General features: G+C 37.2%; 12 protein-coding genes across 12 annotated transcripts; 6 read left to right on the forward strand and 6 right to left on the reverse strand.

Annotated features, from left to right (window-relative positions):
- Positions 1 to 15,003: 15,003 nt before the first annotated feature.
- On the reverse strand, positions 15,004 to 18,503 carry LOC113498517 (aryl hydrocarbon receptor nuclear translocator-like protein 1). Its single transcript, XM_026878540.1, has one exon. It carries the CDS (start codon positions 18,166 to 18,168, stop codon positions 16,588 to 16,590), a length of 1,581 nt encoding a protein of 526 aa, XP_026734341.1. The 5' UTR covers positions 18,169 to 18,503; the 3' UTR covers positions 15,004 to 16,587.
- Positions 18,504 to 18,825: 322 nt separating this feature from the next.
- LOC113498519 (serine protease persephone-like) lies at positions 18,826 to 27,943 on the forward strand. Its single transcript, XM_026878543.1, has 10 exons — positions 18,826 to 19,161; positions 19,581 to 19,659; positions 20,309 to 20,403; positions 20,498 to 20,545; positions 20,626 to 20,717; positions 23,793 to 23,902; positions 24,415 to 24,558; positions 25,864 to 25,979; positions 27,126 to 27,283; positions 27,750 to 27,943. Exons 1-10 carry the CDS (start codon positions 19,098 to 19,100, stop codon positions 27,909 to 27,911), a joined length of 1,068 nt encoding a protein of 355 aa, XP_026734344.1. The 5' UTR covers positions 18,826 to 19,097; the 3' UTR covers positions 27,912 to 27,943.
- Positions 27,944 to 28,844: 901 nt separating this feature from the next.
- On the reverse strand, positions 28,845 to 49,346 carry LOC113498514 (NFX1-type zinc finger-containing protein 1-like). Its single transcript, XM_026878536.1, has 27 exons — positions 49,240 to 49,346; positions 48,382 to 48,423; positions 47,108 to 47,272; positions 46,399 to 47,018; positions 46,083 to 46,314; positions 45,919 to 45,964; positions 45,475 to 45,700; positions 44,295 to 44,468; positions 43,086 to 44,039; positions 42,786 to 42,938; positions 41,684 to 41,837; positions 41,420 to 41,503; positions 41,073 to 41,341; positions 40,838 to 40,984; positions 39,968 to 40,142; positions 38,822 to 38,964; positions 37,969 to 38,123; positions 37,518 to 37,707; positions 36,795 to 36,923; positions 35,690 to 35,812; positions 35,287 to 35,445; positions 34,119 to 34,359; positions 33,528 to 33,690; positions 32,877 to 32,988; positions 31,635 to 31,852; positions 30,950 to 31,233; positions 28,845 to 30,869 (listed from the first exon to the last, which is right to left on the reverse strand). The coding sequence occupies exons 2-27, from the start codon at positions 48,404 to 48,406 to the stop codon at positions 30,133 to 30,135; spliced, it is 6,078 nt and encodes a 2,025-aa protein (XP_026734337.1). The 5' UTR covers positions 48,407 to 48,423; positions 49,240 to 49,346; the 3' UTR covers positions 28,845 to 30,132.
- Positions 49,347 to 50,755: 1,409 nt separating this feature from the next.
- LOC113498520 (KRR1 small subunit processome component homolog) lies at positions 50,756 to 52,145 on the forward strand. The gene has a single exon (XM_026878544.1). The coding sequence runs from the start codon at positions 50,918 to 50,920 to the stop codon at positions 51,953 to 51,955; it is 1,038 nt and encodes a 345-aa protein (XP_026734345.1). The 5' UTR covers positions 50,756 to 50,917; the 3' UTR covers positions 51,956 to 52,145.
- LOC113498518 (serine--tRNA ligase, mitochondrial-like) lies at positions 52,143 to 54,555 on the reverse strand. The gene is made up of 4 exons (XM_026878541.1): positions 53,473 to 54,555; positions 53,120 to 53,307; positions 52,594 to 52,761; positions 52,143 to 52,465 (listed from the first exon to the last, which is right to left on the reverse strand). The coding sequence occupies exons 1-4, from the start codon at positions 54,079 to 54,081 to the stop codon at positions 52,150 to 52,152; spliced, it is 1,281 nt and encodes a 426-aa protein (XP_026734342.1). The 5' UTR covers positions 54,082 to 54,555; the 3' UTR covers positions 52,143 to 52,149.
- Positions 54,556 to 55,267: 712 nt separating this feature from the next.
- On the forward strand, positions 55,268 to 62,543 carry LOC113498515 (DNA (cytosine-5)-methyltransferase PliMCI-like). The gene is made up of 8 exons (XM_026878537.1): positions 55,268 to 55,600; positions 55,914 to 56,016; positions 56,648 to 57,083; positions 57,168 to 57,381; positions 58,302 to 61,311; positions 61,378 to 61,558; positions 61,830 to 62,011; positions 62,383 to 62,543. Exons 1-8 carry the CDS (start codon positions 55,512 to 55,514, stop codon positions 62,464 to 62,466), a joined length of 4,299 nt encoding a protein of 1,432 aa, XP_026734338.1. The 5' UTR covers positions 55,268 to 55,511; the 3' UTR covers positions 62,467 to 62,543.
- LOC113498516 (ESF1 homolog) lies at positions 62,536 to 66,763 on the reverse strand. The gene is given in 9 exon segments (XM_026878539.1): positions 62,536 to 63,220; positions 63,300 to 63,503; positions 63,597 to 63,804; positions 64,187 to 64,377; positions 64,723 to 64,837; positions 65,239 to 65,341; positions 65,694 to 65,817; positions 66,181 to 66,502; positions 66,504 to 66,763. Coding segments are annotated over 9 exon segments (2,094 nt in total). The 5' UTR covers positions 66,663 to 66,763; the 3' UTR covers positions 62,536 to 62,552.
- Positions 66,764 to 67,063: 300 nt separating this feature from the next.
- LOC113498522 (TP53-regulated inhibitor of apoptosis 1-like) lies at positions 67,064 to 68,115 on the forward strand. Its single transcript, XM_026878546.1, has 2 exons — positions 67,064 to 67,337; positions 67,644 to 68,115. Exons 1-2 carry the CDS (start codon positions 67,191 to 67,193, stop codon positions 67,740 to 67,742), a joined length of 246 nt encoding a protein of 81 aa, XP_026734347.1. The 5' UTR covers positions 67,064 to 67,190; the 3' UTR covers positions 67,743 to 68,115.
- Positions 68,116 to 68,212: 97 nt separating this feature from the next.
- LOC113498521 (transcription elongation factor SPT4-like) lies at positions 68,213 to 69,274 on the reverse strand. The gene is made up of 4 exons (XM_026878545.1): positions 68,999 to 69,274; positions 68,747 to 68,853; positions 68,560 to 68,615; positions 68,213 to 68,385 (listed from the first exon to the last, which is right to left on the reverse strand). Exons 1-4 carry the CDS (start codon positions 69,065 to 69,067, stop codon positions 68,267 to 68,269), a joined length of 351 nt encoding a protein of 116 aa, XP_026734346.1. The 5' UTR covers positions 69,068 to 69,274; the 3' UTR covers positions 68,213 to 68,266.
- Positions 69,275 to 92,140: 22,866 nt separating this feature from the next.
- On the forward strand, positions 92,141 to 98,411 carry LOC113498760. Its single transcript, XM_026878903.1, has 3 exons — positions 92,141 to 92,381; positions 96,163 to 96,302; positions 96,906 to 98,411. Exons 1-3 carry the CDS (start codon positions 92,313 to 92,315, stop codon positions 97,018 to 97,020), a joined length of 324 nt encoding a protein of 107 aa, XP_026734704.1. The 5' UTR covers positions 92,141 to 92,312; the 3' UTR covers positions 97,021 to 98,411.
- A 3,242-nt stretch (positions 98,412 to 101,653) lies between these two features.
- On the forward strand, positions 101,654 to 106,022 carry LOC113498947. Its single transcript, XM_026879210.1, has 7 exons — positions 101,654 to 101,864; positions 102,428 to 102,581; positions 102,672 to 102,770; positions 102,842 to 102,949; positions 103,372 to 103,520; positions 104,107 to 104,284; positions 104,808 to 106,022. Exons 1-7 carry the CDS (start codon positions 101,775 to 101,777, stop codon positions 104,981 to 104,983), a joined length of 954 nt encoding a protein of 317 aa, XP_026735011.1. The 5' UTR covers positions 101,654 to 101,774; the 3' UTR covers positions 104,984 to 106,022.
- Positions 106,023 to 106,085: 63 nt separating this feature from the next.
- Positions 106,086 to 115,039, reverse strand: LOC113498749 (arf-GAP with coiled-coil, ANK repeat and PH domain-containing protein 2-like). Its single transcript, XM_026878890.1, has 5 exons — positions 115,007 to 115,039; positions 111,308 to 111,421; positions 110,834 to 110,940; positions 110,223 to 110,371; positions 106,086 to 109,645 (listed from the first exon to the last, which is right to left on the reverse strand). The coding sequence occupies exons 2-5, from the start codon at positions 111,410 to 111,412 to the stop codon at positions 109,629 to 109,631; spliced, it is 378 nt and encodes a 125-aa protein (XP_026734691.1). The 5' UTR covers positions 111,413 to 111,421; positions 115,007 to 115,039; the 3' UTR covers positions 106,086 to 109,628.
- Between the last annotated feature and the right edge of the window lie 52 nt (positions 115,040 to 115,091).

Consider the following 115,091-nt stretch of genomic DNA (forward strand, 5'->3'; position numbering starts at 1 on the left):
AAAATACTCCCGCTCTAAGGAATTGAATCCTTGAGGTCGCTTCACCCACATCCAAGTCACATGACTCAGGACAAGCATTCGTGGTTTACACAAATGCTTGTCCTACGCGGGATCCAACATGTAACCACTTGTCTATCCGTGTCCTACCAAGGTTTCTTGGATACAGTCTGCAGAAATTGTAGAGAAGAGAGCATGCTCGCCGTGTAGAGCGATATCTCGCTTCCCCAACTGCAAAGATATTGAATCTGTAACTTTAAGAAGTTGTGGTGGAACTGATATAATTGTATGATCAAATATACACATAAGATGACGATGCCAAGTCCGAACATTCTTAATTTGCGTGACAAACAATTATTATGTTGGCAAACAACTGAACTTAGCGCATCACATTGCAGCGCTCTCTTAAAATGGAGACTATTACGTCATAGTACATCCATCAGCCAATCTATACAAATAGGTACCTATATAACTGAGTTTGTTGTTTAAATGTCATCGCGCCTCTGATAGCCTGATTTCAGGGAAAGGTGTTTTAATCGTGTTACAAGCCCTATCCCTCGCTATAGTAATCTGATTATAGCTACTTTGACACTAACAAAATGGAAAAATATATTACTAGTCGCGAGGAAAAATACAACTATTTATCGCAGAAAGCGCTCTCTTTATGATATAGGATACCAAGTCCCTATTACATGTATCCAATCCTTGCATTTCAATAGTACCATAAAGAAGAGTAATTATTGAAAAAATAACCGCTGTTGAAGTTTTTATTTTTTGTCATAGTTTTTTAAACACTTACCAAAAGGTATTTCATTTTTAATTCAATTAATTCTCTCCCTGTGTTCCTTTATTATAAAGGCCGGCTTGTACAGATGCACTTGCGTACGCGACGATGCGCGTGGACAAAAAACGTGACGAAGCGATTAATTAAATTGTCACTATGCATAGTATATTCATGTATTCTATACTAGATAGTTACATGAAATTTATAGACGCATAAACACTAGAAGTTAGTATGTGATGCGGCAGTCATAGATATTGTGTTTAAATAGGGATTCTGAATCATCTACAGTTTTAACCAGCGCACCTAAATTGCAAATGGGAACTAGCAAAAGCTAATTAGTAAAACGTCATGTTTGAAGAATCGTTATTTTGAAAATGTTACTTAATTACATACATTGGGTAAGTTTACTTGAATTATACAATGATATATCATTGTGAAGCTGTAGATACTGCCTTTTTTGTTTATGTATTTCGCTCTCCTGATATTCTAAGTAAACTGCGCTAAATTACAAATTAACAGAAAAGATCTAATTATGAAGTAGATTTCTCTTTTACGACATTAACTATCCTCTATATTACTATAAGGTAAAACTCATAGTTAACGTGTTCGTTCATGAATATTCGTTAAACAAAAGCTACTGTTTCCCGAAGCTATAAATGAAGCGTCTACTTCTAACACATACATTTATAAGACTTCTCTGTGCTAAATCGTAAACATTTAATCACGTTTAATACTACAAATACCAAAGTTACGGGTCTCACAATAGTTATATTTTTAAAGTTCGCTTATAGTACATATACCTAGTGTTCACGAAAAAAGCACTTTTAATTTTTTTTGTTTCTGGTAGATTTCTGGACGCATATATTTAAGCCGACTCATAAAACTATTGTTCTTACACGTACACAACCGTAGAAGATTTTCTAATAATGTACTAAGATAATAGGCACTCTTTGAGTATTATACGGTAAATTTCTATGATTTCATTCCATTAACTGCATCCTGTTCGCTTGGGACCACCCCCTACGAGCCCTGCGCCCCATCCCCAGCCCTCCAAACTAAATGGTCCGACTACACCACAGTACAGCTAACTGATATGACTGCCCTGAAGTACGCTATGACAACCCTCGAACCCTTTCTGACTTGTTGGTTGCGTATCTTGCATCTCACTTACAACTTGTAACGCCTAACGTCATAGGGGTCATTTCATATACTTAGTAGGTACGTAAAGTATCTTCATACATGCATAGCATAGCTTACATTTCCGCAGGAATTTATGCACTCTGCGCCCAACGAGACGCCCTTTACTTTACATTGTTGGAGTTATACGAGATATGAACAGTGCCGACGTAAGGACCACTGACACCCCGGGCGAAAATATTGTGGCGCCCACTTGAGGGAAGCAATATCAAGTGTTAGTTTTTTTGCTGATCCCAAGTAAAATTATATTAAGAATTTCATCTTTCCTTTAGCGTTACGTTTGGCGGTGGAAGTAATCCACCTCTAGCGTAGAACACAGTTCTGAGGGTTTGCGCCAGGAGAGGCAAGAGACTCCAACTTCAGACTTTGGCGCCCCCCAGAATTTGTCGCCCTGGGCCATCGCCCCATCACGCCCCTAACGCCAGCACTGGATAAGAAAATACAAACAAAAACAAAACACACCTCTTTTTAGAAATGACACCTAAATTAAATCTTGTGACGCGGGGGGTTTCAAGAACATTCAATTCAACACTTGTCCTCCGCGGGTATCGAACTCGCAAAACGTCGGGCGCATAAGGTTGGCGTAAAGACCACGACCACTCGGCTATCCGTCCAGTCAAAAAATACCAAATTGCATAGTACACGTCAGAGTGGAAAGTTTTCTACCACGTTGAAAATCGATTGTAAATATTCGTATAAACAAATGACCTTTGTTTTTAATTCACAATATTCATTTAAGAATATTCAGTTTCTATTATGTAGGCCAATTACTTAAACAGCTCTGTTTAGTTACAATTCTGTCTTCCGTCATGCAGAGTGTATTCTAAATATACTAATTTTGGGCCCTAAAAATCCCAGGTTAAAGATTACTAATGTCAAGATCATTGACCACTTTTCCTGAGTCAGTGGGACCAATACCGAGTTTTTCCTGAGAAGACTCTCGCTGTTGTGAAAAAGAGACACTCTACGCTTGTAGTGCGCTGTCTCACCTCTACATCTGCAGCAATCTTGCTGAAATGTTTTGGTAGGGCCACAGATGTGCTTTGTGAACTTAGTAAAAATCTTGTTATGATTAAATACTTCATGCAATATACGAGACTAAATAGTGAATTACAAGGATACGTACATTTTTAGCTACAAATAATTAAACGTTTGTTTCCAACTGTATTGACGTTCCATTCTTGCTCGTGTAGTATATTCCAATATCAAATGGTAGCAGAATTGCGAAAAGTCGGAGCAAGGTCGCCGGCTTACCACGCGTCACCCGGGCGACTGGGAGCACGGGCCAAGGGCGCTGTGGACTCACCTACCAGTTACTGTACTCGCGTTCTTTTTTTTTTTACTAAAGCTTTATTAAAAGACATCAAGCGGAAATATGAAAACAACATCAAATTAAATTATCACACAAACGTCTTGTTTTAAAATGCAGTAAGCGATAACTGCATTCTGAAACAAGACATTTGAGTTTTGTCCCCACAAAAGTTTGAAACCCGTTTAAAATATATAAAGTGAAAATATAATGAGTTATCATAGTAGCGTGTGATAGCACTCGCCGGGTGACGGTTGCTCGGCAACGGCGCGGTTTGCCCAGCCACTCCAGCAGCCCTCCCCAGCCGGCTGCATCCATCGATTTCAATTCCCCACGACCAGACTGTGGGCGTTACGACAAAACCAGTACAACGAATGTCAACCTTAATGGACAAACGATAGGGATCACATCACGTTGCCTATAACAGTATCCTACTACCGTTTGTTATACGCGGGTACCTGTTGAACGAAACTCTGTTTTCTGCTGTCGGTATATAGATCATTTTCCGTAAATTCAAAGTTCAGATCAACAATGTTGTTTTATTAGTAATCCTATGAATGTAGATAGATTGGTGCAACAATGTTGTCAATACAATGTGTACCTACGTGGTAAAAAGTTGTGTAATTTTCTAGTTTTTTCCAAGTTTAATGAGACATTGTTGCGTAATGGAAATTTTACGTTTTAAACTAAGATATCTTTGTTTGTTTACTGTATCCCTACCTACATCCTTTTCAGGTACCTCTACACAAATAGGTTACATATCAGATCTCACTTGCCTAGCTAGTTTCATTATAAATTTTCCACGAACGACTACCGTCTGACCTTTAGAACCTTTACAAGTTGCGAAGGTATAGTTACATCTAGGTACTGAACGTTGCTGTAAATAGCAAGATACACCTTATGCCTCTTATCTATACTAAAATATTAACTGAAGTGTTTGTATCTTTGTTTGATCGGGCTAAGCTTAAGAACTAAGGGTCCGATTTGTAAAACTTTTCAGTGTTAGATTTCCCATTTAAGTATTGAGGAATTTATATCATCACGCTGTAATTAAAAGTAGCAGCAATTCGATATGTAATAAAAACGAAAAGATGCGTTTTCTATCTGTAATATCATTAATATCCTATAGATAGTTCAAACAAATCCTAACTTACAGTTTTCATACTGCAAAAGTTTGGCTAAATGGATGTGTGGAACGGATTGAACGAAACCTCGGTACACAGATAGTTTATAGCCAGGATGAACACATAGGATAGTTTTTATGCCTATTTTATATTCCCGTGGGATCATTTCCGATTTGTATCCGGCGGGCCCGCTCACAACAGCTAGTCTATGTAACATAAAATTAATAAACCCAGGTTGGAACCTATCTGGCATTCTGCCGCCAACAATTTAACCCTTAGTTGTGTAGTAATTTAAGTGAAGTTTTAATTTCAAAAATATTTTGATATTTATCATTAAACATCTGAGTAGCAAACGAATTTCGAAATCTATAATTATTCGTATTAATGTTCCATAATTCAATGATTGTTGTAAACAGCAATCATAATTTAAAAAAAATATTACATTGCAAATAATACAATGAGAAAGCATAATCAAAAGGATTTGACTCATTTAATAATGATTGACTAATTTTGTAAAAATATTTAACTTCGTCACCATTACGCATTGACTGTAACTGTTTTTTTCATTAATTAAATTTGTTATGAACTTCGTTTATTAAAATATTTTTTATACAGTCTATCCCAGAAATCAATAATCGAGTCGAAAGCAGTTCCCCAATTCAACTATTTAGAATGGCCGATGAATTGATGAAAATTGGATTAAATTGGCACTGTTACTATTGGAACTTCAGTACGGGAGGAACACTCTCTCTCAATGAAACGAATTTCCAATTATTGTGCTGGCAAAGTGCTTAAGAGAACAGGAAAAACGGATCTTTCGGTTAACATGATTTTTCGTCATATGCTAGCAACAACTTGATATTTTTTCTTAAATAATTAAAAAATGGACCTATATTAGTCTACTGGGTGATTCAGGCTCATTAGTGATAAAAACAGCGATTCATAAACAGTTTCAAATTTAATCCAATTGCCATTCATTCATCGGCTATTGTAAGTAGCAGAATTGGGGCCCCGGTGGTAGAAAAGTTCGTTATAGTTATGATTCTCTGAAAACAAATCCAAACGACGACGATTATACAACGGCGAGATAAACTCACAAACTTTACCTGTTCTTATCAGTACAGATGTAAGAGCAGTTTTTACGTGCATTAGCTGCATCGTAAAGAGAGAAATGTTTCATCCTATTAACCTTGTTACGGCTTCACAGATAGCATTAGACGATTAGGTACATTCTCACGCACTGCTATGATTCCTGTACCTCACATGTTTCACGCGTGATTCAAAGTCACCTGGCCTCCTAGACAAGTGACATCTTTACCTCTCTTAGCGATAAACCATGGCCCGTATTTAACGGACGTGTCAAAGTCATGATACTTGTCGAAAAGAATGATATCCTCATACTACATTTAATATTTTCTCTTCAGCGGTGAGACATCATCGAAGTGGGAATAACACTATTCCGATAAGTTTTCTTTTTAAAAGCCTAATATATCTAATCTAACGAACTATAAATGTAGGAGCACACATCCGCAGCGCAGCTTATAGCGTGCTAAATGTATTTAAGGAGGCTCATCTCTTTCTTACCTTAACTGGCTGGCTGGAGTGCCATAAACTCGGGAGTGAAATATTCTATTTAGGTAATAAAGAAATAAAAACATTAATCCAAAGACCTCCGTGGTCGAGTGGCGTACGCACCAGTTTCAAGGTGTCGCTAGCTCTGAGGTCCCGGGATTGATCCCCGGTCGGGTCAATGTAAAAATTAGAATTTCTACATTGTCTCGGGTCTGGGTGTTTGTAACACCTTCGTTGTATCTGAATTCCATAACACAAGTGCTTTAGCAACTTACTTTGAGTTCAGAACAATGTATATGATGTTGTCCGCATTTAATTATAAAAAAAAAGTTTTGTCCAAATTACATTGAGACTAACTATGTTGTGGTTCATTGTCTTCGTCCTTGCGAATTGCTCCAATGTATAGAAATAATTAGTTTTTATTTCCATTTTCCAATGTACAGAAAATGAAGTGTTGGATTTTTGCTACTCAATTTTGAGGCACTTCCTGATAAGCTAGCAGGCAAATTTTCAGGCTAGCTTCAAACCCGATGGCTATGCAATTTTAACCATATCTAAAAACGGCTGCTCCGATTTAGATAAAATTTGAAAGGTAATTTAAAAACGAGGGTTTTTAGATTTTTTAAATCTATTATTTATCATTTCTTACTAGGCTTTAAGTAGGGATTAAGGACTTGAGTATTTTGTATCAATTTTTCATTTGTATTAACTTTTATGAAACGGCGCTAACTTTCAACATCAATAATTTCTACTATCGTCAACTAAAAAGTATTTAAGTGCGAAATAAAAAAAAAACAATTTTACGTCATCAGTTTACGTCATCAGAATCATAAAAATTCATCCTTATACATCTACCTGTACCCACAACATACTGTGTGTTTTTGTGAATGTTTCAATAATAATGATGTACTCTTCTACTGTCTGTCTGGACGTACTCAACACTAGTACTTCATCATAAGTACATAAATCTCGGACGCCCACCAAACTGGAGTCATTGACCCTTAATAGGTTGATGACGCCAGTGAATGCTCTTACCGGGACGCTTAAATTCGGTGGTTGTAACACTTGTAACACTCATAGTAATAACGCTTTTTGTGGTTCTTTTACGTAGGAATACCGTAAAGATTATGAGCATAAGGTATTTATTAAAGATTATGTTTAAAGCTTTAATTTCTTCTTGTCAATTACGAGTAACAAGTCGTAGAATAATTTGTGTTAGAAATGCACCGGAGAGCTAGCTTATTTAAAAGGCTTTCTTTCTCCGCAACGGCTAATTTTCGAATGTAATAAATTAAGACATTAATTAGTTCTACGAAGAAGTATTGTAATCTGGATGGATGTAAGAAAGAAGATGATAAAATTAACAACTTAACTTGGTAAAAAAATACCGCAAAAGGGTAATGTCAACAGACTAATCTACAGATCAATTAATGTTTTTCATCAAATCAAAAAGTATTTTATGGACTTTTCAGGTTATTCGCATTTGCGCCTTTTAAAAAACAAGCATTACTAATCATAAAGACTTAGATGAAACAAAAACCTTTTACGTACTGATCCGATCCAATATGTAGATATCCTTGAAAGTTAAAATCATGACTTTAGCCGTATGGTTATGGAACGTAGTCCACTCGCCTACCTGGTTGGTGATTCGACCGGACTTAATTCAAAAGACCTTGACTGCACCGACGGTCGATGGGTTGACGTTAAAATTTCTAACTAGTCATAACCTAAACATAACTACCTACTTACTACACTCAGCAGACGTATGTATGTGTGTGCTAGGTATCTTTTTGTTTGTAGGGGTGAAAATCTATTAACTTCAATAGACTCGACGGTGTGAAGATACGACGGACTCGTACCGTCTAAAAATACCGGTTTTTACTGCCGAGGCGCGACACCAGCATAAAAAATCGAACGAACTTACGGCTACTAACTAAACAAAATGTTTTATCACAATCAAAGTATCGTACCGGCTTGCGAGTATAGATTTTAGCGGAACACTGGCTAGAAACATTACATTACAAGTCTTCATATCACATCAATATATATTTGGCGGCATTAACGACAAATAGAACCCAGAATGTCCCTACTTACAAACAACAATTTTAAATAAACTTCATCTTGTTGCGCCACCATAGCGTCCAACCCTAAGAGTGAGTAATAAACCATCTGATACTGATTTCAGATGGAAAAGTTTGAGAAAATCTTAGAAACAGGATATATTTAAACTCTATCGATTTTCGCATTCCTTAGTCTTGGCCACTTTAAGGCTTGAAATCCATGGACGTAAATAAATAAAAAAAAACAGAAGAAAATTGAGAGTTCTAGAACTTCAGTTTCCTTCAACTATTCTAGTGAGGACTATGTGTATGTAAAGTGATCCAAATTCCTATAAAAAATACAAATACGAGTGTCAGTCGACATCTACCTACGTTAATTTCGACCACTTAGCCCGAATGCAGATTTATAAATACTCCTTGGATAGATGCCAAGGAAGTGTAGTTTTATATGACTAGAGATAGCTTTATTTATTTCCCGTCGAAATAATATGTAATTTCCAAAGACAATTTATTTATTATTAAACTAGCTGTTGCCCGCGACTTCGTCCCCGTGGGTAGAAGATATAAGTTATGATTTAGGTGTACCTGCCCAGTTTTTTTCACATTTTCCATTGTATCTTAGGTCCTATTAGTCGCAGCGTGATGGTTTATAGCCTAAAGCCTTCCTCGATGAATGGTCTATTCAACACAAAAATAATTTTTCAATTTGGACCAGTAGTTCCCGAGATTAGCGCGTTCAAACAAACAAACAAACTCTTCAGCTTTATATATTAGTATAGATAATACAAATAAATAAAAATAAAACTATAAAAAATGCTGTTTTTTTTAATTTATACTAACGTCAATAGTTCAGGGGTAAGATTTCGGTTATATTATTTATGAGAGGTAATGAAAGCAATAAAATTATTTCAATTTCTCTAATTAACTCAATTCATTAGGTATTTATTAGGGTCCCACTTACCTACCTACCTGTAATTTTCTAGAAAGGCACAGGGGTAGGCACTGAACAAAATAGTCTAACAAGACTATCAAGATTTCGTTAATAACTTGGTGGTTCAAAAAAAGTATAAGAATGCATTTGACTCGGAAACAAAAGCCCAGCGATTTTTAGGTCAACGACTGAGCAATGTCACCTTTACCGCCTAATGACGAGATAAACCTCGCCTCCCCCTTGCCACCGACACAAGCCGGCACCCGCGATGCCCTCTTATCTACTTGTATTGAATATATATTCTTACAATATTTAAATATAAATACCTATGTTGTACAAATGCAGTATGCTTATCTAGAATGCACACGAAGTATTGTTGATAAAGAATCAGCGTAGCAATTTGAATTAGAATGATATCATGTAGCACACATCAACAAAAATATATATATTTCGTTTTTAATTAAATAATCTTATACAGACAATGTAATTGAATGTGTGACGCGTTTGTATTCATGCCGATGACTTCAAGCACAACGCAACGATGTTACATCGACATAGCAGCAAGTTAGCATAACATTGTATAGGCGTCTACCTACATACATAGTTGGTTACGAACACCGGCATTGTGACCGCATTCAATTTGGGAGGGCACCTTCAAACGATGCCGTTGACCGTGGTCAGGGACAAGCGGGCCCTGACCGTGAGACGACGCGCCATTCGCCGAAACATTCCGCGCTTGGCCTAAATCGTAGTGACGTAACGATGCCGCTTACAATTCATACCATACTAACCTAACTATTAAAAGTGTCTAAACACCTACCTAGTACATTTTCTTTATTATTTAACTTAGCTAAAAGACCTCGCGCGTTTTATCTAATTTTCTTGGTCTCTGGTACATAGTAATAAATGTTCTACTAATAATTTTCATAAGGGAATTCTCAAATAAAACGATCCCTCATAACGCAGTTTTAGCACGGGCTAGCAACATGACCCTTATTGATTTACTTAGGGTCAGGAAGAAACAAAAAACAATACACGTCAACTTAACTCTGGCGTTCTATACCTTAGGCAAGATGGCGGACAAAAACGGTTGGTACGATCGGTGCACATGCGTGCTTGCAATTAATTATTTTTACTTCATCGATCATCAGGATTTACCAAAGACTAAAATATCAAGAATTCGTAATGTATGTGATAAATGTAAACTGCATAGAAAAGTTTTTGACTGAGATAGTGAACAACTGTTTCATACCGCAAAAAGCCAAAAAAATCGGTAAACTAACAGGTACAAATAGTTTAAATTTTAGTAGGTAAAACAGCCATCTCATCGTAATCTAGTAATATATATGTTTCGGTGTTTTATCCTCTTCTTATATCTAGTTCAAAAATAATGTAAAACTATAGTTTTACAGTACCTATGCTTCTGCCTTGAAATACTAGCGGGAGGGCAAGATTAAGTATGGTTATGGAATAAGGCTTGTCACACCTGCCCATGGCGAATGAGTAACTAAGAGACCTCCCGGCGGGCTCAGAAGGGCATGGTGGAACAACCTCGATTCTTCCTGGCAGATTTGGTGCTTCTTAGCCATAGGCCGGTATAAATTGAAAGAGGGAAAGGAGGCCTTTGATCTGCAGTACGCGGCTGGCCAATAACAATAATACAGATATTGGGCAATACAATAAAATAACAATAATACGGTTTATTTTTTTATTACATCAAGTAATATCAATGTAACATTAATTCCTTTTTACACAAAAACTAGTAAAGTCAATCATTGTAAAACGCACCCCACAAGAATTTTGTTCAAGTTAAAAACCACATTTTAATTGAGTTTAAATAGAAACAAGCGGCGTTCATCTACAACAGATTATGTACCGAACTTATTTTCATAACTACGCAATACACATCCATATTTACCAAATATACTTCTAATAACAATTAATATATCAATTGGGATGCATTCCGCAGATCATAGCACAGACAAAATATAGATATTTTTCTTATCATATGTTAGTCTGAATAATTCGTTATGTAGGTAGGTACACTTGACTACATTCATAAATTCCAAAAGTTCGTTCTATCTAGTATGTCACAACCCTTAGTCATTCATTTAACACATGTTATTTTATGCTACACGTCTTATTTTATTTACAAAAACTATTCAAATTAAGCCTACCCCGCAGCGGCTAAGTAAACTAAATAACGTAAACTTAAATATATACATAAAAAAGTTTTATTGAAAGTCTGCTCACTGCGCCACGACAAAAACTTCGTTTGACAACATACGCTCCAGAACGGAAACAGGACATTTCACAGAGATTAAATGATTGGATTCAGATTCCATTATTACTCATAACCTAATATTTATTCGTATAATTAATTAGGTATGGCCCTGTTTACCCTGCTTACTTTGGTGACCAGTGTACTTAGTAAAAAACTTCTGCAAAATGACCACTTTATGTTCAAGAACTTTGTTTTTTGACGTCATTAAGACCCAATATATAATTTTGGCTTTTATGAGAAAAATAGATAAAACACATCGTTTGATTTTTTCATGTTACAGTAACAAAAAACGTATATAATTAACATAAGACAAACTTAATACAACAATATAACATTTTCACATGTACCTAACTACCTAGAAGTTCCTTCAAACACACCACTACGTCCAATTATATTATTCTCCTTTTATCTACCATAATATCATTAACGTTATTTTATAGAACATTGATTACATGAACATTTTAAAGAATACAAATGGCATTTCTACATGCACCAACGATGTAGCGTCGTTGTTCCAAGGGAAATTTCCATTACATTTCAAGAATAAACATTTGCCCCGGAACCATGTGCTATGTGTAAGTCACTATCAGTAGCTATAAGAATATAAATTTATGAAATTAAAACTTCGAACATTATTCAGTCACACATAACTATATAAATAAACTATTAACTTGAACAAATCACACTTATTATGTTTACAATGTACACAGCAAAGAGATCACGTTACATGTGTTATGAAATAGGTACTTAATTACATCTAACAAAATCCGGAGAAATTGAAACTTGTAGTGAGTGTACAAGACACGCCTTTAGCAAAATATTTACTACGAGATGTCCTAACTGTTAAAAAATAGCAACGTTTGTCATTAAATATACAATTCGGTAGACGAGATTTTGAAATGAGTATGAAGCTAGTAAAAACATCCAATTGTACACTTGTATGGATTCACTTTAAGACGAATATAAGCTGTCCTGCATGACCGTTATTCAAAGTTTAAATCGCTTACGGTCTAGCGAGGAAGCTAGATCAACATTGCAGTTTGATGACATAGTCATAAGTTTACGAGAGGTTGATCAATTAATCAGAATATCAAAATTTAAAAGCGACGTATTTTTTTAACTCTTGGGTATCTCAGGACAACACATATATTTTCATTATACTAATTAGCAAATAATGTTTCGATTCATTGATTATATTAATATGTAAATTATTTCATGGAACACTCAATTATCTAATTCGTAAATTAAAGACATAAAGTATTTAGTGCCACAATTAAACCTTTTACTTATATTACGTATACACAAGTTACTTAATGATTCAATAATAAATCTTACTTAATGTTTATCTACTAAAGCTGTAACCTAATAATGAATTACCAACTCCTAAACAAAGTGTTATACAATGTAGGTTGGTATGAATCTATGTAAAATTTCTAAGTCCACATGAATTACACCTATGATTATCGAATTATTTCATAATAAATCAGATATATACCCAGATACACAATCACTATACTAACAATGTTTAACACCAATACACGAAAAATTCAGCACTACTTATAGAAATAATCAGAAACCACATTAGGTACTTATTGAAACGGCAAGGATAAGTGAATGTACACCAATAATGTATTTTTTATTCGAAAGTACACAGAAATACCGTATTATCTATTCATAGAACCATAATATTATAAATTATGCACGAATGCATTGGTTGCTTGATAAATACTGACCATTATGTTATAAATCGGAAAAATACTTGTAATCGGGCGAGTATTCCGTCTAATTAGGCAGCAGCATTACGCCTACCGATGGGTAGCTATAACTTTTAAATATCTGCGAATATTGGCACTGTCGCGGTTAATATAGGTACTTTATAGGTACCATCAATGGTGAATAAGTGAACTTACACCATTCTTAGCAGTCCGTGCCATCTGTGGCATTCTCCCTGTTGACACAGCTGAATCTTACTCGGCTCTTAATGTCAATAAGTTTGATTACTGATAAAAATCTAAGGTAATTTGCAAGTCAGTTATCTGCTATGGTATTAATCATAACGGTGTTATATAATAACACTCAAATATACAATAGCCTACACCATGTCCTCAGCTTGGTCAATCAAGTCACTTTACCAATTGTAATGTTAACTCTTTTACTTTTTACCGCACCTTGATACTAATCAGTTACCTATTCATTATTACCCTGCTTGCAAGCACGACTCTGATATAATAAGTATTCATTTTTATGGATACAAGACGATTACAATAATTAATTATTTTGATGGATATGCAGTCCCTTACGTTGGTTATTCGCAGGACTTTCAATTTATTCCAGTGGGAAATGTAAAAATAGATTTTTCCAAAGTATTCAGCTAATATAAATAAATATGGCAAGAGCAGCAAAGACCTGCGATAGGGTATTTACTAAAAAATCAAATTAATCAGTAAGATCGATTTCTAAAATATTACATTTTGAATTGACGATTAGATTACGTATTCAATTAATAAAAATCTACGAAGATCAAACGCATCAAAGAAGGTGAAACTTATAAAAATGTGGACTAGTAACATCACTTGTCTGTTAACTATACTGATAAGTGACGTCACAAGAGATCTCAACTGACTTCCTAACTTATTTTTACGCAGTAAAACTACAAATATGTTTGCAGTATTTTTTTTTAATCTATCTTACTGTTTAACTAGATTTTTAAGGCAAATACCCAATTAATTATTGCCCAGCAATGATAGTTAAAAAATCTGGGGCCACAATTAGATTAGTTCGTACTTTCATACCAAGCGCTGTAGATACGCTGAGATCATAATGATCTAGTACATGATATAGCGGGATACACAAAATAATTTATTTCTTATTCTTTCATATAGCGCAATTATATGGCAAGTTATAAACGACGAATTAGCTATAGGTAGAGTAGCTGCCGGTTGTGAATTGCTAATACCAGCATCCTAGGCAATAACAACTTAGCATGTTGTGGGTTATACTTAGTCAATTTCAAAATTGATATTTTATTTCTACAAGAGTCCTACACATATCACTGGTACTACAACTATTAGTATTTTGCCACGCGGTCTACTCACATCTGTGATATGTGAAACCGATCGTTTTCTTTATTTTTATTTGGATAAATTATATCACAACTGACATAGACAGCTATGTGGGCCCGATGCTGCTATTTACACTGGCCGATGAATAAATGGAAAAAAATCTTAAATTCGCACTATTCGTATTATTCTATGCATTTTGGTAACACGATAATTGTAATTCAGTACGGGGCGGAACCCTAACGATCAATACAATGAATTTTCAATTATTGTGTAGGCAAAATGCTACATGATAGGAATAGTTTCAAATTTAATCCAACTGCCATTCATTCATCGGCCGTTGTTACTAGCAGAATCGGGGCCCTGCTTTCCTAAGAACATCGCAATACGCATTTACTTTCTTGTAGAATTTCGTTGTCCGTTCTATCACATCCTAGGTTAACAATTATTCTGTTTAACATTCGCGAAAATATGAAGATACTAGATAAGATAGAAAAAAAAAACGATTTAATCATAGGTACATATCAAGCTCTTGATTTTAAGGGCGTTTAGACCATTTGAAAAGCAAATTCGGATTTTGGAAATTCAAACCCTTTTTAGCTAAGTTACGAGCCTAATCGCTTTCGGATAATGCTGGAAAAGGCGGGTTTAGGTTCCTAACAAAAGGCGGTTAGTTTTTTTTAAAATTGCGGTCTATTCTAAAGATCTACTTTATTAAAGTTATATACATGGAAATATTTAAAGATTAGAGTAATATTATTGTATCATTTTCCCCGCCGGGTTTGCCTACAAAAACTGCTGCTCTAGGGCTATTTTCAGTACCAAATACAATAATGTTTTATGAAAAGGATAGAATAACTGAATGAAATAAAACATCTTTGTTTCTTCTCTCCCAAGTATAGCTCGGTTGACAAAAATATTTTACATTCATAGGACTAAAAGTAAATCCATTGTACAAGCAATAATTTAGTAGGTTATACTGTATTCGCTAAGGTTTTTCTTTTCATCTTCTAATTGATTGAATAGTACAAAAGAACTCGCCGCAAGGTACAGTTAGTTGCCATGTCAATATGTATAAAGATAAAGGGCGATGGCCGCTTTAGCGAATCAATAGATTTAGTAGTATTTCCGAGGTAAACATGAATATGACCACTCATTGGAATTACCAACGTAACGGACATAGCGATTAAAATAGAGCCTGGTCAAACCACTTTTACAATATTTTAGCTTGTAATATTCTGATATTCTAATGAGTTAACAGCTATTTTCTAGTCCGGCCATATACCGAAGTTTTGCCATGTAGTTAATTCTAATCGATATGCAATTCCGACGTTCAAAAATATTTAAATTGACGATTGAAAAAGAAACAAATATGAATAATAGGAAAAACGGCAGAATTAGAAAAGACGCTCCGCCAACGAAATAAAAAATATGCCACCATGTAACAATACGTAAATTTTGACAACATAAAGGTGGTTTAAACGCTTATTTTTTGAAGTAACACTAGTAATATCTACATTTCAGTATTATATTAATTGGTATCATAATTCCTATGGTTGGCAATAGTAAAAAATTCTGCATAAGACATGGCGTCACTGGCATTTATGTCGTAGCCCTAATATTTTTAACAAGTAACAATTGAGCTTCATCCTGACATGGTCCCTCCGAGATCTTATTCATCATTACTCCATACAAACATACCTAATTTTGATGAATGTTAAAATTTGAGCAAATTCGAATTGGCCTTAGTCTGTTTTACATGGACAGAAATTTCGTATTCATTTATCTAACAAGGAGTTTTAATATTTATTTAATTGAAAGTTTTTGGTACAATATGTAATTTATTATTTTATTTAAGTACAAGGTAAACCAGCTGCATTTTGTGTGTTTTGTTTCAATTCAAGGATGCAGGTCGCACCTCAAAAGAATGGTGTGGTAATGAGTTTTTTTATATAATATCATAATTATGTGTGTTACTTCAGCAGTAAATTTGACATTTATACATTTCAATATGAAGTGAAATATTTACCTGGATCAATATCAATATCATGTCAACTTGCCTGGTTAGGTACTGTACAGTCTTTCTTTTCTTTTATTGTATGTAATAGTCGACAGCTTGCAGGCTTCAATTATCACTATCAATAAAACAACAATAATAATGTTCCACATTGAACATTTGGTCAGCTATACCATCTACTTACGTAAATAATAACCATTTTGAAAACTTAACTAATCATCTTAGGAACAGACATCACAAAGTTATTCACAATCTACAGATCAACATTAACATCTTGAAGTCCACTGTGTCTTTTCAAATATTCACTGCTGTCATCACAGTCAATTTTTCTCCTCTTCCTAGAGTCAAATCGTACTCCAGTTTCTTGAACAACCTTTTCACTGTTCTGAATTGCAGAAATTATATTTTCTTTAGAAGGTGGCACAAGTTTCAGCTCATCAATATTTTCATTGACTGATGGCTCAACAAGATGCATGACAATGCGCTCTAAGCGCTTTGGATGCTCTACTGGAGCATCATCAGTGGCTGCAATCTCATTCTGCTGTTTCTCTACATCAATAATGACAGAATATTTCCTTTTCATTTCTTCCATCATTCTAAGTCCATAATCCTCTCCAATAACACTGTTAACACAAACAAAACTTTGGACCTTTTTAGTTTTTCTATCAATTTCCAGGAATCCTCTTGTCCTCATGTATATAAAGTGTCCAGAGCGTGACATCAGCCTGTAGTAAGACTCACCAAATTCTCGGCTCTCATCATACATTTGTCGCAGAACACATATAACCCAGCGAACATCATCTTTGTGCATAAATACAAATGCCGAGGTTCCCGTAACTTCTTCAGTCATGTAACCTATGGCTAATGAGATGCTTAGGTCACACTGCACTATACGCCCATCTATCAAATGCCTCGTCCAATATTCAGAATAGGCTGTTGGTGGTAAGATACGTGCTGGCATGGCACTGGATAATACATGGATCATACCAATAAAAACCACATCATTACCACTTGAAGAAAAGGTTCTGTTGGTCCGAACTCTTTGTCGTCTTATAATCTGTTCATCTTGTACACCATTAGAAGTAGCTTTATCAGAGCGCCTTAATATGCCATCAATACGGCATCTCTCGTACCTTGCAGGATCAGAACGGGCCCCTGCTCTTGTAATACGAACATGAAAGTTGTGATGATGTTCAAAAAGCCGGCTATCACAACTTGTTTGTAATTCTTGAGGATAAATATGATGGCGAAGGATTTCTTTATCATCTGGATGTATGTAATTATACATGTCTTGCCCAAGTAAATCAATATGACAGTATCCCAACTTTTCTTGGACATTAGGAGATACAATAAACAAACGACCACGGCATGTTACACCGAACATAATGCCACCAAACAGGTCGAAAAACTTCAAAAACGATGATGACCAAGTCTCCAAGTGGCCACATTTGATTGTGTTACCAAACACATGCTCGTTACGGAGCTTGTTAGCGGCGAGTCTTAACACACTCGTCTTATCTACTTTGCGTTGCGAGTGCACTATATCCGACAACAACGACATAATTAGACTTATTTGGGAATTATATTGGCTCCGTCGTTGCTTCTCAGCTATAATACGAGACTCCCGATCACTTGCTTTTGCGGTAGGCATACCTGGTGAGTGTGAATCGGAAGAGGAATCACCGCTGTTAGGAGCTTGCATGTCATGGCCCATAACTGGCGCTGGCACACCCACCGTCAACCCAAACTCCGTCGTAGGGCTTGCAAGTCCTAACTGGCTAGCCATAGCTGAATGCATTCCAAGATGCGTACTCGCTCCGCCTGAAGACGTCATATCGCCGACCGATACTGCTGCTCACAAACTACGTCCTTGTTGGTATCATTACAATCCAATAACCTTACGTAGATAGTGAAACCGTAAATATACATATAAAAACATGCTGCCTATGTTATCGGATTGCAATTACAATACTTTTATAATAATACACTGTCACATCACAACAAACAAGTCCTTTTTCACAATACACAGAATCCAAAGTGCTTATTTAGCTGAGTTCACACTGTGCATGCTACAACTGGGCTTGGAGTAACCGAATCGACTAATCTGTATGATTCTGCCTGCCTGTGTCTGTCCACTAGAAAAGAACGCGCCGATTATTATCAAAGCAATGTTACCAACAGTTTATGTCAAATATTAAAAATTTCACATTACAAAACATTTTATGAAGCTGGCAACACAAAGAAATCGTGTCTTTGCTTTAGTCGATGTTGTTATTAGTCGATGATAACCAGTTCCATTTCCATAATACATTAAGGTATAACTTGATGTTTCTGGAAAACAGACAAGTTTCTTTTTCACTTAATAAATTAATGAACAGCAAACATATATTTTTACGTAACAAAGTCGCGTTAAAAACCGCGCCTATCTGGAGTATGCCTTTGGTGGAAAATCAACCAACATGTCAAATTGTCAAACGTCAAATTTAAATTCTTGATTGTTTTGGAATTTCTTGCATTTAGAGCTTTGCTGCAGTAGTCGCCTAGCGCGAACCGGTTTGATTTAAAAATAAACACAGCAACACAAATATTTCTTTGCGATGATTTAATGTAAGGATTATTGGTTGCGAATAACTTTGTTGTTATTTTAAAACTCTTTTTGGATAAGGAAAAGTTTTAAAAATTTTAAGAAACAAGTTTTGAAGATTACTTGTGCTATCAAGAAGGAAAGAATATTATTTTAGTGTCTTTATTATTTAAATAAATATGTGGGTAAAGCGGCTGATAGTATTAAATATAATATTGATTCATCTAGCGATATCGGAAGATGGTAAGTTCACGAAACTTTTATTCTTATGTTTGTGAATTTTAATTATTATTAGGAATGCTGCACTGTTATTGTAATGTGTATCTCACAACTATCAAAGCTGTTATCAGTGCTGCGGACCTTCAATTAGTCCGAATGACTTTATACGTAACTATAACTATTTTGTAACAAATTATAAACATGTTGATTACACGCATCCACAAAATAATTACGTATAATAATCGTACCTAGAGATAATATTTAACTTGCGTGATTAACATTAATTTAACATGTAAACGATTAATTTTCTGTTAAAACAACACCAATCATTGTTTATGAAATTACACAGTCATATTGAAAATGTAGTCAATTACTTTTTTAATGATCAATGATGTCAATTGATTTCACGGTGACAATTACTGATGTGTTTGTAATATTTATAGTTGGTGAGCGATGTATGACAAATGACCAAGCATTGGAAGGCACTTGCTCTTTGCTTTCCAAGTGTGAAGCTGCTGTTATGTAAGTGATATTCAATATTCAACTCTCAATACTTTTTTCCATAACTAATTTAAAACTACTCAAATCATGGTTTCAGACTTTAATGTTTATTTGAGCTTACTTATGAAATTTATAAATATGATAAATGTAAGAATAAAACTGCAGATGTTGAACATCAAATTGATTGTTCCAAATCAAAAGATTTATTAGCTAACATTACAGTAATGGCTCCAAGCATGTTAACAGTATTAAGTACTTATCACCACATTAATGTTCTTATAAATTACTAGCATTTTCACCTGTGTGAACATAGGTTATTACTGCACAATTTATATGTGTTTCTGGGGTGTCAGCTACCTACGTAGAATTATTAAAATGCATGACTCACTTCTTTGCCATGGTGTTTTGCAGTGAATTTAGCTAGTAAATGTGTGAATTTGGTCTAATATGTCAAATGTGATTCATATACAACCAATCTGAATATTCAAGATTTAATTTTTAGACTTGTTGTACCTCTAGCTGTGTTATTTATTTGGAATACTAATTCCGAGGCTAATTCTAATTGTTTAAATGTATTTGATAAATAATATCACTTGCTTACTGTAACCAAATGTGCAGTGAAATACATTTACTTGCATGTAGATAGCCTAAATAATAAACTTAATTGCAGAGCAATAAGGAATAAAAAGTTTCATCAGTTTGAAAGATGTGGCTTCAGTGGATTTGAGGAAGTTGTGTGTTGCCCTGAAACTTCTAATAAATTTGGTATGAATGCATCAACTATTTCATCCAAATAGCATATTTTATTTATGCCTATAATTATTTATAGCAATATACCTAATCGTTTAAACTATTCTAGGTGGAAACATCGAGTCCAAATCAAAAGGACAAAGGATTGCAGAAAGAGGTAGACTTCAAATTGAATTGTAATTGTAATGAAACAGCCAGTGTCTAGGGGCAAACTAATAATGCTTTGGTAATTTTCAGAATGTCAGAAAATATTAGCCTCAAGCATACCTGCCTTAGACTTACATATATTGGGTGGAGAAACAGCATCGCTCGGGGAATTTCCTCATATGGTAATAATGCTATAATTTTCCTTATATTTTGTTGATTGTAATTAACTCATGTTTGCTAAGTTTTTTTGCTTGCTTCGAATTGATTGAGAGGGAAATATGTTATTTGTAAATAATGCACAAAATTACACAGTGTGGTCAATTATTAAATGCCCTGTATTCATTGTGTCTTGGAAATAAAATCAACGAATTATTCATAAAAGATTGATTAGGGTATATCAAGGCATGCATTAATTAGTAAATTACGAATGTCATTAATCGTTGCCATCTAAGGAAGCGAGTCGTATTACAAGACAATACGTACGTTAAGTCATTAACTGCGACACTTACAAGTATGTTAGTTGACGACTAAAGTAACTGTAAAGTGTTAACGTGCTCATATCTGTTTCAATCCTGTTGTTCTTAACACTTGTAAGTTGTATGTCTATTATTGACATTGTATAACGGTAATCAAAACCGCAAACTCGAGCGTAGTACATACCTACGTAATTAAAAAGTCATCTAAGATTCCAAGTAAAAAAACATAGTTTTTTCCTACATAAATTCATTTTTAGAAATGTTTACTTCATCATTACAATTCATTAAGTAGTAAGTACTTGGTTTAAGTAGTGGATAAGTATCGTTACAAGTACTGCCATCTTGCGGTCAATGACACCTAAGTTTAAAGAAATAAGTAAGAAAAGAATACTTTATTATTTATTGCACTTTAAGATTATGCATAAAATGAAAAAGTTAAAAAAATATCTACCTTAGTCCCGATTATAGGTAAAACGAATGCCCTGGCTAAAGCGGTTTATTATAGCGATCTCTGGACAAATATTAGACCAAATAATTGGATTTTATTTTTCGTTCTCAAATCATTCAGTTTCGATACAGTTTCGGCGTAGTGGCCTTATGGTTTTATGCTTGGATTTTAATGAAAGTAGTGCAGATTCAACCGCAAACCACGGGGAACAAAACATCGTGAGGAAATCTGGATTCTGATCCAGTGAGCTAGCTAGATGATCAATCCGCATGCCTTATACTACATATATGTATAAGAATGGCTGTGCCCAGCGGTGAAAAAAATATAGGCTGGTGTTATTATTTATTATTATTTGTAAAAAACAAGTAAGTCAATATACGATAGCTTACTTTGTCAGCTGATAACTCAAATCTGAACTATCATAAACGTTAAGTAAGAAAAATTAATATGAGTAACATTCGTTATGGAACCCAACTAGCAGAAACCAAATTGGTCCTTTTAGAATTATGGTATTCATTCTGAATAGTCGTACACCTATACTCTCAATTCTGCGGGTCAACTTTACTGCAGCGCTTGCGACCGAGTGTTTAGATCCAAACTCGGTCTAGCCAGTCACATCAGGGCTCACGCTAGGAGGTGAATTGCCAATGGTCGCCGTTATCGAAAACGATAAGGAGGACTATATTCATTCTGAATCTGATACAGCATGCTTTGAGAAAAGATTGGGTAAGTAGTATAAAGTAGTAGACGTGTAATACAGTAAGGTAAAAAAAATATATTTCCTAATGTTTTTGCTTGTTCGTTTCAGAATGTACCATTTGTATCCGTGTACAAACTTACTGTGTAATTGATAAAATTCCATTAGCATTTTTACCATTTGAAGTAAATTTAGTATTTTGCGTGCAAGCTGGCACAAACTTAATTATGATTTATTTGAAATAATAAAACATTGATCAGTGCGTATCAGCTTTTAGCCTCAAGGTCTTTGTGATTTGTCATTTAGCGTAAAGAAGCAACTGGTAGCACTATTGCACATCAAAACTTAGAGCTAATGTGCGTTTTAGAATTTTCGAGCAAGTCAGATATTTTTCTAATAACTATCGTGAGACTGATTCATTATTAAATGATGTAACAGTTTACTCACGCGTATTTATCAGAGGTGCCCGACTAGTCTCGGACCCAAACGGAGTCCTTAATCACGAGCTGACGCGGCGGGATCGCGAGTAAGTTCGACTCGCGTGAGTAAACCGTTACATCATTTAATAATAAGTCAGATATTGTACTTTTACTGCATTGTGAGTCGCATATGAGTTCTTGATTGGTAGAATTAAATGTCATTAGTCACACGGTGTTTAACTATTGGGCATAGCTATGTTTCCACGTTGTTTTTTAATTAAGATAAGCAGATACCAGATACGCATTGCCGTAGTTTATTACCACTGTGAAATTTATTAATATACCTACTTAAATGTACCAAAACTATGGAAAAACCATCTACTTCAAAAGTAAAGCCTTACAATACAAGGTCCGTCTTTACGCGTTCGTCACAAAACAAATCTGACTCGTTTGTCTTCTAATAATCCGATGACATACACAGAAAAAGTAATTAGCTGCTAATAGACTCGTTTCAAATAACAAAAAGTCAAAGTCGAATCAAATAAATGAGGAATACGTATGGGATAGAATCGACCTTGCGTGATACACCTTCCGGCAAAAACATAGAATAAGAACCTGGGTGTCTTTGTGCATATGAATTGTATGTTTGTGAAACACCCCGCGACACAAGAATTAAATTCCTTAGTGCGTGAGTTGTTTTTAATAAAAAAAAACTTACATTATCCCGATGTTCGATAAAATTACGTAGTAAACTTAAAATGTAATTCAACACAATTTATCATCATCACCTGCCCGTCTCACAGCTGGACAAGGGCCTCTCATGACAAGTCATTGACATCGATCTTTCTCTCTCCTTCGCCAATCTCAGATTCTTGAATACCTGTAACTAGATGAAGTGAATAAAACATCACGCAGGGATTGGAAATTCAATATATTTGACCCCACGGATAACCGAGTAGCTAAGCCCATTCACCCACTGGGCGAGACAGTCGCGGGTTCGATCCCCGCGTAGGACAAGCGTTTGTGTGATACACGAATGCTTGTTCTGTGCATGGGAATTGTATGTTTGTGTAAACCCCCGCGACACAAGGATTAAATTCCTTATCGCCGGTGTAGTTTTTTTAATAATTACATGTGCAAATGTGTGTACAATACACCTTTCTCTAGAAACACAGCGTCCAGTTATTATAATTACGGGTCATACACTTGTTTTGCAGGTCGCTCTTGGATACGATCGAGGTGACGGCTACGAGTTTGATTGCGGCGGTTCGGTCTTGTCACACACTTACGTCCTAAGCGCAGCGCATTGTATAGATACTTTAGACAGGTAACTTTAATCATACACATTTTGTCATTGATTAGTTTAAATGTCATTATTTTCTTAAAAAAATAATTACACGTTTTCTGAAAACAACTTACTATTAAATCGTGACGGTGTTGCATTGTCCTACTTGAGATGCATTTGTATAAAGAGGAGTAACAAGAGAATTATAAACAAACAACATCAAAGTTAAATGTGTAAAGTCCTGGTTTTATAAGCAACATTCTGATTTATACTCAAGAACGCATCCTCCATTATCGTATGTGGACTTCCTTAGCCTATAGACTTTCTTGAAAAATGGACAATCCAACATTTTTTTATGATAGGCTTCTATCTAAACTCACATATTTAGTTTGTATTATCAGTATAAGTAAAGAAATCCTTAATGGTTCAAATAAAGGCTTCTTTTTGTTTTGCTCAAGTTTTTTTTTGAAGACGCTTGTATTTTTTAGTTGTTAAAACAATTTTATTTGATATATTTTATCTATAATAATAACCATTAATTATTAAATTTCAAGGATACAACCTACAGTGATACGTGGCGGCGTCGTGGAGATAGGTGGCAAGACCTTCAATCCTGAAACTGATGATAGAATAGCCCAAATAATAATGAACCCACGGTATACCAGGCGTGAGAAATACCATGATTTAGCATTATTGAGGTAAGATTTTTGCTGATAGAATTTAGTTCAGTAAAGGTATCTTTAGTTACGCAGTTGTAGAATTTTTATACGGTCTATCTTGATTTGACGCGGCCTCGTCTCGTTAGCTCATGATTAGGGACTCCGTTTGAGTCCGAAACTATTCGGGTACTCCCGATAAATACGCGTGAGTAAACCGTTACAAAAAAGAAATCGAAAGGCTGTTATCAAAATCCTGTACTTACCCTTTGTATATTTAACAGAAAACCTTTACAAAGTCAGCAATTTCATGACCATCTGTACAAGTCCCTCACATTTCTGTGTCTAGGCTGTATTTTTTGTCTATAATATTTTACAGTAAATGATCATAAATATACAAATATGCTTATTAGTCGCCTAGAACTCATAATACGAACCTATCTTAATATGAGACTAGATAACGTTGTGGAATATAATTATTATTATTGAATTCATCATGTTCGACAAAAGAATTAATGATGTTGTGGCACCCTCCCCTCAAATCCTTAAAGTTTTCACTAGGCGTATAAAACACATTACAATCATATTTACAATTAACTGAACCTGTTTCCAACATGACACACAAACACACACACACACACACACACACACACACACACACACACACACACACTACACATACTTGATCCTGCAATACTAAAATTGCATCTTTTCCACAATGTAAAAAGAAAGTAAGCCATAAACTAAGCTATAAAAGTATTTGTAGGGGAATCGGTAAAAACACATCTTTCCCACTTAACACGGTACCATTTTTACACGTCACGCACAGTGGTTGACCTACACCACTCGTCTATCCGTGCTAATAAATATTTGTGATATAATATTGTGTAACAGTCTTTGGGTAATTTTTGACAGTAAGAAATAAGCAGCTACCTACAATAAAGCATCAATTCTTAGGGAAATTAATACTTACCCAGAGTTTTAAAATCATAATTTGACGTCTCAGCTAAAACCCAAAATACCGAACCAAACATTAAACATCGTATCCCTCTCTATATCTGCATTTATATAAATTCAGTTCGCTAGTATCAAGGTCGACTCAAAACGTAAAATAATCGAGTAAATAAATTAGAAAAAACGTGCTCGGATAGCCGAGTGGCATAGGTCATCACGCCAATGACCCCTGTCCGCGATGTGTGATTCAGATCCCCGCGAGAGACAAAAGTTTGCTCATAAATACTAAGTCCAAGTCGAGAGAGTAAATTCCGTCCGTATCAAGAATAAATTCCTGTATTTGCGTAACAAGTAGGTAAGTAATGTACAAATTAATTCTTATATTTTTTTTAGGTTGGAGAGACCTTTGCAATTCTCAAGCAATCTCAATGCAGTATGTCTTGAAACAAATGACGAAGATCCCAAAATACCGCTTACTATAACCGGCTGGGGGAAAACTAGTAACACCAGTATGTATTTTACGTAAAGCTCTATCTACAATAAATTAATTAAGTATCGTATCAGATCTACATAAGGCAAGGCGCAAACGTGTACACTTTTTTTCTCTATTATATAATTACAAGCTACCGATGAATATTTGATTTGTATAGAACCATACGTACACTATCCGACCACCTCTACATGACATAGCAACTGTGTCAGCAGCAAAAAGTTTGCGTTTGTACTGTGCTTAAGAGGTAGAATTTACATTCATTTTAATAAAAAATAACTATCTGAACAGTGTTAAGGTCGCTAGCAAGCTTAAAGAGAACAGTTTATTTAGTTTATATAGTTGTGGCTTCACTGTTATTCAACGTCAACGGCATGTTTACTCATTTCTCTAAGGACGTTGCTTTTGCATGGCGTCCAGATAGCATTCAATAATATATGTACAGTCGCCTAGTCGCCATCAGATATATTGTAGCAGACAAGGTGACCAAATACTTCTGAACAATTTCAAATGTCAATAAGTTCTTTTCGCTATAAGTCAGTAGTTACCAATAATATCTGAACATTTATTACCTCATTAATATTAGAGTGGATGTTTGTCAATAATTTCTGTACAAACTACATACCAAAAATATCTCCAATAAAAATAGTTAAAATTATAAAATCTTGTGATTTTTGATTGCATCATCATTCAGAAGCATCGTACAGACAGCAACATAAGTCGGTTATCGCAATCAGTTAACACAGTATTCGTACGTCTATTTTGAAATTAGATAGCGCGAAAACGACGCATTGTGTTTAATTTCGTACAGTTGTTTTCAAATTCTAATAGTGTAATCCGACTTTTGTTGCTTAACGTCCGAAATAACCAATGAAAGACTAAAAAAAATCTTTTCAAACTTGTTTTCAGTCTTCGTACTCTTAATTGTTATTAAAGATTAGCTCCCGCGGATAATCGGTCCAGCCCTTTGCGAGAATAACAAATATCAATGTATTTAAATTATATAGCCCTAAGTTATGGCAGCGCTTAAAAAAAGGCACTAAGTCGTGTACCAACTATTTTTGTAAGACCTTTTTACACTTAGATTGCAAATAAACATTTTGGCTTTTGACTAAAAACATTCACATTTGTAATATTAGTAATAATAAAGTATTGTCGTTTGCAGGGGACACAAGAAGCAACACGTTACTGAAAGCTAACGTGACTACCGTGGCTCGCGACAAGTGTGGCGAGTCTTACACGAACTGGCGCAAGCTGCCGGACGGGATTGCCCCCGAACAGATGTGCGCCGGCGATCCCGAAGGCATCCGGGACACCTGCCAGGTACTACGCACTACATGCCTTTTATATGGCGGGGGAATCCTGTTGGACACGGGAACGGAAGGGAACGGCCAACGGGTAGTGTCAGACTCCGCCGGGTAACGTCAGCCGCGTTTGTTGCCGACACGTGCTGCTGCATAGCATTACAACACGTGCTGGCCGCGGGACCTGCAACCTGCCTAATAAAACCGCTCAAAATACCGAGATTTTGCAAGGAATAGAAATTTGATCCATTGCGCTGTGTGGTTTTGGCGTGGTGACTTCAACCACTCGGCTATCCGTGCTGTCAAGTTAATTAATGTAAATGTTTACCAAGCCGCCATTAATCGACATTTTTTTTTAATGATTTTTTGTCGTTAGGATGTTGTGATTTTCATTAAATGCGACAAGATTCCTAATAGCAAACCTACGTGCCAAAATCTTTTTACCTGATTTGAAAATGAGTATGACTTTACGGTGTTTCTTGCAGGGTGACTCTGGCGGGCCGCTGCAGAATACGAACGCAGATGGCGTGAGCCGCCTGGTGGGCGTGACGTCATTCGGGCGCGGTTGCGGCTCGCCCGTGCCCGGCGTCTACACGCGCGTCAGTCGTTACCTCGACTGGATAGAAAGTGTCGTCTGGCCAAATTAGATGATAGATAATAAATAAAGTTTTTAATTCACCTCCGTATTTTCGTTAGATCCCGTATTCACTTGCGACAAGTGACTAGACTATCGTGCAACTGCCTTGTTACCACTGAACTTTGAGATAGTAGGTGCAAGTCAAGGTCGTCATAGGATCATGTCGGCGGAGCTGTTTCCGCCGTAATTGGGCGAATTAGGAATGAAAGACATGTGTTTCAAAGACAGAAAGACATGTGTTTCAAAGACAGAAAGACATGTGTTTCAGAGCAACGGCACACAATGCGCGAGCCACAACCGATATGCTGAAGGCAGCTTTCTCTGGTCTTCTCAATCACAATCAATCTTCGATTTGCACAGGCCCGCAAAATCGCCCGATTTCGCGCTCAAGTGTTTTTGTAGGGTTCTTTGAAGTCCCGTATTCACGAGCACACCCGCAAGGATAATATTGGACACGCGTGCGAGAATTTGTCAAAAAGGCCACAACACGAGCTTAATCATCTCGAATTGGCCAGTAAAGATCTAAGGACTCAAATAAACAAACTTTTTATTCGGAAAAATATGAAAAAGCAATGTAGGAAATAATGTTAATTGTAATATCTTCTTTTTAAGGACATTATACAAAGAATAATTTATGAATACTCGTTTGGTGTGTTTGCTATAGTATTTCCACTAGACCTATTTAAGAAAAGGGGGACATTTTTCTAAAATCTGTATCTGTCCAAGTGTTCGATTTCGTATCAGCGTAGAACTTGTCGAAAAGGAGTTTTCGCGCTCTGATCGCTTGCTGGACTTACGGAGCTGAAACAGGGACCGTGTCCTAAATTAGGTTTCGGTTTCGGTCGTAAAACTAATTTCGGTCGGACACTACCTGAAAAAGATCACTACCTATAACAACGTTTTAAATTCTGAAGGAATGAGCAAAAAAATAAATGCAAACTAATTCCCGGTTATAAATATCTTTATTAACTATCTTTAAGGAAACAAAAGTAACTAATATTCTTAATAAAACAAGCATTGGCGAAAAAGAAACCACGTACCTAGGTGCTTAAAATAGCTTTATAAAACGCACTTAATAAAAAAAGGAAATGGTATCATTTGCGAACGCTCATAGAAAACAAAACGTCCTGTCCATGCGTAGACAGAGAAAATATCCATTTGATTTGTCACCGAATCATTCATCAGACAGTTGGACAGTTTTGATAACTTTTGATAAGAGGCCCCAATTCCGCTATTTACAATGGCCGATAAATGAGTGGAAAAAGGATTAAAATGACGCTTCGTATCCTCCTAAGAATTTTTCTAAAAGAATAATTGGGTACTGGGCGGAACACTCACGGTTAATACCTGCAAAATCTATTTGTAAAAGCAGAAGAGAAATAAAACTTTTTTGTGTCATATGAGCGGTAGCCCTAATTTAAACTTACCTGAGTAATGTTAAACAAAGCTAGATATTTTTTAAGATATAAGGGATACAATATTTTTTTTTCTATGTATTTATCGCTTTTGGTGTCACACATTATAACCTAATTCAATTTTTATTATTCATTAAATACAAAACTATTCATATTTTTTTTAAAGTAAAATTAAAATTAAAAAAAAAAAGTTTCAAATTTTCAGGACTATTAAAACACCTAATGATAGTGACCTTCAGCAGGACGATTGAAACAGATTATCGAAGAATTGTACTACAAATAAACTAACACTAAGCATTTCTAAATGTAAGTGCATGAACTTCACAAAAAAGAAAAATGTAATTACTTATAGTTATTCTCTGTGTAATGAAATTTATTATTTATCATTAAAATCACGTCATGCGCACTCGAACTCAATTTGTTTAGTATTTATGCTGTAGGTACTAGGCCTAAGCGTGAATCGCTCCCAACATATTAAGTCATGCAGACTCGCGGCATAAGTGTACACTCGGCTATTTGTGCCGTCTTATATACTACGAATCCTAAAGGGGCTTAGTCGTCATAACAATTACTATAAACAAAGAACTCTTCGTTGCCGAAAGTCTGTATAAAAGTTAACTAATAATATGTAGGTGTTATCAATCTTATTTTAAAATGAGTCGCTCACATCACATAAGGTAATTTAATTACGTCTTAATAGCCAATCGTTGGTTTTCTTAAATTATTCTTTCCTTAAAACTTAAACGACCATAACAACATGCAATGCAACCGTTTACATAAAAATATAATATTGATAGTATAATGTAATATAATCCACTACAGATTTGCATAGTTATTTAAATTATTTTGTTCCGACCATGCAGGATATTGAGAGCCGTCCATTTCAGGAGCATGAGCGTTGTCACTAAGGAGGCGGTGACTTGTGCCTCCGATTTTCGCCTGACATTCTGGACAAGTTCCCACTTCCATAGCTCCACCGCAATCACCAATACAGTAAAAGTGACCATTTGGACACTTATACCAGTGTCCACTGTTCAAATTCATTGCTTTAACTATCATTTGGCGCTCATATTTAGTTGCAATGCCGCTAGTATTAACAATTTTTTGTAATTCTTTGAGGCACTCGAAAGTTTTATCCTCATTAAATATTGACAGTGTAAACACAGCTGTTTCAGTTTTTTCAATTTGCATAGTAACTCTTGCATCTTCTTTCAAAAATGGTTTCGCCATAACAAACATTTCAGCGAATTGTATGATTGCATAAAGACGTTTTATCTCATTACCAATATCCTTCTGTTGTTGTTCACTCAACTTCATAGCGAATTTGGTATTAACCTTTAGCTTATCGAGCAACGTTAGAGTGTATTTCTGTAATTTTTCTCCGAACGGTAAATTATGGGTTTTTGCTTTTGTCTGATATTTTGCCCAACATTCTACGATCATTTCAAAAACTTCCAAGTACCTTAATTGCATCTCAATATGCAGAACGAATTCTTTCTTTCGAGTAACAGCAGACTGGAAATTCGTAAAAGTATTTTTCAACGCTCTATTTTCTGAAAAGGAAAAGTTTGCAATCGTTTTAATAGTCATATAATTATTATATAGCTACACACTACTGTTTTCCAACACTAACCTTTCAAAACATCTGGGTATTTTGAAATAAAGTCGGTCATTTTATGCTTCAATTCCTCTCTCTTTCTTTGAATAATGTCCTTTGTTCCAAATACCTTTATCTTTATTGGGTTGATTTCATTCTTAAACTTGTCATTTACTAAATCCTTATATCTGTAAGTATTAATTATAGGTGTCCGACACTTCTGGCAAGTACGAATCTCCAATGTCTCCGGCCCGTGGTATATCCACCCATCCGTCTCTTCTATGGAAAACACATGTCCGCAGTCTTCTAGAAGAATCAGCCTGAAACGAGGTTACAGTTACAAATATATTTGTTACCAACAAACAAACACGTTAGTTGTATAATACTAATTTACTATTATTAATTACTATACAAAGTTTTTGTAGGGTCTAACTAATAAATACTGAATCACAAGTAGTCAGAATAGCTTGCCCGTGATCACTGGTACAAGGTTCCGCGTTTGCTAGACTAGGCAACTAGACTAGAATCATCAGACGCTGCAGCTTTCAGTTTTTCCTAGGTTGGAAACAGTTTATTTTGCAAAATAACTAAAAAATAAATGGTCGCGCTTCAAACTGACATATATTATCACGGTTCAATGGAATACAAGCGAGCGGACAGACTACGAGACCATTTACTCTTTGGTTACGAAAAAATAGAAGAAACTAGTTGTGGGACTGACTTCTCGTCATCGTCGTAGGGTTCACCGCGGAAGTCCTTGGGGTAGGTGTCGGGGCTGCAGAGGCGGCAGGCGGGCGGGCAGGGCTCGCCGCACAGGCCGCGGCAGGCGTGGCCGCACGCCAGCTGCCGCGCGCACGCCACGCCGCACGCCGCGCGCGAGCACGCCTCGCCGCAGCGCCGCGAGCACGCGCCGTGCGGGCAGCGCCGCGAACACGGCTCCTGCACACGCGGACTTACTAAACAGGGCCCCGATACTGCTATTTACAAGGGCCGATGAATGAATCGCAATTAAATTAAATTTGAAATTATTCCTATTCTCTTAAGCATTTTGCCAATAAAAGAATTGGAAGTAAATTGTATTGATCTTGAGTGTAAAGTCCCGTACTAAATTTCCAATTATTATGTAGGAAAAATCTTAAGAGTTTACGAAAATTGACATTTTCGGCCATTGCAAATAGCAGAATTGGGGCTCAGAGCGCCCGATGGCACTTGGCACGTCTGGGACCGGCCACGATAGCCCAACAATTTTTTTGTCCAAGTTACGTTGGCGATACTGTACTTTCTATTCAGCTAAGCATTTTCCTCTTTAATGTAACTTATATTTGCGTTACAAATTATAACTGTACTTTATTCAATGGTTAATAAATGTCTTTGTTTTATAGACGTACTGACTTAGCACGGGAGTAATGCTAATAAACGCTACAGAATTTCTTTAACGTTCTTCATTCTGATAAGGATTCATACCATCGCTGCATCGTAATCAAAAACTTTGGAATAAACGTTTAAATTTAAAGGTTTGTAGTTATCGTATTTACCTATTTTGATAAAGATTAGTACCCACCATCTCAACAAAAACAGCTTCGCAAAGAAGTTTTGTTTTGGAATACAATTATTAGCCAAAAAAGGGATATGGTGAGTCAACCTTAAAAGATAGACACATGCCGACTGAGAGTTTTTGTAGATCTTTTTATGATGTACAATATTGTAGAACATTATTTTTAAAGTAACTCTTGCAGTTAAGCCAGCGTTTGCAATGAAAGCGTTTAAAAATATAAAATACATTTGAAATCTCTAAAATAGACTATGTTCCTGTACGAAATTATGCATAGAATATACTTAAAAACCTTCCTCATGAATCCCTTCATCTAATAAAAAAACCGCATCAAAATCCGTCGAGTAGTTTCACAGACTTAAGTAGTCAAGGGGAAAAAGCGCTTCTGTTTTATAATATGTAGTGATTTACCTGGCAGGGTACACAAGGTTCGCAGCATAGCTGCTTGCAGTGCGAATGTGGGCATTTCACTTCACATTTCATTTTGCATGGTGGGCAAATCTGGTTACATGGCTCCTGACACCTAACAAATATATTGATAGTTACTTTCAGACTGATAGTTTTAAAACAAAAATGGTTTACCTACGTAAAGCAAAAGGTAGTTTGGCTTTTCTTGTCAGTGAGTCTGTTGTTAGTTTCAACAATATTTACCACTCTCGTGTTATGACCACACGCCTACCTTGCAATACCTAGGTAAGAACTAGGGTTTTCTGGAAATGGAGAGTTGGATTGCTGCGTATGCTGTGACTAAGGTAGTTCGTTAAATATAGCTGGAGCCCCTCCAAATGACATGTGTAAATTCGATATTTACACAAATTAAGAGAGCTTCCCCAGGCTCAAATGTCTGTCTAGCAAATTTCAATTAACAAAAATCGGTTTAGTATTTTTGGCGTGCAAGCTTCAGAGACAAACAGACAGGGATACTTTCGCAGTAATAATATTAGTAGGTAAGACGTCTTGTAATTTAATAATTTGTGATGTTATTTGATATTTTTTCGTAAGATTTTATTTATGTGTAACAAAAATAAATGGTTTAGTAAGGAAATTTTGGGATTATCTTACTGGTGTCCGCAAATATTAATTCGGTGACAAGTTTTGTTGCAGGGCTCGTGCAGGCGGCCCTGGCGGCAGCGCGCGCACGAGCCGCCGCACTCGTGGCCGCACGCGAGCCGCGCGCCGCACGCCGCACCGCAGTACTCCAGCAGCCGCTCAGCCTCCACCTCACCTATAAGCAATATTCAACTTACAACAGAAAAATAATCAAACTTTGGACTCTGCAGCCTTTTTTTTGGCAAGGCGGGGGAATCCTCATGGAGACCCACTACCTCGGGGGAGGAAATGAGTAGTGTCAGATTTTTTTGTGTCGGTGTATGGCAATGCGTTGCCATCCTTCATACACAGGACTCTGCAGCCTACCTCAAAAACTGTCTAGGAACAGTCAACAAGAAGAAGCGCAGAAGTCAGTCAGGCAATAGATAGGTACAATTGCATCCTAAGCAAGTCGATAAGTCGGGTCTAATTGATTCTTGGAGTTTCCAAGGCACAAACTAAAAGGATCACTATTCATTTGAGTACTTGTAGATGTTTACTTAATCTGGGATATTTAGCAGATAAACACCTTCATATCTGTTGCCAGACTTTCGGTATCCTTACCTTTTTTATACGAGGCTAATATATTGCACGGCAGCGTCACGAAATGGCCGCAAGGAGATTTTACCTCGCACGATGACGGCTCTGTACAGTGACTCTGATCACAATCTATCCGACACATTGCCTTGCAGGGATGTCCACATGAAAGAATTCGGGTACATTTCTGCTGACAGTTAATTCTAGTTGGCGTCTTCATACATTCTATTTTGATGGTGTGATTACATTCAGGTATAACTTTTTTAACCTGAAAGTAGTAGAATAATTTAGTTCCAATAATATTATAACTATGTTAGTAAAAAAATACTTATAAAATAAATTTATATACAAAAATATTTGTTGTCACTATGACTAAACTAAATCTACACTAACCAAAAAAATATATAAAAAAATATCAGATTAATTTTATTAAATGATAAAAACACTTGGATTGAACTGCTCGTTTATACAGCTAGCCACTTGTGTGTATGTATATTGCATGAAGCTATTTTTACTAATACTATTATTTAATTCAATATGTACCTAACTCAATCTTTTTTGTAAGTGTAAACCTTATGCAGACATATCATCGATTCGAAAGAATACTCTGCTTTAGTTTAAACACTTTGTTCACATTTTAAAATTGCCTGGACTTCAAAAGAGACTGCGAACCCTGAGTTTGTTTCGACATTTTTTCTCAGGGTAGTCAGATAGGAAATGTCACCTCCAGCGATTTAAAAAACAAACATGTAAGCGCGGTGATATATCCTATTTGCATGATAAATGATATAATTTCCAGCGATTAAAGTATTTTCGATGCAAGAAATATATGCTTATAGCCTGTCGTCTAATTATAATCAGCTCACTACACCTATAAGTAGATCGATATTAAAATGAACCTGTAGTGGCTGTAGAACCCCTAAGTAAACACAATATTTTTTGTTACCAAAACACCGAGATCGGGTAATATTAAGCTTGTCTCACGTGAGAATGGACCGAGTGAGTTTGGTATCACCACGAGAAGCCCACTGAGTGCGACGTGTCGCGGGTGATCCGCGAAGGACAAGCATTTCTTTGATCCGAACTATGACGAACAGTTGTTCTAAGTCTGGGTGTCTTTGTGTATGTGATTCGAATGTTTGCAAAAGCGTCAACCGTGCGTCATTCTTAAAAAAAAGTTATTACAATTGCATACCATTTGTGTACAATTTCCGCAGTTTTCAAAACATTTCAATTTACAATAATGGCCGCAACTCATAATTCGTGCGCATTTCCTCTTACAAGGAATCTCGTCGATGTTCTTATTGCATGCCGTAGACTCAATGTGCTTGCACGTTGTACGTTTCTTCGAAACCTGTGTAAGAAGGGCAAAGTATAAATGTAAAAGAATACAGTAACGGAGTTACTTATGGGCTATTCATTTACTAGCTGTTGTGCACGACTTTGAGTTGTTATGAAGATGAAGTTACATTTTTTATATATACTAATATCAGAAACCTGAAACGTTTGTTTGTTGGTTTGTACGCGCTGTGATCTCAAGAACTAAGGGTCCTTTAGGGTTGCATAGTATAGATTACTATAGATAAACAAAATCCTACCTGTACATGGCAATCATCGCACTTCATGTAACATTCCTTTGGACATTGGTGCTCTCCACGGTCTCCTATTAAATTCGCCGAACATCCATTTTTGGCTCGAGCGCATGGTTTATTACATTTATACTGTAACAAAGTAACAATGTTTAACAACGAACATTTAGATGAAAAATAATTTACCATACAAGTTATTACTTCGGACTCACAGAGTCAATAAGTCAGAAGTTTTTAGGAATTCTTGATGAAGTAGTAGTACAAATTATGTATTAGAGGTTGTAACAGCACAGTCGACTCAGAAAGGCATATAAAAGCGTTCTCAAGTAAGACGTGTGAAAGTGATTGATTTGATTTGCAGAATAAATGATTTCGTTTCATTTCAGTTATTGATGAGAGATTTGATTCTTTGATTTGATTGATGTGAAATGTGCGACAAGTGTCATGGATAGATTTCATTGGTAAAATATTTCGTTGAGTATTTACAAAGGCGCGGGCGATGCGCTGCGGGGTCCGAAATATCAAACAAATGAATTGTCACAGGATTTACCTGAATATTCGCTGCGAGCATTAGTCGGAAGATAGGGCCAAGTTGTTGAACTGAAGGGCTAACGTAACATAGAAATTCTGACTGATTATGGAGGATCTGGTAGGTTCTTCTCCATAAGAATATTAAACGGCCTTCTAAAAGTTTTTGATTGTAACCTGTTTCTGACCATCTGTGTGAACTTTATATTACAAGGATATTCTCGAAGAAAGACTCGAATAAAAATAGACCCTCAGCATGAGTCCACTAAAAGTTGTACTAATATAGAATTTTCCGCAAATAATAATTAGTTACATTAAAATATCCATCAATCATTTTTCTGCACTGATAACCCGAAACACAGGTTTAAAACAAACCTAGTTCGGGTGTCCCTATATTATCTTTAGACCATCCTTCTCGTATATTATTATGTTTTGGTGTAGACTAACTCAACTCCTATGATTATGACTAATAAGATATTTTTACTGGTTTTACATCCGAGTCATTTTTATTCGTACATGTATTTAAGTAATGTGAACTATGTTTCTAATAAATATATTTTTAATTTTTAATTTTTAGTTAACTTACGTTTTCATGATCAGGATCATCAGTCACATGGCATTTTCTACGGCAGACGTGGCCACATTCTTCTAGACGGTATATACACGGTTCATGACATATCGCTTTATTGATATCTTCAGAGCAGGGTTTTTGCGCCTGGAATAAAAAAAAAAATACAAATAAGTACAACAAGTCCTTTCCACAATTTCGTTGTTTATTTTTAAGGCTTAAGCTTAAAGCCAGCAATTGGTTTCATCCATCTAGTAGTTTTTGCCGGTTTGGTAGCTTTTGCGTGAAAGCGAGACAAGTAGAGTAAGAGATAGACTTGCGTACGTCTGGCAAAAACTACTGAATGGAATTTGAGGAAACTTTGCAGTTATCTAGGGTAGGTACATTCTATCCGATCATTCCCACGGAAATGGGAACTACCGCACCAAACCGCACGCTGCAATCTGAAGTTACTTCCACAGTACGCAAATTTCAGTATTTTAAATGAACGATAATATTTAAGCCAAAAAAGCGGTTTCAATTAAACAGATGTTTTTTTTTTAATCTTAAATCTTCTTTCACTTTGGATATAATATGTGAATTGAAATTTAGTTCCTTTTTTAATTACTCGGTCGCTCGTTCCTGGTATATTGTGGAATAAGCCTAGTATTATTTTATGTTACAGGAACATCCAATTTTTTTTGAAATCTTTTTGACTTTCTTAACATTTTTTGTCAAATACCATGTTATTTATATGATTACCTTGTGCCCACAGTTTGGTAGAGTGACGTCTACTGAAGCCGTACACTTGTTATCGGGATCATCGGGCTCACGGTAGCAGTCCACGTGCATATCATGACCACAGGGGAGGGTCTTCAACACTTTTACCTTGCATGGTTCACATTGTTCTCGACACATCATAGGACAAACGTGTCCAAGCTCGCATATTATTCTGAAAACAAATAATGGCTCTTTAATTTTTATTATTAAGCCAGTGCTGCTGATAAATTAAAATGGTGGCAAATAAAGGCACGCAACGGCCGTCTGTGCGGTGATAGCGAAAACAATATTCAATAATTTTAATAGTCTAGACGTCGTCTAGTAATAAACTAAGATTGAGACTCGTATGTGAATTAATGATTGATAACACTAAGCAGCACAGAAACGATCGTTATTTAAAAAAAAAATAACGGATATCTTTTTCACTTTTTACCTTTCACATTTTTGAGAACACTGCAATGCAAGATGTTGACGGTCATAGCCATGACAGTACAACTGGCATACGTGCCCACAGACATATTGGTGAGTACATTTCTCATAACATCCTCCTTCCGGAGGTAAGCCATTGAAATCCTCTGGAGTAGTTAGCTGCAAGGAATGAACACATTAATAAAACCGCGACTCTGAGTCGAGTGCGAAGAGTTCCGTATCATTGACTATTTTAAAAAACTTCTTGCGGAAGAAAATATGTTGAAGTTAGAAATGTTTTTTTGTAAGGGTAAACCTAAACTGTTTATTTCATTCAGTTTATTTTTGTCATAGAACAAATCACCTGTAAAACTAGCACGGTTCATGAGGCTTATGAACCTTCACACTTCCAAGTTCGAGCCTGTTGAGTGTTGACAAACGGTTTGCCCGTCTAACAGTTTTATTATAAGGGGTTATACCATCGGTACGGAATATTAGAAACTGCAACAAGTTCCTTATATGAAACTATTATCGGTTTCTTAGTCAAAGCCCATTTATAAGAGAGACTTGAATAGAATTATTACAGTTATTAATTTTCTGAAGTAAGTAAGCTATCTGTTAACAAGCACAGTGGTATTTATACGGTTAAACCGATTTGGATGTGGGACCTTTATCTGTCAAATCGGTTCAGCAATCAGCAGTTTCAGTTTTTTCTTAGCGTTGTGTTAACAAGCTTAGCCGCTAGGTGTGACTGGCTGTGACTATCTGTCGGTCTGTGGCACTGTAGTTCCTAAACGTGTGAACCGATTTGGATGTCGTTCCTTTTATGGCCTGGTATTTTTTTAATTGATCTTATGGTTAACATTAGCGATGCTTACCGTCCTCACTTGTTCCGGATGATTTTGACACTTTACCGTCAACGTGTCTCCTAACGAACCATTATTTTCTAAAGTAACCGCAATTTTTTTCCAAAGTTCCGATTTTTCTTTCAACATGTCGATATTACCAAAAATATAGAAGCCTGAAACAAATATGAGGGACATAATTCGTGTTCGTTGTATTAAGTGGATAATTTTCTGACCATCCACTATCCCAGAGTCGCAGGCCGTTCTGCAAACTAGTTCAGGAAAGACTGACTTCTTATTCTGCTACTCCTGCAGAGCGAGCGAGGCTAATGGGTGAGTGGAACTCAAGCCTTTGGCTATAGACACTATAAGTCAAATATGACTATAATCGACTGGCCTGTTGGTGCAATGGTTAGTGACTCTGACTGCTGTACCGCGGTTCTTGGATTCGATCCCACCCAGGACAAATGTTTATAAGAGAAGAAGATATGCATTCTCGTTCAAGGTGGCAATGCCGCAAGCCTAGTGGATGCGGATGACAGTCGGATTTAATGCATTATTCAATATTATTTATTTCAAAATAGACGATAATTAAATATCTACCCTATACCTAAGGAAGTTTTTAGTTTATTTAAACTAAGTGTCATCATGTTTACCGTTCATGTAAGGTACTAGTTTGAAGTGGTTTGATTTCGGCCATGGCGACCGCTTCAACTCCTATTTGGTATTTTAGCGTTTATGCGCCTATGCGTTTATGAAGAAAGTCCGAGTGCATAATATAGTATAAAGTGTAGTATTATAGTACGTACACTAGACACTACAATAATAATGAATTCTTAAAAAACAAATGAATTATTTGGATTACGCTCCCGAGGTTGTCGACTTGAGGGAGGTGGACTCGGCAATCATAGTCGCGATAGTCGTAAGTACCAATGGCTTAATAGCCAGAAGCGTTGAACAACACCTATGGAGGCTCTCGTTGGGTGTCTGGGTCAAGGGTTTCGACATGGCGCGAATCGTGATGAAGTTCCTCTCTCTGGAGCCCTAACCACCGGCAGCTTGGACCCTGTTCTCGTTGCCGGTTGGAGACTTTTGTTTATATTTATAAATGTATATGGTTTAGTTTTAATAATTTTAAAAAATGTTATTATTTTAATAAAAGAAAAATTTTAAACAAACCTTCCTGAGCTCGCGATAATGCGACGCAAATTCTATTCTCCGTCCCAAGAAATCCAATCTTATTCTCAGAATTGTTCCGCACTAGAGACAAGATAATAATTTTGGACTCCTCCCCTTGGTAATTGTCGACTAGGGTTATTTTCACTTGTGATAAAGATATATATTTATAACGTTCCTGCAAGGCATAAAATAATTTGTAATACAAGTTATAAATGAACCTGATATGTTTAAATAACCTGTATTTGAGAGCAGGTCGGAGTAGTATATAAGGGTGATACCCTTAAAGCAAGTAGTCAAAATCAAAAGCAAAGAATTTTCATACTGAAGGAACGGGATTGACGTAATAATTCTGGAATTCAGAACTCTGAGGCAATACAAAGCTCGCCGGGAGAACTAGTTTTATAAAATAAAACACTAGCTTTTGATCCCGACTCCGTCCGCGTGGATATCAGTTTATAGCGCGCGAGGGGGTCAAACCATGACCACATGTTATACCTCATACTAAACCCCCCTTAAAATAAAAAATACCCAAAAACCGCTTTGCACGTATTATACATAAATCATCATTGGCCTAGCCATTTCCCAACTATGTTGGGGTCGGCTACCAGTCTAACCGGTTTCAGCTAAGTACCAGTGTTTTACAAGGAGCGACTGCCTATCTGACCTTCTCATCCCAGTTACCTGGGCAACACGATACCCCTTGGTTAGACTGGTTGTCAGACTTTTTCAAGCTTCTGACTACCTGTAACGACTGTCAAAGATGTGTGACGTGAAAGCGAGACAGGCAGATACCACTGGATACCTTTACATTAATAATATTATTATGGATTTATTGCAATTCTGTTTTTACAGCATTATCAGCACACTTACTTGTTTCATATAAAACATTTGTCCTGAATATGCAGCAAGTATGGTGACGTCTTCTGGTTTGTACCCTTGTAGAATGATATAATTCGCTAGAGCAAGCGTCATGTCAGCTTCTGTGCTATTAGAACGGCTGTTACTATCAGACGATTCCTGGAAATGTCAAGTACAAATGCATCAAATCACCTGTGTAAAATTAACAGCATTCAAACCCATTCCTATTACAAAAGTAAGTACTTACCTCCTCTTTAAAATTATGCGTGAAGAAGTAGAGGTTCTTTTCCATACCGAGTATGTTATCAAACCTTTCGACGGATGGGTGATTCGCTAAATCAGAATATATGTTTGGTGCTATGAGTGCGGCTATCTCCGGACGCATCCGGTGCTGCACGTTCAGCCGCCGGCTATGGATACCGTTTGTTATCATGCGCTCAAACAGAGACACTTCAATCCCGTAATGCCTGGCTAGCTTAATGTGAGATGCCGAAGGCCGCAACTGTTGATGGTCACCTAAAAATTAAAATTCCATCAAATTAATTTTTTCCACAGCTTTATTCTTCACTTTTTAAGAATTTTCCGACTACGAACCAATGAGGATTAGGTGTTGGCAGTCTCTTGTCAGCGCCGTAATTATGTGCTGTTCCAAAACTTCTGCCGCTTCTTCTACTATAACTGTAACAATTCAATTAAAGGGTACGCTGTAGAATGGAAAGAAGTGTACTTAATTGACTATTAGCCAGTTGTCTGTGGTTATAACTCGAACTAGTCGTTTTAAAAATCTTACTGTTTATTTAAGTCCAAGCAAGATTTTATGTATTGTATAACCAAAATATTGTCATTAATTTGATTTACCAATTTTCGGGGCGACCGCTGACAGCAGTTTCCGCATTTTGGCAGCTCCGCTCGTCGTCATTCCTACCACTTTGACATCCATTCTTTTCATTATTTCGGCATCCATCATTAACCTTGTTTCCTCGTAGGCTTCAAGCATTGGTGGTATTTCCGCCTGAAAATGTTTAGGTCAAAATTAATACTTCCGAGTACGTATAGGCATGAATTTCAAATAAGGTCAGTTTTAAAAAAATAATCTCTAAACATTCAAATCACGTACATGCAACAGTAACAATCTTTAGTAATTATCTTCCTTCATAGTAACTTTGCTGAAAAGGTTCCGTAAATCCGTTTTACGATCTTAAATAACCGCAAGTGAAACCAAGTTTGCTGGACCAAGGAATATACGCAATATATGTCTATCTAAACTCATTTCCAAAGAAACATGTTTTGCATTTTTTAGTATTAGTAATCTCTTTTCCTTCACAGGTTTACTTTATGAGAAGAGACCCGGTCCTCTTTAAAGGCGTGAATGGGGACACAGATCCAACGTGCAGAGGCCTTCGTGAGAACTTTAATCTACAATGTGAAGGGGCATCTACTAGGGATAATTCACCTCCGCTCTATGGGATAACAGACATGAATAATCTAAAGTAGATGCAAAACTGTTGCAATATGTATGTAAAAATAATTAGGCTATTATATATATGCGACATGTTAAGTGGACCAGTTCCTTGGGTTATTCGGAGAATTATGGCACCTGCCTTTTTACATCTCAAGGTTTGAAAAAGCATTAATATCGCATTTAGCGGCATTAGCCCTCTGGTCCTGCGTTATACCCATGATGAGATAACGACTCGCCCCGAGGGGTGTATTAGTAATTATTATTAACTGTTTTTCTTCTGGTCCGAGAGAGATAGCAACATGACGAACAAAAGAAGACACCTTCTCATATTTAGAAATCTGTAAGTTCATTGAAAATACGTATTTTTTATTGTTAATCATTAGTAATAAAGTAAGAGCCGTTTCCGAGGCGCGACACGAGATTTTTACGAGTATATGTTTATTAGATGATAAAATACTATCTACCAATTACACCATGCGATAATATGAAAATTGTTACCTCTAAGGTCTGGACCTGTTCTTGCACCTGATTCAATATTTTTCTCACCCACGTGAAATACGTAGACCATCGATGTCGCATGGGAATCGCAGAAAAATTCGTTGTCGAACTAATACGAAATGTTACGTTGATGTGCCGATTGGCCGCCATGTCCTTAAATAACATAAAGTTTTGTAAAAATTAAAATCTTATAAAATACGAACAAAGTATAGGTAACACCAGATGTCACAACTGTGCATGAACAATAACAGCGGAAAAGAAATCTATGCGTAGTAATTTAGTAAAACAGTTATTACTTACAGAATATAAAAGTATCTGAGAATGAAGAAGCTGTATAGAGAGTTGTAAAAGTTGCTTTTCATTGTCATTTATTTTCTTGTTGTATTCATAAATTAATTTCCGAATCTGTTTCTTAGTTTCAGAGACAGAAAATGACGCATAATTATCCATTTTCACTTTTTTATCTGCCGTTGAAAGATCATCCAATACAACTTCATTTCGTTTTCTATCATCTTCATTTTCATCGTTTGTCATGGCTTCATATTCCAGTAAACATTCCTCGAAATTCGTTGTATACGCTAAATTATAGTTTTCAAATAACCAATGGTTTAACGGGTCTTTGACGTGAATCTTATTTTTCATATAATATAGTCTGAGATAACGTAATTCAGGAACATGATATAGTAGAGAACTATAACTAACCACTCCGTTATTTATAACATCTAGCTCCAGCAAGGCTTCCTGTAGAGCATTCATTGATTTCACCAAAATAAATCTTTGTTCGTTAAAGTACTTTGTATTTGACATATGATTTTTTCGTAGTGTCATAATACTGAATTCCTCCATAGCCTTATTGCGAGATTGACTACCGATGCGAACTATTGATTTGGTTATTTTAGATATCGCTTCAAGAAATTGATCTAGTGCATGATTGGTATAACATATAATCAACAAGAGACCGTTTTCTGATTCCAAGTTTTGCAACAGTGCTTTAGCTACTTGTATACCTATGAACGTTTTTCCCGTGCCCGGTGGACCTTGTATAACGGCAAATTCGTGAGTGAGAGCCAAACGATACGCTTCATACTGACTTTCATTAAATTTTAATTCCTCTTTCGTAGGCCACGTGTCTGGCTGCAAAACTTTGAAAGTAACGGGAAATTCACCGTAATCTAAAATGTTGTCATTTTGAATAATATCCCTAATATTAAATTCTTGATTAGGAGTCAAATACTGCGGATGTTTTATTTCAGGCTGTAAATAGATAAGTTCATTTATTATTCAAATCTTATGTCAAATATTATGTCAAAGGAGGAGTTAAAACATTAATTAAATCGCTTGGGATTTTTTTGTATAAATGTACTATATATTTCAAAGAGACAAATCTAAAAATATTTTTTTACTGAAGCAAGTACATGCCCCTAATTAATTTGAGTTCTAACGTTCTACTTAAACTTAATATACAAGGTATTAAAAATATATGACGATATGCGTAATAAAAATACTCACATCAAGTTTGACAATGTACTGGTGCATAACCAAATGTCTTGGAAATGAAGAATCTTGCATTGCTTTTAGTACTCGGTAGTAAGGTTCAAAATATACTTCGCTCTCAATCATAGTGTATGTGTCTAACTTGTAGATACTATTATCCATGCGTGTGTAAATTAATGCAACAGGTAGCTGTAATCAAAAACAAACGAAGTACAGGTTCACGGATAGACTTTAAGCCATAGATAATTATGTATAATTTTAGCTCTATTTTATCCTTTGACCTGCCCTTTTTTGTAAGACGGGGGCTCCTCATGGACACCCGCTTCCTCGGGGGAGGGAATGGTTAGTGTCAGACTTACTGACTATACCTGAACCGCCGTGCTATGTCATACGCGCTTTTGTGTCAGTGTATGGCAATGCACCTGCACCTTACATAGGAGTAGAATGTCTCCATGTAAATAGACGAATCGACGCACGTGCACATGATGCAAATATTGTTTATACGGCCTCTTAGCATGGTTCAATAGCACCGCGCGTCGCCGCGCCTGCCGAGATGATTGCGTGCTCATTACCTACCTCTACTCAATATTGGTTAAGTTGTAAATAAGCTTGGTGTGTCTTTCATGGAAACACTATTATTAAATAAATAAACAACTGACACCTATACTTCACTGGTATATCCGATTTTTTATCAGATCACACCAAATCGTTATACGTAACTATGTAGTACGGGTCTTTCCCGTTTACCGCCGGGCGCCGCTTACGCGCGCCTCTCGTTGCGAAATTATTTGTATAATGGCGGAACAAAGACGGTTTAGCCTATCTTGCACTGAGGCGGGTACGACTGTTCAAAAATAATCATTTTTGCATGAAAAGTCACGTAACACATTACATTTTCCATCAATAAGTCGGATTTCTAAGACGACCTCCGTGGTCGAGTGGCGTACGCACCGGTTTCAAGGTGTCGCTAGCTCTGAGGTCCCGGGTTCGATCCCCGGTCGGGTCAATGTAAATTCGGTCGGGTCATTTCTACATAGTCTCTGGTCTAGGTGTTTGTGGTACCTTCGTTGTATTTGAATTCCATAACACAAGTGCTTTAGCAACTTACTTTGGGTTCAGAACAATGTATGTGATGTTGTCCCCATTTATTTATTTATTTCTTGTAATAAAACAACAGTCTACATGCACTACCTACCTTTCCATTGGAAAGAAGATTGACATCACGATCTACTATTGTAGCAGCAATAAAACTTTTACAGTTATCTTTGGTGAATAACACGAGCGACCCAAAGAGAAACCGCTTATTGTGGGCCCAATTAATCTTTTTAAAATGTCTGTTACTTTTCAAATCAATTTGCACGACGGCTCCCATTTTCAAATTGGCGACATAGGGGCAAATAAATTTGACGTTGTGGAAAATTCTGAAACAATAAAAACATATATTTAGTGAATAACGACGTATGGGATATAGAAATACAGGCGCGAGCGCAAATCAATGTTGGGTTTCATTTTTACATAAAAATTTCACCGCCTAGTGGCAGAATCTGCAAAAGCGATACAATGTCAACTCTGCTTGCTCGCTTCTAATTAACGATGATATGCGTTAGTTTTTTTTTTGAATTCTATGAAATAGACTTACCGTACATTATCATATTTTCTTTTATTCGGTTCTCTCAAAAACTGTTCTGTAAACAAACAGAAAAAAATAAGTATTTCACGAAAAAGACGAAATGATAAAAACTTCAGCCAGCTAAACACAAACACCAGTATAATGTTTTTTTTTTTCCTTTTGAACGTTCTTACTTATGCCGTCTCTTATGGGTCCAAAGCAGTCTTCCCTCAGCAGTCGAAACTGGACGTCTAGATAATGCTCCACGTCATTATATGCGCCCTGTACAATATTAGGGCGTACAAAAGGCGTCGAATCCATTAAATCGTCGCGAGTAGGCACAATGCTTAGTATACGGAAGTTTTCTGGCGGCGGCATGTCCTGATTAATATGTTCGCCTCTATTTCTGTAGCTATCGACTTGAGCCTGATAAAAATAATACATAAGTACAATTAGTAGGTAGTCTGGATTTCAGTAAGCAATTTTACAAAACAGGTCGGCGTAATATACCTGATATTTATTACTGAAAGTTGTCATTTCATTACGTATTTCATCCAGTTTCAATGTATACTCCTGTGATAATTCAAATGCATGATTTTGATTTAAAAACTCTAGACACGTCTTAGATACGCTGTCAATAAGAGCCCTACATTTTTTTGAAGCAACAGATGGAGCTATTGTAACCAGCTCCCCAAAAAAAGTTATGAAGTTTTTCCAAAATGTGTCTTGATCATTCCAGTATAAATTGTTATTTTTTTTGTTGTTTACGTAGGGTAAATCCGTTAAATAGTTCCTTAAGTTAGGAATAAAATCAGAATTACAGACGTCCAAAATCAATTTGCATTTCAACTCTACGAAAGGCGAAGAGGATACTTTGGATAATATTTCGATGACCAACACAAATATATCATGCTTGTCTATAGGTGACCCTACAATGTTCATGAAAGCTTCTCTTCGGTTATTAATTTTTTGAAGTGCATCTTGTGCATCGCCTCTTGCGATATCTTCTAATGTTTTAAATGGAATGTACTTGGTCCTTTGCTTATAATCTCTACTTTTTTCTTCTCCCGATTGACGTATGGGTTGAATGACTCCATAATTTGATCTTGGCTTTTGACATCTGTTAGGACCTATAAGAAAAGTTTTGATTGAAAGATTCCGAGTTAATATTTCCATAAACAGTAAAAACACAATTAGAAAGTAACATGATAAGACATACCGGTGGCTCCTCTAGAGCTAAACATTCTCTGTCCTTTATTCTGTTGGTTTGGCTGAATTCGAGCGGGCTGGATCCTTGGATACGTGTTAATATTTTGAACGAGTACAGGTTTCCCGTTTATATTCCTGATGTTTTGGTTATGCCTGCGTCTCCAATTCGATGGCCCTAAAATAAAATAAATATATTAAATATAATAATAAGAGAATGACAGCTAAAAATTGGAACGAAAATACTCCGTTCCGCTCACAAACATACAAATCACATGCACAAGGACACCCAGACTCAGAACAAGCATTCGTGGATCACACAAATGCTTGTCCTACGCGGGGATCGAACCCGCGTCACGGTGCGCACAGTGATTTGGCTTGGTGACCTCAACCACTCGGCTATCCGTGCAGTAAAATTTTGGGAATCGCTATTTGTTATCATCATCCTTGCTTATTCCCAACTACGTTAGGGTTGGCTTCCAGTCTAACCGGATGCGGCTAATACATTTACAACAGCTAACAAACATAATAAACATACACAAACTATAAAGTTCAAATTTATGTAAAATCAATAATACGTAAATATACCTCATTACCTTAAATATGTATACTTAATTTACTTAACTTAATAATGTTTGTAATGAAGATTAATATAAATAAATAAAATGCCCTAAAATCAAATTTATATCAATTAATTTAGAATTTCTAGAATACTAGATAGATATTGGTGTGCCTTTACAAGTTGTTACAAATTTGTATACAGGGTGGATGGGACGTGAACGTCATGAAAATCGCATTTTTTTCGCGTTTTTTTTTTATGTGTCATAAAATCATTTTTTCTACGTACTTCAATAATATTTTCATAACGAAAATCATTATTTAGCCCTTTTCTCTAAAAAAGGCAATGTAAATAAAACACTTAAAACTGCTCCCAATCAGATCAGCCGATTCGTAAAGGTACTCGTCGGTCATCGCTCTCTCGCAAATCTAACCGAAAGTGACGTCAAAATGTTCAATTCATCATTCAATCATGAGCTGAAGCAGTGGTAACTGGTAGGGTCGCGAGAAAGCCGCATGAATAAACCAATTCATCAAAAGACCGATGAAAAGTTCCGACGCAGGGGATCTGGAATGATGTCCAGAACCCCTGGACCACGGGATCGGATCGGTATGACGTCCCTTCAACCCTGTATATTTAGGTATGAATCTAACACCCACACACATGAATAAAATATAAATATTTGATTTTTTATTTCAATAATGGAATGGTAGGTCCACTTAACATACCTGGTTCTGGATTTTCTTCCTCCATAATTGATTCTTATTCTCCTTGAAAATAAATGTCGAAGCATTAATCATGGATAATCAAACAAAAATGTAATATTATGTTTAGGTAGGCACTTCTAAATAGTACGAATTGATATGAGCTCATAACAGTAGTAGTTGAAGCTTGCTTGTACGAACTACTATTTACTGCAACTACGTTTGATATTCCAAGAACTTATTCATTCAAAAACAATGTATTAGAAATAAGTAGGTAGGTAGAGTTGGCTCAAATATCCAATTTCAAGTTTTGCTTTTCCCTTTTCATAGATTACATTGAAGGAATTTTAATTCATTTATTGAAATGGTTTTTGCAATATTTCTTCAAAAACCTTTCAATAAGTTCTTCTTAGATCGGACAGAGAATAATGGCGGTTTTCATAACATTAACGATCGATCGAGCGAAAGCGTACGTCACAATAACAATCATTTATAATTTTATATAGTGTTCTCCGGTGTAAGCAATCTTTGTAGTTGTATCTTGAAGACCAAAGCAAAACACGAGTAATTAATTTGAGATAATCTGTTCCAGGAACCTTTCGGGCACTTGTAATTAGATATTATTTGGTTTAATTATTGATAAAAAAACGAACTGGAAACTGGAAACCTCACACAAAAAAAATAATAAAAATAATTAGTATAACCTCTTTTGATTTGATCTGATATGATCTGATTATGAAACCAAGGCCCTTTGAATTTTCGACTTGTGGCTATCATATTACTTGGTTAATATAAAAAAGTCCGAAAAAAATAATTATAATAAGTGTATTTACTTATAATTATATTTTGTAAAGAAACGGCAAGGAAAATAAAATTACTTACCTTCAAGTGTTTGAAGGGAAAAACAAGATGTTCCCAAAAGTTACCAGCACAGCAGACTGCAGCGGACTGGAGCTCACTTGTAACTATTCTACTCTCTACTTGTAAGTAGTGGAAACGTTCTTTATCCTTCGATAAAATTCTGCACAAGTGATGTGACGTGTGCTATGTATCGAAAACAGTAATATTACTTTATTAAAACCAACAAACTAAAACTAGTTAAGTGCATTCTTTTCAAAATGTCCTTGAAATATCGTCACTGTTTTATTTATAGTAATCACGGAAATCTTAGACAGTTATTTTAGACTTCTGATAAGGCAGTCCGGTTTTTTTTCTAATCCAATGGGGCTACCTCTACGTCGTAAAATATTATTGCAGTTGTAGAACAATTTCACACCGCAATACACGGATTAATACGGTCCCTTTCTCCCCCTTGTCTTTTTGTCGTAAAGAAATCACGATGAATGAATATAAGTGTATTGAATGAATTTGGAATAAGTTTTCAATTTGGTAACGTTTGGCTGCGCAACGAATAGTCCAATAGGAATCTTACAAGAACATATAATGTACGCAAAACCTACTGCCTGTAAATACTAAATAACTTTGAACTAAGCCCTTTAATGCACGAAAATATTATAAACTTAAGAACGAAAACTTATTCATTCATTTGTACTTAATCACTGTAATCAACATTCAAAAGATAAAGTTAATAAGTAGCGCAAACGTTTTCATTGTTATCGAAAACCTATTCCTCGTTCGCATCACTATTCTCATTAGTCGTTACACATACACATCGCCATCACATATTTCGGTGAATTCCCGAAAAGTGTTGCCAGTATATTGAGTCATAAACAATAAGTGTATGAGTCATGAGCATTTTTGCCAGTTTTAATACTTAGTATCTGAACATTAAGTACAGAAAATTACAACCAACCATGCCACTTTTATTTTGAATTACTCTCACTTATACATCATTGAATTGTAAATTGTATATGCAATTGAATTGAAGAATTCCAGAACTTCCGGAAATATAACTTTATTTTCTGTCTTAAAACTTCTAATATGAAGAACATAAAAATAACAGCAATTGGACAGGGGCAAATGGGCACCAAGACTCTCATTGATCACTTTTTTTAGCCACAGACCTAGTATATTAGACTTACGATAGTCTTTGTTTATTTATTTATTTATTAGGGACAGAAATCTGTTGCACATTATATGTAAATTAAGAAAGTAATTAATATTATAACTTAGTAAACATACAACCCACAACATCGTGCTCAAGTGATCATAAAAAAGTAGAGGATAGATAGGAAACGAGTGAATCCCATGGAAAATATTAGCGATTAAATTAATTTAATTAAACAACTAAACACAATATTTGAACGTTTTTTTTTTGTCTTTCTTCTTTTTTCTACGTCAAAACACAAATTTATTTTCTGGTCTTAGTTTTCAAATCGCATTTGTCGGCGGCCACTACTGCTGGCAACACTGGTAACATAAACTGATTGTCAGTATTGTCCCCTCTAGGGGTATATATGTTCTGTGGTATTGTCACTGTCAGTGAAAATTGGAGAACTATTGAGAAGTAAATTGAAAATATTGAAGCGTGGTTAAATAATACATGCTGTATTAAATCCAATAACTCCTCGTCGAACCACCTTAGAATAGTGAGTAAACCATGCATAATCAGGATGATGAAGAGGAGTCAACTCCAGGCCCAGTAGACAATGCATGGGCTATGAAAATACCAAAATTTACATCGGCAGATAATCCACATGGTCTTTTAGAAGAAAGTAAATTCGCAACTTTATTTCCAAAGTACAGAGAACAGTATTTAAAAGAATGTTGGCCACTGGTACAAAAGGTATTGAAGGAACACTTTATTGTTGCGGAACTCGACCTCATTGAAGGCAGCATAACCGTAAAAACAACAAGAAAAACTTGGGACCCCTATATAATAATAAAGGCAAGAGATTTAATGAAACTATTATCGCGAAGTGTTCCTTTTGAACAAGCTGTAAGAGTCTTAGATGATGAAATAGGGTGTGATATCATAAAAATAAATTCATTTGTGCGTAAAAAGGAAACATTTCTCAAAAGGCGGCAACGATTGATTGGTCCGAACGGAGTTACTCTGAAATCTGTAGAGTTATTAACTGAGTGTTATGTATTGGTCCAAGGAAATACAGTGTCAGCAGTTGGGCCTTATAAAGGACTTGTGCAAGTCAGAAGAATTGTGGAAGACACAATGAAAAACATTCATCCTATGTACAATATAAAAAGTTTAATGATTAAAAGGGAGCTTATGAAGGACCCAAGACTAAAAAATGAAAGCTGGGAAAGATTTTTACCTACATTTAAAAGTAAAAATGTACCAAGGAAACAACCTAAAAAGAAGGTTGAGAAGAAACCTTACACACCTTTCCCTCCTCCACAACAAGAAAGCAAGATTGACCGAGAGCTGGCTACTGGAGAGTACTTCCTTAAGGATGAACAGAAGAAAGCAAAGCATCGACATGAAAAAGATGAGAAACAGACTCAAGTTAAACGCTCCAAACAAGAGCAGCGGCAGAAAGATTTTATACCACCTGAAGAGAAAACTAGCCACACCACAGATCCATCCTCAGAGACAACAATTGACCTGAACAAGTTCAAGTCGAAAATGAAAAAGCTTACTAAACAACAGAAAGGGTTTCAACAAAAAAAAAACAAATAGTTACACAGATTAACAATACATATTGCATCTCACAGTGAGTGCTTTGGAACCATGTTTCCTAGACAATATTATTTGCCATCACTAGACTTATCATTAAATTGTTATTAATAGACTAAGTACAACTATACCACACATACCAGTCTGGATGATGTTTCTTAATTTGGAATAAAATAAATAAGATGGAACAAAATCTATTATTTCTTTATTTTTGTTAGTTTCAATTCTGGGACTAAATTATTTTTCGTAATTATTTTTTTTCCATTCATGTACTGTTGCAATACTTCAGGTATGTGAATTTTCCCTTTAGGATCTTGATGAGTCTCCAATAATGCTATTAATATTCTTGGAATGGCACAAGCAGTGCCATTTAAAGTGTGGACATAACTCTTGTTGTTACCATAGAGATACTGTATGTTAAGCCTCCTTGACTGATAATCCGTGCAGTTACTACAACTAGATATTTCCCCATAGTTATTACGGCCCGGCATCCATGCTTCTATGTCGTATTTCCTGCAACAAACACATGTACATTCACTGTTTTTATTCATCATAGTAACCATGCCAGTAGCTGACCCAAGTATGGTTGGACTATGTGGAAGACAAAAACTTTAAATTAATTTAATATTAATAGATAGTACCTATAAGCAGGTGCGCCTAATTCATGTGGAGGCATATCAAGGACTCGCATATTGAACCCCAATGGTTCGAACAACTCCTGTTGTGTAGTCCTTAAATATTCAAGCATATTTTCTGACTGAGAAGGTTTTGCTACCACAAACATTTCTACCTTTGTAAACTGATGTACCCTGTAAAAAATTAAAAAGTGTCATGATATTTGATACATTTGATAAATCCAATCTAGTTATGGATAAATTACTACTGTTTGATAATGTGAAGCCATAAACGATTTTTAAACATGTCTAATAATGATAGCATAAAGTGCAGATGATACCCTCAAGTTTAACTTCATTTATTCTTTTTGTTTTCAAAAAACCACTAGCAACTGCCCCTAAAAGGAATTTAATCATTTTATCACAAAGGTTTCACAAACATTCAATACACTGACAAAAAGACTGTGAATCATGTGTGAACATCCCCACTTTGTTCAAGTATTTGTGTGATCCACAAATGCTTGTTTGATGAGTAAGTGATGACTAGTATCACCTGTATATTCCCCTCTCTTCTATAATATTAGATGTTTCAGCCCTGTAACATCTGCTGACAGCAGCAAGTTTGAGTGGCAACATGTCCTCAGAGTGTAATGAATTCACTAGCAGTCCAGCTAAGGACATTTCTGCTGTTCCTGACAAATACAAGTCTGGGCCATGCTGTACTGGGTCTAGAGAATATATCTGAAATATAAAATAAGTAATGATTAAGATATTTGTGGTTCAGTGAGCAAATAAGTAACCTCAAGACTTTTAATACAGACCTAAGGATATGAGATACAAGCTTTTTACATTATAGATTAAACTTATTGCTAACTGTATGTGAGTAATTCTAATAAAGGAGTTTACCTGTGTGCGGTCATTATTTATAGCCATTCCACAACTTTCTATGACCTGCCTAGGTAATATGTCTGGAACTGAGACAAGCTCAAAGTTTTCCTCAATAAGTTTATTTACAGTGTACTTAATCAAAGCTTCTTCTAATTCTGCGAGTTCTCCCAAGAAATAATAACTCTTGTGTCCACATGTGTGCCCCAACTTATCTGTTCTTAATAAATTCAAACGTCTGGTAATCTCACTAAATTCAAGAGGAACATGTTTTTGGAAATCTCTTTTATCGTTTATTTCTAAAATAACTTTCGGATCGACATATTCCAACACAGAAGGATGCGTTTTATTTGGTAAACTTATAAGCTCTTTATACAAATCATTCTTAACAGTTGTATATGATGTGTCTGTTATTGGAGTTTTGTTTATAATTTCATACATTTTTAAAACATTGTGTACATCACCTACACCCTTCCTTAATTTAATATTCTTCTCAATTTCGGTAGTATTTTTAGGACAACAGTAATAATTTGTATCAATATCTGGTACTGATACCATAGAACTAGAAAAAAACCTACAATACTTTACAGTTGATGTTACGTGACGTTTAAATAGATGTCGAAGCATCATCTTGGCTTATAAAACAATTATGCAGAATTTCAATAGACTATCGCGCAGTTTTAGACATACATTTTAATATTTAATCAGCAATTTTTGATATCAATATCAGCTGTTTTTCTGTCATTTGTTGTTGACAACTTAACATATTGCGCTATGTTTTTTTCTGAAATGAGGCTATGGCTTCGACCATCTGCAAGAACTATATACAATAAAGTTTAAGAATAAGCCTTATTCTTAAACATTTGTAGCGTTTAAATAAATGGATAAATTCAACTTCCCAACGTGGCGATTTAGGATTCTTACTCGATGCAAGTTAAATAGGCAGTATCCTTGTACGTCATATTTTGAACGTCAAAATTGAGTCAGCACGCAGTGGAAACGAAAATTAAAAAAAAGCAACGTGACTCATATAAGTAAAGAAAAGAAAGATGTTAATCCGGAGTTTGAACTACCTCTGCACTGACAGACTGATTGTTACGATTTTTATTTTCGCAACTTTTAATTAATTGATAGTAGGCGAATAAATGCGCAGGAGAGCTTCTGGCGAGCCTTTTGTTAAACATCGTAACGGAAATTGAATACAAATACCACCAGGGGATCACTCTCTATGGAAACTTTTTTGCCTTCACTGGCTGGCTAGAGAAGGGTTGGGGCTACATTATGCTCGGAGGTAGAAGTGTTTAATGGCGTAATGGGTCTGTGACCCGCGATGCTGTTAGAATTGTGTACTTTCGGTGTCGCATCCCTTTCTGCTCGAACTTGAGTTGCTCACGTGCCTCTAATCGTGGCGGTACCTTAAGGGACCTATTATCAACATAACCATGGATAGAAAGGAAGTAACCATAGATTTCCGGAAAACCTTAGAAATTGCAACACAATCTAATTATTTCAACACTCTGGATTCTTTATGTATGTTCTCGCATAGCCGCTCAGTATCGGCTTTGAATTATTATTTCTAGAGATTTAAGTTCTTAACAAGGCCTCTGTAAGTTGGACCTGTGTGTGCCCCGTGCACGCTTTAAAAAGACCGGGTGTCTTCTCCTGAATGAAATGAGATTAAAAATTGATGGTTATTTTAAAGATATTTTTTATACTGTTCCCGGGTTTCAAGGGCCAAAGGGTCTCTGGACTCTAATCAGTAAATGTCAAAATCATTTGAATACAAAATGACAGTACGGAGGATATTAGTTTTCTGTGAAATTCTGTGATTACGAATGACGGAACGGAACTTGACATGACAGAAGTTTTCGCGCCCTTTTACTTACTGTTGTTGGTTGAGTGAGTAAAAAGAATTTAAGAGATAAAAATATTCTGGTCAATTATATTTCTGACTAATAATAGACTTTCAGTATCATGGAATGAGTTACTTAATAATGTATGAGATCCGTCAAAATGCTTTGCTAGGTCATTTTTGTTAGTGAATGTAAGTAAGGTTCAATATGCCTGTTAGAAATCGCAGAGACGATGAGACCGAACAAAATGCTAAAGGAGCGCATTTACGGGACAGTTCTGAATCACCTACACAAATGTAAGTATCAAAGTTGTTATATTTTTCAGTATGGTTAGACGCATTTTGTTGACTTGTAAAGTAAGTACTTCCTATTATTATATCTTTGTAATCATAGCTATTATTCAATTTAAACGAGTACATGGAGGCAACGGTACCTATTAGTAAACCCAATAGGTACCTATAAGATCATCAAAGATATGAGTCTTTAACACTATTAGTGATATGTTTAATTCTGCGTAATTTTAAAAACTAAAGTAACAGTAGACAAGTATTTAAAGAAACTGGTTTAAAAGGAAGAAGCGAATATATGTAACCAATTTGTAATGTCCAGGTCGAAAAGGATTTCTCCCCGAAACAAGAATCAGCTGAAAATTACCAATATGTTCACAACTAAACGGAACAGAAGTCCTACTGATGACAATTTTACTAATCCTGTAAGTATATTGAACTTTGATATATATACCTTTATTCTGAAATATTCAGGAAACAAACTACCTGTACCCGTAGTCTCCAGCTTCCAAAAGAATATAGAGGAATAATCTAGTACCAAAGTAATTTCCTCACCAGTATGCCTCATAATATGTGTGTATATTATTTAATGTATGTAAGAATAGTGCACTGGTCACCTACCTCTATATTTCCATAATTTCTGTCCATTCAAATGATTTGTGGAAGATATTGCTATTAGCAATAAAACCACCATTGTACCCTTACACTCTATGTTATCAATTTGATGTCTTTCTATTGTGTACAATATTTTTTTTCTGTATTGTATTGTCACTCCATTCTTTTATTTAGACATAATAAACTAAATCTTAAAAAGGAAATTTGCAATCAAACTGCAGTTGTATGTACATAAAAATTATATTAAATATTTTGATCCTGGCCCCTTTGACCTGCCCAATACTTCAAAGTTGGTAAAAAAAAAATATGATAAGTAATTATCAAAATGTTTTATTTTTATTTTCATTGTTTATTTTACTGTGATTTTGTTACTTGATAAGGAGTTATAGCTGAAAATAACCTCATTAAAAGCATGACTACGAAACTTTCTATTTCTTTTAGAAAAAGCTGAAATATGAAGATGACAAAAATAATATAGAGTCAGTTGATAAGAATACTATCAGTAGTACTGATAATAAAAGCAAAGCAGATAATAATAGTTATAATAATGAGGATATACCGAAAAATGATGAAGTACCTAAACTGGACGGCAAAGAGGTGAAAAAAAATGATGAATTAAGTGTAGATGATAATTCCAAGGGTGATGAAAATGAGACTTCCGAAAATCAAGGCGAAAATAATGAGGGGAAAGAACCAAATGAAATTAAAAAGAATCTTGAAGTGGAAAGCTACAAAAAAAATATTCCAGATACTGAAAAATGTGATATTTGTGGTCAATTTTTAAACAATTCTGACATTATTTACTATCAAGGACACCCACAGGATGCTGTGGAAGAGTATATAGCATTGACTAATGAGAAGCTTGTGTTAGCCTCAGGTTAGTGCAAAAAAATAGCTATCTTTAAAACATTAACAATGTTCAAATTTGCCCTTAAATAACGGATATGGATATAACTTCCAGGTGACGATGGAGATATAACTGAACGACCCCAAACTAATATAACAAGTTTTTCCATATTTGATGCTCAAGGACATCTTTGCCCAATTGATGGTGGTCTTGTAGAAAATGATGTAAGAATTTATATGTCGGGGTATTTGAAGTCTATATGTTCTGATTCTCATGAAATTGATGAAGATTCTGTTGCTGTGAAAGATGTAGGCCCCATTATCGAATGGTAAGTGCATATTGTATATTATTATGAATTTAGATTGCTCTGTGGTTAAAGATCTTGAACACTAGTAATAGGGATGATGGTGATGCTTTGGTGACTGGGTAAAACAGTAAAAACCTCAGTTGTCTAGAAAGATATGCGTATTTTAGGACTTTATCTGAATAGTAACATTTTACGAAGATAAACTGCTTTAAAGTTTAGTAGCCGGCCGCCGGGTTTGTCACGTAACGCCTGCGCTTTTATACAGAGACGTGACGTCACGCTTAAGTTTCGTTAGCTGTTATTGGTCAATTTATGTTTTCGGGTCAAAAGAACAGAAATGTCATCATCGGCCTAGCCTTTTCCTAACTATGTTGGCTTCCAGTCTAAACCGCTTTGAGCTGAGTACCAGTGTTTTACAAGGAGCGACTGCCTATCTGACCTCCTAAACCCAGTTACCTGGGCAACACAATACCCCTTGGTTAGACTGGTTGTCAGTCTTTTCAAGCTTCTGGCTACCTGTGACGACTTTCAAAGATGTAGGAATTACAGCCGGGACCCACAATTTAACGTGCCTTCCGAAACACGGAGGAACTCGTTATGACAAAAATGGTCACCCATCTACGGACCAACCGCGTCAAGCGTAGCTTAACCTGTGATCGATTCACTTATGCGGTTATAGCTTAGTCACAGAAATGTATCCATTATTATTTGTTAAACTACAAGGCCGACATCGCCAAAGTAAAATCTCTGTTATAATCCAATTTAACTTCAACATCAGCCTACTTATCATAAGTCTCTTATTATATGGGCTGTAGATTTTGATTTACTTTTGTTTTTGTCTTGGGAACAGATATTATCGTCAAACTTATTTCAAGACCTATGGGCTATGCCTTAAAACACTTCATTGGCTTGTGATGCTAAGGCATTGTCATTTATTTTAGGTTCATCCATGGCTTTGATGGTGGTGACAGAAATTGTATAACATTATCAACAGAATTTGGGGAATACAATTTACTGAAGCCCAGCGAGCAATATACACCTCTAATGAATAATCTTTATGAAAAAATATGTCTTAGCAAAGTCGTTGTTGAGTATTTAGAAGAATACCACTATCTTCAACCAACATATGAGGATCTTTTAGAGGTAATTAGGGAATCAACTATTCCGGAGTTGAATGACATGAAGTTAACAGAAGAGATGCTTCACAAGCACGCCCAGTTTGTATGTGATCAAGTAGTTAGTTTAGAAGCGGCAGATGAAGATGACGAACCCTTGATAACATTACCTTGTATGAGGGAGTTGATAAAACTTATGGGTATTAAATTTGGTAAGCGAAAATTCCGTACAAAAATTGATTACAAAAAAGTCGACAAGAAAGCCTGGACTAAAGCAACTACTACTCCACTTGTTCGAAAAACATTTGAAAGTTTCTTTAGTAATCAGTTAGACAAAACGAATCATGAGTTAGTATTAAGAAGAAAAAGATGTGGGGTGTGTGAAGCTTGTCAGCTCCCTGACTGTGGAGAATGCAACGCTTGCCGCGCGATGGCTAAGTTTGGTGGACATGGGAGAACTAAAAAAGCTTGTGTGCGACGATTCTGCCCTAACATGGCTGTGGATCAAGCAGAAGATTCAGAACCAGATGACGAGGAAGAGTACCAGCAAATGGCTGAGAAAAAACAACACGACAAGATAGAGGATGCAGTACCTGTAAAGTTGACTGGATTCAGTGATCGTAAAATTAAATGGATTGGGGAACCTATCAAAGCTGATGCCACTAAAGTGTATTATGAAAAAGTCGAAATTGATGGCTCGGAACTATGTAAAGGGGACTTTGTTATGGTAGAAACATCCCAATCAAATATTCCTGCACTGGTTGCAAAAGTAGTGTACATCTGGAGAGAGACTATAAATACTAAATCTGGTTATTTCCATGCAGAAGTGTTCATTAGAGCTTCAGACACAGTTTTAGGAGAGGTTGGTGACCCTAGAGAGATATTTTTAGGAGACAGGTGCTGTCATGGCGCACCTCTTTCCTCTATTTTGAGGAAAGCTTACGTAGAAAAAGGTGAGACTCCTGCAGATTGGTTCAAACTTGGAGGCAAAGAAGTAGATGAAAAACATTTTGAGGATGATGGTAAAACATATTTTTACAATAAGTATTACGAAAGATTTACAGCACGCTTTGAAGACTTACCTAAAGATCCAGTTTGCCCTAATGCATTAAGAGAACATAGATTCTGCCCATCATGTGAGAGAAAGGCAAAAAGAGATGGAAAAAATATACCTAAGGTTTCCGGAAAACTGACTGAAAAGTCCAGTTTGGTTTCAGAATCCAACCGAAGCGAATGGTCATTAGTAAAATGGCAAGACCACGAATACAAGAAAGGCTGTGGTGTATTCCTTAAACCAGGCACATTCAAATTCAAGAACAGTTTCACTACTTTAAATAACACTGCCAAACCTAAGTTGGAAAAGGTAGATGAAGATATTTATCCTGAATACTATAGAAAAAGTGATAATAATTTGCGAGGATCAAATGTAGATACTGGTGAACCATTTTGTGTTGGCTATATAGCTGCTGTGACAGCTGTAGGCGAGGGGCCGCTCATTGTACCACAAGACATCTATCTCAAAGTGAATGTTCTCTACAGACCTGAGAACACATGCAGTCGGTTCCCTCAGCATGAAGATGTTAATGTTGTGTATTGGAGTGAAGAAATCCGGGATGTATCGTTCTCTAGTGTTGTTGGACCATGTCATTTGATTTATGAGCAGAATGTACCACAACCATATTCTTTACTAGAGTGGTTAGAGAGAGACCCTAACAGGTTCTATTTCAGATCAGCATTTGATAAAACATCTGGACACTTCATTGATGTACCACATCATGCTGTTAATATTGGAAGAACCGAAAGAATCAAGGATAAAGGTAAAGGAAAGGGAAAATCCAGCAAACCCACGGAAGCAACGAATACTAAGCTCGACACTATTTCTGTTCGGCCATTACGAACGCTGGATGTCTTTGCTGGGTGCGGTGGATTGTCAGAAGGATTGCACCAAGCTGGCATAGCTGAGTGCAGGTGGGCCATTGAAAACTTAGAGGCTGCAGCACATGCTTACGCACTTAACAACAAAAACTGCATTGTTTTCAACGAGGACTGTAATGCCTTACTAAAGCAGGCCATGTCCGGAGCAACTCACAGCGCGGGTGGCTTGAGACTGCCCATGCAAGGCGAGGTCGAATTGCTGTGTGGAGGACCGCCGTGTCAAGGCTTTTCCGGAATGAACCGGTTTAATTCAAGGGAGTACTCTAATTTCAAAAATTCTCTAGTAGCTTCATACTTGTCGTATTGTGACTATTATAGACCAAAATACTTTATACTCGAAAATGTGAGGAACTTCGTAGCATTTAAAAAGGGAATGGTTTTAAAACTCACCTTGAGAGCGCTGTTAGATATGGGCTACCAGTGTACGTTTGGGATACTACAGGCCGGTAATTATGGGGTTCCACAAACAAGAAGAAGGCTTATCATCTTAGCTGCAGCCCCGGGTTATACTTTACCGTTTTATCCCGAACCGACGCACGTGTTCAGTAGGCGAGCGTGCTCCCTAACAACAACCATAGATGGTAAACGCTTCGTAACTAACATTCACTGGGACGAGTCAGCTCCAAGGAGGACGTGCACGATCCGGGACGCTATGAGCGATCTTCCACGAATTTGCAACGGCGCTAACAAAATAGAAATTGAATATGGCTCAATGCCAGAGAGTCATTTTCAACGAATAGTTAGAAGCAAGGACGAAAATGCAAAACTGCGAGACCATATTTGTAAGAACATGGCGCCGTTAATTCAAGCCAGGATATGTAGAGTACCCACCACACCTGGCTCAGATTGGCGAGATCTGCCAAATACATCTGTCACTCTGTCAGACGGAACTAAATGCAAGGTGTGTATGTGAGTCATAAAGTCCTTTTTTTGTTATGAACAAATTAGGTTAAAAGCGTGTTTCCAGGTGTTGCAATACCGCTACGACGACAAGCGCAACGGTCGCTCCGGGAGCGGCGCACTGCGCGGCGTGTGTGCGTGTGCGGCGGGCGGCGCCTGCCAGCCCGCGGACAAGCAGGAGAACACGCTCATACCCTGGTGTCTGCCGCACACCGGTAACCGACACAACAACTGGGCCGGCCTCTACGGTAAACTCACGCATATTATAAGTGACAGTTTTTGAATCCATTTGTTATCTTAGAAACCCACATGGTTGAAAAAAAATTACGATTTTACATGCAGGTAGCTGACAATCTGGATTAATATATGGGCTATTTTTTGTCGCGGGTTATTACGAAGCGCGACTTTAACTCAGCAATTGACATTTTAATGAGACTTTATATCAGTTGTTTTTCATACTTAATACTAAATTTTATGTAATAAATCTTTTAATTTACATACATTCTGTATTGATTGCAGGACGTGTTTGCTGGGATGGCTACTTTAGTACCACAGTGACAGATCCTGAACCAATGGGCAAGCAAGGTCGCGTGTTACACCCTGAGCAGAATCGCGTCGTGTCTGTTCGCGAATGCGCTCGGTCTCAAGGATTCCGAGACACATACTTATTTGCAGGCTCAGTACAAGATAAACATAGACAGGTAATTTTAATTTTGCTTAGGCACAAACTGCCAACCGTGCACAAAATATCGCGGTACTTACGCTCGTTTCTGCAAAAAAAAATCGATAATTTAAAAGTCTAGTCTGTCTCCATGTTGCTGAAGATAACAACTATCAAGTTCGTATGTTTGCCACTTTGGTAGTAAAAGAAAAGAAAACCTATAAATTATTAGTTTTTTTTGCAGAATTGAGCGTGACTTACCATCCCGATATTTTGCTTCCAGTCTGATAGGTGGAAATGCAGCTAACGCGTAATCGTACTTCGATTCGTGGTAACGCGACCACCTTCGTGTGTCGCCTTCGTAATATGAGACTATTTCTAGGTTTTTAGGCAATCTTATTTCTTTTACAGGTTGGTAACGCCGTGCCACCTCCTCTGGGCGCTGCCTTAGGACGAGAAATTAAGATAGCCCTTGCAGCAAGTATAACACTCTGAAGTAGTTAAGGAATTGTGTTATGATGTGAGATAATTATGACTTTATATTAAATGAGCAGTAAAATAATATTAAGTAATAGATTTTTTTATTTATTCAATACATTTTTCGTTTTTCTCTTAACATTCTTAACTAGAAGACTTAGTTCAGCTTCTTCTTTAGATCGTTTGGGCTGTTGAACTTCTGCTGGTGTGTCTGCAGGTCTTCGTTTTAATTTCTCTTGTATGAGCCGATCCATATTCTTCGTCTTCTTGAAATTAGGATCACTAGGATCGATATTGTATAAATGAGAGTTATACAACGCGGAGAATCGTTCATCGTTAACATTAACTTCAAAGTCTGGCAAAGCTTGCTTTTGTTCAATCATTTTTGCCTTCAACTTCTTTTTCCTTTTTGATTTTTTAGTACTTTCCGCTTCTTGGATTTTCTTAAGACTAAAGTGTGCTTTTCCATCGTCTTCGTCCAAAAGCAATTCTAATTCGGCTCTTTCCTTTTCATCTTCTGAATTGACGGGGCTCTCGTTACCTTTCTTACTGTGTTTACTTACCTTTCCTTTCTTAAACTCGGGCTTGTTAAACTCCTCCGCAAAGTATGGATCATTCATATCTATATCAGAAGGCACATCGTCTGACATATTCCCTTCTTCGGACTCGGCACTATCATGTTCAGCTTTTTCTTTATTTTTCAATTTCTTTTGCTTCTTCTTTTCTTTGCGTTTTTTAAGTAACTTTTCAAATGGAGTTAGATCCTTGACTTCTGAAAAATGATATTAATGAAATTAAAACTGATACAATATTTTTATTGTCTTTAAAGAAAAAATCTGAAATGAACTTACCCTCGTTTTGTTTCTTTTTCACAAGTTCTTCTGCTTTGTCTTTAATTCCTATTCCCCAACTTATTTCCATTTCCATGTCTTTGTTACTTTTCTTCTCATCTTTTTTTTCAATCTCTTCAAGTAACTTCTTATATCTTTGTATTGGGTCTTCATTCTCTTCATCCTTATCTGACTTGGCTTCGTCATCTGATGCTTCGCCATCCCCTGTAAATAATAATCATAAACAATAGTGGCAGGTGGTCCAGTTTATAATGAGACTATCTCTCCAATGAATTTATGCAAATTCGAAAAACAAACCTTCACTTTCGCTACTGGATGCTAGGTAGTCTTTCAGGTCAAGATCATCAATTTTGCCATCTAGGGCACTTTTGATAGTTTCTGTGCGGTTGGGATTGGTTGCATCCCAGGTGAGCTCAACTTTGGCTTGCTGCAGCGCCGTAGTGGTAAACAGACGAGGTTTGTATTTCGTCATATCAGGTAATTTTGTACATTCTTCCCGAGGTTCCTGCATAATCAAATCATTATGTAAACTATTAATTAACTAATTAAAGGCGCCCCATAATGAAATTTAGGCTTAGCAAGCCTTGTTATATTTGTATAGGGGATAACGGTGGGTTGATGTAAGTTTGAGGTGTCTTTATGAGTTGGTTTACCTGTCTGCTGCGATTCTATAGCCCTCGTCGGATAAACATCGTTACAAAATAGTTTGTTCACAGTTCCTTCAATACGGGTTTGACAAGTAGACAATGAACTATGACAAAATTATTTTTTTAATAAATATTGTATTCGAATATTTCATTCTCGCAAATTAAATACTGCTGCAAATGTAATTTATTTCTGCTGTCTGCTGGCTGACAATCATCAAGAAATGAATGTTATGCACCAACCTGATCAAACGTGACGTCATCCGGGATGAACCTCATATCGAGTCGAGTAGCACTGCTCTCATACTCCATACCGTCACACTCGCTGTACAACTTATCCGCGCTCGCAACAGAGTCGCATTCCACCACCGCGTAGTAATACTTTAATCTGTTCAGCTGATATCGACGAAGTTTTTCCATGTGATATGCAGAACCTGGGCAGGTTTTGACAAAATATTTTAATTAAATGTTCGAGACACGTAAAGACATTATAAAATGCGCAAAGAAGCGCGATATTTTAGGTTATTTTTATCTGCTTAGTCTTCAATCGTGATTTATATCAATCTGAAAATAGGTATAGTTATTTTCCGATGAAAAATTTAGTGTTAATTTAATTTTAAAAATAAAATGATTTATGATTATTATAAGCGGCCAAACGAATACTTCTTCCTTTTGGGAAATACGTTTTTATCAACATGCTTGATTTACCAAGTCATACCCAATTTCTGTTCATACTTAAAATTAAATATTATGTTGCCAAAGGTGCTTTCTCAACCAACCTTCTTCATTATCCTCATTTTCTGATAATTCTTCTTGTTTCTCCTCGGTTAACTCTATAGGCCCTCGTACTTCTTCCTCTTTCATTCGTTTCAGACCATACTCTGATGGGTATATCTATGAACACATAATATATTACTGTTACTAATTTATCATCTGGTTTTAAAGATATGTTATGTTTAAAATAGACTGGGAGTAAAAACGAATACTGTGCAATAATTACTAAATCAAACCACTAGCTTACGCCGTAATTGAATGTGAATTTGTCACCACCAGATTGTGTTCTATAAGTCCTAGCGCAAATAATTAATTTAGATTTGTTTTTATTTTCTCAAAAAAAAAGGACTCCTACTTTTTCAAGATTTGGGGATGCTTCTCTTACGTGGGAATCGAACCCGCGACACATCACGCTCAGTGGGTTTAGCGTGGTGACTTGCCCATATAGACCAGTATGTGTAGTATAAAATATAATTATATTCCTGTTACGGAATAATGGCATGTTCAATTTGTTTACTTACTGTAATCTTCTTTATTACTCCTCCAGACGGCAAGAATGAGTTGAGTAAAACCATAAGATCTGATGCCTTAATGTTATCCCAATCCATGTTGCAGATTGCAATCCTATAAAAATCCAAAAAAAAATAAGTTAAATAAGATTATCCTTGTGTGATACCCAAGCAATAACATGCTTTAATATGGCCTTCTCATTTAATAAGTATAAAAAATTAGATCTATCAAGAATTATAACAATGTAAGTAATGCTTGGATAGCCAAGTGGTTGAACCAAGCCAAAACCAATGTGCATATTGTGTCGCACATTCTGTGATCAACAAATACTTGTTCTGAGGCTGGGTGTTGTTTGCATGTGATTGTATGTTTGTGTAACCCCCACAACACAAGGATTGGATACGATATTCCCATACAGAGAAAGTATTTAAAAAAAAAAGATTTAAAAATTTGGTATTGTTCATACCTGTTGGTGGAGTCTTCAGTAGTGCCAGCATCAGCATCAAGCTCACCCCACTCATGCTCCAACTCACTGTCGTCTTCTGCATCACTACTTTCCTCCTCAGATGAACTGTCCGTTTGTAGAACACCTGCAAGATATTAAAAAAAACATTATACAGTGAGTTCCATATTATGTTTTATTTTGTCTAGCCCTTTATGTGTCATAGTAATGTGCCCAACAAGGTCTATAATTGTTGGATAGACCCTACCAACTGTTTAAAATATACATAATAAAAATAAAAATAAATATTGAGTATTGAGTAAAGGCATTCCATACATTCTTCTAATCTGTTATGTTTATTTATTGTTTATTGTTTCCACTGCTGTAATCTGTGAATCTACAAAAATCCTGAAAATAATTCAGGATTTCTACTGTCCAAACAATTACATGTCATTGTATGTTTTTTAAGTATGTCATTAAGTAAAAATAAATTAATAATGATTTTACACACCTTCACCACGCGCATAATCGATATCCAAGTCCAGAAGCCTGCTTTTTACTTTTTTATTTAATTTCCCGCGAGTTAATTTGTCGTTTGTCGTTTGTAGACTTTTAGTGTCTTCCTCATCGTCATCTTCACTCGATGGACATATAACAATTAATCGGCCTTCTGTAGATTTATCGCCTAACCCGTCCTTGTCATCTTGTACATCTTCTTCAGCTTCATCAGCTGAACTTTCATCTGAATCATCTACTTCGTAATATTTCCGTAAATTCTCTGTAGAAGTTTCGTTGACAGGTCGTCCACGTTTATCAACAGTGTATTTTACTTTGACGTTTATCAACAGTGTATTTTACTTTGAACTTTTCATCATTAAACATTGACTGAAACCGTTTATCAATCTTAACTTTCCTCTCATGCTTTGGAATTTGTCTATATCTGGGATCGTTGAGGTATTTTGTAAAACGACTATCTTTCAGTATATCACCCATTATGTTGAAAAAACTAGGCCTCTGAATGGAAACGATAACAAGTTGAAAGATTTTTGGAGGTTAGCTATCGCAGCTGTTTATAGACGGCATGAATGAAATGAAGTACCATAGATAAAATTATGTGCTATATTTAAAAATGTATAAAATCCATTTAGTCCATAGACACAATACATTTAACCATTCTTTAAACAAGAAATTTTCTCATCATTCAGTTTAAAAATAATCTTATGCATCAAGTTCACGTTTTGCCGGAGATAATTTAGATCGACTCACGTATCCAGTCACAACGATTATAAAATCGAAGTGTTTTAGCCTACCCTTTACAAAAAACTGATAACACTGTGTTGCCAGAGGAAAACAACTTAATATCGATTCGACGAAACTGTCAAATGTCACATTGTGTTATGTTATGTCATTCTTACTTGATAAGCATAAGTTACGCTTTGCTACATGAAAGTATACCGTCTTTCCAGTTAAGAATTAACTAGAAACCTGATAAATAGGTGGTGTTAAACAGACACCAAAACCATGAATAGTATTGGAGAAGAATGCACTGAGCTAAAGAAAAAATACGACGACTGTTTTAATAGTTGGTTTTCCGAAAGGTTTTTGAAAGGAGACCACGATGATTCAATTTGCGCTGGTATTTTTAAAGTTTATCAGGATTGTGTAAAGGTAAATGTATGTTGTGGTTATTTTTATTGCTATAATATAAGGATCTATATTTATTATGTTGCTAAATGAAAGCTTTCATTCATAAAATTCATAAAAGTAACATTTCACTGTATCATAACACACTATCTTATCAGATTTAGGCATTTGGCACATTGAGAAATGTGTGTGTGAACTGTATAATAAAATGAATCAGAAAAACTGAATTGATATTGAAGATTGATATGTATGATGAAATAAAATTATATATGGGATAAATTTGCAACATGAGGTGACATTTTTTTTTTAATTATGTTTGTTTGTTTGCAGAATGCAATGAAGCAGCAGAACATAGACTTTAAAGAAATTGATAAAGATGTTCTCGGCACCGACAGTGAATTTAAAGCTCCTCCTTCAGGCACTAGTTGACACAATATGATCTCCTGCACATTGAAACTCGCAACATGCTAGATACTGCAACGCTAACCAAACACGGAAACACATAGTATCTTGATATATACTGAACATAAAGAAATAATCATTGTTTTCATATTAGAGAATCTATTGTTGTTACCGACTACTTGTTGAATGTATAAGAAAATTAATAACTAGTAAAGTGTTTTCTGGCATTTATTAAGGTTCCAATGAAGTTGTACGTAGAATATATTGTTAATTTATGTATTTCAGTAAGTTATGTTGTATAGTTGTTTAGTAAAATATTTTTTTCTTTAGAATTCTAATTATTTTCATTTCTTAGTGTATAATACCAGTCATAGTCTTGAATATACAGGATCCTACTTTATGAATATTTAGGATTTATTTGTTGCAGGCCAAGCCAGTATGATGTATCAAATTTAGCTACTGTCATGTAGCATTAAAACTGAAGTAATACACATACAATAAGTATAATGTTTTATTATTATAATTACTTAATATTAAAGAGGTATTATAATTTATCTTTGACTCGTATCCCTGGGTCTGTACACATAGCCACGGCTCTTCATTTCCCTGATGACCCCAGCTGGTAGTCTGCCAGACACTGATATGGCATAAACTCCTTTGCAGAATCGACCTGTGAACAGTAACATCTAAATGGTGTTGTTTGCATATAAGACATTAAATGTGGCAAACAATATTGTCACTTGTATGCTCAACTTTCTAGTTTTTCCATCATAAGTGTCTAACTATGGTAATTAGTTGCAGTTTCATGCTTTATAAATAAAATGGATTTTAATAAATTACTTACTAATGCGTTGCCACTTGCACACCCAACTATCTTCAGGGCTCATAACAGCTATCATTCTGAAGTAATAAAAAACAATGGAGTATGTAAGTGAACAAAAGAAAACTCAAAAATTTAGTTAAAAAAACAGATGTACTAATAAATACACATCTGTTATTAATCTGGTAAATATTTACATTAAACACCTTACCCATCAAAATTATTGCTAGTGCAGTCATAGACATTGTCTTTGTTATTTTTCATTCTTAAAAATTCATCGCAGTTGTCACAGCCATCATATTCAAACTGATCAAATGTCTGAAACAAAACGTTATGCGAATTGGTTTAAAACGTTTAAGTGTATGTGTCGTGTGCATACATAAAAATTAAACCGCCTCGTGTAAGTAGTTCAGTATTGGTTATGATTTGTATAATAATTTATATGAAATATAAGTTTTCATACCTTTATTAACGAGCAAACTAAACAAGCTCGCAATCCTCGAAGATCCTTTGGCACGGTTTCCAACGACATATTTATTTTTCTTCTAAAAAACACTTATAGTATTATCCTTGAGGCTCTATTTCGTGCGTTACAATTTCATTTCAATTAGAAAAGTTATTGTTGAGTTTGTATAGCCTTTGATTAATTAAAGGGCAAATTTTTAAAATAAATAGCAAGCCACCACAGCTAGCGCTAAATGACACAGTGACATACATCAGTGTGACAGTGACAGCTAACTTTTTTTGACTCTTCGCGTTTAGTGTTTGCCGAAGAGTTTTTTTTCTTAAATAGTGTTTATGATCGTAGTGCACAGCTTACACTCATGATCCTACAATTCCTTTTGTATTTTAGTAAATAAATAAAAAATATGACTTCTATGGAAAGCAGTACTAATGGCGCTAAGGTATCAACTGGTTCTTATAATGTAGCATTTTTTTACCATAAAACGGGACATTCTTATTATATCTGTAACATTTTGAATAAAAAGAAGGAGAAAATACAACTTGGATAAGTACAACCTTAAAGCTAAACTCGTGGTATTCAATCAAACGAATTCGAACAGAGCATACCAGCATAGCCTCGTCGCGCACCCGGGGTGACTAAGAGAACTAAAGCGTAGGAGAATGGATAGTATCATTTTTCTTAATCGCTAAGCCTCTCAGATTGAAGTCTGTACGTTTGAATAATTAACAAAAATCGGCCAAGTTCAAGTTGGACCCTTGAGGAACATTGAGGGTACCATGCAAATAGGCTAAAAAACATCAAATTTAAGATTGTACCAACTATTTCTTGAAATCATTTTTTTTTACCAAACTGGCATTTTGATTGTTATTTATTGTTAAAACAGCGACAGACTGGCGGACAGAAAGGCAGACAGCGGAGCTTTGGTATGTAATAGGGTATTGTTGTACCCATCGGGTATGGAACCATAAATAAGTCATGGGCATAAAAAGTATTATTTAATTAATCTTAAAGATGGAATCAATGCTAGATAATAATTAGGAATCAATACTGACACGAATACAAAAAAAAAACTAGTATTCATCTGGAGAAGCCACCCTTCTACATCGAAATACCTCCGAAATCACTTTCAGAAAATCACACAGCATTCGGTTACCCAGTTCGGGAGCTACGATCCGGGAGACACATAAAGTATACATTGACAACATTGCTTTACGGCTTATTACAACCCTTTTTTTAGATTATACAGACAAGATACAAACGAAGTTAATTGAGTGCCAGGGGAGGCCATTAGGGTTGATGCCTGCGAGACCAGAAGGACTGACCGATTGGGTATTGCGGCTCTTGCACACAAATGGCAAGGAAAGGACATGGAACATGGGAAGGTATTAATCGGTAAAATTGTGACACTTCCTTCCGCTCTACTCAAAGCGGTATGATGAAATCATGATCCTATAAATGATGAAATCTCATCCGGAAAAATGATAAAGTTTAACAACAAAAATATCTATAAATATACCACATTCCTATCCAGTTCCTGTATTTTGGACATCTAACTTATACTCCGGATTCGCGTATCATAAATAAATAACTGCGTAAACTGTTGATTAAAATTTTACTACGCAGTATAGGATTTACACGCAGAAACACGTCTACCGCACAGCTGCTTGCATGACGTCAACAATGAGAGCCCTCTGACCCACTCATTGATCTACAGATTTATCGAATAATAACCCTTGAGCAATAGTTATCAATTCATCACAATAAGAGAAAATGTAATCGTAATAATTTTAATGCCATCGGACGTGTGAAACGTTGGACACTAAGTCCAAGTGTGATTGTTTAGGATTCAACGATACTCGTTTTCATCCGTTTGTGACACAGCGGGGATAGAAACTTTATCAATCGATTCATTAGTATGGATTAAACTACTGTGATGATTTCTTCTCTATTGCCACAGTAGACTTCTGCCTTTTTATTGTTAACCTCGTTATCACCCACCTCCGCGCGGGAGGAAGTGGGATGTGTCGGGCACTGTCGGGCTCTTATTAATTAAACCAGAACCATAATAGTAGTATCTCCTGAACTGCTGTGCAACGTCTACCGTGTTGTGGCCGGTGCGCAGAAAATGCGTTGCAATTTATTTACTATTTGGCACTCTTGGCAGTACCTCTACACAGATGCTTGAACTTAAGTGTCCAAAATGATTAACTTATCATTCGGGGTGAATCGATGATCTCTTAATTTACTCAACATGTAAGTTCATAGACAAAAAAGTTGTAGGGGTATTATAATTTTATTACACGTGGAGAATATAGAATGCTAAAAACTTATTTCCGTTAGAATTCAAGCCATTCTCATGCAAAATACATGATTTCCGATTAAACTGAATTTTAAAATCAGAACAAGACTTAAATATTAAAACTTTGCTCCATTATATTCAGTTATGTTAAATATGCTGTAGCAACCTATTATGTGAGGCAACACTTATGTTTGATATATAGATGTTTTTTTGTTTTGTTACACTGGCAACTCTCTCTCTGCAATCGGTCATGGTGGACGTCGGGCGTTTGTAAAACTTCATCTAAATAAAAATCCATTGTGTGTTAACTCTGCATCTGCATTTTATTCCAAAAGTCCTAACAGGTTATGGGCCCAGGCCCGTAAACGTATTTAGGTGAAGATTGGCTTTGGATAAATCGTCTGGAAGGAGCTTGGTCGGGTGTCGACAAGCAAGAAGGAACGCGGTGGCGGCCGGCATTTTTGGCGTCACTCGGTTTGCTTTGTTATTGCGAGACGAAATATCAAGATGGAAAAGCTCGGCGTAATACGACTGGAGGGAGCAAAGAACTGGAGCGTCTGGAGATTCCAGATGGCGGTGATTTTGAGAGAACAAGGATTATACCAGGTTGTAACGAATCCGAATCTCAAACCCAGTAATGGCAGTGCAGCGGCAGCGACAAAACCAGATGAAGTGTCGGCGAAGCCCGGTCAGGCGTCAGCGGAGCCCGAGCAGGCGTCGGCAGACAAGGATTTGAAGGCGATGAGTGCAATTGTGACAAGATTGGCGGAACCAGTTCTACATCAAGTAATTACTTGTCAAACAGCGCATGAAGTATGGAACCGGCTGCACAGTATATATGAAAAAAGTGGAGAAACGTCACTGATGCTGCAACAGCAGCGATTCTTTGCCCTAAAATTTGAAAATGACATGAGTGTCGCGGACTTTATTTCCAAGGTGCAGGAACAGCAGCAGATCTTGAGGCGACTGGGAGAAGCGGTAACCGACAGGATGGCTATGTCGAAAATCATCATGTCACTTCCACCGAAGTATTCTCACTTTGTTAGTGCGTGGGAATCATGTGCAGAAGAAAAAACAGACTGTTGATAATTTAACGGCACGGCTCTTGGTTGAAGAGGAACGTCTAAATAATAAGAGTAGCAGTAAGGTAGACGAAAGTGTAGCATTGTTTTCTAAAGGTCAAAAAGGTAAAAACAAAGGTAATTATAAATGTTTTTTATGTAACAAGTCAGGTCATTTGAAGAAAGATTGTAAGCTTAAAGATGTGTGTTTTAACTGTCAAAAGCCAGGTCATTTTAAGGACAAATGTAAAGCTACTAAAAATAATAAGAAAACTGAAAATGCTTTTGTGTCTAAAGTGCCAGTTAGCGCAAGTGATCGTTTAATAGATGAAAAATGGTTGGTAGACAGCGGTGCCAGTCACCATATGACATATCAGAAGGAATTATTTTGTGAATATGAAAGGTTATCCACTCCTAAGGTTGTGATGATAGGTGATGGACGACACCTAAATGCTCTAGGTATAGGCAAAATAAAATTAATGGCATTTGATGGTGAAGAATATGTCAGTTGCTCGATAAACAATGTTTTGCATGTTCCTAAATTAAAGATTAATTTATTTTCTGTAGGTAGTGTGGTATGCAATGGTTTTCAAGTGAGTATGACTAATGATCAGTGTGTATTTTCCAAGGATAATAGAGTGTGTGCTATTGCTAATAAGGAATCATGTTCGAAGCTGTATGTAATGGACTTTAAGTCAGAATCTTTGGCGGCTAATGTAGCTAAACTTGAGTTAAGTGAATGGCATGAGAGGTTAGTACATCAAAATTATAAGGAAGTGAAACGAATTTTAAAGAAAAATAATATTGATTTTAGTGAGTCACCAATTGACACATGTACAGCTTGTGTACAAGGCAAACAGCATAGATTACCATTTGATAGTAGTAGAAGATCTACAAGTAAGACAGGTGAGTTGGTGCATGCTGATTTGTGTGGGCCAATAGAAGAAAAGTCAATAGGAGGGTCAAGGTACTTTCTTTTATTAAAGGATGATTTCTCAAACTATAGGACAATTTATTTCTTAACTTACAAGTCGGAAACTGTTGAAAAGATTAAAGAATTTATTATGTGGGCAAAAACATTAAATAATCCAGTTTGTACACTTCGCAGTGATAATGGGACAGAATTTGTAAATGCAGAAATGAAAACCTTATTGGCAGAGCATGGAGTGACACATGAGACTACAGTACCTTATTGTCCAGAGCAAAATGGGAAAGCTGAAAGAGATATGAGGACTCTAGTTGAAGGAGCAAGAACTTTGTTGCATGCAAAAAGAATGGACAAAGTATTCTGGGCTGAAGCGATTAATACAGTTGTGTACACTCTAAATAGAACTTACCATAGCAAAGAAGAAGGAAAAAACACCATACGAGTCATGGTCAGGGAATAAGTTTGATGTAAATGGTTTACATACATTTGGCAGTGAAGTCTTTGTGCACATACCAAAAGAAAAAAGGAGGAAATTTGATGCAAAAGGAGAAAAAGGTATTTTTGTAGGTTACGGAGAGTACACAAAAGGGTTTAGGATCTATTTTCCAAGGAAAAATGCAGTGGAAGTAGTGAGAGATGTTACATTTGTGAAGAAACATGATAAACCTGAAAAAGCAGAGCAGGAAGAACAGTGTATATATTTAGATATAGAAGAAAACTTGAACAATGAAGAATACCAGTCTGTGTCGAACACTGAAGAAAATGAAGAATTTGAGGATTGTGAGGTAAGTGACAATATCATGCAAGAAGTGGAATTTCTAGAAGAGGAAATTATAGAGGATGAAGAAATTCAAGAAGTAAATGATAGTAGAAGAACACGCTCTAGAAAAGCACCCAATTGGTTTGATGACTATGAGGTTGGTTTTATAAGCATGCATAATGAACCTAGTACCCTTAAGGAAGCCATGGAGTGTGAAGACAAAGAAAATTGGATAGAAGCTATGAACAGAGAAATTACCACATTGAAAGAAAATAATACATGGAGTGAAGTAGCAATGGTGCCAAAGGGAATAAAGGTAATAAACAGTAAATGGGTGTACAGGATAAAAGAAAATCCAAGCCAAGAAATTCAATACAAGGCCCGATTAGTTGCTAGGGGTTTTGAGCAGACTGATATGGATGGTGCAGAAGTTTATGCCCCCGTTGCAAGTTTGACTTCTTTCCGTACTTTGTTAGCTGTAGCAGTAAAAAAGAAACTTCCAGTATACCAGATGGATGTAACAGGAGCCTTTCTTTACGGTGACATTGATGAACCTGTGTACATGAAACTACCTAATGGAGGAATAGGTAAATTAAATAAGTCTATATACGGATTGAAGAAAAGTCCTAAGTACTGGAATAGAAAGTTTAATGATTTTATGTGTAGTGATGGTTTCATAAAATCCAAAAATGATCCATGTTTGTATTTTAAATGTTGTAAGGAGTATTCCATTTATGTGCTAATTTTTGTAGATGATTTGCTATATTTTAGTGATAGTGACATACAGATCAGAAAGTTCAAGGAGAAATTGTGTAAGAACTTTGCTATGAAAGATTTAGGTATGGCTTGTAACTATTTAGGTATTAGCATTGAACAGGATGTAGAAAATGGAAAGACTGTTATAAATCAGAAGGATTATTTGTTAAAAGTATTAAGAAAGTATGGGATGTCTGATTGCAAAGCTTGTAACATACCTATTGATCAGAATTTTAAGTTTGAATTGTTAAGAAGGGAAAAATCTGAAAGTAAAGAAATCGAATTGAAATGTAGGCAGATAATTGGAAATTTGCTGTACGCTTCTAATGCTACAAGGCCTGATTTGTGTGTAGCGATTGGTTTCTTAAGTAGATATCAGCACTGTGCTAGTATGTTGCTATTAAAATGTTTACAGCGTGTATTGAGATATGTGAAAGGTACAGTAGATTTGTCATTGGTGTATGGTTGTAATGGTAATGATAAATTGGAGGGTTATGTTGATGCTGATTGGGCTGGTGACACAAAAGACAGAAAATCTACTTCAGGATATATATTTAAAGTATTTGATTGTGTAATATCTTGGTGTACTAAAAAGCAATTATGTGTATCTTTGTCATCAACTGAGGCAGAATATGTAGCACTGTGTTTAGGTATAGTTGAGTCATGCTTGTTAAAAAACTTATTATTAGATTTTGGATTTAAATTGGAAGTAAAGATTAATGAGGATAACCAGAGTGTAATCAAAAATTAAGTGTTGAGGGGGTGTGTTAAATATGCTGTAGCAACCTATTATGTGAGGCAACACTTATGTTTGATATATAGATGTTTTTTTGTTTTGTTACACTGGCAACTCTCTCTCTGCAATCGGTCATGGTGGACGTCGGGCGTTTGTAAAACTTCATCTAAATAAAAATCCATTGTGTGTTAACTCTGCATCTGCATTTTATTCCAAAAGTCCTAACAAGTTAACATCAAAATATTTGTCAATATGTTTTAAAATAAAACAACTTATGCCTTTAATGTAAGTATTTTAAAAGTTAAAATAGATTTTGACTTTTAAATTATGTTTGTACAGTCCCTCGCTAGATTGGAAAACAGTTTTTAATTAATTTCTTTGTTTTTTAAGTAGAATAGGTTTTACTCACTTATAAAATAGTTTTAAAGTAAGATATTATGAGATCGCGGAATTGGGGCCTTGGGTTCCGATTCAGATATTTACAATGGCCGGTGAATTGATGGACTTGGATTAAATTTGAAATTATTCCTATTCTCTTATGCACTTTGCCAATGTAATAATTGGAAGTTAGAGTACTGACCTAGAGTGTATCGTCCCATCCTGAATTTTCAATTATTGTGTAGGAAAAATGATTAAGAGAATACGAAAAGTGTAATTTTAGCCAAATTTCATTCATTCATCGGCCGTTGTAAACAGCAGAATCGGGGCCCAGATATTGTTTATGGTATCGAACATTTTGCTGTCACCGCTGCACCGCTGTCCGCGCAGTTTCATTTTACATAAACAGTTTCAATGAAGTTTGTTAACCATGCAGTTTTATATTATGATTTGATTTGTTTGATTACTACATTTATTTGATACTAGCTGCTGCCCGCGACTTCGTTCCCGTGGGTAGAAGATATAAGTTATACCGTCGATTTTGATATACTCCTTGGCATGCTGCGCTCTTTTAACATATCTCCAACGGCAGTTGATTGGTTTCAGAGTTACCTGTACGGCCGACGGTAACGTATATCCATTGAAGGTATAACCATGGTCATACCTTCATGGTTCATGGTGTGATACCCATGCTGGCGTACCACAGGGCGGTGTTCCCTCTCCGTTGCTGCTTTCTTTATTTATTAATAATATTTCGAAGGATCTTCTTTCATCTTACCACCTTTATGCAGATGATATGCAAATATACTCGCAGGCCACGCTGGACGAATTACCTCAAGGTTTAATTAACTTAAACGCCGATCTTGCACGAATTCCGGATTGGAGTGCAGCCCATGGGCTCATAGTTAAGCCTGAGAAAACGCAAGCCATTGTTGTGGGCAGTTCCAGGCTTACCTCCCGAATTAATTGGTCGCAATTGCCCCAGATTATTTTCCACGGTGCTGTAGTACCAATTAGCCACACAGTTAGGAATCTGGTTATTTACATTGACCGAAATCTCACTTGGGGCCAACAGATTCGAGAGGTAGGTCAAAAATTGTTTCGCTTGGCTGGTTCGCTTAGGAGACTTCGTCACTTTCTACCAACTGCCACTAAAGTTGCACTTGCGGAATCCCTTTTGCTGCCCATCCTCGATTATGCTGATGTCAGCTATCTTGATATAAATGAGGAACAGCTAGATAAACTTGAGCGTCTTCAGAACTTTTGCATTAGGTTCATATTTGGTTTACGCAAATATGATCACGTGTCTGAATTTCGTCTGAAGCTCAAGTGGCTCCCTATTCGCCTTCGCCGGAATGCGCATATTCTTTCATTACTTTATAGTACTCTTTTTAGTCCTTCAACTCCCATTTATCTCAAAGAAAGTTTCCAGTTCCTTAATGACACACATTCACGATGCCTGAGGTCATTGGAAAATTTGCGACTTAAGATGCCACCTCACTCCACAGGATTCTTCGATAGGTCTTTCACTGTGCAAGGTGTGCGCTTGTGGAAAAAACTCCCTGCATCAATCAGAAAGGCTCAGACACTGAGCACCTTTAAAAAACTGGTAAAAGACCATCTCCTTTCTTTAAAGTAGCCATCTTAAACACTGATTATCAGATTATTGTATGTATTCATTTTATTTATTATTTCTATGTTATGTATGTTTATGTATACCTTTACATGTTTTTAACAATAGTGCACCACCTACCTCTGTATATACTGATAATTTTCCTGTCCATCCAAAGGTTGTCTGAAAGATATCGCTTTTAGCGATAAGACCGCCATTGTACCCTAACATTGTATGTATTAAAAATCACTGCTGTAATTCCATGGTGTACAATAAAGAATATTCTAATCTAATCTAAGTTATGATTTATACCTGCCCTGTTTTTTTCCCATTTTCCGTTGTACCTATCTTCGCTCCTATTAGTCGCAGCGTGATTTATAGCCTAAAGCCTTCCTCGATGAATGGTCTATTCAACACAAAAAGAATTTTTCAATTTGGCCTAGTAGTTCCTGAGATTAGCGCGTTCAAACAAACAAACACTTCAGCTTTATATATTAGTATAGATGATAAGAATAATATTATTTTCCATTAAAAATGAAATGTGTGTGTGTGTACTAGTGCACAAAGGTAAGAATTGAAACTTCTTTATGACCTTATTTATCGAAAAAAAAAATTAAGTAGGTACCAACTATATCCAACTCGACATAAATTGGTTAAATAAAGTTAAATTAGAGAACGTTTACCAAAAGGCTTTTATTATTCATAGACATGAGTACGAATAATGCAAATTTAATAATATAAAAAATAAATATTATCTTATTACTACTGAGTATTAAATATTTTAGCAAAATAAATACCATAATCTGTTAAATATGCTGTAGCAACCTATTATGTGAGGCAACACTTATGTTTGATATATAGATGTTTTTTTTTGTTTTGTTACACTGGCAACTCTCTCTCTGCAATCGGTCATGGTGGACGTCGGGCGTTTGTAAAACTTCATCTAAATAAAAATCCATTGTGTGTTAACTCTGCATCTGCATTTTATTCCAAAAGTCCTAACAGGTTATGGGCCCAGGCCCGTAAACGTATTTAGGTGAAGATTGGCTTTGGATTAATCGTCTGGAAGGAGCTTGGTCGGGTGTCGACAAGCAAGAAGGAACGCGGTGGCGGCCGGCATTTTTGGCGTCACTCGGTTTGCTTTGTTATTGCGAGACGAAATATCAAGATGGAAAAGCTCGGCGTAATACGACTGGAGGGAGCAAAGAACTGGAGCGTCTGGAGATTCCAGATGGCGGTGATTTTGAGAGAACAAGGATTATACCAGGTTGTAACGAATCCGAATCTCAAACCCAGTAATGGCAGTGCAGCGGCAGCGACAAAACCAGATGAAGTGTCGGCGAAGCCCGGTCAGGCGTCAGCGGAGCCCGAGCAGGCGTCGGCAGACAAGGATTTGAAGGCGATGAGTGCAATTGTGACAAGATTGGCGGAACCAGTTCTACATCAAGTAATTACTTGTCAAACAGCGCATGAAGTATGGAACCGGCTGCACAGTATATATGAAAAAAGTGGAGAAACGTCACTGATGCTGCAACAGCAGCGATTCTTTGCCCTAAAATTTGAAAATGACATGAGTGTCGCGGACTTTATTTCCAAGGTGCAGGAACAGCAGCAGATCTTGAGGCGACTGGGAGAAGCGGTAACCGACAGGATGGCTATGTCGAAAATCATCATGTCACTTCCACCGAAGTATTCTCACTTTGTTAGTGCGTGGGAATCATGTGCAGAAGAAAAACAGACTGTTGATAATTTAACGGCACGGCTCTTAGTTGAAGAGGAACGGCTAAATAATAAGAGTAGCAGTAAGGTAGACGAAAGTGTAGCATTGTTTTCTAAAGGTCAAAAAGGTAAAAACAAAGGTAATTATAAATGTTTTTTATGTAACAAGTCAGGTCATTTGAAGAAAGATTGTAAGCTTAAAGATGTGTGTTTTAACTGTCAAAAGCCAGGTCATTTTAAGGACAAATGTAAAGCTACTAAAAATAATAAGAAAACTGAAAATGCTTTTGTGTCTAAAGTGCCAGTTAGCGCAAGTGATCGTTTAATAGATGAAAAATGGTTGGTAGACAGCGGTGCCAGTCACCATATGACATATCAGAAGGAATTATTTTGTGAATATGAAAGGTTATCCACTCCTAAGGTTGTGATGATAGGTGATGGACGACACCTAAATGCTCTAGGTATAGGCAAAATAAAATTAATGGCATTTGATGGTGAAGAATATGTCAGTTGCTCGATAAACAATGTTTTGCATGTTCCTAAATTAAAGATTAATTTATTTTCTGTAGGTAGTGTGGTATGCAATGGTTTTCAAGTGAGTATGACTAATGATCAGTGTGTATTTTCCAAGGATAATAGAGTGTGTGCTATTGCTAATAAGGAATCATGTTCGAAGCTGTATGTAATGGACTTTAAGTCAGAATCTTTGGCGGCTAATGTAGCTAAACTTGAGTTAAGTGAATGGCATGAGAGGTTAGTACATCAAAATTATAAGGAAGTGAAACGAATTTTAAAGAAAAATAATATTGATTTTAGTGAGTCACCAATTGACACATGTACAGCTTGTGTACAAGGCAAACAGCATAGATTACCATTTGATAGTAGTAGAAGATCTACAAGTAAGACAGGTGAGTTGGTGCATGCTGATTTGTGTGGGCCAATAGAAGAAAAGTCAATAGGAGGGTCAAGGTACTTTCTTTTATTAAAGGATGATTTCTCAAACTATAGGACAATTTATTTCTTAACTTACAAGTCGGAAACTGTTGAAAAGATTAAAGAATTTATTATGTGGGCAAAAACATTAAATAATCCAGTTTGTACACTTCGCAGTGATAATGGGACAGAATTTGTAAATGCAGAAATGAAAACCTTATTGGCAGAGCATGGAGTGACACATGAGACTACAGTACCTTATTGTCCAGAGCAAAATGGGAAAGCTGAAAGAGATATGAGGACTCTAGTTGAAGGAGCAAGAACTTTGTTGCATGCAAAAAGAATGGACAAAGTATTCTGGGCTGAAGCGATTAATACAGTTGTGTACACTCTAAATAGAACTTACCATAGCAAAGAAGAAGGAAAAACACCATACGAGTCATGGTCAGGGAAAAAGTTTGATGTAAATGGTTTACATACATTTGGCAGTGAAGTCTTTGTGCACATACCAAAAGAAAAAAGGAGGAAATTTGATGCAAAAGGAGAAAAAGGTATTTTTGTAGGTTACGGAGAGTACACAAAAGGGTTTAGGATCTATTTTCCAAGGAAAAATGCAGTGGAAGTAGTGAGAGATGTTACATTTGTGAAGAAACATGATAAACCTGAAAAAGCAGAGCAGGAAGAACAGTGTATATATTTAGATATAGAAGAAAACTTGAACAATGAAGAATACCAGTCTGTGTCGAACACTGAAGAAAATGAAGAATTTGAGGATTGTGAGGAAAGTGACAATATCATGCAAGAAGTGGAATTTCTAGAAGAGGAAATTATAGAGGATGAAGAAATTCAAGAAGTAAATGATAGTAGAAGAACACGCTCTAGAAAAGCACCCAATTGGTTTGATGATTATGAGGTTGGTTTTATAAGCATGCATAATGAACCTAGTACCCTTAAGGAAGCCATGGAGTGTGAAGACAAAGAAAATTGGATAGAAGCTATGAACAGAGAAATTACCACATTGAAAGAAAATAATACATGGAGTGAAGTAGCAATGGTGCCAAAGGGAATAAAGGTAATAAACAGTAAATGGGTGTACAGGATAAAAGAAAATCCAAGCCAAGAAATTCAATACAAGGCCCGATTAGTTGCTAGGGGTTTTGAGCAGACTGATATGGATGGTGCAGAAGTTTATGCCCCCGTTGCAAGTTTGACTTCTTTCCGTACTTTGTTAGCTGTAGCAGTAAAAAAGAAACTTCCAGTATACCAGATGGATGTAACAGGAGCCTTTCTTTACGGTGACATTGATGAACCTGTGTACATGAAACTACCTAATGGAGGAATAGGTAAATTAAATAAGTCTATATACGGATTGAAGAAAAGTCCTAAGTACTGGAATAGAAAGTTTAATGATTTTATGTGTAGTGATGGTTTCATAAAATCCAAAAATGATCCATGTTTGTATTTTAAATGTTGTAAGGAGTATTCCATTTATGTGCTAATTTTTGTAGATGATTTGCTATATTTTAGTGATAGTGACATACAGATCGGAAAGTTCAAGGAGAAATTGTGTAAGAACTTTGCTATGAAAGATTTAGGTATGGCTTGTAACTATTTAGGTATTAGCATTGAACAGGATGTAGAAAATGGAAAGACTGTTATAAATCAGAAGGATTATTTGTTAAAAGTATTAAGAAAGTATGGGATGTCTGATTGCAAAGCTTGTAACATACCTATTGATCAGAATTTTAAGTTTGAATTGTTAAGAAGGGAAAAATCTGAAAGTAAAGAAATCGAATTGAAATGTAGGCAGATAATTGGAAATTTGCTGTACGCTTCTAATGCTACAAGGCCTGATTTGTGTGTAGCGATTGGTTTCTTAAGTAGATATCAGCACTGTGCTAGTATGTTGCTATTAAAATGTTTACAGCGTGTATTGAGATATGTGAAAGGTACAGTAGATTTGTCATTGGTGTATGGTTGTAATGGTAATGATAAATTGGAGGGTTATGTTGATGCTGATTGGGCTGGTGACACAAAAGACAGAAAATCTACTTCAGGATATATATTTAAAGTATTTGATTGTGTAATATCTTGGTGTACTAAAAAGCAATTATGTGTATCTTTGTCATCAACTGAGGCAGAATATGTAGCACTGTGTTTAGGTATAGTTGAGTCATGCTTGTTAAAAAACTTATTATTAGATTTTGGATTTAAATTGGAAGTAAAGATTAATGAGGATAACCAGAGTGTAATCAAAATAGCAGAAAACAATTTCAGTAATAAGAGGCTTAAGCATATTGATGTAAAATATCATTTTATCATAGAGAAAATTAATGACGGTTGTGTAAGTCTATCCTATGTTAGTAGTTCTGATAATCTTGGAGATATGTTTACTAAAGCATTAGGTGGACAGTTGTATGTAAAACTTAGAAGTAAGATTTTAAAATAAGTTTTCCATTAAGGGGGTGATATTTTATTAGTGTTGCTTCTGAATTTGTTTTAATTTTTACTGATTTTGTTAAGGGGCTGGATGTGTATTATGTTGTTAAGGCAAGTGTGTCCACTGTGTTATAAAGGGGTAGTTATCTTTGATGTTGTTATGCTAGAGTTGCTAGACATAAAGGTAAAGTTAGATATATTAGTTTAAGCAGGTTAATCAATCAAAAATTAAGTGTTGAGGGGGTGTGTTAAATATGCTGTAGCAACCTATTATGTGAGGCAACACTTATGTTTGATATATAGATGTTTTTTTTTGTTTTGTTACACTGGCAACTCTCTCTCTGCAATCGGTCATGGTGGACGTCGGGCGTTTGTAAAACTTCATCTAAATAAAAATCCATTGTGTGTTAACTCTGCATCTGCATTTTATTCCAAAAGTCCTAACATAATCATACCGAAGTATTGGAAAAACAGATTTCATTACTTACTTTTTTTTAGAAATAAATAATTAATATAGATATTTACTATATTACTATCGAAACGTTCCAACAAGATCCGCCTTCCAACGCAATAATAATCTGCAAAAACCATTGAAAACCTCCTTTCAAAAAATAAAAATGACGGCTCGACTCCGATTGCAAGGAAAAAACTTAAATATACGTAAACACTTAACATCTAAAATCAGCTGTTCAATGAAATCCGGCCATTTTGTATGGATAACTACAACGTTTGAACGTTCGTTTCGTTATCTTTTTTGTCGATCGCGATCGCGACAATAACGAACACCGAAAGTGCTGCTTGTCTACGCATTTGTATGGAACAAACGCGATGACGATTCGTTTCGTTATGATTTCGTTATGAATTATTACATTGCCTACCAACTTGCGATAACGATGACGATTGACCACGTGATTTAACGTGGCTTAAGTCAATCCCATACAGTTGAGTCTTGTCGAACTTCGTTATCGTTTTTAAATTGTTACTTTGTCTAAGCCCCTGGTCCATCCTCACCGCACGTAGTTATATATGACAGCGGTTGCGGTCGCGGTCGCTGCGCCCGCGTCGCCCTGCAGTCTGCGATCGTTTTACAAACGACACGTGAACCTAGCACTAGTTAGAAAACCACTAATAACTACATTCACGAAATTAAATACGATAGATTTATTTTGTGAAACTTTTCAGACTAAGGTGTACCTACACTGTAAAATTATTGAACCGGAAAATAAATTGACATTGAAATACGAATACTGAGTCGAAACAAATATTTTTCTAGGTGCCAGTAAGTACGTAGTATTTGTCATACGACGGAAATACTGGCCCGTTTTTACACTTATTCTGATTTTGTGAAATAGATAAGACACAGGTAAACGGAAAAGCAATATTATATTAGCACTCTTGAATAAAAGAAAAGTTAACAGGACCTTCGAAAATATAAAAAAAAACAGCGATGGTACTCAGTATTTATCAAATAACTTTCCTGATAAGTTTCTTGGAACAATATAGGTCCGACGTCAGCGCGAGACAGTCGCGGTCCAGACGAATCTAAATAACTCATTATGTAAGCGGTAATTATACCGTCCAAAATTGTTGATCTTGTTTTGATAGAGCGTTGAACCCCGCCCTACGGTGTAAACTGCCAAGCCAACTGTTTCTGGGTCGAGAGTGTGATGTGTTTGCCAGACATAAACTTTGAGACATCGTGTCAAGATATTTCATCATAACACATTTGTTTTGTTAGCGAATACTTCAGACAATAGGTAATAGTTAATACGCAATATTGTGATTCAGCTTTAATCATATTGTTACTCTACATAATTACTTAATTACGTACTGTAAGTCACAATACTCACAATTATATAGTTTAATTTTCTATTACAAAATAACGCCTTATGTATTTAACATTACTGGCGTTTTATAGCGTTGAGATTATTTTGAATTGTAATTTGTTGTATCTCCTTTAAAAAAGAAACGACTCTCACATTAAAAAATGTATCCTTGTATCGCCGGGGGTTTAGCAAATATTCAAATCGCATGGACAAAGACACTCGGACCCAATTCATGCATTCGTGGATCACACAAATGGATTGAACCCGCAACACGTATTGCTCTGTGGATTTGGCGTCGTGACAGTTAAGGTCGCTCGGCTATTCATGCAGTTATATTAAATACAAAAATTTTACACACATAACACTTAAATTTCTTCAGTAGATAATCATAGGTAGATATATTATGGTACTTTTATCAATTTGCGACTACATTTCGTTTGTTTTTTAGGCACTTAAAATAGAACCGCCCAGTGCGAGTCGGACTCTCGACTAACCGGTTAGGTGACAAATAAATTTGAGGCCTTTGAGGGTGTACGCACAAACTTATTCGTAACCGAACAAATTTATGACCGTAACAACGTTGCTTAATCTGGATCGTTATTTTTAGAGTTTCTTGTAGCGGCAACGAAAATGCATAATTCGTCAAAATTTAAACTGTCTAACTATAACTGTTTATGAGCTTGGTCACAGGCTGGTGTCGGATAGTCAGACAGAAAACAGACCCTTAGTAATAGAGTTCTGTTTTGCCCTTGGGCTCCCCTAAAACCCTAAAATGATGAAAGATCATTTTGTGTGTTTAAAATACCAACGTATACCTATTAAATAAATCAACGACTGATATATTCCAGTGGCATAGTCGATATGGTTTTTTTTTATTGTTTAACTATTGTTATTAGTCGCGTTTTACTTTTAAACTGAGTTTTTAGTCAATAAAGACTTTTTTTAAATAGATACCTAATCAATAAGCCTATAAGTATACGCAACACAAGCCAAATAGGTTTAAAAGCCAACGTCCTTTAGTAAGAAAGCTATTACTGTATTGTGTGGACATTTATGGCCATTACTCATGGCTTACACTTTCAGTATGCATTTGTTGCTGGGCGCCAAATCTCAAAACGCTCGTCAGTGGCTTATTCTGCACATACAATAAGTATCTTAAAGCCAATTTATATATATATATATATAGCAGTAAAAAATCTAAACAGCCTGTCAGCTAGATGAAGAGGAAGACATGTTGCGCCGACACCAAATAAAATAATTGGGATAAAGGCAGGGGAACGATGAGTTTGTAAGCTAGATAAAAAAATCTGGGGCTGTCAGTTTCTTTTGCCGTTGGCTCGGAGCAGGATAATTCGTAAAGATTTTGAGCTTAGGATACGATGCTGGCTTATTTAATCCAAGACCACTTACCAAAACTTGGCAATTGAAAGTTGAATGTGGTATTTTAAGAATTTTGTTAGTGCCGCAAACATAACGAACACGTAGACTAATGTTAGTAACCTTTTAAGAGATTACCTTATGTAGTATACTTATACACCTAACCTCATACTGTAAGATTTTACTCGAAATTTTCAGACTTTCAAGGGTTTTTTTTATTATTTCGAATTCTTGAATAACAAACAGTTGCAGTTTTATTATTATTTCCTCATACTTCTTACAACCATAGAAATCTAAATAATTATGATTTCTATGCCTACAACAAATCCTCATAAATATGATGTAAGTATGAAATTTCATGGGACGATGCGCATGAATTGGAGGTGGAGCCAGGTGTACCTATATATATATATATATATATAAGTAGTGGTGACTCAGTGTGTCCGATCACAGACGGTCACACAGACAGACATACATAACTCACCTGCTTTACTATCTTATTGTTGTTTGTGAAATCCAGACATTACGCGTCGTGGCGTACAACTCGTAATGTTTGTTTTTTTGTTGAGTCGTAAGTTTGTAACTCTTGGATTTGTTTGGGTGCATTTTCGAAAGACTGTGGCGCAGATTAGCTCGACGCCTGGCAATAATCCAATTACAACCGTGTTCTCTGTGAGACAGCATTCTCATTGCGACCGAGATCCACATGTTGCGAATCCAACGTCGCTTATCATTGAAGCAGCTAGAAACCATTTCGTTTTAACTCAGACATGTAATAGTCTTCTTTAAAAGCTCTTTAGCTATTACAAATTTGAACTCTTAACCTATAGCTGTAGTCACGGCGAGACACGATGGCACCGTGCTCATACGCACGTGCAGATAGTATTCGCTCGATAGGTTGCCAGAGCGCAAATATCAGGAACGTGATATCAGTCATAACTTTAATTATTTCCTTTAAGTATGCCACTTGTAGACTAATCATGATTAACACGCGTCTTTAGAAAACGGTTAAAGGATGTCGTCGCATCTTTAATCTCGTAAATATGTATAGCAATCTCCCTTCTCTCTCTATTTATAGTTATAGTCTCAGCCGGCGTCAGTTAGGTGTGCACTCCATTGCACCCGATTACATCATGGGGACCGGAGTGCATTAGCTATTCTTGGAATAGACTATTCACGGGGCATTGGATTTTCATGGTCATGGCTCTAAACACCTATAGTGCCTTACCACGTTTTGTGAACATTTCAAGTCATTTTTCGATTAAATGAGTTAGGAATCAGTCATCATTAAATCTATTCCGTTTTATTTTGTATTTCGACATCGACAATTAAGTATTTTAAAATCGGTGCCTAAAATTAGTCGTTATTTTTATATATCTAAACCGGCAGCTGCCGAATAATGCCCCACATGAAAATTAAATCGAGATAAAATTATCCTACTTACGTCTTAATCCACGTAATAAACTAAGTGTCTGAGTACCAAATTTTGTCTATATCCTGTCCATGGTTTTTGGAAAGCCTTTGTATAAGGGTTCCGTGTGGAAAGGTGAAAGTGGAACCCCATAATTTCTCTGAATTTAAAAAGACTGGTGTGGACTTGGACGCGTAACATGCAACCACCCTAAAACCTTGCGTCAGCCACGAACCATGTAGTTGGGCCCTTTACAACGTCGAGATAACACCTCAATCCATCCTGTGTGTGTTTACCAATTCCACAAGTGATCAAACTAGTGGTAAACACTTAACATATAGGTTATATATACATAAGGAACATGCAATTTACCTAACTGGAAACTGATTTAAAGTCTAATCAAACCTAAATGTTTTTATTTCTAGAAGGCGTTAATTTTGCGCTAGTTGTTGAAAAAATCGTTAAATAAGTTTCTACTCTTTTAAATTAATACGAGCAGTACGAGGCGGAACACTCACGGTCAAGGCAATGAATACCAATTATTTTCTCGGCAAAAGCTTCAGAGAATGTCAATAGTTTCAAATTTAATCCAATGGCCATTGTAAATAGCAGAATCACTGCCCAGCTATTACTGAACTATCCTTTACGGAAGCCCTTGGAATTCTTCTCCCTTCACTTTAACTGTTAACAGGGCCACATGTTTATGTTTACCAAAAAGGGCCTCGTTGTAAAGTTCCATGAAGTCATAAGGTCACAAAAAGTTCCGCAACGAAAACTTTAACAATAGTGAATCATGGTTTGATAAAGCATGGCGTGATCCGAATCTCTTATCACGTCGAGTTCATAGAAGTCTTCTATTTAATTTGTCGTATGACGCAGTAGCAGGCACTATTTTATGTCCATGGCTTATTTCATCATAAATTGGGGTTATTTTGCTTGATAATTGTACTTGTAAAATGTTTCTGTTCAATTACAATTTAACTTTGCTGGATGTGGTTGGAAAACGTTGATAGAAAGCGCTCGTCACGTGATTAACCCTAGAAAGATAATCATATTGTGACGTACGTTAAAGATAATCATGCGTAAAATTGACGCATGTGTTTTATCGGTCTGTATATCGAGGTTTATTTATTAATTTGAATAGATATTAAGTTTTATTATATTTACACTTACATACTAATAATAAATTCAACAAACTATTTATTTATGTTTATTTATTTATTAAAAAAAAACAAAAACTCAAAATTTCTTCTATAAAGTAACAAAACTTTTAAACATTCTCTCTTTTACAAAAATAAACTTATTTTGTACTTTAAAAACAGTCATGTTGTATTATAAAATAAGTAATTAGCTTAACTTATACATAATAGAAACAAATTATACTTATTAGTCAGTCAGAAACAACTTTGGCACATATCAATATTATGCTCTCGACAAATAACTTTTTTGCATTTTTTGCACGATGCATTTGCCTTTCGCCTTATTTTAGAGGGGCAGTAAGTACAGTAAGTACGTTTTTTCGTTACTGGCTCTTCAGTACTGTCATCTGATGTACCAGGCACTTCATTTGGCAAAATATTAGAGATATTATCGCGCAAATATCTCTTCAAAGTAGGAGCTTCTAAACGCTTACGCATAAACGATGACGTCAGGCTCATGTAAAGGTTTCTCATAAATTTTTTGCGACTTTGAACCTTTTCTCCCTTGCTACTGACATTATGGCTGTATATAATAAAAGAATTTATGCAGGCAATGTTTATCATTCCGTACAATAATGCCATAGGCCACCTATTCGTCTTCCTACTGCAGGTCATCACAGAACACATTTGGTCTAGCGTGTCCACTCCGCCTTTAGTTTGATTATAATACATAACCATTTGCGGTTTACCGGTACTTTCGTTGATAGAAGCATCCTCATCACAAGATGATAATAAGTATACCATCTTAGCTGGCTTCGGTTTATATGAGACGAGAGTAAGGGGTCCGTCAAAACAAAACATCGATGTTCCCACTGGCCTGGAGCGACTGTTTTTCAGTACTTCCGGTATCTCGCGTTTGTTTGATCGCACGGTTCCCACAATGGTTAACTTATACGGTTCTTGTAGTAAGTTTTTTGCCAAAGGGATTGAGGTGAACCAATTGTCACACGTAATATTACGACAACTACCGTGCACAGGCTTTGATAACTCCTTCACGTAGTATTCACCGAGTGGTACTCCGTTGGTCTGTGTTCCTCTTCCCAAATAAGGCATTCCATTTATCATATACTTTGTACCACTGTCACACATCATGAGGATTTTTATTCCATACTTACTTGGCTTGTTTGGGATATACATCCTAAACGGACACCGTCCTCTAAAACCAAGTAACTGTTCATCTATGGTCAAATGAGCCCCTGGAGTGTAATTTTGTATGCACTGATGGATAAAGAGATCCCATATTTTTCTAACAGGAGTAAATACATCGTTTTCTCGAAGTGTGGGCCGTATACTTTTGTCATCCATTCTAAGACATCGTATCAAAAAATCAAAACGATCACGACTCATTACAGAGACGTACACCATTGACAAAGATCGATCAAAGAGGTCATCTGTGGACATGTGGTTATCTTTTCTCACTGCTGTCATTACCAGAATACCAAAGAAAGCATAGATTTCATCTTCATTCGTGTCACGAAATGTAGCACCTGTCATAGATTCCCGACGTTTCAATGATATCTCAGCATTTGTCCATTTTACAATTTCCGAAATTATCTCATCAGTAAAAAATAGTTTGAAGCATAAAAGTGGGTCATATATATTGCGGCACATACGCGTCGGACCTCTTTGAGATCTGACAATGTTCAGTGCAGAGACTCGGCTACGCCTCGTGGACTTTGAAGTTGACCAACAATGTTTATTCTTACCTCTAATAGTCCTCTGTGGCAAGGTCAAGATTTTGTTAGAAGCCAATGAAGAACCTGGTTGTTCAATAACATTTTGTTCGTCTAATATTTCACTACCGCTTGACGTTGGCTGCACTTCATGTACCTCATCTATAAACGCTTCTTCTGTATCGCTCTGGACGTCATCTTCACTTACGTGATCTGATATTTCACTGTCAGAATCCTCACCAACAAGCTCGTCATCGCTTTGCAGAAGAGCAGAGAGGATATGCTCATCGTCTAAAGAACTACCCATTTTATTATATATTAGTCACGATATCTATAACAAGAAAATATATATATAATAAGTTATCACGTAAGTAGAACATGAAATAACAATATAATTATCGTATGAGTTAAATCTTAAAAGTCACGTAAAAGATAATCATGCGTCATTTTGACTCACGCGGTCGTTATAGTTCAAAATCAGTGACACTTACCGCATTGACAAGCACGCCTCACGGGAGCTCCAAGCGGCGACTGAGATGTCCTAAACGCACAGCGACGGATTCGCGCTATTTAGAAAGAGAGAGCAATATTTCAAGAATGCATGCGTCAATTTTACGCAGACTATCTTTCTAGGGTTAATCGAAATTTAATGTAATTTCCATGCATTTTCTACTGTCATTAAAAAAACAATAGAAGAAATATCACTTGGCCTAGAGCTAATGCACGTTATGTTAAAACACGTTAGATTTATACGAAAAAAATGTCTGAAAAGTTGTTGGTTATGTTTTCGCGGCCGTTATTTCCTAATTCTGATTGGTTCTCAGAGCTTTATCACCTCACATCCCTGACCAATAAAATAGATTGGAAAAATACAACCTACGCAAATTCTGTGTAGATTAAATAACTAGTTGCTTAAATGTAAATACGGAGTTCGTAAACATCGCGCAGGAGGTAGCACATTATTTTGAAAAACAAGGGTGCGGTGAACTAAGACAGTTAGAAGCCTTATATAATTAATGAATGAGATCGGATTTATGGCCTTTTTTATTAAGTTTTATTTTATAGGCGCATCGTTGAAGCAACGAAAATTTTCTCGATTGTAAGTCATATTTGAAAATAACTAGTATTTCAAGCTGTAGATATATGCTATGAATGTTAAAAAAGGTAGAAGCCTGGCACCGCATAATTGCCCTTTTATTTCATTTTTGTTTGATAAAATTCCTTGTAAATCAGTCGGGTTAGATTAAGATGATAAGTTCTCGTTCCCGCTTTGCCCTGACTAATGGGAACGGGGATGCATTCCGGTGGTCCGGCATACCCCTTCGCCTTCCCCACAGCGAAGGAAGACCATGAGGATTTCCAAGTGATTGAGCGATTTCCCACTGATTTTTTATGTACATATTAATTCAGACCGAATTGTGTATTAAATACCTAAGGGAATCGAATAATTCGAAGTAGCGTCGCGGAAAGGACTCTACTGTTTTTTGAGTTCGTGTGTAGCTTGGTGTCATCGCTGTTTAACGACCATTGTTATTTTTCTTAATAAATTTATGACAAAAGCGCATTTCAGTAAGCCTTTAAAAATCCTTGAATTAATCCTCGTGATAACAAATTGTTGCTTTATTAGTAATTTATAATTCAATTTAGGGTTTAATTAAAAAAAAAACAAAAGTAAAATGAAACTATATACTAAATACCCTCTAGATACTAAAAATACGGCGCCCTACAACATTGATAGATGTTAGTTCATAGCTTGTAAGCCAATCGTACGTGATGAATGTCATCAAAATCTTAATGAAGTTCATAATACGTTATCTCTAGTCCTCTACTCAACAGTTTGAACTTAACCGCGCATCACTGCAATAACAAAACAATATTTATTAGGTGCCGGCGCGGCGTGCGAGTCGTTGGCTTATCGCTATCGCTACTACAATAGGCTCGTCCGTTCATGGCAGTTAAACCACAAACAATAATAAAGATAAATATCCTCGTATCGTAGTAGTAGTGGTGATTTCGTGAGGGAAATCTGTAGCGGCGGCGGTGGTGCGACGGGGGCCTCTTACAGAGCCAGCGTACGTACTTATAACGCGGCACCCACCCGCAGTCGCCACTCCGGTACGCTCAGTCACCGCGCGCGCCAAACAAACTATTTTTTTTTTTTGCAATTACGCTTTGGTTAACCGTCCGCGAGACACGAAGTGACCATGAAGCGAGGGCTGCTGGTATTGCTTGCGATGTGCTCCCTAGCCTGCGCCATGGTGCCTAGGGAAAGGGTGAGTGGCTTTTTAGTATCGGCAATGCGATATAATGTCTTGTCATTCAAATATATAAATACAAGTTAAAAAAATTGTTGCCATAAAAAAATATTATTATTAATTAATTTAGATAGAAGGAAATATACTTTACAGGTGTTAAAATAACTAAGCTTTCTGTTGGTAAATCTGCATAGCTTCGAATCCACACATCATTTTTAATACATTTTTTTTTTACATTTTCTGTGAACAGTTTTTATTTTTTTTCTAATTTTAAGAGTGGGTAAGCTATTACAGGATTAGGGGTGGTTAATTTGATACCGGAGTGAAGTTTCAAATATAAGTAACAGATACTGTACAGTAATGAACACTATAACAAGACCGGTATTTGTAACTGGTTTAAATTTAACATTGCTTTTTAGGCAGATAAATAATCCCTTTAATATAATTTAAGAAAGGGTTACTTATTTAACATACAAATATAAATATAATAGGTGAACACCTATTATATTTTTATTACATTTCAACTACATTTCAATTAACCACAAAACACAACGTTGTTATTAAGTACATTAATCTTATAGGTATACACCCACATAATAACAAAATCATATTCTGATTTTAATGGATATCACAAGAGAATAAAGAAGTGTGTTGGTTAAACATTGTTTACCGCTTTTATTAATGAGTTGTATAAAAACGTGTTTGGCGTAAAAGTATGGAAAAGGCAATATTCGATGGATCTTTTTTTTATAATTAACAGACCTTTCCTTCCAAGGTTTACCTACCTTAAAGAGTTGTTTTCGTCGATTTTGAGAATCATTTACTCTTTGGCGCTGATTCGCATGTTTATTTCGGTACAAATTCAAGTAATATAGCTAGAAATTCTACGACGTTAGAGAAAAGGACGGCATTTGTTTTTTTTATGACTCATTTAATTACCGTCTCTGATTTGACGTCATCCTAATTTTAATGAAACTTAATATGTCATTACATTATTGCAGTACATAAGCAGGCAAACAAGCAAAGTATTTACATAATCAAGTATCATTTACTGCGTAGTTTAGTAATTTAATTCAATGATTAATAATCTTGATTATTGAGACTATGTTTAAATTTATTTACGTGATTTTTTTGATGAAATGAAAATTATCCTATTGTTTATAACGGATGTTGTAGTATCTACATAGTAATTGTGATTTAAGACTTACGTCTTACGTATTCTGCATATTGATAATGAAATCTTGTTTGTACTGCCGTCTGTTCGGTTCATTGAATATGACGATAAAGATGAAGATCAATACGAGACGAGGTAGATAGGTACCTATTCCGACTATGTAACTAAATAATACTACTAGATATTAACTGAATACTAGTGACAGTTTAAATGAAACAATTAAATTACGTGATGCACTGTTATGTCTAAAAAATTAAAAAGCAGAATGTATTATAGACAAAATACTAATGCTGAAAATGAAAATAAATTTCTTGCGTCAAAGTTTATCAAAGATAAATTGCTGAAGCTTCTGCATTTCCAGAACCACTATTAAAGTGGTTCGCATTGTAGGAAATTAAAATTGGATATTGATGGTCTAATAAGCTTTATTCGTACTTTTTACTAAGAAAAAAAAAGGATGCTCTAAATTTTGATGTTATGGTCTGTTCGATCGATGTTTGTGAATATCTAATAATTGTTTTAAAAAGCACTGACTGGTTCTGCAAATTCAGCAAATGCAATACATGCTATGCCACCAATTACTGAAAAAGTTTAACCGAGAAAAATATCGACAGAAAGTATACGTATTTATTTCATTCTTTTCCAAATAAAAGATTTTAAGAATGAGCCGTACTTCGAATTGGAAACGGAGTATATAACGAAGCCGTTACACTTTTTTAAAGACCGTCATATAAGCAACTAAATGTCTTTAGCTGAAATCGTTCAGCATTAACTCAAGTAAATGGGCAAAGTACTTACGTTTTACAAAGTTTTACTGTCGAGACAAGCATTTTACGTGGTTATTGACTGAATGTTAACAGCTAAGGAAATACGCGCCATGAACAAGTAACTTGTGTGTTTGGTGTCGTAAACCAGGTTCTTCTATTTACGGACTGAGTACGTTTCCGAATCCCAAATGGCTGGCGGCGCGGCCGCGGCGTGGCGCGGCCTGGGCCCCGATTCTGCTATTCACAATGGCCGATGCTTGAATGGCAATCGGATTAAATTTGTAATTATTATTATTCTCTTTAGTATTTTGCCAATGCAATCATTTGAAGTTAATTATATTGACCTTGAGTGTACCATCCCATACTAAATTGTGTAGGAAAAATGTATAAGAGAATACGAAAAAAGTAATTTTAAGCCAATTTTCAATTATTCATCGGTCATTGTAAATAGCAGAATTGGGGCCCTGATCATTCAAAACAGCGGTGATCTTCACAAGTCGACACAGACAATCTCTTTTTCATGGAAAATATTTTCTCGTAAACACTGTGAGTTGTGACTCACGCAGTACTCTTGTGACTTTGAAAGCCCTTGTAAAAATAAACTTTGTTGTTTGGGTGGCTTTAACCCGTTAATAAACAACGTATTTTAAACTCTACAGTCATAATTTAAATGTCACGTCTTTGCTTGGAAATAAATGTTTTTTCAAGATATATCTATTAATAATATAAACCGGTTAATAGCGTACCAGTACAATAAAGAAAAACAAATTTTGTACAAAAATTTACCATCACACTTTGGATACGCAAACTACAAAGAAAAATGTTTCCCTCCCAACCAAAACTGTTTTCAGTAACTCTAAATTTGTATTGGGAAACCAATTTTAGTCAAGATTATTGTGTTCTCGAAGATTTTTTAGTCCCATTTAAAGAAAAGTCTAAACCGTCCATATAATCCGAGTCAGTATCTATTAGTTGTAGTTTCGCTATATCGATTAACAATAACAATTTCTCTAGACAAGTGGGTAAAACCAATCAAGTTATTAATATAACTATCCCCGACGAAGCTAAAACAGTGCTAACCTATGGCTATATTTCAAAAGTTGCGGTAGTTCTGTTATTACGCAATTATAGACGTTTATAATTACTCTGTTGACATCAGATATAGACCACGCTACGACGTAAATCTAGATTACACATGTCTAATGCTTTTCTCTACTGCTTAATTAGCTCAAGTGTTACAAATAATAAGATCTTAGAGAATCTTTTATGGTTAAATAATATAAATTAATATTAGTTTACTATCGTTTATATTTATGGCACGCATCAATCAAACTAGTATAATCTCGCAGAGGGCAGTCAATCAAGTTATTTATCATTTAGTTATTAACATTTCTTTTTAATTCCGACACATCGTTGTCTACGTACCCGTCAGGGCGGTCATACGGTTTGCGAGTAATGAATATGGAGAAGATATTTTTTTTTGTAACCACAAAAAGGTCGTATGAATTAAATTAAACATTTAGGAAATAAATTAAAATGAAGCCTTTGACCCAGACAAAAAAGTCCTAGTGCAATGCAATGGACTCCCCCGTCTCCTTCTTGCTTCAACCTACGTACGGCACGTATGGCGTATAAGGCTAATGTCTACTATTCCTTACTAATTTGTCTGTCAAACATTATTTGATACTTGACTATATTTACGGATAATTGATGGTTGAAGTCGCCTCCCCAAACGCAGGCTCGATCTCAATTTGTATAGTTTCAAAAACTGAGTGGTTTAAAAAAATACAACTGTAAGAAATGCATATACCTAAATTCAAATATGGTTTGATGCAACGTCGTGTGTTTATTTTCGCAGAGGGCTGTACCCACTGAAACAGATGCGGCGCCTGTAAAAGCAACTGATGGCGAGAAATATTGCGCCTCGCACACACCGTGCGCCTGGACGGTGTACCAGAAAGTGATCAAAGTGCCCGAGATGACCATCGTCAATACTTAGTGAGTATAATGCAATAGCCAACATAATTGAAGATTGGATGACTCATTAACTTACCAAAGTGAAATCCAATTGTAATTGTATGAATGTTGATCTGAAATATTATCATAGGTCTGAATAATTGAGTCTAAGCGTAACTACGTGTTAGCCGTAAAATAGCGTCTCACGTTTATGACTGTAATGCTACCTATCTTTAATTGATGACGTTATACCCACGACTGTGTACTGCGTTATTAACAATTACCGATAAATTAATGCAAATTTAATAAGAATTACACTATTCCTTTTCTCCTAAGCATTTTGCCTACACAATTATTGTCACGATGTGGAATACTATCGGTCAATGCAACGAATTTCCAATTATTGTGTTGTAATCCAATTGCCATTCATTCATCGGCCATTGTAAATAGGGCAATTGGGAACAATTCGTTATCGAATTTTCGTCAAGTTCCTTTACATTAAGTTGGAGACTGGATTTTTTTTTCATGGTGATGACGCTTTCTCTACGTTTACGTCGAGTTTGTATAGTCAGGCATTTAAGAGACCGAACGCCTGGCCTGATTTAGATGATTACCAATTATTAACAAATAATTTTATATCCACAGTTGCGTTTGCGAAGAGAACTTGGAATGCCAAGAAGATGAAGACGATGGCGCAATAGGCGCATACGTGCATCGCTGCAAGGCGCGAGGCAGTAAGACCGAGAAGAGCGCGAGTTAGCCCGGCCGCGGCGGACGTTCGTGCGACCCGCACGACGCGACGCCCACGACTCCGCATGTCGCATACGTCGCATGCTTTGATTCCACCGCATAAAAATCAACCTTAAAGTAGTCGCTCAGTTCCTAAACAGTTTACTTATTTCTAGTTATAAATGGCAGTTTTTATTCAAAGGACGCCAATATAGTCATTGACTTAAAATATACACATTTTTATTTATAGGTATCCAAGACTTTAAAAGTTGTACATCAAGTTTGGAATCGTGTTATTCTGTTGAGTCCGCCTCAATGACTAAATTTAGATGTCGTTTTAAGTAGGTACTTAGTAAATTGCAATTTATATTTTTATACCTAGTTATTGCACTATCGATTTGAATTGTATTAATTTTGAGTAATGGGTTTTAATGCGGTGTATTGACATTTTTCAAACTTTTTTTTTTGACGGTCACTTTTAGGGTGCGTAATCTTTTAGGTGCCATTCTGCAAAGTAACTTAACAGAACAAAATAGTTAAGATAAGTTCCTACAGTACGTAATCAAGTATTTGGCTTTATATAAGCTTTAGTTACAATACAGTTTTTGTTCCGGCTCTTCTCTATTTTTGCTATTTCTTAACAAATTAATTACAATAAAAGTACTTACTAGGTGTAGTCGATTATATTTTAGATAATGTATTTAGATATAATGTTTTTTTTTTCGTTGTAAGACAATAGGTATATTTTAAATCGCTGTTGCGTAATGCGTAATAAATACATACCTATTCCATTTAAAAATAATAAAATATGTTGCTCTTGAAATCGTACACTGATCGTATAAAAAACCGTATATTGTATGAAAACAAAATGTTAAAGAACTAAAGAAGTTCGATAAAGTTTGTACGTACGTAAAGTTGAACATGGAAAATAATGTTTTGTTAATGCTGTAGATACTCGGGTAAAGTGAACTTTATCGAATTACTTCATACATTATTCTCTTGCAATAAATTTATGCAAATTGTAGAATAATAAACTTTTGAGCAACAACACCAGGGTTTAAAATGGCCGATGAATGGAACAAGGATTATATGATACAATTAATTTCAAATTGAATCCAATTACCACCAGTAATTCATCGGCCATTGTATATAGTGGAATTTGAGCTCAGGTAACAGGTTTGACGCCCGGAAATCTTAAGACTTGACAAAAGTCCAAATAACGAAATTAAGCCCGCGTAAGTTGGCCAAACACCTCCTTTTTTTTAAGTTTTCTAACATTAAATGAAATAATATTAAGTGATAACAGTTTTATAACGCCAATAGTTGGTTTATAAAATAATGACATAATAAAGTTGTAGGTATTATTAGTTTAGATTAATTTTGTAAAGTCTTTTGGCGAAATAAATGGTAATAACCAACCGATATTTGCATTTTATTTTTACCCTTACTTTTATATATTTTTAGTTCACGCTAGAAGGTTCCAGTAGAGTTGTTAACAGCTTAGATCCTTATGAATGCGACTTACGGCCGCTTTCTATATTCGATCTCAATCCCTAATTTACGGATCGAGATTGACATTTGAATCCATTTACAACTTTTAGTGTTTCTATAACCGATCCATGGATCGTTTTCTCGATCTTTTTCTTCAATCTATCTTTGGGAGGGCGGATCGAGATTTTAGATTGGTATTTGTACGAAAGTGACAGTTATGCGTTTTCTATAACCGATCTCTGGTTTTGACAAATCGATTTTTGGCCTTTTTTGATCTATAATCGCGATCCCCAATTTTTTACGGATTGTACTGAGAAATCTGTTAAAATGGAAATATTTTCAAGTGATAGTGATAGCGATCTTGAAGTATTAGCTCAGCTATCGGACTGGGATAGTAGTGACAGCGAAGTAGAACAAACTCTGTCTGTGGTTGTTCTGTACTTTACTTGTAAACGGGGGTCAAGGATTTAAGCTGAAGACCAGCGCTCAGTAATTCTTTTGGATTGCTAAGCATAAGCTGACGCTTAAACTTTTTTGCTCTCGGTATTATAGTTTTTGTGTACTAAGTACACTTTTACCAATATCTATAATACTGGAATCAATAGATAACGATTATAATATTCTCGTTTTGATTTATTTATTTAAAACCATGAGTATCATTACAGGGTTTACACTAATGCGACAGCTAAGAACTTAAACTAAACAAAAATTGCAACACATTACATTATTAAAACATATAAACACGTCAGTCTGCTTTTGAAGAAGTTGGTGGTGTGGAGAGCTCTTGTAAGGTGCTTTGGGATTCTCGCTGTAGGAACTATCAGTAGGTGCGGGTTTCGCCGCCGCCACACGTAGCGGTCCGGTACACACACTCAAGCGCTGCAATACTTCCGGGTGATTCTCCACTCCACGAAGCACCTTCACCAAGTAGACGACCAGTGCAAATTCCCATCTCATATACAGTTGATTATTGCCAATCATGCCCAGAACAAGCAGAGTGAGATCCATGAGTAGGTAGAACGGATACACCCCATACAGTTTCTTGTACAGATGGCGCGTGAACTTATTCTGAACGCGCTCGAATATTACCGCTGTATTCTATTCAATAACAGACACAGACAGAGAGACATCGGAAAAACAAACAACAAAAAAACTTGCGATTTTAAAATGTTAATGTCAAACTGACTGACAACTTTTCGATTGACTGACGTTCCGTTGCTCATCAATAAACGTTTATTGTCGTTTATGCTTTTTCTAATCTTGAGGTAGAATTACAGTATTTTACCGCTACGACTTCTCCATCTTTTATTTTTGTATTTTGTGCAATTTCTAGTGATTATACATAAAATAGATAAGCTTTAAGAAAAAAAGCCACCATTTTAATCATTAATAATCGCTGAAGTACTTTTTCTGCACATGCGTAAAACAAGACGTTTAGCAGGGCGATCTATCCGTTTTTTTTCGATGGATTTCGAGACGAGATCGATTAATGAAATGCAGATTCAAGCTCAATCGAGGGATTGAGTAAAATCTGGATTGATTTGAATCTTAGATTCGAGATCGAATATAGAAAGCGGCCGTTAAAGAACGGCTGATACAGGGCCACAATTCAGCTGTTTACAATATCTGATGAATGAATGGATATTGGATTAAATTGGCACCATTCATATTACAATAATTGGAAATTCAGAACAGGGCGGATCACTCACGGTCATTACAACGTGATGAATTTCTAATAATTGTGATGTCAACTCGCATTCTAACTTGAGATCGCTTTTTTATGGTAGACAGCCAATCGAGCAGAGACGAAGATATATGGTAAAATCATTTAGAATATCAGCAAACTGTACTTTATATCCTGTGGGAGCGTGGCCTGTACTTTTCTATGAGGATATTGTTGCAGACAGAACAAACCACCGAAAGTACCATACCTATTATTGGAATTAAAATTACAGCTCCGAAATTATGAGACCCAGTAATTTGTTAGTTTAAATCTGTGGTGCCAGATAGTAGAGAATAATTTAGTTGTCAACATCTTTTCTTTGTAAAAATTGCCTGTCCTACCTTTTTGTGTTCGGCTTCCTATGGAGGGAAGTGCACCATATTTCTTACACCTCCATTTTTACTATTTCTGATTAATTCCGTTGCGGGTGCCAAGCCAGTTAATTGTTTCTGTGGGGATAAACCGAGCTCGTGCTTCGATGGTTTTCGATGGTCCTGGCTTACAGGAGTTGCAATGAGGGGAATGTAGGGTGGGCTAGTCCAAAAAACAATCCTTTTGAAGTAGAAACTACACTAAGAATAGAGAACGAACAATATTGTGTACAAAGTCGGCATGCGAAAGTAGTGTGTTATGAGTCCTCGTGGTACGTGCAAGATGAATTGCTAAGCATTGCCACGAACCGAAAAAAGGCCTGAGGCGTTGAACTGTGGTTCAGGTATGATCAGTAAGAGAGTGATAATACTATCTAGTTCCTCCCCGGAGGAGGTGGGTGTCAATGAGGCTTTCCCAGGCAACTAAAATTAAAGGTATGGGTCCCATGCTCTGCACAGTATCCTGGTCGAACCGGGTGGAGATCTTCAGGTTAAACACTGAAAGACATCAGCTTTATAAATAAAATAGTGGCATAAGAAGAGTAGGTACGAGCAGTAGGTAATATATAATTTTATCTTTTAAAAAGTTACGAACAGCCTTCAACAAAAACAGTCGTATCAAATAGGTACAAGTTCTCATAAAATTTCGTTTACAATCTCCAGAAACGCAATTTTAAACTATGTATTCTATTGATTTTCGTAAACATATCATCGGCATTCATGGCTGTTTTCAATGCAAACTTTTAAGGTTTTAACTATATGTATATGTATAGTAACTAAGTAGCTGCAAAACAATCTTTAACTGAACAACAACGCAATAGCGCGATAAGGCTTTTTCCATCTACCTCCAAAATGAGTGCTCAAATTCTTTTGAAATATATCTTTTCGTAAATCGCTACAGCGATGCGAGCTATGTTATTTTTTTCAGTTTAGTAACCACAAGTTTATAGATTTGTCTAGTTTCAAAAAGTAGTTTCCAACTTTATATAATTAGAAATATTTTTTATGTGAGGGTAGAATTAGTTACCGCTAAACAAGTTTCCGTATATATATAGTTATGTTTGTGTTGTAATGTAATAAGTATAAATAGTGGACCTGCAGTGCCAATGGTGTTTTCGTTCGCAAGTGATTGGCGGAGACTTATATTATAATCAGTAATTTGTTGCTATTTGCTTTGATCTTTCGGGAATAATTTTTGAAATGGATTCGGTGGCTGTCAATTTTAATAACACTGAGGAGCAGAAACCTGGTTTTTCTTCTTCCAACGATCCACATGTTTCTAAAACAACCGTAAGTTTGGACTGAGATTTTTCCAGGATTTTCATAGAAAATTTTATACTTTATTCTCGAGATTCTCGATGGTTGCTTTTGATATACCTACCATTCTCCTGAATCCTAAACTTTTAATAACCAATGAACGAAGATTTATATGGAGAAGTTTGCATTTAATGTTTGTTTTGGAAAATGTTCTATGCGTTATATCGTAGTATTTACAAGTTATTATACTCTAATTAAAGAATGTACTAAATAGGACTTAATAATCATACTGTGCTTATTTGTCTGGTGCTAAAACGTCGACTGTGGAAGGGTGTTAAAATGACATGATAATAGTTATTTGTACTCTAAACAAGCATCCTCGAAATTGGAGGTATAACTACCCTCCTTAAAAAACTATAGATACCTTAATTCTTCCTTTATAACATTAGCTAGATATGTGATGCTTTTAGTGCTGACTAGTAGAAAAATATTTGTGACTTCACAGTTAGATCCAGCGTCTGTTATGCTAGCAATTTAATTCCGACAAGCTTTTTGTCACGTTGAATTGGGAAGTGTATCTTACATATTTTTAACAGAAGTTGCAGGACAGCTTCGGGTTTTCGGATAACAGAAACTCTGGTATCAACCACGAGGGGATTATGTCGTCTATGACTCCATTGATGCATGGGCTTACAGGCAACGAGCTGTTGAATATGCTTGCCCAACAGGAGCCTAGGGTCGCCGACTCGGGTAAACGACGTTATCATAATACTTAAATACTTCTAGTGCTGTGAGTGCTGTGGCGTTTTTAAACGGTTTTTTAATTGGGTTTTAATACAGCACCGGCCGTTGCCGAAATGGATTTGTTCAACAACGTGCGTTTCAACGGATCCGAGGTTCTGAATGACGATGCCAGTCTGAATAGCAACTATTTTTCGGGTATGAAATACTTATAAATTAAATTAATATAAATAAATTATAGACACGTGCTTATTATATTTTGTTTACAGGTTATAGTTGTTCAGAATCGACTGCGTCTGATTTGTGGCCAGATAATGCAAGCTTGCAAAACTCGAGAAGCAATGAAATGAATGATACTTTCGAGTTTCTGGTTAAAAGTTAGTACCTATAACATTTGATTTTGACAATTTAAACGATTGACATCTCTCGACGAAAATGTTTTTGCTTAACTTATTAAATATGATTACTACCCCCATATTGTTTTTGTTCTTATTGACAGCGTTTTGTTATCTTTGACTCTTGACGGCAAGGATAGCCCAGTGGTTGATCGGATCATCCCGCCAAACCCACTGGGCGCGACTTGTTGCGGGTTCGGTCCCCGTGTAGGATTTATTTTTTTGTGATCTACGAATGCTCTTACTGACTTTAGGTGTCTTTGTATACACGATTTGAATGTTTATGAAAATTAACGCGACGCAAGGATTTAATTCTTTACTGCGGGGTCGCTTTTTTTTTCTGTTTCCAAAATATACCTATAAAAAGGTCTATATCCCGTAAATCTTAATTTTATTGATTGCAGGTATTTCATCGGCAAACAACTATTTGTCGATGCTTACTCGAGAGCAGTTGTCAGTTCTGCGTTCAATTCGCCCCAGTTTGTTGTACGAGTTCTTGCAAGAGATCGCGAAAGCCCGCAGTGACAGACGCGTTCGTCGTCACTTGCCGAACGTAAGTTTATAAATGAAAGGTTGTTTACATAAAAACAGTCTCCCAATAATCTTTTGTGGGTGCGTGCGTTCAGTCACAGTAGTATCTAGTATTTTCGGTAGTTAGCCGCATTGCTCGAAGAATTTATACCTATCGACTTTTATGTTTAAATTTTTATTACTTAGTCTTTACTATTGTTTAGGTAAAGGAAAGAAGTGTTTATTTTAAAGAGTTTAGTGGTCTTTGTTTATTTTGCTTTTACATATATCCATTCGCCATCCCTATTGTAAACTTAGATTGTCTGATTGAAATCTTCGCAATGAGTTTCGAAAGATCTGATCCCCTTGTCCAAATCGCGGCATTTAATATTTTTTTTATACTTAGTAACTTTCTTCGGCAAATTCAGAATTATTTGATATCGGTTTAATCACGCGTTTATTTATAGGGATCTCGCGACAGCGGGCTAACCAAAGCCATAAGTTGAAACGGCGGGGTGGCGCCCCGAGTCGAGTCCAGATAATTTTAAAACTAGTGAACCCGATAGGCGATAAATACGCGTTAGGAAACGGTTATATCAAACAATTATTTAATGTGTTTTTGTGTACAGGAATGTGCTTTTTGCAAGAATAACGGGGAGAACGAGGAGTGTTACTCGTCGCACGTGTTGAAGGACGGTCGCGGGCGCGTGTTGTGTCCCGTGCTGCGCGCCTTCCGCTGTCCGCGCTGCGGCGCCACCGGCGACTCGGCTCACACCATCAAGTACTGCCGGGAGGGATCCGAGTCAGGTACGAAGTGATCTATTGCTGAATTTTCTATTAGTAGAGAGTCGGTGAATTCGTCTATTATTATTAATTTCTATGATTGATTTTGTGTGCAGTCTCGTTAATTTTTATATAAAACTAGCAGTTGCCCGCGACTTCGTCCGCGTGGTAAATAAACCCGTAGTTCATCATTTTGTTCTATTGTCAATAGTATTAGCAGCGTAAAGGTTTCTGATTTTGAACCTTTGGTTAAATTATCGCAATTTTCGTACGGAACCCTAATATTTTTCAAAATAACTTATAGCCTATGTTCAGCGGGGATAATGTAGCTTCTCAACAGGGAGCCCATTCGTGTCAAACGAACAAATATTTCCTCTTTGTATTAGTACAGATGAGCTAGTAAGTCAACATTCATTGTCTCTTGAAAACTGTTCGATCAACGATGTATACCTTATACATCGTATACCTAACTACTACTGGCTTTGTGGTAGAATTTAAAAAAGTGGCAATGAAATAAATTTGGTGTCTCACATATTGGTATTTTCAGGTGGTTTAGCTTCACGTCGCCGCATGCAGCCATCAGCGGGTCTGCTGCTGAACGCTGCTGGATTCGGGCCATCACGTACACAAGCCTGCGCCCCGGCCGCGCCCGCCGCCTCGCCGTCCCCCATGCCGGCTAATTCTTCCCTCCCATACAACTGGTCCAATTTCACTCTTAATTAAATTATGCAACGGAAAGCGGGGTTCATCCATCAATTGTCTCATGAATTTGATTTGGTTTTTACTCCATCGATAGGTATTTGTCCAATCATTGCTAGGTGACGTAGTACATAGTATTTGAATACTATGTATTTACCATCGCCCTGCTAACAATAAGATATATGATTTATGGATGTTCCCAATCTCCTTTCGCGTGGAAGAAGTTGAAAAGCGGGTATATTGACTCTTAGGTGAAGCGCAAATGATGGTCAATTCATACATTGCAGGCAGATGACCAAACCTTAGTAAAGACTGTAATTTGAGGAAATGAGGTGGCGCAATACACCGCTCTGTCTTACTTTAGGAAATTGTTGGCCATTACGACAGCGAAAATGTAATAAGACCACATTTCCACCTCATTATTGCTCAGCGTCTTCACCAACCGCCAACTTTATATTACGAATGGACCACTTAAGGAATTTGTTTTTAAGTCTAACAAGACTTTATCTGTGGCAGTTGTCTTTTGTTATCATCGTAACGTAGATTTCTGTTATAAATTACTTTTGGTATTTTTTAACATGAACGCTGCGTTCAAAAGCTAAGATCGTTTATTTTATACTTTCTAAGTATAAAGGTGAACACTGATAGATATTCTCTATTCATTCTATTGTTTTAAAAAGTATGCGGGCCGTACTTTGACACACTAGCGCCAGGAAAACTGCTGCAGATAAATTAGTTATGTATTCCACTTTCCTCATTCTTTTTTCATTGGTTTTAAAAATATATTTCCCCAATATTATAAATTTCGAAGTTGATTCAAATTAATAATAATATTACATTACGAATTTGTTTCTAAATAGATATGAATTTATTGTCAATACGAATCATTCAATACCTTAATAAATTACTGCTTGATCCGTTGAAATTAACTCTGGTAGCCTTGCCAATGAAAAAAATATTTTGTTTCAATAGATATACTATTTTTTAATCCATAAAAGTACTTCCAAGTAACTACGTATGTTCTATTTTTCTTTATTCAAATAAACTTATCTTTGCATTTAATTTGTGTTTTATTTTTGATTTTTTCAAATTCATGTTGTATAAAATTTGGTAAAATAAAATGCAGTTTTGTCTCCATTATTTTATTCAAATACAACTATAATAATCGATAATACATTTAACAGTGTAACAGAGTATTTAATGTGGTAGAATACTTTTCTAACAATAATTGTAGAAAGACTTGTCGCCCACTTAACAGTCTCGCGCTTAATAAGGAGTTAGATTGATAATTCTTTATTACTGTCAAAAAATATTACTTTGAAGAGCAGCAGTGTTTTTTTCTATAATCCTAAAAATAGACTTTAAATCTGGCAATCGAAGGTTTATAAATATTTGACAAAGAGTCAACACATTTTTCAGACAGTTATGAATTTTATAATATCAACTTTGACGACCTCCGTGGTCGAGTGGCGTACGCACCGGTTTCAAGGTGTCGCTAGCTCTGAGGTCCCGGGTTCGATCCCCGGTCGGGTCAATGTAAAAATTCACACTACATTGTCTCAGGTCTGGTTGTTTGTCATACCTTCGTTGTATCTGAATTCCATAACACAAGTGCTTTAGCAACTTACTTTGGGTTCAGAACAATGTATGAGACGTTGTCCGCATTTATTTATAAAAAAACTAATGTCTATTTTCGAGCATCACATAATACCGCTTCCATAATGTGCGCCGGTTTGCAGACTGCACTTTAAGTGGGCTACAAACCCAGACTTTTTTTTAATTGGCATGCCTACGCAATGGCACTAACTTTTTGGTTACATAAGAGAGGATCAACACGATATAATTATTTGACAATATCGGTCTATTCAAAACCAAAAACAATAATAACATTTTAAGAGATTAAATTCGTTACATTCGATTCATTGGGTATCACCCATTTAACTGTATTCAACACGTGGTACACAGCTTCGTAACATGATATTACAAATTTATTATGAATAACAAGCGAACATTAAAGTAGGTAAAGTCCTTAACTACTCAAGTAAATTCATCAAAATAGTAAAAAAAGGCAAATATGATTGTATAACGCATTCATATAAGGAGCATTTGGCTTCTTGAATAGAAACTTCAGTTGAGTCGTATTTTCTGTCTATTTTATTACATTCAAATAAATTTCGAAAAAATCATACTATCTAAAGACGATGAAATGAGGTGATCCAAGTAAGTCACAAAATACCGACATAATAAAACTTAAACAATATTTTTCTTTGATTGACAAAGCGTTTATTTTTATTACTTTCAAATCACTTGCAAAATGGATTGCACTGAAGAGGGTCTACCACCGCTGCCGTTATCGAATAGAGATGGCATATCACACTATATATGCATCTCTCTTCCACAGCGGTAAACGCATTCTATTTATTACACATCTAAACTTTTTAGTTTGTCTTTAGGGGACTAACAAATTAAAATGAAGAGGTGGTAGACCCTTACAACGCAGATTATAACAGAACGAGAATATAGTAATGTCTTAGAACGGTTTACTCTCGCGTTTTTATCGGGATCCGATAAAATCGGATTTTCGGCCCCGAACTTCACGAGACTAGTGACGCGTTCTTAAATAGTTATAACTAGTATAGTGTCTGAGAATTCGCTTGTTGGTACATTAGTACCAATTATACGAAGCAATTGATACTTGGTCGTGTACATTAATACAAAGGCAAGTTGAGGATATTGCAACAATTTGGCAAGTATTCTATTACATACTAAATTACACGTAAAAATATAAAAAAAATTATTAGCTAACAAAATATGCTTAGATTGAGATTCATATCTGAGCCGAATTCATATAAAAGTCATTTAAATGCGAAACGTTTTTGGAATGATTGAATAGTTCACTAAAAACAGGAATGTTGTAATCGCATTCATCATTCAATTCAAGTTATCATAATAGTTACATAATAAAGTTGAGTACGCCAAAGGTTTACATAAATCTTATAATTTTTAACAAACACGTTTTAAATTTCACTTAAAACCAATACTTAAATCTTTGGTTTATAAAACTAAATCACACCACCTTTTTATTATGGCCTATAACTTTTTTTTAGGGTCTGTGACCCTAACAGCGAACCAGACGTCTGGAAACTGGGAGGTGAAGATGCAATTAAAGAATTCGTCAATAGAATATAAGCTAATGGGCTTGTTGACAAACAAAAATAAATGTACTGTCTTTTCATAACGAAAAATAGTGGGCACGTATTTCCTTAATTTATGCAAATAATAGCATTAACTACTTCGATGAAGCGAATCGAAGTAAAAAAAATAGGACTTATGACGTCACAAACCGATGACATTGACAAAACAAAATGTACCGGTAGGTAACTAAGTGAGTTTCTGAATCAGTTAAAAAAGTCAACATCCCTTTAATTGCCGTTGAAGTATTCGCATAGAAAATTAATTTATTATAAAAACTGGAGTTTAAAATAATATTTGACACAATCTGGGCCCTTATCGGAACAGTCATATTATGACTTAGTCAGCTTGCAAAACGACAACACACTTAAAACGTTAACATTTAAAGCTTACATGTCACTGTACTCCCCAGTACATAACTATGCATAAACATATTCGTTATAATATTCATAATTATTTACACCGTGCCTGTATTATGAGCGCATTAACATTAACGCATAAGCGCATTAACACCTTAGCAATAGGGATGACTACTGAGTAAAAATAAAAAAGAAAAATATCTATTTAGTCCCTCGATTAGCTAATTGAAAAATATTTGACACGTATTTTTCCTTTTTCTGAAAAACTAAAAGTGACAAATTTAAAGTAATGTTTACGCAATCGCGACGTTATGTAAGTTTCATTCACTGTAAATTGATCATTTTATGTTTGCAGGACAAGACGGACACTGGAAAAAGTAGTCATCCTTATTGTGGAAGCAAGACGCTGATAACGGACTGTTATAGCAAAATTCGTGCTGTCTTGCTTCCACATTTCGACCTGAGTTAACCGCTCAGAGTGCAGGCACATGACTTAACAAGAGAGAGAATATTAGACCCATGGTTATCTATAGACAATACCTAACAGACGTCATTTAATACAGAATATTTATACAAAAGTGATTATGTGTTTGGCAGCAATAGTTCAGTTTAATTACTTTTAAAAAGCCTCGTATATAATTTTCAACAGAGATCACAATTTTTTCAACCACTGGCCTAATAAGCATTTTATTATTAATATAACATTATTATTAATTGTCACAATAGTGTTTTATATTTCATTTCCTACGTTTCGATGGTCATACGTCGATAAATATATACGATTTGGAACAACATTAATAGTAAATAGCAAAGCTAATATCACTTAAATTTTCTAAGTCGTCGTATATTTTAGTAGAAGAAATAAAATGAGACAGATTCATTTCGTTAAAGCCTTTAAGGTGCACTTAGTACCTTTGGGTTGTTTATAAGAACTGTGTGATAATTTGCACTACGATGTATACGCATTGTTTGTAGGTCACTCATCTCCGTGTATTGGCCAGTAGGAAGGTGCTGCCCTCTACATTCTGTCGATGCAGTGTTGTCACCTGTTACTACTCGCAGCCGGTGTAGCCACCGCCTTACCACAGCCATCGTCGACGACTGCCTCTCTGGTTGCGTCATTCATTCGGTTCACCTATTAATAAGCATTTTTTATTATTCGTGTCCAATAATATAAAATTGAATCGCGAGACAAATACACTAGAAAATTTGTTGTTGTTAAATGAGTTGTTGACGTTTTCTGTTGCTTTTTGTTTAACCAAGTGACAGTTTAGCACTTGAAAATGAGTAAATGCGCATGCGTCTCGTATAATTTAAAAAAGTCTATATTCTGTTTTGTTAAAACTTGAAACTGCTCGCAGGATTTTAATATAGAATAATCAGAAGAGTAAAATGTAGAATGTTTTTATGTACTTTATTGTTTTACCAGTTTTTACTTGTCTCATAGCCTTATCTCCCAAAGGAAGAGGTTGCCAATTCGTTTAGTAAGTTTTTGTTTTTTATGTTTGTTACCTTAACTTTGGACTGGTTAAACCAATTTTGTTGATTCTTTATTTATTTAACGTAAAAAAAGCTGTCATTTGGTCGCATAAATTTCATAACGTTCGACCCAGGAGGTTTTTATTGAATAGGTTGTATATTTTTGCCGTTGAAACAATATTTGTCTGTTTTCTTTAATAACAGTTGTTGATAAGGTTAAGTTTCGTGTGTACCTTCGTTGTTGTTGTGTTTGGCTCGCACTAGCCGCTCGGGGTGTGAGTGCGCGAGCTGCGTGTAGTCGCGGAACACTTCGTTGTACGTGTCGTCGTTGGACGACATCTCGCTCTCTCTCATCTCCTCGTTCAGCTTCGTCAGTCTCAATCTAAGTAATAATGAAGCTTGCTATAGTGTGATAAGATTCAATTTTGCTTGAAGGAAATTTCGTTACTGAAACTTTGCAGTTAAATATTACTAGTAATAGTAGTAATATTAGTTACTAAGGAAGACCAAGTGATAAGCTCTTACATTGATGGTTCTTACACAACACTAACAAATAGATAAAGTAACGATCATTTCACAATACTCTGACACAAAGGTGTATATAAAAAAAGATTTTTGAAGGCTTTTCAGGTATTACTCTGCTGTGTAGTGTGCCACTTAAGTGGAGGGATTACGCGAGAGTTAAAGTGGACATGATGGCTTGGGAGGAATTGTTAACAATCAAATATGAATTTTGTTTCACAGATATGGTTGCGCAAAAAAAAGTTAATAATCCGCAATCAAAATCGACGGCAGTGAGACATCTAGGCACTGAATATTATTTTAATTACTTTTTTATACTTACAGGGTCACAATGTCGGCATTAGCATTGTTGACGGCGATATCGAGAGGCGTTTGACCGTCCTTGTCCACTATCGATTGGTCAGCACGATACCGCAGTAAAAGGCAAACCTGGGGAATATAGTGCAATTAAAATTCATATATTTCAAAACTTACTTCGATTCTAACCAGCAAACAGCAGCAGACACGCACTGCATCACAGGCCTACCATGACTTTGAATAAATGCGTTGACGCATATGTTATTAAATTATTACGGGTTTATACAATTGTGCTTGTTAATATATGAAATCTATACATATAAGATTAAAAGTGCTAGTCACCTCTTGAGGCATATGAGCGGCAGAACGGCTGATAAAGCCATTGGCAAAAGGTGCAAAACGTCGAAGATTATCTTGTGGAGGTAACTTGCGCTTGAGCACATTTAAGGTTTTCGCCAAGAAGTTCCATTTTATTGAATAATAGAAGTTTACTTTATACCTGTCCAGTGTGTCCAGCTTCCGTGGCAAGATGTAGCGGAGTCTTTCCATCCTCGTCTTGCACGTTAAGCTTGCTGCCATTCAGGAGGAGGAACGAGCACGCCATCACTGAACCCTGGAATATCAAAAGTCACTTTAAGCACTAATTGCCTAATTTTAACACTAAACAGTGTTAAAATTAGGCCGTGGTCTATCGATAAATCCTGATTGCTACAGAAATCTTAATGCTTAGCAGTTTGATTTGCAATTCAGCTTTAGGTTAACCCAGGGACGGTTGTAGTTGGCCGCAGCAGCCCTACCCCCTCCTGCACTACTCACGCTGAGCACGGCGGCGTGCAGCGGCGTGCGGCCGCGCTGGCCCGCCACGTTGTGGCCGCAGCAGCCCTACCCCCTCCTGCACTACTCACGCTGAGCACGGCGGCGTGCAGCGGCGTGCGGCCGCGCTGGCCCGCCACGTTGTGGCCGCAGCAGCCCTACCCCCTCCTGCACTACTCACGCTGAGCACGGCGGCGTGCAGCGGCGTGCGGCCGCGCTGGCCCGCCACGTTGTGGCCGCAGCAGCCCTACCCCCTCCTGCACTACTCACGCTGAGCACGGCGGCGTGCAGCGGCGTGCGGCCGCGCTGGCCCGCCACGTTGTGGCCGCAGCAGCCCTACCCCCTCCTGCACTACTCACGCTGAGCACGGCGGCGTGCAGCGGCGTGCGGCCGCGCTGGCCCGCCACGTTGTGGCCGCAGCAGCCCTACCCCCTCCTGCACTACTCACGCTGAGCACGGCGGCGTGCAGCGGCGTGCGGCCGCGCTGGCCCGCCACGTTGTGGCCGCAGCAGCCCTACCCCCTCCTGCACTACTCACGCTGAGCACGGCGGCGTGCAGCGGCGTGCGGCCGCGCTGGCCCGCCACGTTGTGGCCGCAGCAGCCCTACCCCCTCCTGCACTACTCACGCTGAGCACGGCGGCGTGCAGCGGCGTGCGGCCGCGCTGGCCCGCCACGTTGTGGCCGCAGCAGCCCTACCCCCTCCTGCACTACTCACGCTGAGCACGGCGGCGTGCAGCGGCGTGCGGCCGCGCTGGCCCGCCACGTTGTGGCCGCAGCAGCCCTACCCCCTCCTGCACTACTCACGCTGAGCACGGCGGCGTGCAGCGGCGTGCGGCCGCGCTGGCCCGCCACGTTGTGGCCGCAGCAGCCCTACCCCCTCCTGCACTACTCACGCTGAGCACGGCGGCGTGCAGCGGCGTGCGGCCGCGCTGGCCCGCCACGTTGTGGCCGCAGCAGCCCTACCCCCTCCTGCACTACTCACGCTGAGCACGGCGGCGTGCAGCGGCGTGCGGCCGCGCTGGCCCGCCACGTTGTGGCCGCAGCAGCCCTACCCCCTCCTGCACTACTCACGCTGAGCACGGCGGCGTGCAGCGGCGTGCGGCCGCGCTGGCCCGCCACGTTGTGGCCGCAGCAGCCCTACCCCCTCCTGCACTACTCACGCTGAGCACGGCGGCGTGCAGCGGGCGTGCGGCCGCGCTGGCCCGCCACGTTGTGGCCGCAGCAGCCCTACCCCTCCTGCACTACTCACGCTGAGCACGGCGGCGTGCAGCGGCGTGCGGCCGCGCTGGCCCGCCACGTTGTGGCCGCAGCAGCCCTACCCCCTCCTGCACTACTCACGCTGAGCACGGCGGCCGTGCAGCGGCGTGCGGCCGCGCTGGCCCGCCACGTTGTGGCCGCAGCAGCCCTACCCCCTCCTGCACTACTCACGCTGAGCACGGCGGCGTGCAGCGGCGTGCGGCCGCGCTGGCCCGCCACGTTGTGGCCGCAGCAGCCCTACCCCCTCCTGCACTACTCACGCTGAGCACGGCGGCGTGCAGCGGCGTGCGGGCCGCGCTGGCCGCCACGTTGTGGCCGCAGCAGCCCTACCCCCTCCTGCACTACTCACGCTGAGCACGGCGGCGTGCAGCGGCGTGCGGCCGCGCTGGCCCGCCACGTTGTGGCCGCAGCAGCCCTACCCCCTCCTGCACTACTCACGCTGAGCACGGCGGCGTGCAGCGGCGTGCGGCCGCGCTGGCCCGCCACGTTGTGGCCGCAGCAGCCCTACCCCCTCCTGCACTACTCACGCTGAGCACGGCGGCGTGCAGCGGCGTGCGGCCGCGCTGGCCCGCCACGTTGTGGCCGCAGCAGCCCTACCCCCTCCTGCACTACTCACGCTGAGCACGGCGGCGTGCAGCGGCGTGCGGCCGCGCTGGCCCGCCACGTTGTGGCCGCAGCAGCCCTACCCCCTCCTGCACTACTCACGCTGAGCACGGCGGCGTGCAGCGGCGTGCGGCCGCGCTGGCCCGCCACGTTGTGGCCGCAGCAGCCCTACCCCCTCCTGCACTACTCACGCTGAGCACGGCGGCGTGCAGCGGCGTGCGGCCGCGCTGGCCCGCCACGTTGTGGCCGCAGCAGCCCTACCCCCTCCTGCACTACTCACGCTGAGCACGGCGGCGTGCAGCGGCGTGCGGCCGCGCTGGCCCGCCACGTTGTGGCCGCAGCAGCCCTACCCCCTCCTGCACTACTCACGCTGAGCACGGCGGCGTGCAGCGGCGTGCGGCCGCGCTGGCCCGCCACGTTGTGGCCGCAGCAGCCCTACCCCCTCCTGCACTACTCACGCTGAGCACGGCGGCGTGCAGCGGCGTGCGGCCGCGCTGGCCCGCCACGTTGTGGCCGCAGCAGCCCTACCCCCTCCTGCACTACTCACGCTGAGCACGGCGGCGTGCAGCGGCGTGCGGCCGCGCTGGCCCGCCACGTTGTGGCCGCAGCAGCCCTACCCCCTCCTGCACTACTCACGCTGAGCACGGCGGCGTGCAGCGGCGTGCGGCCGCGCTGGCCCGCCACGTTGTGGCCGCAGCAGCCCTACCCCCTCCTGCACTACTCACGCTGAGCACGGCGGCGTGCAGCGGCGTGCGGCCGCGCTGGCCCGCCACGTTGTGGCCGCAGCAGCCCTACCCCCTCCTGCACTACTCACGCTGAGCACGGCGGCGTGCAGCGGCGTGCGGCCGCGCTGGCCCGCCACGTTGTGGCCGCAGCAGCCCTACCCCCTCCTGCACTACTCACGCTGAGCACGGCGGCGTGCAGCGGCGTGCGGCCGCGCTGGCCCGCCACGTTGTGGCCGCAGCAGCCCTACCCCCTCCTGCACTACTCACGCTGAGCACGGCGGCGTGCAGCGGCGTGCGGCCGCGCTGGCCCGCCACGTTGTGGCCGCAGCAGCCCTACCCCCTCCTGCACTACTCACGCTGAGCACGGCGGCGTGCAGCGGCGTGCGGCCGCGCTGGCCCGCCACGTTGTGGCCGCAGCAGCCCTACCCCCTCCTGCACTACTCACGCTGAGCACGGCGGCGTGCAGCGGCGTGCGGCCGCGCTGGCCCGCCACGTTGTGGCCGCAGCAGCCCTACCCCCTCCTGCACTACTCACGCTGAGCACGGCGGCGTGCAGCGGCGTGCGGCCGCGCTGGCCCGCCACGTTGTGGCCGCAGCAGCCCTACCCCTCCTGCACTACTCACGCTGAGCACGGCGGCGTGCAGCGGCGTGCGGCCGCGCTGGCCCGCCACGTTGTGGCCGCAGCAGCCCTACCCCCTCCTGCACTACTCACGCTGAGCACGGCGGCGTGCAGCGGCGTGCGGCCGCGCTGGCCCGCCACGTTGTGGCCGCAGCAGCCCTACCCCCTCCTGCACTACTCACGCTGAGCACGGCGGCGTGCAGCGGCGTGCGGCCGCGCTGGCCCGCCACGTTGTGGCCGCAGCAGCCCTACCCCCTCCTGCACTAC

This window comes from Trichoplusia ni, chromosome 11 (genome assembly GCF_003590095.1).
Source record: "Trichoplusia ni isolate ovarian cell line Hi5 chromosome 11, tn1, whole genome shotgun sequence".
Lineage (NCBI taxonomy): Eukaryota > Metazoa > Arthropoda > Insecta > Lepidoptera > Noctuidae > Trichoplusia > Trichoplusia ni.

Excerpts from the sequence above, each read along its gene's own strand:
- LOC113498517 (XM_026878540.1), bottom strand. The coding sequence starts at position 18,168 with ATGACGTCTTCAGGCGGAGCGAGTACGCATCTTGGAATGCATTCAGCT.
- LOC113498519 (XM_026878543.1), top strand. The coding sequence starts at position 19,098 with ATGTGGGTAAAGCGGCTGATAGTATTAAATATAATATTGATTCATCTA. Across the intron at positions 19,162-19,580 it reads TCTAGCGATATCGGAAGATG|TTGGTGAGCGATGTATGACA; the intron begins GTAAGTTCACGA and ends TAATATTTATAG. Across the intron at positions 19,660-20,308 it reads AAGTGTGAAGCTGCTGTTAT|AGCAATAAGGAATAAAAAGT; the intron begins GTAAGTGATATT and ends ACTTAATTGCAG.
- LOC113498514 (XM_026878536.1), bottom strand. The coding sequence starts at position 48,406 with ATGGAGGAAGAAAATCCAGAACCAG. Across the intron at positions 41,838-42,785 it reads AACAGGTCCAGACCTTAGAG|GCGGAAATACCACCAATGCT; the intron begins GTAACAATTTTC and ends AAACATTTTCAG. Across the intron at positions 31,234-31,634 it reads CCCTACGACGATGACGAGAA|GCTGATTCTTCTAGAAGACT; the intron begins GTCAGTCCCACA and ends ACCTCGTTTCAG.
- LOC113498520 (XM_026878544.1), top strand. The coding sequence starts at position 50,918 with ATGCATAATCAGGATGATGAAGAGGAGTCAACTCCAGGCCCAGTAGAC.
- LOC113498518 (XM_026878541.1), bottom strand. The coding sequence starts at position 54,081 with ATGATGCTTCGACATCTATTTAAACGTCACGTAACATCAACTGTAAAG. Across the intron at positions 52,762-53,119 it reads GAAGAGAGGGGAATATACAG|GGTACATCAGTTTACAAAGG; the intron begins GTGATACTAGTC and ends AATTTTTTACAG. Across the intron at positions 52,466-52,593 it reads TTAGGCGCACCTGCTTATAG|GAAATACGACATAGAAGCAT; the intron begins GTACTATCTATT and ends TGTTTGTTGCAG.
- LOC113498515 (XM_026878537.1), top strand. The coding sequence starts at position 55,512 with ATGCCTGTTAGAAATCGCAGAGACGATGAGACCGAACAAAATGCTAAA. Across the intron at positions 55,601-55,913 it reads TCTGAATCACCTACACAAAT|GTCGAAAAGGATTTCTCCCC; the intron begins GTAAGTATCAAA and ends TGTAATGTCCAG. Across the intron at positions 57,382-58,301 it reads GTAGGCCCCATTATCGAATG|GTTCATCCATGGCTTTGATG; the intron begins GTAAGTGCATAT and ends CATTTATTTTAG.
- LOC113498522 (XM_026878546.1), top strand. The coding sequence starts at position 67,191 with ATGAATAGTATTGGAGAAGAATGCACTGAGCTAAAGAAAAAATACGAC. Across the intron at positions 67,338-67,643 it reads TTTATCAGGATTGTGTAAAG|AATGCAATGAAGCAGCAGAA; the intron begins GTAAATGTATGT and ends GTTTGTTTGCAG.
- LOC113498521 (XM_026878545.1), bottom strand. The coding sequence starts at position 69,067 with ATGTCGTTGGAAACCGTGCCAAAGGATCTTCGAGGATTGCGAGCTTGT. Across the intron at positions 68,854-68,998 it reads TAGTTTGCTCGTTAATAAAG|ACATTTGATCAGTTTGAATA; the intron begins GTATGAAAACTT and ends GTTTTGTTTCAG. Across the intron at positions 68,616-68,746 it reads ACTAGCAATAATTTTGATGG|AATGATAGCTGTTATGAGCC; the intron begins GTAAGGTGTTTA and ends TTATTACTTCAG.
- LOC113498760 (XM_026878903.1), top strand. The coding sequence starts at position 92,313 with ATGAAGCGAGGGCTGCTGGTATTGCTTGCGATGTGCTCCCTAGCCTGC. Across the intron at positions 92,382-96,162 it reads CCATGGTGCCTAGGGAAAGG|AGGGCTGTACCCACTGAAAC; the intron begins GTGAGTGGCTTT and ends TTATTTTCGCAG. Across the intron at positions 96,303-96,905 it reads ATGACCATCGTCAATACTTA|TTGCGTTTGCGAAGAGAACT; the intron begins GTGAGTATAATG and ends TTATATCCACAG.
- LOC113498947 (XM_026879210.1), top strand. The coding sequence starts at position 101,775 with ATGGATTCGGTGGCTGTCAATTTTAATAACACTGAGGAGCAGAAACCT. Across the intron at positions 101,865-102,427 it reads CACATGTTTCTAAAACAACC|AAGTTGCAGGACAGCTTCGG; the intron begins GTAAGTTTGGAC and ends TATTTTTAACAG. Across the intron at positions 103,521-104,106 it reads TTCGTCGTCACTTGCCGAAC|GAATGTGCTTTTTGCAAGAA; the intron begins GTAAGTTTATAA and ends TTTTGTGTACAG.
- LOC113498749 (XM_026878890.1), bottom strand. The coding sequence starts at position 111,412 with ATGGCGTGCTCGTTCCTCCTCCTGAATGGCAGCAAGCTTAACGTGCAA. Across the intron at positions 110,941-111,307 it reads AAGCTGGACACACTGGACAG|GTTTGCCTTTTACTGCGGTA; the intron begins GTATAAAGTAAA and ends TATATTCCCCAG. Across the intron at positions 110,372-110,833 it reads AATGCCGACATTGTGACCCT|ATTGAGACTGACGAAGCTGA; the intron begins GTAAGTATAAAA and ends ATTATTACTTAG.